General features: G+C 45.4%; 2 protein-coding genes across 2 annotated transcripts in view; both read right to left on the bottom strand.

The window, feature by feature from the left end:
- Positions 1–52,150: 52,150 nt before the first annotated feature.
- Positions 52,151–117,437, bottom strand: LOC134398120 (nuclear GTPase SLIP-GC-like). Its single transcript, XM_063125365.1, has 18 exons — positions 117,352–117,437; positions 110,270–110,357; positions 107,699–107,800; positions 105,814–105,919; positions 103,163–103,385; positions 90,748–90,963; positions 89,120–89,311; positions 82,878–83,054; positions 78,576–78,665; positions 77,532–77,637; positions 76,059–76,192; positions 75,586–75,750; positions 73,806–73,963; positions 67,839–67,977; positions 66,750–66,858; positions 59,534–59,670; positions 57,637–57,727; positions 52,151–53,150 (listed from the first exon to the last, which is right to left on the bottom strand). The coding sequence occupies exons 2-18, from the start codon at positions 110,352–110,354 to the stop codon at positions 53,101–53,103; spliced, it is 2,280 nt and encodes a 759-aa protein (XP_062981435.1). The 5' UTR covers positions 110,355–110,357; positions 117,352–117,437; the 3' UTR covers positions 52,151–53,100.
- Positions 117,438–130,502: 13,065 nt separating this feature from the next.
- LOC134398119 (nuclear GTPase SLIP-GC-like) overlaps positions 130,503–144,179 on the bottom strand; it is a 65,401-nt gene continuing 51,724 nt past the window's right edge. The window contains exon 19 of the mRNA XM_063125363.1: positions 130,503–130,834. Within this exon, the coding sequence (XP_062981433.1) occupies positions 130,503–130,834 (332 nt within the window). The remainder of the gene's footprint in view (positions 130,835–144,179) is intronic.

Below are 144,179 nucleotides of genomic sequence, written 5' to 3'. Positions count from 1 at the left end.
GTTCTCTCCAGCATAGGCGTGCGCAGCACATTTCATTAGGTGGTTCGGCCAGGGATATATTTATTTAAGGAAAACATTGATTGAATATACATTAATAAAGGACTTTTTTTCATTCATCAAACAAATGAAATAAACGAAAACTGAAGTAAACTGTATTTTTTTAATTAACAAATAATCTGTACTGCACTGTTGTAATTATTTGATTGGGACTGAAGTAGAGGAGCACTAATTTTATTGTACTTATTGTCTTTAAATATGGTTAAATGTCCCACAGTTACCTTGCTATTCTGTTTCTACAATGATTTTTCTCCTGTCTTTTTTTCATCCTCTCTTCGTTTTTAGGCCGCATCCTATGCACATTTACCTCAGAGTAAGTTTGATTGATCTCAGTGGGGCTTACTTCTGAGTAGACATACATAGGATTGTGCTGCAGCTCTGTTTTTATGGTGACACAAGATACACACATACCATGTTTACCAAAAGAACGGCTTGAAAAAAGGGGGTTGGACACCCTAAAATAAGCAAGGGCAGATAGGAATTGTTCTAGCAAGCATTCTGAAAAAGGTGCTGCTGAATGAACCCTCCTTAGCCAGGAGGTCCTGGGGGGCATTGCGGTTCTCCCCCCTTCCCCCTTTCTTTTCTCTTGCTGGAGGCCAGACTGGGGTGGGCGGTGGGGCAGCGATGAGGAGAGGAGGCACGTAAACAGACAGCTTCTCTCTCTCTCTCTCTCTCTCTCTCTCCCAAACATTACAGTACCTGCAGGGCTGATGACGAGAGGAGGGCAGCAGCTCCGAAGGGGGGAGGGCCCCAATCCGCAGCTCCGGGCAATCTTACTCCTTACAGAAACAGTCTCCTCCTCGGCTCCACCACGTGCTGCTTCCTGGCCCCAGCGTGGCTGCTGCTCCCACCTCGTTCAGCAACTGTCGCGAGAGGTCAGGCAGAGCAGCTGGGAGCAGGGAACAGCTGAGTGAGTGAAAGAGTGAGCGAGCTGGGGTGGGGGCAGCGGCTGCACCAGTGGAAAAAGCCTTCCAGAGTGGGGTGGGGAGCAGCTGAACTTGTCACTCTTTCCTACAGCTAGCACCGGCCCTGCTACTGCAACATGGCGGCGGTGGCAGGTTAGGGTGTCCAGCTGAACTCTTTGAACCTGTTGTCCGCAAGCCAATGTTCTCCAGCTAGCTGTGTGCTTTGTAATTCTGGCAGGACTCAATTTGGCTAAATGTGCAACCCTGTGGAATTACCAACGCCGGGGAAGAGGAAGCAGCGCCTGGCGAAAGAGGGGAGCCAGACTCGCCCTGGCAAGAGGCTCCCTGGGGAACTGACAGTCTCCAGGCAATGGCCCGGCCTGGCTCAGCCCTTCCTGTCAGAGGAGCGACGGGGGCCGCCGGCCAGCTGCTTACCAGCCACTCGCGATTGATCTCCCGGCCTGAGCCCTTTCTGGAAGAGCAAATGGACTTTGATTATGTACACAGGCAGCTAATCCTCTCGGCTTGCACTACACAGCTAATCCCTCTGCAGGATACCCAGAAGGGTTAATTGGCAGCAAATGTGGCTACAAGGTGGAGGAGAATCACACAGCTTGGCAGAGAGAACCAGTGGGTCAAGTAATCAGCTCTTCCCTGTCCTGTGCAAGGGTGCTGAGGACCCCAGCCGAGGCGAGCACTCGGCCGGGGAGAGCAATCATGAGCCCTCATCATGCCAAGGCATACTTGGGGAGGAGTTGCCACAAATAAAATCATAGAATCATAGAATAGCAGAGTTGGAAGGGGCCTACAGGGCCATCGAGTCCAACCCCCTGCTCAATGTTACCTAGGGAGGTTGTGGGCTCTTCCACACTAGAGGCCTTCAAGAGGCAGCTGGACAACCCTCTGTCAGGAATGCTGTAGGGTGGATTCCTGCATTGAGCAGGGGGTTGGACTCGATGGCCTTGTAGGCCCCTTCCAACTCTGCTATTCTATGATTCTTTCTCTTTGGACTGGTCATCCTTCAAGTACAGGCCCCCTTCAAATAAAAGACTGTCCTCTGTACGGCAGAACACCTGGCCGCCCTAAGAAAGCCATGACAACAGTCCCCGGCTGCGATGGAAAACAGAGAAACCGGGCTTCCGCTGGGGTGGGTGGGCCAGAGAGCCCGTCTTTGGCAAAGGCTTCATTCCAGAGCTCCAGTCAACGCCCATCAGCCCTGAGGAGCAAGAGGCCTCCATGGATGATGTCTGTCGGCATGGCCTGTCCGAGCAGCCGGCCGTCGCTTCCCCTGGCTGGCCTGCTATTATTAGCATCTTCTAGTGCAGGCTGCAGTGACGTCACGCAAACGCTCGCTCTCGGGTCTAGGGAACTCAAATGGGCTCAGTGGTCTGTTGTGGTTTGGCAAACGGTAGCCTTTTCAGACTGCCCAGAAAAGCCCGGCTTGGGTAGGGGGAATCTTCTTCCCTGGGATTCGTTCAATTGTTCCAACAACATCCCGGCTTGAAAAACCCAAACCTCACCATGACGCAGTCTGAGGCCTGCCCATTCTTTTGGACGCTGCCTCTTACGCATTTTGGAGAAAGCAACCATTTTAAAGTCAGCTTTAACACTGATATAGTCGCTATAGGTTTTGACATTTTAATTTCTGCTTTTTAAAACATTCTATTGTTTTCCTCAATGTTTATTAATATCCTGTTTGTATGTGGACATCTCTGTCTAAACATACCATTAAAATCTGTACGGAGAGTTGGTTTGGAAGAGCAACAATAGTGTACATTCAATTGTTGTAAACCGCCCAGAGAGCTTCGGCTGTGGGGCGGTATATAAATGTAACAAAATAAATAAAATAAATAATAAATAAATATGAAACAACCTACATTTCATAGAATCATTGATTAGTACAGTTGTAAGGGGCCTGTAAGGCCATTGAGTCCAACCCCCTGCTCAGTGCAGGAATCCACCCTAAAGCATCCCTGACAGAGGGTTGTCCAGCTGCCTCTTGAAGGCCTCTAGTGTGGGAGAGCCCACAACCTCCCTAGGTAACTGATTCCATTGTCGTACTGTTCTAACAGTCAGGAAGTTTTTCCTGATGTCCAGCTGGAATCTGGCTCCCTGTAACTTGAGCCCGACTCTAACCACTGGGTGCATGAGTTCTAGGAAGTGGGTTCCATGTTACAGGTTGGGTAACGGTCTTGCCAAATTGAAGACAGTTGCTCTGGGCTTCCTGTAACTTGAGCCCATTATTCTGTGAAACACTACTGGCTACCCTCCCACCTATGATGGGTTTCCCATCAGCAATGAAGCTGCTTTATAGCGCGTCTGTTTTTTTGTCCATCTCTAGCTCAGAGCGTTGCTGACGGTCTTTCCTGCTGGCAGCAGTTTTCCAAAATCTGAAGGAGAGAAAAAGTCTCTTTCCTAGCTCTGCTCTGGCAAACCCCATTAACCGGAGACTGGACCTCGGAGTCTAGACTCCCGTCTGCATGCAACTCAAGAACTCGTCCACTGAGTTCCATCTCCTCCCGTTTTAGTCAGAGATGTCTCTCCTGGTGTCCTTTGTGAACTGTTTGCTGTCCTTGCACACAAGAGAAGATAATGTCTGGGGGGTGGGGGTGGGGTTGTAAAACTGACAGATGCATCAACTAAACAGAGGAAGTTAATGAAATGAAGCCTGATCCCCACTTTGTGGCAACTGCTGTTTTGCAACTCCATATCAAAACGTTGCCTTTTAAAGCCTACAAACTGAGTCACCTCCCCACCTCTCCTGCCCCACTACACTGCTCCCCTGAGCCCATCTAAAGAATAGACTGCCAACATTTTAAACCAAAATAAGAGACTTGTCCAAAATAGGTGTCATGGAAAATCTCCATGTATCTGTTCATCTTGACTGCGTGCATTAGCTGCTCTGAACGGACAAATCCAATTATGTGGGAAGCCTGTTTCCTGGGCCGGGGATTGGTGCAGAGATAAAAGAATTGGATGTTCCATTAATGAACGAGCAACGGCCACATGCACTGATTAATTACGACAGGGCAACGGAACCGCCTCCCTGAATTATAAACAGCCCCGGACATCAAGGACGTAGCAAAGCTTTTAACTCTAATTCACAAGCACAAACAGGTGTGGGAGAAGAGACATGGTAGCTGTCACCCAGGATCCTGCCACGGGTGGGGATCATCTCCTTTTCAGAAAGACAAACAAGCCCTGGGAACACCAGACGCCCATAATCATGGGGGGGGGGAGATAGAGTGGGGAGATCAAAGACAGTGGACCTGGCCCTTGAGTCCTGGATCCCATTTCCTCTGGTGATTCTCCTGCTTCAGTGTAATCTCATTGCACATTGCAAGCGTTGTGCCTGAGAGTTCCCCAGACCCGGCTCAGAAGCAGAAAGATCAAAGGAAGAGACCAATGGCTCTTCAGGGTACTAAAAGCCATCAGAAAGCCATCGTGGTGTTTATTTATTTATTTATTACGTATTTATACTGACCAACAGCCTTAGTTGTAAACGGCAGTTTACAACTAAACCGATAATATTACAATTCCGATTAAAACTGAAAACTTTAAAAATCACATAAAACCAGAATAAGTAACGGTCCAGGGAATCATAGAATCATAGAATCGCAGAGTTGGAAGGGGCCTACAAGGCCATTGAGTCCAACCCCCTGCTCAATGCAGGAATCCACCCTAAAGCATCCCTGACAGATGGTTGTCCAGCTGCCTCTTGAAGGCCTCTAGTGTGGGAGAGCCCACAACCTCCCTAGGTAACTGATTCCATTGTCGTACTGCTCTAACAGTCAGGAAGTTTTTCCTGATGTCCAGCTGGAATCTGGCTTCCTTTAACTTGGGCCCATTATTCCGTGTCCTGCACTTTGGGAGGATCAATATGTTTGGAGGATCGATATGTTTGGGAACATGCTTTTGCCAAAGTCCTGTGTCATGGCAGCCTGCAAATTTACATACCGCTGAATTCTGTATGTAGCAGATACATGCACAGGGATGGGCTATTAGACTGTCTTCAAAGCTACAGAGAAATCTAGTTTTAAGACTGATCCCACTGTCTCCTATTTCCTGTTTACATCACTTGCACGTTTCTTGAGATGTCTTGAATAACCTTATTGATGGAGGTGAAAGGTTAACATAAGAACATCAGAAGAGCCCTGATGCTGGATCAGACCGAGGGTCCATCTAGTCCAGCACTCCGTTCTCACAGAGGCCAAGCAGCTGTCGACCAGGGACCAACAAAGCAGGACATGGTGCAACAGCACCCTCGCTCCCATGTTCCCCAGCAACTGGTGCATACAGGCTTACTGCCTCGGATACTGGAGGTAGCACATAATCATCAGGTCTAATAGCCATTGATAGCCTTCTCATCCAGGAATTTATCCAACCCCCTTTTAAAGCCATCCAAATTGGTGACCATCACCACATTTTGTGGTAGTGAATTCCACAGTTTAACTATGGCCTGTGTCAAGAAGTTCTTCCTTTTATCTGTCTTGAATCTCCCGTAATCAGCTTCATGGGATTTAGTGAACATTTTTGAAGGACCATTTCTTGGGGGCGGGGGGCAACTTGGAACAGAAGGAGCCTTCCTATGCTGGAGTTTTTTGATGAAAGCACATCTCCTCACCAGACCTCAGCTTCCTTTCAAATTGGATTATCAAGACCTGAGAGAGCACAGGCCGAAGGATGCTGTTGCTGGCCGCTTTGCCAGGCTGTAGCTCCTTTGCTAACAAGCTCAATAAGAGTTTCCTAGATCAAAAATTGCAGAGGGGATTCATGGCATACATCTCAGGGGGTCCCTTCCATCTCTGCAATTTTATGATCCTTTGATCTGCTTACCGAACAGCAACCTGAAGAAGCTCATTGCTTTCAGATTTAGCCTAGGTGTAAGGATATGACCTAAATGAATGCAAATATTACAATCAACCCACCTTTTGGATGGGTCCAGTTGCACAGACCAGATGTTGGCTTTCTCCAACAGCTGTAGCACTTGAATGGGCCACCAGGTATGGTGGGCCCTTGCAAGCCAGCTGTGCTGGCTGATGCCAACCCGAGCACACCAGCAGCAGGAAGAATACTGCTGGAACAGCAACCTTTGTCCAAAGACAGAGACAGGAGGCAGGCACCAAAAGTTGCTTCCATTTGGGACTGGGAAACATGGAGTCTTAATTTGCAAAAACACACTTTAAAACTCCCCTTCCCAGATTATGTATTTATATATTGCATTTCTATTCTGATCCATAGCCAAAGCTCTCTGGGCAGCTTACAAAGGTTAAAAACATTTAAAATACAATATGCAAAACTTTAAAACATTAAAAAAACCACAAATGGACAACATACACAGAGACAACATATACCTAAAAACAACTTGAGCCATCAGCCAAACCACAAGACAAGGATCAATTATGTTTCTAAGGTTGTCAGCTCTGGCTTCAAATCTAAACAGAAAAGTGTTTTCCTGGCCTCCGAACAGGTAACATGTGATGGAGGAAAGCCATGGAGGAACAGCGGGGACGCGGACCAGGAGATCTCTGTGCGTCAGACTCTCAGCTGGGGCTTATTCCTCACACCTGGGATTAAAGAGGGATTTAGATGCTTTTGATTTTTTTTAAAAAAAGTCATCTCTGGACAGCTTGAATGGCCGAGTCACTCAGGATGAGCAGAGGCTAGTGGTGGGCCATATCCTGGGAGGAGCTGAGGCTAGGATGTTTGAGGATTTCACTCCGCCTGCATTTTTAAACCAACCAACCTAATTTGCACTTCTTAGACTGAGATGTGGATCAGAATGCACTTATCCTTTGATATTCACAATTCATTTCCCCCTGAATTTCGTGATACATTTCTGAGTTCAGAAAATATATAGAATCATAGGTTCATAGAATAGTAGAGTTGGAAGAAGCCTAAAAGGCCATTGAGTCCAACCCCCTGCTCAATGCAGGAATCCACCCTAAAGCATCCCTGACAGGTGGTTGTCCAGCTGCCTCTTGAAGGCCTCCAGTATGGGAGAGGCCACAACCGCCCTAGGTAACTGATTCCATTGCCGTACTGCTCTAAAAGTCAGGAAGTTTTTCCTGATGTCCAGCTGGAATCTGGCTTCCTGTAACTTGAGCCCGTTATTCTGTGTCCTGCACACTGGGATGATCGAGAAGATATACTTAAAGGCTACACATACAAATATATATTTAAGTAGAAATGTGTACATAAATGCATATATTTAGGTAAAATGCATACAAAATGCACATGTTGTGAAAAAATGTGCTCAACAGTAGTATGTTTATGTAGAATCATAGAATCATAGAATAGCAGAGTTGGAAGGGGCCCACAAGGCCATCGAGTCCAACCCCCTGCGCAATGCAGGAATCCACCCTAAAGCATCCCTGACAGAGGCTTGTCCAGCTGCCTCTTGAATGTCGTGTGTGTGTGTGTGTAGACATAGATGGATATGGAAAGGAGTTGGAACAGATGAATATATGCAAAACTGAAACTGACCAAAAATACGCAGCTCCTCTGCATGTGAATTGGAATAAGCTTTGCAAAACCTGGACTGCAGATGTTGAGCAGAGCTCCCTTGCTCTCTCGCTTTCGCTGTCCTCTTGAATGTTACCAAACCTGGGGTGCGGATTCAGACAAAGTCTTGCAAGCAAACGTCCTAAAATCTCAGCTCCTTTGTTTTCTAGCATGGGTATATAAAGCATCTGAGAAGGTTTTCTTTTAAACCAAATATGTGCCCTGGCTCTCCTTGCATCAGGGGTCAGATTTCAGCAAGAAAGAGAAGCCCAGCAACAGCACCCAATCCATGCTTAGTCTGAGATATGTCCCTCTGCATCCAGCAGGGATACGTGCTCCCAAGTAAGTACACGAAACTCCTTCAGAATTTCACAAATAGGCAAGTATGCAACTGTAAACTGATTGGCTCACAGGCCAATTATTGATGATGATGATGGTGATGATGATGATGTATCAAGGCACCCTCCAGATGTGTTGGAGCCAGCATGGCCATGGCAACGGTGGAAGTTGTAGCCTAACACATCCAAACAATGCCAAGTTGGGGGAGGCTGTATTAAGCACTTAAAATTCCACTAAGCAATCTTTGTACGAAGACCAGAATAGACGGGTCCCTGCCAGAATAGCTTACAATCTAACAGACATGGCATAAAACGAAGAAAAGGGGATGAGGGAGGGATGAGGAACGCAAGCCAAGGTGTTTATTCCAGGTGCTTCAAAGCATCCAATCCTGCTGAGAGCCTGGTGCTTAGTGATGCAGGCGAGCCGCTCACTCTGGCCACCCGCCTGCTCCTAGCGTGGCACTTGGTCATGGGCATTAGGCTTCTGGCTAGGGTTGCCATATTCTGAATCCACAAAACCGGGACAATTTTTTTTGGGGGGGGGTTAGGATTTTTTTTTAAAAAAAACTGAGCAATATATAAAGGTCTAGGGAAAGGAAGAAAGCTATCTAAGCTTTAGTTATCTAACACTGCAATCCTATGTGTGTCTACTCAGAAACAAATCCTATTAAGTTAAATAGGACTTATTCCCAGGTAACTATGCATAGGATTGCACCTAAAGTACTTAAGCATCTGCAAATAAATAATAGGCAAATAACAGCTTAAGCAAACAAACAGGGAAAAATGACACTAAATTACATTTCACCACTAGTTCTCAAAAGCTAGAGGAGACTTCAGTATAGAGACTAAGGCCCATGTACATAGATGGTGCTATATAAATAAATAATAATAGTAATAATCCCTGGATCGTCCAGGGGTCAAACCTGTTCAACTAGGTGACACACAGGGGATCCAGTGCTCAGGCAGGGGCGAACCCTGGAGGATCCCAGGATAAACCTTAGGTCTAGCTGTGGCCTTACACTCCACTGAGGAGGCTCAAGGCACCATTTTGGAGGTTGGAATTTCTCCAGCCGGCTGGAACAGGAATCCGGGATTCTTGACTGACTGGCTGGGACATTTTGGAAATGCTTGGAAACCGGGACATTCCCGGTTTTCCGAGACGTATGGCAACCCTACTTCTGGCTAGTGGCCTTGTTTAGGGAGAAATTCATTCCAGTTTTTTTGAACAGAATTTACCCAGTTTGCTCCTTCCAGACCAAACATGGATTCAAGCACACAACCTATGGTCCAGGTCCATACATTTACGAGCTTGCAGTATGATGCATAGACCCGCCCACCCCAAAAGAAAAATGCATTTGACAACATACATTTTGGGCAAACGCACATGGAAAGGATATATCTACTTCAAGGAAATGCACACCAGCAGGCTTTAATCAATGGGAGAAGAATACCTAAATTTCAAAGAGGCACATCACTGATGCGTACCTCTGGGAAATACACACGGATGTTCATGTGCGAAGAGATAAACAAAGCTCACAAACTGAGACTGACATGAGTCAGAATGGGCTCTGAGGTGCGATTCAGGTAACTTTGATGAAGGGGGAGTTTGGCTGATTCACAGCTTTGAGAGCTGGCCCCCGTCTTGACAGCAGCAAGTTGGTGCCGGGAGGCCTCTGGCTCCCACACTCACGCTCCTTCTTGGCATCTGCACCCGAAGGAGCATGAGTGCAGAGTTTCCGCCGCCGCGGAGCACCAGGGAGGGGGGAAGAACAGGGCAGCGAGAGGGGGAAGAAGATAGGGATGCGAACCGGCTCTCCTCCCTCTGACCTCCATTTCATTGCCCCTTCCTTCCACATGCCCCTTTTTTATTGGTAGATGCGAAGGGTCAGGTTTATAGATTTAAAAAAAATCTAGAGGATGAAATTTAATAGGGATAAATGCCAAGTTCTACATTTAGGAAATAGAAACCAAACGCACAGTTACAAGATGGGGGATTCTTGGCTCAGCAATACTACAAACAAGAAGGATCTTGGAATTGTTGTAGATCACAAGCTGAATATGAGCCAACAGTGCGATATGGCTGCAAGAAAGGCAAATGCTATTTTGGGCTGCATTAATAGAAGTATAGCTTCCAAATCGTGTGAGGTCCTGGTTCCTCTCTATTCGGCCCTGGTTAGGCCTCATCTAGAGTTTGGCGTCCAGTTCTGGGCTCCACAATTCAAGAAGGACGCAGACAAGCTGGAGCGTGTTCAGAGGAGGGCAACCAGGAGGATCAGGGGTCTGGAAACAAAGCCCTATGAAGAGAGGCTGAAAGAACTGGGCATGTTCAGCCTGGAGAAGAGAAGATTGAGGGGAGACATGATAGCACTCTTCAAATACTTAAAGGTTGTCACCCAGAGGAGGGCCAGGATCTCTTCTCGATCCTCCCAGAGTGCAGGACACGGAATAATGGACTCAAGTTAAAGGAAGCCAGATTGCGGCTGGACATCAGGAAAAACTTCCTGACTGTTAGAGCAGTGCGACAATGGAACCAGTGACCTAGGGAGGTTGTGGGCTCTCCCACACTAGAGGCCTTCAAGAGGCAGCTGGACAACCCTCTGTCAGGGATGCTTTAGAGTGGATTCCTGCATTGAGCAGGGGGTTGGACTCGATGGCCTTGAAGGCCCCTTCCAACTCTGCTATTCTATGAAAAGGGAAGGGAAGGAACAGGGCAGCCAGAGGGGAGGAAGAGAGGGACATGCGGCACCTGAACCTGCCCTCCTCCAGCCAATGTCGACCAATCAGCGGTCGCCATCGGCTGTGGCACACCTCCGTGTCCAAAAAAGTCGTGGTAAGTGCCCGAAGTTTTTGGAAAGGAGTTTAGGAGGTTTGTCCCTGGATGGCTTCAGGATGGCGGCTGCATCGTATAGATCATAGAATCATAGAATAGCAGAGTTGAAAGGGGCCTACAAAGCCATCGAGTCCAACCCCCTGCTCAATGCAGGAATCCACCCTGGGGCAAACCCCTCATCAAGTCATGCCCATGGTGGCTATTCCAGTCCTCCGTGTGTGTGCGTGTGCGTGTGCGTGTGCGTGTTGCTATGCACAGAGTCAGTCAGCCCAGAATGCTGGAGCGTGTTCAGAGCAGGGCAACCAGGATGATCAGGGGTCTGGAAACAAAGCCCTATGAAGAGAGACTGAAAGAACTGGGCAGGTTTAGCCTGGAGAAGAGACGATTGAGGGGAGACATGAGAGCACTCTTCAAATACTTCAAAGGTTGTCACACAGAGGAGGGCCAGGATCTCTTCTCGATCCTCCCAGAGTGCAGGGCACGGAATAACGGGCTCAAGTGACAGGAAGCCAGATTCCGGCTAGACATCAGGAAAAACTTCCTGATTGTTAGAGCAGTACGACAATGGAATCAGTTACCTAGGGAGGTTGTGGGCTCTCCCACACTAGAGGCCTTCAAGAGGTAGCTGGACAGCCATCTGTCAGGGATGCTTTAGGGTGGATTCCTGCATTGAGCAGGGGGTTGGACTTGATGGCCTTACAGGCCCCCTCTAACTCTACCATTCTATGATTCTATGAATCTATGAAGGCACACACATATCCAACACAGTGACATTGCAGGGCATTTTGAGCAATTTAAATGGCAGCCCGCCCGTGCCCCAAATGCTGTGCAGAGAAGCCACGTCAACAGACCCCTCGCAGGAACTCTAAACAGCAACAGCTCCAGATTGCCCTGTGTTCAGCGCAGCCGTGTTGCCCACTACCACCAGGTAAGCCCAGGTCACGCAGGCTGCTGTTGTAAGACGGGGCCCACCAGAGGGAGGTCCACTGAGGGTCCCCGCACAGCTAGGAGCCACGCCTGTCATTGCATCTTGGATTTCGCATCACTTGTCCCTCCTGCCTGGTTAGAGCTTAAAATATGTTTCCCGTTAGCATGCGGACAGGAAATCGATCTAGCGCTTTGTTGCTTGCTAGAAAAGGTTGCCAAGAGTTTTTTGGCTGACAGAAAGCAGTCTCCTTGAGAGATATTGAAAGGATGGACCGTAGAACCGTAGGACTCACCCTGCCTGCCTGTAGACTTATTTCCCACCAGCTCAACCTGTACATTTCTAAATTGTGAGTTCCTTATGATAGGAGCGCCCACGAGAAGGCTGCACACCTGAATGCCTGAAGGGAGATGAACCATATCAGCAACACAACCGTCATCTCTGAACTGGTGGGTCTCCAAACACAATACATCATCATTATTATTATTATTATTATTATTATTATTATTATTATTATTATTATTATTTACATTTTTATACCACCCAACAGCTGAAGCTTCCTGGGAAGTTCACAAAAACACATCCCCCGACATTGTTGTTTTTAAATGGATACCGTTGTTTTTATACTGTTTATGGTTTTGATGGTTTAAAACTTTGTATACTTTTTAATGTTCACTGTTTTTAACTTTTGTAAACCGCCCAAAGAGCTTTGGCTATGGGGCGGTTTATAAATGTAATAAATCTAATCAATCAAATCATGAACCTGCCGGTACACTATGCTCAACATCTAAGGTCCTCCTCCAGGTGCCTGCTCCAAGGGAAGCTCAGAGGATGGCAACAAGGGAGGGGGCCTTTTCAGTGGTGGCCCCCTAATTATGGAATGATCTCCCCAACAAGGCTCGTCTGACGCCAACATTGTTATCTTTTCGGCTCCAGGTCAAGACCTTTCTCTTCTCCCAGGCATTTAACGACATATGCTGGGGGGTTTCTTAATTGACCCCAGAATAGTTGTTTTAAATGGATATTGCCTGTTTTCATGCTTTTTGTGGCTTTAAATTTTGTATATTTGTTTTTAACGCTCACTGTTTTTAAGCTTTGTAAACCACCCAGAGGGCTTCAGCTATGGGGTAGTTTGTTGTTTATTCATTCAGTCGCTTCCGACTGTTAGAGCAGTACGACAATGGAATCAGTTGCCTGGTGAGGTTGTGGGCTCTCCCACACTAGAGGCCTTCAAGAGGCAGCTGGACAACCCTCTGTCGGGGATGCTTTAGGGTGGATTCCTGCATTGAGCAGGGGGTTGGACTCGATGGCCTTACAGGCCCCTTCCAACTCTGCTATTCTATGATTCTATGAATGGGCTCACGTTAAAGGAAGCCAGATTCCAGCTGGACATCAGGAAAAACTTCCTGACTGTTAGAGCAGTACGACAATGGAATCAGTTGCCTAGGGAGGTTGTGGGCTCTCCTACACCAGAGGCATTCACGAGGCAGCTGGACAACCATCTGTCAGGGATGCTTTAGGGTGGATTCCTGCATTGAGCAGGGGGTTGGACTCGGTGGCCTTAGAGGACCCTTCCAACTCTGCTATTCTATGATTCTATGATTCTTCGTGACTTCATGGACCAGCCCACGCCAGAGCTTTCTGTTGGCCGTTACCACCCCTAGCTCCCCCAGGGTAATAATAATAATAATAATAATAATAATAATAATAATAAGAAGAAGAAGAAGAAGAAGAAGAAGAAGAAGAAGAAGAAGAAGAAGAAGAAGAAGAAGAAGAAGAAGAAGCAGCAGCAGAAGCAGCAGCTTGCCTGCTTGTGGCTTCAACATGGTTTCGTGGCAATGCGTAGCAAATATGCGCATTGTGATCCTTGTGCCAAAGCATACGGCATGCGCATCCACTGAGTCTCTTGCTGAGGATTTAGCCCTCACTAATGTCCTGAGCGACTTGTCCCTTTGCAACTCAATCAAAAGACAACCCTGCAACCTCAAGTCGGCAGCTATCAGATGAACTAGAAAGGAACAGACTGCTGCTCGCAGTTTGAGGCCACGGGGCCCTTCCTCTTCCCAGCATCTGTCAAATCGTCCGGCAGACAGCGCGTGAAACTCCGGTTCTCTAATTCCTCGCTAGCTGTGTTTTAATTAAGGAGAGGCTTTTGCGAGGCCCGTGTGCAAACAAACAGACCGTGCGCCCCTCGCAAGGCAAACTCAACAGCGTTTCCATCGCGGGCTCCTTCTTCTCCCTCTTGGTTGCAAAGGGGATGGAGGCACGTAAAATGCTGCCTCTTCTCCCCTCTCTCTCCCCCCCCCCCCACGCCACCCCCCGGATGTGTCCTGCTGGCTGGGCTTGGAGCTGATCTTATCATCTTGTTATTTTCCACTGGTTATAATAAATCTCTGGTCTGCGTGTGTTTGTCTTTGCATCTCAGATGAGGGATTATGAAAAATGACTACATCCTCCATGTCACCAAAGAAGGAGAAAGTGATGAAGCCCAAAGGAACGGCTTGGGAAGGAGGGTGAGGCAAGGGCACTGCGTGGATTGGGACCAGTCCAGCTGCATTGCTTTCAGCTGTACCTATTATCACAGAAACGTAGAATAACACAGCAGGAAGGCCCTCATGGGAGGAACACGTCCCACCTCCTGCCAGGAACACGGAACCTGAATTGTTCTGGGCTCCACAATTCTGGGCTCCACAATTCAAGAAGGACGCAGACAAGCTGGAGCTTGTTCAGAGGAGGGCAACCAGGATGATCAGGGGTCTGGAAACAAAGCCCTATGAAGAGAGACTGAAAGAACTGGGCATGTTTAGCCTGGAGAAGAGGAGACTGAGGGGAGACATGATAGCACTCTTCAAATACTTGAAAGGTTGTCACACAGAGGAGGGCCAGGATATCTTCTCGATCCTCCCAGAGTGCAGGACATGGAATAATGGGCTCAAGTTAAAGGAAGCCGGATTCCAGCTGGACATCAGGAAAAACTTCCTGACTGTTAGAGCAGTACGACAATGGAACCAGTTCCCTAGGGAGGTTGTGGGCTCTCCCACACTAGAGGCCTTCAAGAGGCAGCTGGACAACCACCTGTCAGGGATGCTTTAGGGTGGATTCCTGCATTGAGCAGGGAGTTGGACTATATGGCCTTAGAGGCCCCTTCCAACTCTGCTATTCTATGATTCTATGATTCTATGAACCCAAGCCACTCTAGGTATAGTCAGGCGCTTGACCCGAGCTCCAGCTCAGCCCTCAGTACCTGTTTCCAATGCCTGGGTTCTCCACTAGAACCTGTGGAATAATTATCATGTGGTTAAGGCCTCTGGTCATGCATAAAGTGCATTTTCCCACCACTGAGCAACTACAGCGAACTCTCACTCCATTGGGATTCAGGGGCAAGTTTACCATTGCCATGGCTTGCAACACAATTGAAGCCCCGATCTGCCACAATGAAGATTGCCCACATCCTCCCATTCTACTTAACTGGCTGCCTGCATGAAATGCTATCCAACCCTGGGACAATATTTAAGATTGGGGGAAACACTTCAAGCAGAGAGGATGTGTCGTTTCAGGCTGGCATTACGCCCCAGCACTTCACAGTAGAGAATGCAAGCGCTGGGCCTAGAGCCTCATTTAGCAGCACAGAGAACAAAATATTTATTTTTAAAGATATATTTATTGGCTGCCTTTCAGGGCAGAAGCCCTTTCAAGTTGGCTTACAGCAATAAAATACATAAAACAGTTAAATATTAAAAGCGATAAAAATATTAACATAGTAAAATAGCAATATAAAGACAATAAAAACAATCAAGGTCAAAAGAGACAGATCTATGAGATCTAATGAGTAAATATGTGCGTTCGGAGTTGCTTTTATCAACTCCATGTGCTCCGCCAAGTTCGCCGCTTTCTGTCAGAGGCTGATCTTACCACCGCAGTCCAGGCCCTGGTTCTTTCCAGACCTGGAGGGGATCTACACAGAGTTGTCGGGGTGCCCTGAAGCCGCTTGCGTGCACCTCCAGGGCACCCCGAAACTCCTAGTGTAGATCCTGCAGTACCTGTCCAGAAGAGGAGGAGGAGGAGGAGGAGGAGGAGGAGGAGGAGGAGGAGGAGGAGGCCCCGCATCGCCCCTCGCGGGGATGGGGCGAGAAGTTCCAAGGCTTGGCAGCTTCACTGGTGAGTCCTTGCCGCCGCCGCCGCCGCCCACCTCCCCGCCGGCCTCCTGCTGCTGGCGAAAGAGCCACCCGGGTTAGAGAGCTTGGCAGAAGAAGGCGGGCCGAGCTTCCACCGAGCTCTCCAACCTGGGTGGCTCTTTCGCCGGCAGCAGGAGGCCGGCGGGGAGGTGGGCGGCGGCGGCGGCAAGGACTCACCAGTGAAGCCACCGAGCCCTGGAACTTCTTGCACCGTCCCCGTGAGGGGCGATGCGGGGCCGCCCCCGCCGCCTCCACCTCTTCTGGACAGGTAGTAGGCAGGATCTATACTAGGAGTTTTGGGGCGCCCTGGAGGCGCACACAAGCGGCTTCAGGGCGCCCCGACGACTCTGTGTAGATCCGCTCCTGGTTTATTGCAACCTGTTGTATACAGGGCTTCCCTTGAAGCAAATCCAACGCCTACAGGCTGTACAAAATGCAGCAGCCAGGTTGGTCGAGGGGCTCCCAAAGTGGTCTTCTATCACATTGGTGCTTCAAGAGCTCCATTGGCTGCCAGTGGCTGCTAGGGTGCGCTACAAGGTCTTGTTGACCAGGTATAAAGCCCTGCATTGCTTGGGTCCTGGATACCTGAGCGCTCACCTTTCTCCTGTGTCTCACCATTGGCAGACTCGCTCTCAGGAGCAGGGCGCCCGGATGGTCCCCCACTACAAATTGGAATGTGCGGGGGCCAGGGCTTTTTCAGTGGCTGCCCCCCCGGTTATGGAACAATGTGCCCCTGGAGATTAGACAGGCTCCCACTCTCAATTGCTTCAAACGCCTTTGTAAGGCGTTTTTATTTTCACAAGAGTCTGGGGAGGGGGTGGTTTAAATTGGGGTTGAGGGCTTTTAATGGTTTGAGGGTGAGGGTTTTAATGGAATTGTCTTAATGTGGTCTGAGGGTTTTTAATGGAATTGTTTTATATGTGATTGTAAAGCGCCCCGATGCCAGAAATGGTGAGGCGGCGCTATAAAAATGCTTTAAATAAAAATAAATAAATAAATTTTCTAGAGAAACACAGGCCTCCTTATTATCACACTAGAGCAGTAGCAGCATCAAGTGTGTGACTTAGATGTGTAAATGGGCCAGCACAACTTGAACACCACAGCTAGAACGCTGATGACCCCACGTCTCCTCGGATGCAAGTGAAATGCATCCAGTGCAATGCAGGCGTACAACCACCTCGTTTAATTCCTTGCTCTCCTCTGCTATGGGAAGCAACTGTTTTGCATAACGCGTGTACTCAAATTCATTAAGGGAAAGCTGGAATTCGACGTTTCGCTTTCCCTGTTTTTCTCATTCCTTGTTTCTTAGTGGCTGCTGGTGGTGGTGGTGTGCACAGAATTTGCAGTTTAACAACTGCGGTACACATTCAGTTTCCACGGCTGTGTCAATGGCTGTTGACAGTTGTTCAGGAAATAATGAGCAGCTGAGGCCCTCGCAAGATCAGTGTCGTACATCCATGCACAACCAACAAAACTCTCATTTTTAAATTGCAGCGCATAACAAGCACTGCATGAAAACTGCTTGTGCTGATTTTTTTTAAAAAAAACACCCGCAACCAGCATTTCGAAAAAGAATGCAAGTAACTAAAACAGGGTGGGGGGGCAGTGGAACGCTTGCCCTCCCAGGACAGGCAAACCCATCCGGGGCTTTTTAGTTCTAAACATTGGTGACAAGCAGAGGAGCCCAAGGCAGGCATAGAAAACTGCAAATGGCACAGAGAGAGAAAGAGTGGATGGAAAGATTTCTCTCCCTTTTGACAGAAGACTAGGACCTGGGGGTCACCATTGACTGGAGGTAGAGTCAGGAGAGGTTCAAAAGAATACGCTTCACACAATGTAATTAATTTATGGGATTCACATGCAATGATGGCTTCTGGCTTAGATTACTTTAAGGGAGGATTAGGCAAATTAATGCAGGAGGAGGAGGAGGAGAAGGAAGAATCATAGAATCATAGAAGAGCAGAGTTGGAAGGAGCCTACAAGGCCATCGAGTCCAACCCCCTGCTCAATGCAGGAATCCACCCTAAAGCATCCCTGACAGGTGGTTGTCCAGCTGCCTCATAGGAAGAAGAAGAAGAAGAAGAAGAAGAAGAAGAAGAAGAAGAAGAAGAAGAAGAAGAAGAAGAAGAAGAAGAAGACTACCAATGATGGCTAAATGGAACCTCCATATCCAGAGGCAATATCCCACAGAATATCAGCTGCTGCAGACAAGAAACTATTCATCCATTCGTCCTGCACTCTGGGATGATCTCTTCTTGATCCTCCCAGAGTGCAGGACATGGAATAACGGGCTCAAGTGACAGGAAGCCAGATTCCGGCTGGACATCAGGAAAAACCTCCTGACTGTTAGAGCAGTACGACAATGGAACCAGTGACCTAGGGAGGTTGTGGGCTCTCCCACCCTAGAGGCCTTCAAGAGGCAGCTGGACAACCATCTGTCAGGGATGTTTTGAGGTGGATTCCCGCATTGAGCAGCGGGTTGGACTCCATGGCCTTGTAGACCCCTTCCAACTCTACTATTCTATGATACTATGATTCTCTAAAAGCTCCATAAGCAATAAAAAATTTCAGGACCCATTGAAATGCTTCCTCACATGCTGTCAAATGCCTGGGAGTACAGGAGAGTCTTAACCTGCCCTGAAGATGGCAATGTTGGTGCCAGGCGGACCTCACTGGAGAGAGTGTTTCAGAAACAGTGGGCCACCGTGAAGAAGACCCTCTCTCTTGTTGCTGTCCTCCAAACCTCCCTCAGAGTAAACACCAGGAGCAGGGCCTCAGATGACAATTGTATAGCGTGATCATATGAAAAGGAGGACAGGGCTCCTGTACCTTTAACAGTTGTACAGAAAAGGGAATTTCAGCAGGTGTCATTTGTATGCATTCACCACCTGGTGAAATTCCCTCTTTATCACAACAGTTAAAGCTGCAGGAAGAGTCCTCTAGTATAGCTCCTTCAGCTTTAACTGTTGTGGTGAAGAGGGAATTTCACCAAGTGCTGCCTGCATACAAATGACACCTGCTGAAACTCCCTTTTCTATGCAACTGTAAAAGATACAGGAGCCCTGTCCTCCTTTTCATAGGGTCACTCTACGATTGTAGCGTATAGGTGGGTTCATGTCAGGAGAGGCGCTGCTTCATGTATTACCATCCTGAGACATGTAAGGCTTTAGAGGACAAGATCAGCACCTTGAATTGTGCTCAGAAATGTACAGGCAGCCAGTGCAGTTGGGCCAGAATCACTGTAATAAGTTCAGATGTTCTGGTCTCCTCTCTATCAAGCTGGCCACCATATTTTGCCCACGCTGCAGTTTCCTAACCATTTTCAAGGGCAGCCCCACACAGAGAGCATTGCAGTAATCCATGCCGTGCTGGTGAACTTCCTAGAAGCATTTGGAGGTGGGGGGAAATGTTGGAAACAGACAGAATGCTGGATTCAATGGCCCCTTGGTCTGATCTAGTACGGGTCTTCTTGTGTTTCCAGGACTAAAGCAAAGCAAAGGTCTAAACAATGCCCAATGTAAACTCCTGTGCTTTGTCCTCGGAAGTTACTAGGGATGTGCTCTGCTTCTCTTCAGTTCAGAGAAGCAGGAGCGAGGCGGCCTAATTCGCCTCCAGAAAAGGCGGAGGTGAAGAGAGTCGGGGGGCTGCAGATTGAGGCAAAGAGGATCGCCTCAATCCGGAGCTTCGCCTGCAGGTAAGTGGGGGGGGAGGGGGACTCATCTGGCACTGCTGGTGCCGCCATCCATGCAGCGGTGGCGGTGGCGGCGGCAGGTAAGGGAGCAGGGAGGAGGGACGCTGACCTGCGTCCATCGCGGACTTCAATTGAGGCCCTGGTTGAAGGCCGAGGCCTCTTCCGGCTTCAACTGGGGCCTCAATTGAATCCCATGAAGGATGCAGCGTCCATTGCGGGCTTCAATTGAGGCCCCGGTTGAAGGCAGAAGTGAAGGCCAACCGGGGCCTCAATTGAAGCCCGTGATGGATGCAGGTAAGGGGGCAGGAGGGGTGGCTTATCTTGTACCGCCGCTGCCGCCGTCCATGTAGGATTTTCCGGATCAGGCCACGAAGCGGATTGGGGGGTCCGTGCACACCCCTGGAAGTTACCCTTTCTGACCCACGATGGAGATAGACAGCATATATATTTTTCTTCAGTGAATTGATAGTAGAATGGCAGAGCCATCGCTGTGCATTCATTTTTATTTTTATTTTGTTCCTTCTTTGTCTCTGTGAAACACTTTGGGAGGGGTCTACAGTGCTTCGAAAACCTGCAAACCCCGTTTGATGAGACCAGGAGGACGTGTCTCTGTCACTGGCGACTATGCCCTTATAACGGCGCCTTTTACTTTTTTGTGAACCGCCCAGAGAGCTCCGGCTATTGGGCGGTATAGAAATGTAATTAATAAATAAATAAATAAATAAATAAATAAATAAATAAATAAATCCGTAACTTGTGTCTGCATCCAGCACTAGGAGCCGTGAGGTCTTCTCCCAGGCCGCGAGGGCGGGTTGTGCATCCACAGTGAAGAGAGCCATGCACTCTGCTCATGATCGGAGGCACTCTCCTTTGTGTTATCCCTTCAAACTTTCCTGGGCTAAGTTCCAGCATTCAACCAAACTCCAGGATGCAAGTGCTACGGCCAACTTGTTTCTCATATCTCACATAGAGGCTTCCCCCATGAACAGGGTACTTGCTTGGCAATGGAAAGGGTTAATGTAGATCTCCCCCACCCCCACCCGCCACCCGCCACCACCCCAAATGCCAGCATCCAGGCCTTGCCTCCCAAGCTGCTGATAGAAGGCACATTTGAAAATAGCCTTGGCAAAGGCCTTTTAGTGTTTTTCCATCTTTTTTTTTCCCTTCCCCTCCTGGCCTCCCACAGGTCACGGCCCCAGGGAGGCTGACGTTGGATGGAAAAACCATTTATCTCCAGGCCGGGCCCGCCACGCGGGGGTCGGGGTGGGGAGGGGGGAGTGTAAGGCAGCGGCAGCTTCTTGCTCACTGGCGGCTGGGCTGGAAGAAAACTCCACCCCAGGCGCAAAAGCAACCACATCCTCCTGCCAGGATGTGTCCCTGGGGCTCAGTCCATCACTCCAGGGTAGGGGGTCCTTCTGGCAGGAGGCCAGGATCGGAGCCGGGGAGGCAGCCAGCCAGCTGACATGGCTCGATAGATAGCCAGCTGTTTTCAGGGAGTGGAAATGAGCGGGCGGAGCAGGACGATGGCCCCGGGGGGGCGGGGCTCACTATCCAGGCAAGCCTGCAGGTGGTACAGGCCCCCAGGCTGTGTGCAGCAGTGGGCGTGCAGTGGACAGAGGCTCTCCATGGGCTCGCCCCCATCTCCTGGCCCTTCGGTGGGTGCTGTGCGTGGCCGGCACGCCTCCTTCAGCATGTAGTGCCGGGCCTCACGGGCCTGAGACTAAGCAATCAGGCAGAACTCTTGGGAATACACCACCAGACCTTGGCAGGATTGGGGCCACGGCAAGAGAAGTAAACTGTAGCCCAGTGTTCCCCAGCCTGGTGCCCTCCAGATGTGTCAGAATACGACCCCCATCGTCTCCAGTCTGACACATCTGGCGGGTGCCAGGTTGGGCGAAGAAGCTGGACAACTATCTGTCAGGGATGCTTTAGGGTGGATTCCTGCACTGAGCAGGGGGTTGGACTCGATGGCCTTGTAGGCCCCTTCCAACTCTGCTGTTCTATGATTCTATGATTCTAATGTAGGGGGAAGACCTTGTTCGACCCTTTCCGCCTGTGTTTTGCTGATGGCCGTGTGTCTTTTGTTCCATCATCCACTCGTTGACGAATCAGAATTCTTTTAACCAGAATTTCGTTCCACTCGCGCTAATTCGTATCCGCGCTGGTTCGTGTTCACGCAAATGTCTACATGCGTAAATGCGCCGATCTGCATGAGTTAATACAACTTTCCCCCCCAGGGGAAAAACTGGTTCATGAGTTCACGGAATCCACATGTCTTGGGAAAAGCTGCTCAGCGGTGGAATCTGCAGGTCAGACTCATAAAAATTGAGTCTCATTTGAATCTGTTACGGATTTCTCCGATACCTAGATGGAGGAGTGGAACGGGAGGGTCCTCATCTCTCTCGGCTCCACTGCAGCCCCATTGTCAGGAAGCAGAAAAGCTCCTGGTGCTGGAAATGCAGGAAGTGCAAGTATGATCCATTGCTTAGGTATTTGCATGGCCAATTGGACCTAATTAACTCGCTCAGTTGTAGAGGTTTTGAGGGAGGGACAGTCCAGCAAATAGAATCATAGAATCATAGAGTTGGAAGGGGCCTCTAAGGCCATTGAGCCCAACCCCCTGCTCAATGCAGGAATCCACCCTAAAGCAACACTGACAGATGGTTGTCCACTTGCCTCTTGAAGGCCTCTAGGGTAGGGTGACCATATGGAAAGGAGGACAGGGCTCCTGTATCTTTAACAGTTGCATAGAAAAGGAAATTTCAGCAGGTGTCATTTGTATATATGGAGAACCGGGTGAAATTTCCTCTTCATCACAACAGTTAAAGCTGCAGGAGCTATACTAGAGTGACCAGATTTAAAAGAGGGCAGGGCACCTGCAGCTTTAACTGGCATGCTGAAGAGGGAATTTCATCATGTTCTCCATATATACAAATGACACCTGCTGAAATTTCCTTTTCAATACAACTGTTAAAGATACAGGAGCCCTGTCCTCCTTTTCATATGGTCAGCCTACTCTAGTGTGGGAGAGACCACAACTTCCCTAGGTCATTAGTTCCACTGTCATACTGCTCTAACAGTCAGGAAGTTTTTCCTAATGTCCAGCCAGAATCAGGCTTCTTCCTGTCACTTGGTAAGGCCCTATGAATGGCCATTGTGCATTAGCCAGTCCAGGCCCGGGCCCGATTCAAAGTGCTGGTATTAACATTTAAAGCCCTAAACGGCTTGGGGCCAGGTTATCTGAAGGAACGCCTCCTCCCATATGTACCTGCCCGGACCCTAAGGTGATCCTCAGGGGTCCTTCTCCGTGAGCCCCTGCCAAAGGAAGTGAGGCAGGTGGCTACCAGGAGGAGCAGGGCCTTCTCTGCTGTGGCACCCCGGCTGTGGAATGAGCTCCCTAAGGAGGTTCGCTTGGCACCTACGTTATATGCTTTTAGATGCCAGGTGAAGAAGACCTTTTTATTCTCCCAGCATTTTAACAGTTTATAAATAAATTTTATCTTGGTGTTTTAAACTTGTAATTTTGCATTGCTGCTGTTTTTATCTGGTTGAGCTTTTATGTTGTATTTTATATTATGGTTTTATACTGTTGTTTTATACTTTGAATTGTTTTAATTTTTGTGAACCGCCCAGAGAGCTCCAGCTATTGGGCGGTATATTTATTTATTTATTTATTTATTTATTACATTTCTATACCGCCCAATAGCCGGAGCTCTCTATAGAAATGTAATAAATAAATAAATAAATAAGCTATCGGAGGGAGGATTTGTAGGGTGTACTACTATGACTCACCATAGTTAATGGTATTGTCAATATAAGTAAAATGTTCTGCAGTGTTACTGGGTGAAGAAGTGGGATACGCTGCCTTGCTGACAGCAACTCTAAATTTCATTTTTTTAAAAGAAAAAAAATCTGTCTTACTGTGATATGCAAGCCAAGCCAATGCGTCAAATTTCTGAATTGGTTGCCTTTTCATATATAGCAGGTCACAATCTGAATTTCGTTTTCTTGGTTGGACCAGAAGGTGGTGATTCTCTGCCCCTTTGTCATGGTCAGATCACTACCTTGCGGAGGTTTAGACTTTCAGCAGCTTTCCCCCTCTGCACTGTTGTTCCGTCTGTACCCTAGAGGCTAACGGATCCTAATTTCCAGAGGGCTCCTGTTTGTTTATTTATTCCATAGAATCATAGAATAGCAGAGTTGGAAGGGGCCTACAAGGCCATCAAGTCCAACCCCCTGCTCAATGAAGGAATCCACCCTAAGGCATCCCTGACAGATGGTTGTCCAGCTGCCTCTTGAATGCCTTGACTGTGAGAGAGCCCACAACCTCCCTAGGTAACTGGTTCCATTGTCGTACTGCTCTAACAGGAAGTTTTTCCTGATGTCCAGCCGGAATCTGGCTTCCTTTAACTTGAGCCCGTTATTCCGTGTCCTGCACTCTGGGAGGATCGAGAAGAGATCCTGGCCCTCCTCTGTGTGACAACCTTTGAAGTATTTGAAGAGTGCTCTCCTGTCTCCCCTCCATCTTCTCTTCTCCAGGCTAAACATGCCCAGTTCTTTCAGTCTCTCTTCATAGGGCTTTGTTTCCAGACCCCTGATCATCCTGGTTGCCCTCCTCTGAACACGCTCCAGCTTGTCTGCATCCTTCTTGAATTATGGAGCCCAGAACTGGACGCAATACTCTAGATGAGGCCTAACCAGGGCCGAATAGAGAGGAACCAGGACCTCACGTGATTTGGAAGCTATACTTCTATTAATGCAGCCCAAAATAGCATTTGCCTTTCTTGCAGCCATATCGCACTGTTGGCTCATATTCAGCTTGCGATCTACATTTATTTGTTTGTTTTATTACATTTATATTCTGCTTTTTTTCCTCCAAGGAACCCAAGGTGGCGTACATAATCCTCCTCCTCTCCATGTTATCCTCACAACAACAAACCTGTGAGGTGGGTTGGGCTGAGAGTCTGTGACTGGCCCAAAGTCACCCAATGGGTTTCCATGGCCGAGTGGGGACTAGAACCCGGATCTCCCGACGCCCAGTCCGACACTCTAGCCCCTACACCACACTGTTGGAATGGATGGAGCTCCTGTCGAAGCCCTATTATTATTATTATTATTTATTTATATAGCACCATCAATGTACATGGTCAGTCAATGGCAGGGGTACACCGCCTAATGGGCTCCAAGGGCCACATTGAGTGGAGGCTGGTGGCTCCAATGTCAATGTGGGTCTGAATCCACTCCGGGTTTCAGTCAGAACTCTAAAGGAGCTGTCCAAGCTGTGACTGAAACCCAGAGGGGATCCACTGCCCCACTGACATCAGAGCCACATGGGGTATATCTGCCTGAGTGCCAGGGGCAGCACATGTGCACACACATATACACACGCATGCACACTCAGTGCCCCAACCCAATTACCTCTTTACCAACATTAGCAGTAGCGAAGCAGTGACCCAGCCTGCACTGGAGTTGATGGGGGAGGGCAGAGCCTAACCCCCCCTCCCTGCTCCAGCCACCCTGACCAGATCACAGCTTTACTGCCTCTATTTGTGGTGGAACAGCAGTGATCCAGGCTGCACAGGAGTTGCTGCGGGGAGAGAGGAGGCCTCGGTGGCTAGGAGCACGTTTTATCAGTTTATGCCAAACATGCCAGCTGTGATCCTATCTGGAGAGAGAACGAGCAACAATTATCCATGCTCTAGTAATTTCCGTGTAAGGCTACCTTTGAAAGGGGTTCGGAAACTTCAGCTGGTCCAAAATAGGACTTCTAGGTTGTGAACTGGGATTGTGCAATATGATCCTGTGACGCCAGTCATTTGCCAGCTGTGCTGGTTTTCAGTCCATTTCAGGGCCCAATTCAAAAGGGTAGTGTTGACCTTTCAATGCCCTAAATGCCTTGTGGCCGAGTAGCAAAAGGAACGCCTCTTTCCAGATGTACCTGCTGCCTGGACTTTTAGGGAATTTTCAGAGACTCTGTTCCAGGTGCCCCTGCCGATGGAAGTGGAGTGGGTGGCTATAAGAGAGAGCAGGGCCTTCTCAGTTCTGGCACCCCATTTATGGAGTGCCTTCTGGACAACCCTCTGTCGGGGATGCTTTAGGGTGGATTCCTGCATTGAGCAGGGGGTTGGACTCGATGGCCTTAGAGGCCCCTGCCAACTGTGCTATTCTATGATTCTATGATTCCCCAAGGAGGCTCACCTGGCACCCACACTGTTATCTTTTCAGTACCAAGCAAAGACATTTGTCTTCTCCCAGCTATTTTAGATTTTATTATGCCTTAAAATTTTCAAGGTCTTTTACATTTGTATGGTATTATTTATCTTACTATTCTTTTTAACCTGTTTTATTGTTTGAGCTGTCCTGTTTTGTTATAGGGTGATGTATAAACACCATATGATTTGATTTATTGCATTTATATACCGCACCATAGCTGAAGCTCTCTGGGCGGTTTACAAAAGTTAAAAACAGTGAACATTAAAAAAATATACAAAATTTAAAACCATCAAAAACACAAACAGTATAAAAACAACGGTATCCATTCAAAAACAACACTGGACCTTTACGGACCTGCAAATATAAAGTTATTTAATGGGAAAGGGGAAATTCATCTGTAGGGTGGTATTCTCTCTCGAGTGAGAATACCACTCTTGGTATTGCAGTGTGTTCAGGCATGATTGTTCAGGCATGATTCCAGCTGGACATCAGGAAAAACTTCCTGACTGTTAGAGCAGTACGACAATGGAACCAGTTACCTAGGGAGGTTGTGGGCTCTCCCACACTAGAGGCCTTCAAGAGGCAGCTGGACAACCATTTGTCAAGGATGCTTTAGGGTGGATTCCTGCATTGAGCAGGGGGTTGGACTCGATGGCCTTGTAGGCCCCTTCCAACTCTGCTATTCTATGATTCTATGATTAACGCTGTATGAAGTTAGAGTCACCATCTCCAGGTCCTCACCTAGCAAGAGAATCCCGAAGTAATGATGTCCAGTTTGACTTCTCGAGCAAATGCAGTCCACCTTTCGTTTCTTTTCAGCCTTCTCAGATGTGCTTTTTGCACTGATTTCTGGAGGAACAACACTGGGGAAATGCACACAAAGTGACAGACTTCATTGGGCGTCCAGAAAGGGATGCTCTTTTCTCTTTTCTCTGTTCTCAACTGGAGCTTGGCACAGACCGCTCCGAAAGGCAAAGCAATCCTGCCATCTGCTGGTTACATGAAGCAGAGCATTCTGGGAATTGTGTGTTATTTTCTGTGTTTTTTAAGTTAGGCCCCAGTTTGCATTAGCCCCAGTTTCAGGCTAAGGGGAGGCAGCTGCCTTGAGCCCTGGGTTCATGGCGCTCACAGGGCTGTCTTAACAGCATTAAAAGGCCCCCGAGCAAAGCAGTGCACTGGGCCCTGCCTACACAACCACTCACAGGAAGAAAAATTTAAATTATCTATAAAATAAACTTATATTTATTGGTACCTCCGACAAAATCAGTGTTTTGACATTTAAAAAAACATGCTGTACAGCAAAGATTAATCAATACAAACGCTTGGACAATATAACATGAGCCTTGAACTGGAAAACAAAAAATTCAACATAAAAATGGTACTTAGTTGGTTAAAGTCTGGTCTGTGCATAGATTAGCATGGGGTCCCTATGCTCGTGGGGGGCCCGGGCAACTGCCCAGCGTGCCCATGCATTAAGATGGCACTGCTTAGGCCCTATCCTAAGACCTCTCATCTTGACAACAGACCCACAATGATGGCAGAGGCAACAGTCAAGAGCTGGTGTCAGTAATTCCCCTTTCACTGAAGTCATAGAATCACAGAATCCTAGAATAGCAGAATTGGAAGGGGCCTACAAGGCCACTGAGTCCAACCCCCTGCTCAATGAAGGAATCCACCCGAAAGCATCCCTGACCGTGTCAGGTTTTCGTGTTAACCTTAACAGTAATTAAGGCAGATTATTGGCAAAGACTTGCAAGCTCAGCACACCTGTTGGTGTTTGAGTGAAGGGAGTAAAAAGCTCGCTCTTTCACAGCAATATGCAGTCAGCCAGTGGAGGTTTGAGGGTATGGCGTAAGCTGCTGCCAGGGAGAAAGGAGTATGCTGTTTTGATGCAAAGCCAACTTTTGTCAAGGAAAACCGTAAAGCTGTTATGCTTACTTTGATTTATGGCAAGCCTAAATGCCCACTTCCCAGGTCAGAAGCATATTACCTGCAGAAGAGATGTTTATCCCTTTCCTCCCTTTACCTATTTCTAGTGAGATAGCTGCCGCCCCCCTGCTATTTGATCCTGGATGTGGCATTTATTGTCAAGAGTTTGGGGGCATCTTTGGGGCACAATCTCCCATGTCACGTCTAGTTAGGCCCTCAGAATGCAAACTGCTTCTACAGCTTTCTGCTAACAAATCTAATGTATATATTACTGTAAAATTGCCAGGGAAATCCAACACACTAACATTTGACTTCAAAAGATGAAAGTTCTGAAAAGGAGGAGATTGTTAAGGACGAAGTTGAAGTTCAGTTAGAATGTTTACACCAGGTCAGGAAAAGTACCATTAAGCCTAGGGATGCTTCCAAAAAGGGGGCAGAGGGTGTCCCAGTGCTACAACTCAGGAAGTCTTGTGCACCAACTCTGTCATTTTTTCTTAACAGATTTACATAGAATCATAGAATAGTAGAGTTGGAAGGGGCCTACAAGGCCATCGAGTCCAACCCCCTGCTCAATGCAGGAATCCACCCTAAAGCATCCCTGGCAGATGGCAGTCCAGCTGCGTCTTCTGCAGTAATGAAAAAGATAGTAGTGGGAAAATAGGAAGGTGACAAATGCGCTCTGCGTAGAGCTAACTTTGTGCCTAGTCCAGAAACTTCAACTAGTTCAAAATATGGCAGCCAGGCTGGTCACCGATACACCTAGGGGTGACTGTGGTGTTACACCCCACAAGTCAATTCCCAAAGGTATGTCTGCTGTTTGTAAGTCTGTGGTTTGTAGAATGTTGGCCTGAGTGGGCGGAGTTAGGATGTCTTGGGAGGGGGGAGGAGGGATATATAAGGGAAGGACGGAGGGGATTGAGAGTTCTGTTCTGTTCTAGTTCTTGGCAGATGTTCTTTCCAGGGAGACTTGTTAGGTCCTCTTAGAGTCTGTAGTGCTCTCTGTATTTATGGTACTTAAGTTCTGGGAAATTTGAGGGTCAGTGTAGTGAGTGGTGTCTTTGGAGTGTGGTGTGCCCGTAGTGGAAGTATATTAATCAATACTGAGAATAAAGAAAGTTCAAGAGTGATTGTGTGAGAAAAAGGAAAGCGCGAATGTGAATGAGTGACCGGATTGTATGAAAGGTTTCAAAAAGGTTTTTAAATGTTGTTATTTGAAACAAAGCTTATGAACTTTTAAAAATAAATTTTGATTGTTTGTTTTAAAACTACCACAAAAATCCCACGTGTCTGTTTGGCGTTTATCATCTTAAGTTTACACCTTTAACACCCACTCTGACAATCATTCACCTAAGCAGGTATAACTCACAGCGCATTATTATATATATTAATAATCCTTCTCCATTTTAAACCCCTTTCTCCACATAGTTTGGAGGAAGGTGGTTCTTATCCCTTGCCTCAGGTGTATCAAGCGGTGGTGCTTGGCTTGAGCAGGGAGTAGCCTCGGCCAGGTCTGGTGTTCAGAGCCTGTGTCGCCCCATAAGAAGTGGTGGCAGACGTGAGGTCTGGTGTTCAGAGCCTGTGTCGTGGCAGTGACCACATCACACCAGTTTTAAAATCTCTTCACTGGCTGCCAATTAGTTTCCTGGCAAAGTATAAAGTGTTGGTTTTCACCTTCAAAGCCCTACATGGTTTGGGTCCAGGCTACCTGCGGGATCGCCTTCTCCTGTACAATCCGCCCCGCAGACTCAGGTCCTCTGGGAAGAATTTACTCCAGTCAACAAAAACAAGGCTGACAGTTATTACCCAGAGGAAGTTTTCTTCTGCTGCTCCCAGACTATGGAATGGCCTGCCAGGAGAGAATCGTCAACTTAACAGTCTTCCGGATTTTAAGAAAGCTATAAAGACTGATCTCTTCCGGCAGACCTACCCAGCTGAATTTTAGGATGTTTTTAGTATGTTTTTAGGAAGTTTTAACAATGTATACTATGTTTTTAATCAATATTTTATGCATTTTATACTTACTGTTGTTCCCCTCTTCGATCAAGATGGAGAGGCTGATAAGAATTATTACTATTATTATTATTATTATTATTATTATTATTATTATTATTATATTCTGTGAATGAATCAGAGCAATTCTGCTATAAAAGCCTCATCTGGAAGCACCCAAAGAGGTCACCAGGCAGGGTCAAGGAAGAAAGGCTTCCTTGAGAACATGGAAGTGTTAATCCTGCTCGATCTCTCGGCGGCTTTTGATACCATTGACCATGGTATCCTCCTGCATCGACTCCGTGGGATGAGCATCGGAGGCACTGTATTACAGTGGTTCTGCTCCTACCTACGGGGTTGTTTTCAGAGAGTAGCATTGGGTGACCAGTCCTCGGCCTCCTGGCAATTGAGCTATGGAGTGCCGCAGGGTACCATCTTGTCCCCAATGTTATTTAACATCTACATGAAGCCGTTGGGAGCGGTCGTTAGGGGATTTGGAGCTAAATGCCATCAATACGCTGATGACACGCAGCTCTATCTCCCTGTGACAACTGAATCAGGTGAGGCTGTGCAGGTCCTGGACCAATGCCTAGACTCAGTAATGGGCTGGATGAGGGCCAATAAACTGAGACTGAATCCTGGCAAGACGGAAGCCCTGTGGGTGAGTGGTTCCCGAGTCCGGGAGACAGGCTCATTGCCTGTTCTGGATGGGGTTGCACTGCCTCTGAAAGAACACGTTCGTAGTTTGGGGGTAGCCACCACGGCTCGGAGTGCCTTTGACCATCTTTGGTTGGTTCGCCAGCTACGGCCTCTCCTGGACAGGGTTAGCTTGACCACGCTGGTACAGGCATTGGTAACCTCAAGATTGGATTACTGCAACGCACTGTATGTGGGGCTGCCCTTGAAGCTGCTCCGGAAGCTGGAGCTAGTGCAGAATGCTGCAGCTCGGCTGTTGTCTGGAGCTGCCCCTTTCCAGCATGTAACTCCTCTGCTGAGGGAACTGCACTGGCTGCCTATTCGCTACTGGGCCAGGTTGAAGGTTCTGGTACTTGTGTACAAAGCCCTAAACAATTTGGGACCAGGATACCTGAGAGAGCACCTTCTCCCTTACCAACCTGCCTGGTCATTGAGGTCATCCGAGGGCCTGCTCCTGGTGGTTCCACATAGATCCATCCTCCGATTGGAATCCACCAGGGGAAGAGCCTTCAGTGTGGTGGCCCCCCTCCTGTGGAATTCCCTGCCTATGGAGGTCAGGCAGGCACCAACCTTGCACTCCTTTCGGCACCTCCTGAAAACATCTTTATTCCAAGAAGCCTTGGATTACTGTCATTGGCGTGCACACAGCAGGTTCAGGGGGTTCAACTGAACCCCCTAATCTGCTGCCGCCGCCATGTTTGCCCTGCCTGCACAGTGAGCCACTTGAGGGAGAGAGGACAAGCGAGGCGCCGCTGCTCTGGCCCGAGCTCCTCTAAGCGCGACCCAGCCCCGTAGCAGCTATGCAGCCTTGCTTCCCGGCTGCCCAGCTAACTTTCACAAAAAGGAAGTCTTGCAACAGTTCCTGCGAGACTTCCCAGCCAGCAGCCGAGATCTCGCGCGATTCAAGAGCGCGCCGAAGACCCCGGCTGCTGGCTGAGCTGCACAGCAAGGCTGCTCTGCGGGGCGGAAGCACGAGGCGCGGCGGCGGGAGAACGAGTATCGGGCGGCGCGAGGGCCAGAGCCGTGGGCAGCGCGAGGAGGGAGGATGAGAAGCAGCAGCAGCAACAGCACCTTACGAGGCAGAGGGAGGAGCAGCGGGAGGCCAGCAGCGCTGCCAGGGAAGGTACGTGGCCCCCGCGTCCATTCCCCATCCTCAGCTGCTTGGTTTTCGCCCGCCTCCCCCTCAGCAACCTCTAATAACGCCCAACCCAGATTGCTTCTCCTGCACAAGCCCCCTAGAACAAACGAAGCTCTACTCCAAGGGAGGCTTTGTGTAGGAAACGTGGGCTTTGGATTGTGTTTGTGCCGTATTGCTATCCTGGGGATGAGCACACGTCAGGAGGTTCCCACCATCTGTATTTCTCTCTTTTTCTTTAATGTAAAATGTCTTGTCTTCTGTGAGCTCAGCTTAAATACTTTCCAGAGAATAAAATCTTTGCCTATTCTTCTTTTAAAGGATTATGCTTTGGTAGAAAAATACGTCTGTTATATATTTTTTTCAAAAGTTTGCCGGTGGCTTTCTTTAATATGTTTTGGTAGTCTTCATATGTGGTAATTAGGTTCCCAATTCTGACAAATTTGGGAGAGATAAAAAGCTGTGTTTTATTTTTGCTTTTAATTTGACAAGTATTTTGGTAACTTTTCAGCATGATGCTGTTTTTAATAACCACTACCACCACTAAAATGGGAGTAACTGCTGCAGCAGCTGCTGTGGTTGTGTTAATTGTGTAGGCCAGGGAATGTCTGTGAAAGGCACTTAAAGGAGTAGGGAAGCTCAAACAGCACAATGGGCCAAAGTTTTTATTAAAAGTGTATATAATTGCATTTTTTTAAAAAAGAAACAAAAGCAATGTTATAATACGCTTAACTGCTATGCAGAAAATGGAAGACGGCATTATTCAAGCTTGTGATACCCTGCTTCTGATCTTCCAAAAGCACCAAGCTAATTAGGAAACAAATAGCTATATAATATTTCTGGCTTTGCTTAGGAATCAAATTTTATTAAGGGTTTGGCCACAGTGGTTTGTTTTTCATTTATTCCCCACCACCACCACCAAGAGCATAATGTGACACAAGCCAGCAAGGCCAAAATTGTTAAAAGAATAACATGGGATCTCTTCCTTGTAAAACTTGTACAGTATGTGGTGACTCTTTTGTACATGGTTTAGAGACAAATATTGAACATGAAACCACCAGACCAATAGACTATAAATAATTCCGTAGGAACTTAACTTGTAAGAAATCACTGTAGTTGCTTTTAAACAATTTCAAACTACGTTTTGGGGTTGTTCTGTTTTTGTTTTTTTCTTCTTCAGATTGTGCAAAGACTGAAAGCTAAGTTTGCATTTCTAAAATGTTGACTTATTCTGCAAGAGTTCTTAGTAACTTCTTGAATGTGGTAGATCTTGGAAAATGTCAATTCTTTGCTTGTAATGTTATCCTGTAGCTAGGGTGTTTGGCAGAGATGTTCAAAAATGAAAATATTTTAGAACATGGTTTAGTTCGAGAAATAATTTTCTTACTTCAAGAATCCTGCTGATTTAACTGTACAGCAATGAGGATGATCAGGGGTCTGGAAACAAAGCCCTATGAGGAGAGACTGAAAGAACTGTTTAGCCTGGAGAATACTTGAAAGGTTGTCCCACAGAGGAGGGCCAGGATCTCTTCTCGATCCTCCCAGAGTGCAGGACACGGAATAACGGGCTCAAGTTAAAGGAAGCCAGATTCCGGCTGGACATCAGGAAAAACTTCCTGACTATTAGAGCAGTACAACAATGGAACCAGTTACTTAGGGAGGTCATAGGCTCTCCCACACTAGAGACCTTCAAGAGGCAGCTGGACAACCATCTGTCAGGTATGCTATAAGATGGATTCCTGCATTGAACAAGGGGTTGGACTTGATGACCTTAGAGGCACCGTCCAACTCTTACTATTCTATGATTCTAATTTTAGTACTTTTTGAACCACTTACTTTCTCTTGATTTCAGAATAGCAGGGCATCTGTCATTCTTTTCAACCAATTTTCTTTAATCAATTATTACTTTTTCAAAGGATGTGATCTCTCCATTAAACTAGACGTGCAGTATCTGGCAAAAGTCATGCTCTCCTCTGCTGTTCTGGTGTGCCCTGACACAGAGCCCTCAGCTATTCTAGCCTGTACTACTGCAGACTCCTCAAACTATTTCGACTACTCTTGCAGATTCCCCAACTGTTCTGGCCTGCCCTATCACAGACCCTGTAACTATTCTGGCCTGCCCTAAGACAAGTGTTGGATTCAATGTGTTGTTTATATTTTAAATTTTTCAAGTATTTAAAAATGTAAGCTGTATATATCTAGTATCAAGGTGCTCTCCATATGCCAAATGTGGACTTGCTTGGTGTTGAAATCTGCACCCAATGAGTTAAAATACACTTGATCTTTGAACCACAACAAGCCTGATCAAGAAACCTGAATCTGTTTTAGTAAGTTTGGATTAGGTCATTATCTGATTAAATTTAAAGATGGTGAAAATTGACTATCTTTATATATGCCTGGTTATCACTACAGCAAAAAATAGTATTCAGAGTCTCCATTTTAAAATGTGTATTTTTAAAGTACAGATTACTTGTTAATTAAAAAAAATACAGTTTACTTCAGTTTTCGTTTATTTTGTTTGTTTGATGAATGAAAAAAAGTCCTTTATTACTATATATTTAATCAATGTTTACCTTAAAAAAAATAATCCCTGGCTGAACCCCCTAATGAAATGTGCTGCGCACGCCTATGATTACTGTTACTGCTTCTTTTAAATTTTGTTTTAACTGTTTTCATTCTGTTTTTATTTTCATTTTACCTTGTACACCACTCCGAAATTTTTCAATGGGGAGCGGTATATAAATATTCTAAATAAATAATAAATAAATAAAGGAATCATAGAATCACAGAATAGCAGAGTTGGAAGGGGTCCACAAGGCCATCTAGTCCAACCCCCTGCTCAATGCAGGAATCCACCCTAAAGCATCCCTGACGGATTGAGAATAGAAAGGAACACGTACTGGCATGACCAAAATGCCAGCAGACAATAAGGGTGCAGCGAAAGGCGTTCTGGAGGACTAGATTTAGCCGGCTGTTTGTCAACTTCCTGTTGCTGAGAAACCTGAAAGAGAGTTCCCGGAATGACTGAGAGAGGAAACGAAAGTTAACAAGGCCAGGGCAAGAACAGGCTTTGGGTGCCTCTAGACATGGCCTCCACTGACAAAATTGGCTTCTTAGATGAATCACCATGTGGGGCTGTTTTATTTATTTATTTGCAATTTCTAAAGCACCGTTTAGGACCTATAACTGTCACCACATTCCAAAAGGCTTGAGCCCATTCTCTTTGGTGGGGAGCTGTGACAGGAAATAAATGCTTTTGCCATCCCATGTTTTCCACATTACCAATTTGGGTTCTTTTTATCTGGAAACTTGAAATGCCCGGTTGTATGGAGCATGTATTTATCTTATTTGGCAAGGACAGTGGTGATGCCAGCACAGGCTGTACAAGGGCGAGATCCATGTCTAAATAGTCTGATGGCTTTTCTACCGTAGTAAATATGCAACCAAAGGATGTGACCTTCAACTTTACCTGGTCGCTGTTGCATGTTGTGTAAAAGCACTGAAATCGAAAATTCTGTTTTTGTTTTTTAAAAAATGTTTGGGTACCTTTTATTGGAGCAACTAATGTTCAAAACTTCAGAAGTTCAACTGTTCGGTTACAAAGAACCTGCCTTCACATTTGTATCATATTGGACACTTTCTTTTCTTGTTTTTGTTCTGTGGGACCAAAATGTATACAAAGTCTGGTAACCAACTGCTGGATACAACTTTCAAGATTCTATAAAAAATAAAGTTTAGTTGATGGAGAGAAAAACTGTCACAAGGCAGTTTTCAAACAATAAATAGAACATGATAATACAATAATGATTATATAACCCTCTAAAATAAAAAGTACCAAGAATCTGCAGACAGCAATTAATAAAATATAGTTTAATATCTTTAAAAGTCTTCGTTTTTTCTAAAAAGAAATTAATAATGGTAGAGTTGCACAAACTTCAGGGGTGGAATAAATTCCACAAATGTGAGGCCACTGTGGAGAAAGCTGTGCTTCTGGTACCCCCCAGTGCTGGCTGGGGAACGCTGGAAGTTGTGGGGGCTTTTTTTCTGTCTAAACAGGCAAAGGGCGGACATGGCCCCACACACTGATCTTCTCTGAGTTCAAGCGCTCCTTCAGATCACCAGGTCCTGTTTAGTACTTTAAGAACATAAGAAGAGCCCTGAGGCTCGATCAGACCGAGGGTCGACTTAGTCCAGGACTCTGTTGCCACAGTGGCCAAACAGCTGTTGACCAGGGACCCACAAAGCAGGACATGGTGCAACAGCACCCTCCCACCCATGTTCCCCAGCAACTGGTACACACAGGCTTACTGCCTCGGATACTGGAGGCAGCAAATAGCTATCGGGGATAGATAGCCTTTGCCTCCAGGAATTTATCCAATCCTCTTTTAAAGCCATCCAAATTGGTGGCCATCACTACATCCTGTGGTAGTGACTTCCATAATTTAACTATGAGCTCCCTGAAGACGTAAAAAATTCAGTACTTTAAATAGGCCCTGGAAACAAACAGGCAGCCAATGTAATTTGTACAGAATAAGTGCAAGGTGTGGCATTTGATCCATCATTAAAGGCATCCCAACCTAAAGCAAATTGCCACTATCCAACCTGGCATAATAGACAAACCTGGCTCAACAACTGCATCTTCCAGCTGTTCCAGTGGTGGAGAATAAGGTATCTCATACTATTGTAGATCACAAGCTGAATATGAGCCGGTGCGATATGGCTGCAAGAAAGGCAAATGCTATTTTGGGCTGCATTAATAGAAGTACAGCTTCCAAATCACGTGAGGTCCTGGTTCCTCTCTATTCAGCCCTGGTTAGGCCTCATCTAGAGTATTGTGTCCAGTTCTGGGCTCCACAATTCAAGAAGGAAGCAGACAAGCTGTAGCGTGTTCAGAAGAGGGCAACCAGGATGATCAGGGGTCTAGAAACAAAGCCCTTTGAAGAGAGACTGAAAGAACTGGGCATGTCTAGCCTGGAGAAGAGAAGATGGAGGGGAGACATGAGAGCACTCTTCAAATACTTCAAAGGTTGTCACACAGAGGAGGGCCAGGATCCCTTCTCGATCCTCCCAGAGTGCAGGACACGGAATAACGGGCTCAAGTTAAAGGAAGCCAGATTCCAGATGGACATCAGGAAAAACTTCCTGACTGTTAGAGCAGTACGACAATGGAATCAGTGACCTAGGGAGGTTGTGGGCTCTCCCGCACTGGAGGCCTTCAAGAGGCAGCTGGACAACCCTCTGTCAGGGATGCTTTAGGGTGGATTCCTGCATGGAGCAGGGGGTTGGACTCCATGGCCTTGTAGGCCCCTTCCAACTCTGCTGTTCTATGATTCTATGATTCTATTACCTCTGCTTTTCAGAAGTATGATTTGGACTCTTAAAATCACAGAACCAGCTTAGTAGACACGAGATATGTAATACAGGTGAAGCTTATACAATCTGTCTTCGAGTTACTGCAAACTATTCTGCTGCATTGCAAGGGTGGAGTCACACTTCTTTGCAGTTGCGTTGTTTCATTACTCACTTTTTATCAGCCATTCAGGAGACATCAATGCAGGTCTGTTGTGATTCTGTGCTTTCTGAGTAGCCCTTCCATCAGTTTTGAGATTTCATTTGTGATTTTTTTTTTAATAATTTGATTAGGCTGACCATAGGCACTGGGGAATTATGGAAACCTTTGGGGAAATCAGGACAACCGGAGCTGGGGCCCAACTTACCAGAGAAACGGGGTGCCCAGCCTGTGGGTCAAACCCCCTGCTCAATGCAGGAATCCATCTTAAAGCATCCCTGACAGATAGCTGTCCGGCTGCCTCTTGAAGGCCTCTAGTGTGGGAGAGCCCACAACCTCACTAGGCAACTGATTCCATTGTCGTACTGCTCTAACAGTCAGGAAGTTTTTCCTGATGTCCAGCTGGAATCTGGCTTCCTGTAACGTGAGCCCCTTATTCCATGTCCTGCACTCTGGATTATCAAGAAGAGATCCTGGCCCTCCTCTGTGTGACAACCTTTCACGTATTTGAAGAGTGCTAGCATGTCTCCCCTCCATCTTCTCTTCTCCAGGATAAACATGCCCAGTTCTTTCCGTCTCTCTTCATAGGGCTTTGTTTCCAGACCCCTGATCAACCTGGTGGCCCTCCTCTGTCCTTTATGACTGAGTATTCAATAAATGTTCAACTTTTACAAAAAATCCCTGGGTGCACACCCTAATGAAATGTGCTGTGCACGCCTATGCACTGTCTGTGAGAAATTGTAGGAGAATTTCTCCTCCCCCTGGGGAAATTTGGTGAAATCGTCCCCCCAATTTCTCTTCGCACAAACAGGGTAGAGGATTCCGAGAGGCTGCTTGTGCACAGCTCTAACTGGGAGGGAGCTGATTAACTTCGGCATCCATGATGCGATCGGGAGGGAATTAGAATGAGTAAAGGGACCAGGAGGAAGAAGGAGGCGGCAGAGGTTTGTACGTACTTACTTATTTGACGTATTTTTAATCTGCTCCTCAGCCAAAAAGATTCCCCAAACAGCTTACAGGCACTTAGTGAAACTAGACAGTCCGTGCCTGCAAGCTTAACAATCTAAGCAGTCATGACACACAAGGAAAAGGAAATGGGGAGGGAAGAGGAAAAAGAAACGTGGGCCTTAGCTACACCTACCGGTTAGCCCGCGACAGAGGAGGGAAGATCTCGCGATGTGTTTATCAGTTAAAATTATTGGGATAAAAGCTGTGATAAAAGCCAGAGCTCACGGTTTACACGCCAGCATTCGTTTCTCCCGGAAGTCCCGTCCCACAATGTGTTTATCATGAGATCCCTCCCGTTTACATATGACACGTGACGACCTCAGGTGAGGTGTCGCGCCCGCCATTTTTTAAAAACATAAAGGGGCAGCAGCAAATGAACGCTCATGTGCAAATGGTAAGTATTTTTTTTAAATTTAAATTACTTTCCCCGCATCCCCCACCCTACCCCCGATGGGCGCAGCACTCCTGAAGAGCGCTGCGCTGCGCCCCATGCACAGCTCCCAGCTCCTTGCCAGGAATTGCGGGGAGCTGGGTCAACCGTGGCACCCAGCCACACGTTCCACAGTCTCGGGCTCAGCCTGGGACCGCGGAAAAACTGGGGCCAAAAGGTAGGGCGAAGTTGTCACACAGAGGAGGGCCAGGCTCTCTTCTCCATCCTCCCTGACGGCAGGAGCAGTGCGGGCTTTCAGTTGGCCATCCGTCTCACCGGGCCCGCCTCCTGCTGTGGAGGGAATGAGTGGGTGGGCTGTTTTATCTGTGCCCACCCTGGGTTGCTGCAAGCCCCTTCTGTTAGAAATCAAGTCTTCTGTAGCAATTTCATCAAAGCTGTAAATGAAAATATATTGCTCAACCAACAGGAAGTGTTGACATATTAGCAAGAGTGTGAACCTCCCGGCGAGGACAGGAAGGACGTGATCACAAAAAACAAATGTTCCAGTTTTGCAATACCCATCAACGTCTTGTTTTTTCCTGTCCTTAGAACTCTGCACATAAATATCAATCCTTGCTTATCATTGGTTGAAAAGCTTATCTATTAGTGTATTATGATTGGTTTATTATATGCTGTTGCTTCTGAGGATGTTACCCTATAAGTATGCCGCTTTGCCTACCACTAGTGGGCAGTCCTTCAGGTCCTCTAATTGTGGCCACCTTGCAGTGCTGCTTGTAATAAGCTTTTTCTAAAACGAGAGAAAACCGTGTCTTAGAGTTTTTGGCCGCCACTCAACGAATCCCAATTAGAACCCTGAAACCTGCCTTTTCAGGGTTCCTCCACACTGCCCGGCTTCCAGCGACCAATCAGGGATCACCATCCGCCCTGGAACACACGCATACACCTGGCTCAAACCAGAGCAAGGTCACATGGCGGAAGTGCTGTGGTCACCTCACTTTGAAGAAAGTAGTCAGGTTAGTCCCTGACTTTTTTAGCACATGGCTTCATAAAAGCCCCACGATGGCTGCAATTCGGCAGCTGCGTGGTATAACTGGCGCAGCAGCACCACGCAGCCGCTGAAGGGCAAATAAGCCATATGGACAAGCTCCTTAAGAGAACTCTGTGCTGCCCCTCCCGCTTGCACCCAGCCTCAAATATCTTGGTGATTTAACAGCAATCCCCGCAAGCTTGCTGATGATGAATGCCAGGTTGATTGATTGATTGATTGATTGATTGATTAAATTTATATACCGCCCCATATCCGACGCTCTCTGGGTGGTTTACAAAAGTAAAAAACAGTGGACATTAAAAAAGTATACAGAATTTAAAACCATCAAAAAATATAAAAACAACAGTATAAAACAGTATCCCTTTTAAACAACAGTTCTGGGGTCCATTAAAAAACAAACCCAGCATATGCTGTTAAATGCCTGGGAGAAGAGAAAGGTCTTGACCTGGTGCCGAAAAGATAACAATGTTGGCGCCAGGCGAGCCTCATCGGGGAGATCATTCCATAATTGGGGGGGCCACCACTGAAAAGGTCCTCTCCCTTGTTCCCATCCAAATGTTCCAGAACCATGTAAGATCTACTGCCCTGAAGAATTGTGTATCAATCACCGAGAGACAACAACAATTCTCGCATCACCTCCAACAATATGTTTGTGATACCTGCAAAAGTGATACCTAGCTAGTTATCCATACTCTGATAACCTCTCGTTTGGATTACTGCAATGCGTTATACGTGGGGCTGCCTTTGAAAACGGTCCGGAAACTTCAACTGGTACAAAACAGGGCAGCACGGTTATTAACAGGGACTGGCCGACGAGACCACATCACGCCAGTCCTTTTCCAGCTTCATTGGCTGCCAGTCCAGGTCTGGCCAGATTCAAAGTGCTGGTATTGACATTTAAAGCCCTAAACGGCTTGGGGCCAGGCTATCTGAAGGAACGCCTCCTCCCGTATGTACCTGCCCGGACCCTAAGGTCATCCTCAGGGGCCCTTCTCCGCGAGCCCCTGCCAAAGGAAGTCAGGCAGGTGGCTACCAGGAGCAGGGCCTTCTCTGCTGTGGCACCCCGGCTGTGGAATGAGCTCCCTAAGGAGGTTCGCTTGGCACCTACATTATATGCTTTTAGACGCCTTTTTATTCTCCCAGCATTTTAACAGTCTATAAATAAATTTTAACTTGGTGTTTTCAATTTGTAATTTTGCATTGCTGCTGTTTTTATCTGGTTGAGCTTTTATATTGTATTTTATATTATGGTTTTATACTGTTGTTTTATACTTTGAATGTTTTTAATTTTTGTGAACCGCCCAGAGAGCTCCGGCTATTGGGCGGTATAGAAATGTAATAAATAAATAAATAATAAATAAAAGTTTCAGAGTCTCTCGTTCCCCAGCACAGGGAAAGATCTGGTCTGCGGTACGTGGCGTCCTGAACAAGCAGGCCAGCAGTTTGGAAAACCACTATGATTGCCAGAGAGAGTCATCAGGCAGGACCAGGGGTGCGGGGTGGGGGAGCGGAATTCCTAACACTAGAGATCAGAGGCAGAAGAACTGCTGTCCTGAGGATGTGGTGGACCTGTTCACTGCAAACCTGAAACCAGCTCCAAAGCTCCAGACAGAGTCCTACTTGAGAGGAAGCCTTTTTTATAAAACAATAACAGCCCTACCTATTGTTTCAAGCTGGGCTCCTCTGCTTACCAAGGAGCCGTAGTTCGTGCCCCGTGGCAAAAGAAAGAGGGAGGCTGGAGGGAGCTGGTGCCTGTGCAACATCTGCAGCTGTGCACCCCAGGATGTGGTTTGACAGGGGTGGGATCAGAAGTGGGTGGGCCCGCATGAGAGCATCCACAGTCTTCGCACCCCAACCCACCCTACTCCTCCCCTTCACACCATGTCACTCCGCTTCTGAAATCTCTTCATTGGCTCCATGTCACTCCGCTTCTGAAATCTCTTCATTGGCTCCCAATTCACTCCAGAATCCAATATAAACTTCTCCTGTTGACCTTCAAAGCTTTTCACGGTCTAGCTCCTGCCTATCTCTCCTCTCTCATCTCACACTATTGCCCCGCTCGTGCTCTTCGCTCCTCTGATGCCATGCTTCTTGCCTGCCCAAGGGTCTCTACTTCCCTTGCTCGGCTTCGTCCATTTTCCTCTGCTGCCCCTCATGCCTGGAATGCTCTTCCAGAACACCTGAGAACTACCAACTCAATCACAGCTTTTAAAACACAGCTAAAAACTTTTCTTTTCCCTATAGCTTTTAAACTTTGAGTTTGTTCTGACTCTATACTGTTAGCTTCACCCTTCCCGGTGCCTGTTTACACTTCCCTGTGCCTGTTTGCATTCTTTTTCCCTCCTTATTGTTTACTACAACTTTATTAGATTGTAAGCCTATGCGGCAGGGTCTTGCTATTTACTGTGTTATCTGTACAGCACCATGTACATCGATGGTGCTATATAAATAAATAAATAAATAAATAATAATAATAATAATAATAATAATAATAATAATAATAATAATAATACATTGCAGTGGACAGAAGTTGGAAGCTGCAAATTCCATTGCAGTGGAATTATGGAAACCTCTGGGGAAATCAGGACAACCGGAGCTGGGGCCCAACTTACCAGAGAAACGGGGTGCCCAGCCTGTGGGTCCAACCCCCTGCTCAATGCAGGAATCCATCTTAAAGCATCCCTGACATATAGCTGTCCAGCTGCCTCTTGAAGGCCTCTAGTGTGGGAGAGCCCACAACCTCACCAGGCAACTGATTCCATTGTCGTACTGCTCTAACAGTCAGGAAGTTTTTCCTGCTGTCCAGCTGGAATCTGGCTTCCTGTAACTTGAGCCCCTTATTCCATGTCCTGCACTCTGGATTATCAAGAGGAGATCCTGGCCCTCCTCTGTGTGACAACCTTTTAAGTATTTGAAGAGTGCTATCATGTCTCCCCTCCATCTTCTCTTCTCCAGGCTAAACATGCCCAGTTCTTTCAGTCTATCTTCATAGGGCTTTGTTTCCAGACCTCTGATCATCCTGGTTGCCCTCCTCTGAACACACTCCAGCTTGTCTGCGTCCTTCTTGAATTGTGGAGCCCAGAACTGGACGCAATACTCTAGATGAGGCCTAACTAGGGCCGAATAGAGAGGAACCAGGACCTCACGTGATTTGGAAGCTATACTTCTATTAATGCAGCCCCAAAGAGCATTTGCCTTTCTTGCAGCCATATTACACTGTTGGCTCATATTCAGCTTGTGATCTACAACAATTCCAAGATCCTTCTCGTTTGCTGAGCCAAGTATCCCCCATCTTGTAACTGTGCCTTTGTTTCTATTTCCTAAATGTAGAACTTGGCATTTATCCCTATTAAATTTCATTCCATTGTTTTCAGCCCACTCAGTAAAGGTGTAGCCAGCTAATAATCCATGTAAGTCTGCAAGTTTGGTTCGTTCCTTTCATTCACTGCATGGGCCCAATTAGCATTGTGCCACACAAGTGGTTTCCGTCTCATCCAGAATCTCAGCTTTTTTATTTGAGGTAGGAAAGTTCCAAAGGTGTCCTACAAAGATGTCTGAGAGGAGCCGAAACTCTGACTCAACTGTGCAAAGTGACAGGGTGGGGAGGGACAGAGTTCTATCTCACCATCGATTCAGGACCAAAGCTTGTGTTGCATTATGCACAAGTTTAAGAAAAGGATTCTACATGATGGCCACTTCCCTTTTCAAGTAAAAGCAATTGTGTGGGGTCCTGATCCAGATCAGAAGCGCACCAAGCACAGAGGAGGGATTTAACCCTTTCCATCCTGCAGTGATTTCCAGCCAACAACTACCCAACTCAGCCTGTTATTTGCCTCCTAACTGTAACACAGCGTCTCAGCCCCAGTGACAAAGTATAAACTCTTTCTTCACAATAAGAAACTTTAAATTAAAACAAAACTACGCTCTAAATAAACTCCCTACCTTCTCCCAGTAACAAACTTCTAGTAAACAAACCCTATAACAGCAATAATAACGATAAAAAAAAAGTTATGAAGGTCAGCAGGGGTGTGGGGGCTTCCCAGTGTATTGCACTGAGTGACACATGTATGACTGCTGGACAGAAGTCATGGGTGTGTGCTCAGTGTAATAAGCTCCTGGCTCCCAGGGAAGAAGTTCGTTCCCTTGAAGACGAGGTTGCTGACCTGGAGAAGCTAAGAGAGGCAGAGAGGTTGTCAGATGAGACCATCAGGGACCTAACAGTGATGTCCCACTCCATCAGTGTCAGGTCCCCTGCAGTCACAGAGAATGCGGGTCTTCAGGAAGAGGGAAATGATCCCTTAGAAATCATCCCATTCCTCAGAAAATGTTCAAATTTATTTATTTATTTATTTATTTATTTATTTGTTTATTTATTTATTACACTTATACACCACCCCCATAGACAGAGCTCTCTGGGCAGTTTATAGAAATTCTAAAATTGAGATAAAAACAAGTATACAAAATTTAAAATGTTAAAACGCAGAACATACACACATAAAGCATTAAAAACCATTAAAAATAAATAAATATGTGGGTGATTAAGATGTGCCGCCGTATGCCTGGGCAAAGAGGAAAGTCTTAATCTGGTGCCAGAAAGATAGCAGCATTGGCGCCAGGCGAGCCTTGTCAGGGAGATAATTCCATAGTCTGGGGGCCACCACCGAAAAGGCCCTGTCCCTCGTTGCCACACTCCGAGCCTCTCTCAGAGTAGGCACCCGGAGGAGGACCTTAGATGTTGAACGTAGTGACCAGGTATATTCACGTCGGGAGAGGCGTTCCATCAGGTATTGTGGTCCCAAGCCGTGTAAGGCTTTATAGGTCAAAACCAGCACCTTGAATTGGGCTCAGAAACATACAGGCAGCCTGTGCAAGCGGACCAGAGCAGGTGTTATACGGTCAAACCTTCTGGTTCCCGAAATCAATCTGGCCGCTGCATTTTGCACGAGCTGCAGCTTCCAAACCGTCTTCAAAGGCAGCCCTGCATAGAGGGCATTGCAGTAATCTAACTTGGAGGTTACCAGAGCACGGACAACTGAAGCCAGGTTATCCCTGTCCAGATAGGGACGTAGCTGGGCCACCAACCGGAGTTTATAGAAGGCGCTCCGTGCCACCGAGGTCACCTGAGCCTCAAGTGACAATGATGGATCTAAAAGAACCCCCAAGCTACCAACCTGCTCCTTCAGGGTGAGTGCAATCCCATCCATAACTGGTAGAACACCCCCCATCCTGTCAGCGGAATCACCTACTAACAGCATCTCAGCCTTGTCTGGATTGAGTTTCAGTTTATTAGCCCTCATCCAGTCCATTGTCGCAGCCAGGCACTGGTTCAACCCATCCACAGCCTCTCCTGCTGAAGATGAAAAGGAGAAATAGAGCTGCGTGTCATCAGCATACTGATGACAGCACACTCCAAAGCTCCGGATGACCGCCCCCAGCGGCTTCATGTAAATGTTAAACAACATGGGGGACAAAACCAACCCCTGCGGGACCCCATACTTGAGAGTCCACCGGGCTGAGTAATGTTCCCCAAGCACCATCTTCTGTATCCGACCTGCCAAATAGGAGCGGAACCACTGCAAAGCAGTACCTCCCACTCCCAGCTCAGACAGTCATCCCAGAAGGATACCATGATCAATGGTATCGAAAGCCGCTGAGTGGTCGAGGAAAATCAACAGAGTCACACTCCCTCTCCTGTCTTTCTCTTGACATATCTCGCACTGAGGATGTGCCTCCGGGTAGTGCAAGGTTAGATCACACAGCTGGGTTTGTGACAGGCATATAGACCACGTCTAGTGTGAAGGTTGCGGATAATACATGCCGTCAAGATCGCATAGTAGACAGTGCTGGGGTGGAGTCAGTTGTCATGGTCTATGTTGATACCAACGATGTGAGGAAATGTAGTCGTGAGGTCCTAGAAGCCAAATTTAAGTTGCTAGGCAGGAGGTTGAAATCCAGGACCACCAAAGTGGCTTTCTCTGAAATGCTACCAGTTCCACATGCAGGGCCAGCTAGGCGGGTGCAGCTGAGAAGTCTCAATGTATCAATGAGACGATGGTGCAGAAAGGAGGGATTCAGATTTGTTAGGCACTGTAAGAAAAAGAATTGAAAATAAAACTGCTAGTATCATACTGCCTTCATACAAATCGATGGTGTGACTACACTTAGAATACTGTGTACAGTTCTGGTCACCGCACCTTTAAAAAAAGATATTATAGAGCTGGAAAAAGTACAGAAAGGGGCAGCTAAAATGATTAAGGAGCTGGAGCATCTCCCCTATGAGGGAAGGTCACAACAGCTGGGATTGTTTAGCTTGGGGGGAAAAGGAGGCTGAGGGGAGACATGATAGAGGTGTACAAAATTATGCATGGTGTGGAACATGTGGATAGGGAGACATTTTCTCCTCTCAAAATACTAGAAACTGGGGTCATCCCATGATTGGTGGGAGATTCAGGACAAATAAAAGGAAGTTATATAGTTAAATTATGGAACTCACTACCACAAGATGTAGTGATGGCCACCAATTTGCATGGCTTTAAAAGAGGGTTGGATAAATTCCTGGAGGTGAAAGCTCTCAATGGTCACTAGCCTTGATGGCTACATGCTGCCTCCAGTATTCGAGGAAATAAGCCTGTGTGCACCAGTTGCTGAGGAACATGGGTGGGAGGGTGCTGTTGCACCATGTCCTACTTTGTTCATCCCTTGCTGATGGCTGGTTGGCCACTGTGTGAACAGAGTGCTGGACTAGATGGCCTCTTGGGGCCTTGCTAGACCTACCTTTGAATCTGGTTGGGAGAAGGGGCCAGCCTGCGCTAAAAGTAGCACGGGCCATCGCCCCTGTCTATACGTAAGACGCGATGGGCTACAGGAAGGACCCGTCACGTCCACCATTTTATTTTAGTTTAAAGGGGCCATGTGCACAGGAGCGCACCAACGATAAAGGTAGGCTTTTTTAAAAAAAAAAAACTGTTCCCTGCTCCCCCCTGCCTCCGATTTCTCCCCCGCCCGCGATCTCTGACCCCCCACCCGCGATCTCCAATCCCCCCGCCCGCCTGCCCTCAATCTTCAATCCCCTTCCCACGATCTCCAATCCCCCCCCGCCCGCGATCTCCAATCCTCCAATCCCCCCCGGCTCCGTTTCCCCACCCCCCCATCTCCCCACCTGGAACACTGCGCGCCATCCAGCGCTTTTCCCAGCTACTCGCGAGTAAATGCGGTAGCCGGGAAAAGCGGCGGAACAGGCTATACGCCCACAGTCTTGGACTCAGCCTGAGACCACGGGAAATACCATGCCACAACCGGTGCCGGTTATCCCAAGCCAAGGAAGGGTTACCCCTGCCTGAGCCCGGGATTCCCTGTGCGTCATCTAGACTCACTGGGGGCGGTCCGGGGCTTGCACCAGGCTACCCCGTCATCTAAAAAGGCCCTTGGTCTGATCCAGCATCAGTGTTCTTCTTACGTTCTTTTATTTAAACTTGTATTGATTTAAGTTCTTTTACTTGTGTCATATTGACAGAAAACAATAGAAATGTCTAGAAAAATAAATGCCACTTCATTCATGTATGCCACTTATTTCTTAGCAGCACAACACCGATTATTTTCCAAAACACCTCCACTTTTCTGTCATTGGTTTGCTTGCCTTGCCTTTAGGCCTGAGTGCTTAAATCTGAATTATGGCCTACAAAGTAGCCACATTAGGATGACCATATCTGGGAAACCAAAAAAGAGGACACCCAGTGATAGGGGGCAGGAAAGCACTTTTCCAGGGCCTCCAGAAAGTGTGTCATTCCCCCCCCCCCGCCGCCGCCTTAAAGGCTCCGATTGGAGTGGAGGGGGCAAAGCATGTCATTCCTTGGGTAATCTTATTCAATCTCATGGCCTCCAATATCATCTGTATGCCGATGATACACAATTATATCTCTCATCTCCGGAACTTTCTCCTGATGTTCACGATCGTATCTCGGCATGTCTTTCAGATATCTCCGCCTGGCTGCTTCATTGTCATTTGAAACTTAATATGGCAAAGACTGAATTGCTTGTTTTTCCTCCTAAACCTTCTCCTCACCTCTCATTCTCTCTTACTGTCAATGATTTTACGCTTACTCCGGTAAATGAAGCTCGTAGTCTTGGCTTTGCATTCTCTTCCCCTCCTTATTGTTTTACTAGGATTTTATTAGATTGTAAGCCTATGCGGCAGAGTCTTGCTATTTACTGTTTTACTCTGTACAGCACCATGTACATTGATGGTGCTATATAAATAAATTATAATAATAATAATAATAATAATAATATTTGATTCCTCGCTCTCCTTTAGTCCTCATGTTGAGGCAGTAGCTAAATCTTGTCGCTTTTTCCTGTATAATATTGCCAGGATTCGACCATTTCTGTCTGTCTCTTCTGCCAAGACGCTTGTTCATGCACTGGTTATCTCTCGGTTGGACTACTGCAACCTTCTTCTCTCTGGCCTTCCTTCTTCTCACATCAGTCCGTTGGTTTCTGTCCACCACGCTGCCGCTAAGATCATCTTCTTGGCTCGCCGCTCTGACCATGTTACTCCGCTTCTGAAATCTCTCCATTGGCTTCCAATTCACTTCAGAATCCAATATAAACTTCTCTTGTTGACCTTCAAAGCTTTTCACGGTCTAGCTCCGCCCTATCTCTCCTCTCTCATCTCACACTATTGCCCCGCTCGTGCTCTTCGCTCCTCTGGTGCCATGTTTCTTGCCTGCCCAAGGGCCTCTACTTCCCTTGCTCGGCTTCGTCCATTCTCTTCTGCTGCCCCTTATGCCTGGAATGCTCTCCCAGAACATCTGAGATCTACAAGTTCAATCTCAGCTTTTAAAGCTCAGCTAAAAACTTTTCTTTTCCCTAAAGCTTTTAAAACTTGATGTTACTCGGACTTTAGACTGTTAGTTATACTGTTAGTTTTTCCCTACCCTGTGCCTGTTTGCATTCTCTCCCCCTCCTTATTGCTTTACTATGACTTTATTAGAATGTAAGCCTATGCGGCAGGGTCTTGCTATTTACTGTTTTACTCTGTACAGCACCATGTACATTGATGGTGCTATATAAATAAATAAATAATAATAATAATAATAATAATAATAATAATAATAATAATAATAATAATTCCTCTCCTCACTGCTCCAATTGAGGCCTTAAAGGAGGAGTGCAGGGGTGCGTGAAAGTAGTCTTTCTGGGGCCTCCAGAAAGTATGTAATTTCCCCCACCATGCTAATAGTGGCCTCAAAGGGGAAAGAATGTCATTTCCAGGACATTATAAAAAATTACAGAAAATCCCCCGACACCCAGGAGAGATAAAAGAAACCTGGACAAATACGGGGAAATCCTGACAGTTGGTCACCCTAGCCACCACTTGACATCAAGACCATATTTGGACATCATGGTAAGCCTTGCTGTTTCTCTCCACTCCCGTGCTCATAGGCACATGCACATATATATGCCAGCCCCTTCCAGAGGGGGTGGGGTGATGTCAGAAAACCATGTTGCTGATCCTGGGGGAGGAGTAGGGGGTCCTTTTTCTCTCCTTTGGAGCTGGGAGCATTTTGCTTTCCTTTGGGGACTGTAGAGGATATGTGTGGATGAGATGTTCAGAACAGTCCTATGCAGGCCTACTCGGAAGTAAGTCCCAATGAGAATTGCAACCTTAGAAAGGAAAGAAGGATTGTTGGGATTGATGAGGGCAGAAACTGCAGGTGAGTGGGAGAGAGAAAGGTGGAAGGGTTTCTGACAAGAGAAGGCTTGTTTCCCAACCTCGCCAGTGCGCCTTCTGTGAAATGGGTATTTTGTTGTGCTTCTGCGGGGTGAAAGCTGTAGATTGGCTTTTGGAGTTCTTCAGGCCCAATCTTTGCTTGAACTCCATTTCTTGAGTCAGTTACTTTGCCTTTGTGACTAGACAGTCTCCCACAACAGCTATTCTACGACTAGCCACATTCCCTGTAGAAGGGAGCCATTCTGTGGTGGTGCACAGAACATTTTCTCTAATTCTCCGAAGTGTCGATGGGCCCAAACTTAGGCTGGTATACCAGCCGCAACCTCACCTGGCAAGAGAGAGCCTGGCAACAGTCATCCACACTCTAGTAACCTCCCATTTAGATTTCTGCAATGCGATGTGTAAAGGGCTACCTTTGAAAAGGGTTCATAAATTCCAGATAGTCCAAAATAGAGCTGCTAAAACCCCAGTATCAAAGGCAGTAAGCCTATATACACCAGTTAATGGGGAACATGGGTGAGAGGGTTCTTGTTCAACAGCTGATTGGCCACTGTGTAAATGCTGGACTAGATGGATCCCTGGTTTGATCCAGCAAAGTCTTCTTATGTACTTAGGTTACTAACTGGCACGGCTTGATACGGTCCTGAGACACTAGTCATTTGCCAGCTGCAAACAGTCTTCCAGTCCACTTCTAGGCGGAATCCAAAATTTAATTTTGCTGTTTTTACTGCTGTTATCTGTTTTTATAGGGTTTTTTGTCATATTTTATTGTATGTTCATTAATCTTGTATGCCTCCTTGAGAACATTCTACCCCTACAGGCAGGCTAAAAATTATTTCAAAAAAAATAAAATGTGTTGAAGTTCCCCTGAGCCCCCTGAGTTCATGTTGACTAATACCCTAAAAAGCTTGAGGCCAGAGTATCTAATTTATTTATTTATTTATTTATTTATTTATTTATTTATTTAGTACCTGCCCAAAATCTTAAGTCATCTTCGAAGGCTCTCCTCTGGGCACCTCCACTGAGCACCTCCACTGAGAGAAGCCAGGTGGGTGCCTTCAAGGGAAAGGATGGCACCCCATTTATTAAATGCCCTTCCCAAAAAGGCTTACCTGCAGCCAGAGTGTTATCTTTGCAGCACCTGGGAAATATATTTCTTTTAGATTTCGTTTAAAACATTTCAAGTCCTTTGTTTTAAACTGTTTTATTGTCTGATGCTTGCAACTGCCTTCTGTCAAGGAGCTCATCTCTAGGTGATGAGATAAATCAGAAAAGCTTAGATTTTCGAAGTGTAAAATTTGTGAACTAAGGTCAGCAAATTACATTATGTAATCCTGAGGAGGGATAAGGACAAAAGTGTCCCTAGAAAAGCCTTTAGTCTCCACGACTTGTGGCAACTACAAAATCTGTAGATAGGAGTAGCAGAGGTTTCCATATGAAATGTTTCAGTAATGCATGGGTGTTGTTTCTGTTTTGTTTTAAAAACTGTATATTGTATTATAGCTCCTGACGAAGGACGATACGTCCGAAACATTGAGCAGAGCATTTTTGGATTTAAAGAATAAAATAGTTTTTAACACATGTATCAAGCACTAGAGTTGATTTCTCTTTTTAGGATCCACGTTTCATCACACCTACCCATTTCCCTTTAATTATCCCATAGCGTATGAAAGCTGTAGTTGTTGGTGTGATCCCCATCACACCACCTGTGGAGGGAGAGGAAGGAAACTTTGCGCCGGCAAAACAATCTCTTTACGGGGAGGGTGGGAGTGACAAGGGAGAGACGCTCCCTCAGGGCCCCTCTGCTTTTTCTGTGTGTGTTTTTACTCAAGAGTAAGCACACACATACCCCACACACTAGCAAACGCAACTTGAAAAGAGCTTACTATTTCTGTAACTGGCAAGGGATAGGATCGGGCTGTTAGCCTGTTTACTCGAAAGTAAGCGCCTTCCTGAGTGCCAGAACCCTTGCTTTTCAGGACGGAGGGCTCCGCACGGCGCTCGCTTGGGAGCCGCAAAGGGAAGCGTCTGGGCGACTCTGCTCGTGTCATCCTCTTGCGCCCCCAGTGGCCGCTCGGAGAACAACAAAAGATTCGCTCTTAAAGGGGTCCAAAATACGTCGCTTCTTTTGGCTAAGAAGCACAGTTAAAGCAGGATGCGTGGGAGTGCTTCACAGTAAAAGCAGATTATAAGGTGGAAAACTTCGGAGTCCTTTGCATGCAATTCGCAGTGATTGCACAGTATAATGCTGGTGTGATGAAGCTGGTATGCTAACTTCCAGTATCAGAGGCAGTAAGCCTATCTACACCAGTTGCTATTGCACACGTGTCCTGCTTGTGGGTTCCTAGTCGACAGCTGGTTGACCACTGTGTAAATGAAATGCTGGACTAGATGGACCCTTGCTCTGTGATCCAGCATGGCTCCTCCTTACGTTCTTCTTCTTCAGGCATCCTAGCAAGGTAGATAAATCTCCCCTGAATGCAAAGTCATTTTCAATTAAATATACTTCTTTAATATAGATTTTAATAGATTTTTATTAAAAATTTCAAATACAAAATAGCAAGCTATAGAAGCAGGAACATACAAAAGCATAACACATGGCTCGATGTTTCATAGACTTTCTTCAGGAGTGTGTGTGTGTGTGTGTGTGTGTGTGTGTGTGTGTGTGTTTATTGAAACCTGTAGCAGACTTAGCAAACGAAAGAAGGAAGAATACTAGAAATGTACCAATTCCAAGCTAAGCAAGTTCCTTTCCTAGCCGTCGAAACATTTGGAAAGCCCTGGGGTGGGTGTGCAGTGGCGTGGCATCAATTCTATGATGCCGCTGCGATCGCATACCCACCCCAGGGCTTCCCACCAAAGCTGCGGGGTAAAAAAGTTAGGTGCTTACCCCGACTTAATTCTCCAGAGCGAGGCAAGGATGCAGATGACATTCAAGAGGCAGCTGGACAACCCTCTGTCAGGGATGCTTTAGGGCGGATTCCTGCATTGAGCAGGGGGGTTGGACTCGATGGCCTTGTAGGTCCCTTCCAACTCTGCTATTCTATGATTCTATGAATATGATGCAAAACCCTGACTATACCATTGAAACAGAAGAGTGAATGGAGGAATGACTGACAGCTGAGGCTAGAATGGAATGGTGGGCGGGGTGAGTGGCAGTTGGGGAAAGGCAGTTGGAGAAAGGAGAACAAAGGTAGTTACAGTACTGAGAGGTCAGGGAAGAGGGAGCTGAGTTAGGATTGAGAGATAGTGACCTGGTTTGCTCACACATGCTTTATTTTAAATCAGCCACTCTACATGCCAGTACTACACCTCCCAGCATGCCTTTGGCAACCCGCAAGTCCTCGCGTCCTCTGAGACATCCTCTTGTTGCTGATGCTGCTCCTTGATAGAGCATTGAGCAGTAGCATCGCCAAGAAGGGGAGATAAGTGGCTGTCAGCGGATGCACCCAGCTCTGGCCAAGTCCTGCCAGACAGCGTGCTCCCCTTCCTCACTCCCTCTTAAGGTCAACGGCTGCACACTTGCTCCCCCCAGACCCTGAGAAAACAGCGATATCAGGATGGAGTGCCTTTGAGCATGTTCGACCCCTCAAAGTCACGCTGTTGTATCTAGTTGTGATTTTAAAACCACGCAGAGGGTGGGAGGAGGCATCGCAAACAGACACAGCCCATTTATGTGGGTTGTTTCCCTTTATGTGGAATTGGGCTGACTGCTGGAGACCAACCTTAGAAATCAGGGTTGTGAAAGACATGCAGCGGCAACCTTCCCATGCACTCACAATGGCTACCAAAGACTGGTAAGTCTGGCCTCCCACCCAAGGCATGCTGGGAGTTGTAGGCAAAAAACTAGGTTTTTATTAAATTCTTTAAAAATACTTAAAATCCCAAAATTCATGTGTTTAGATTTTTCTGGTACATGACACAGCCAGACCTATCACCGTGACAAGTTTCCAACTCATCTGGAAGTGGGTAAACATTTATGGACATATATGACACACACATACTTTCTGCTTTATAGGTAGAAATTCTATAACATGTTATGGAGCTGCTTGATAGCTCTGCACTCGTTCGCAATATCTGTAAAAGAAGAAGGGAGGAAGGAGGAATAATATGATTAGGCCAAGATGTGTTTAAAATCCACAGACCCTGCCCCCAATAAAACTAAGGATGCTTTTTCTGTGCATACAGACTCCGTTAGGGTGACCATATTTTGGAAGCCAAAAAGGAGGACAACATGGTCGGCCCCCAAGGGGGCGTGTCCAGTACCAAGGGGGCGTGCCCACCCAAACATAGCCTTGGTCACATGTCTGATTTTACAGCACACATTTGAGACAAATCTGTTCTACATAACATCTTAATGTTAAAATCACTGAAATAAAGAACAAGTGAGAGATTCACTGTATCTGAAATTAACTTCACTCACTCCTACTTTTGTAGGTTTTGCTGTACTTTGAAGCTTTTGCTATACACTGTGGGTTACAGTCTCCCCTTCCCTAAAATATCTTTTCTGACTGTGTCTTCACTCATTGCAAGCTGCTGTTGTTGTTAATAGGGTTTGCTACTGGCCAGCAGGATGGCTGGCTTTTTTAAATTTCAATTTTTAAAAAACGCTTGTGTATAATTGTCACAAGTTTCTCTACTCCAACATTAGGTTTAAAACCTCAATTTTTTTAAAAAAATCCTTAAAAATCAATGGATGAACAGATCTGTTTCAAATTTGGTACGGCTAAAGTTCTACCTAAAAGCTATCATGGTGCCAACTTTCAGCTCTTTATCTTTAAAAATGACTGTTTTAAAAATAATAATTTTAAAACTGCAATTTTTAAAAAAAATCCTTAAAAATCAATGGATGAACGGATCTGTTTCAAATTTGGTACGGCTAAAGTTCTACCTAAAAGCTATCATGGTGCCAACTTTCAGCTCTTTATCTTTAAAAATGACTGTTTTAAAAATCATAATTTTAAAACCTCAATTTTTTAAAAAAATCCTTAAAAATCAATGGATGAACGGATCTGTTTCAAATTTGGTGTGGCTAAAGCCCTACCTAAGAGCTACCATTGTGCCAAGTTTCATGTCTTTATCTTTAAAAATGATGGTGTTATAAGCATTTTTGTTAATTCCCATTAGAGCTGCTCTTTGGCTGAGGAAGATTGGAAAAATCTGGATTTCTCCTCCACCTCCCAGATTTGTCACCAAAACACTGGACTAATCCGGGCAAATCTGGTCATATGGTAACCCTAGGCTCCATCCAACATTACGCAGATGACTGTAAAGCAGGCAACATGCTCGCCAGCATCTGTTAAATGACAATAGGTGAAGGTATTTGGCATTAAAGGCCAATTCTACATTTTACCCTCAGAGATGCATATCTAAACCCCAATATCTGCTTTTCCTAGGGGAAACCTGGCTTTGCGAGAGGTGGAGAAGCAGTTCGGCAGGAGTGGAAGTTTCCCACCTGCTGCAACAATTCCTGTCCTCCCTTTTTCCCATATTTTTTTTCCGAACAGATATCAGGAATGAGAGGGGAGGGGCAGCTGGAGGGGGAGTTGCAGAAGGAACACCGCAGAGAAGGATTCAGCGTTCTTTGTTCCTCTTCCTCCAATTCATGCTCTCCCCGAATGGTTTCCCCCCTCTGAGGCTTATTAGGTGGGGGCATAGCTCAGTGTACAGCATGTGCTTGGCAAACAGAAGGCCCCAGGTTCAATTCCTGACATATCCGGGTATAAGAAAAAGTAGCAGGTGAGGAGAACCACCTCTTCCAGAGACCCCAGAAAGAATCACTGCCCTCATGGAAGACAAGTCTGGGCTACCAGACAGATGGCTGACCAGCTGTCTCTTGAAGGCCTCTAGTGTGGGAGAGCCCACAACCTCTCTAGGTATCTGGTTCCATTGTTGTACTGCTCTAACAGTCAGGAAGATTTTCCTGATGTCCAGCGGGAATCTAGTTTCCTGTCACTTGATCCCGTTATTCTGTGTCCTGCACCCTGGGAGGATCGAGAAGAGATCCTGACTAGCTTTACATAGACCCCACATACACACACTGGTGTCTGAAGCACTTTTTTAAAGAGCCCCAACAAACCAGCGATTTATCACATTCTCGCCATGCCTGGTATGTGTTTTTGCAGCACAGTACTCACATGACATCGTCCCTGTCCTGCACTCGTCTTCTCCATTTATTTTGGGAGCAGGGAAAGTTCTTTTTTTCCCCTTCCATGCGCAATAAAGCCACTCTTCCCTCCCATGGATTGCTGTCCTTGTGCTATATCGGACCATCCCGTTTTTGTTGGGGGCATGTGTGTCAAAGGGCAGCCTCACTGACCAAAGAGGAAGGCAGGGCAGTGCTCTGCTCAACCATGAAGGGGGAGGGACAGAAGGTGCCCAAACACACTACAGAGAAGGGCGAGCGAGGTTGCCGCCCCCCATGCCCAGGACTCAGTCCCATATAACTCTATGGTTCATACCCCTGCGTAGGCACATCTCAGTTTCCTGGCCAGAACGATGTTGGTTTCCCATTGCCATGGCAACATTGATCACGAACCTCTCCAAAATCTAATACTTTCTCTTCACTTATGTTGTTTAATATGATCATAGGGGAGAGCATAGTGTGTTATTTAAACGTAATTCGTAGAATCATAGAATCATAGAATAGCAGAGTTGGAAGGGGCCTACAAGGCCATCGAGTCCAACCCCCTGCTCAATGCAGGAATCCACCCTAAAGCCTCCCTGACAGGTGGTTGTCCAGCTGCCTCTTGAATGACCTCCCTAGGTAACAGATTCCATTGTCATACTGCTCTAACAGTCAGGAAGTTTTTCCTGATGTCCAGCCGGAATCTGGCTTCCTTTAACTTGAGCCCGTTATTCCGTGTCCTGCACTCTGGGAGGATCGAGAAGAGATCCTGGCCCTCCTCTGGGTGACAACCTTTTAAGTATTTGAAGAGTGCTCTCATGTCTCCCCCCAATCTTCTCTTCTCCAGGCTAAACATGCCCAGTTCTTTCAGTCTCTCTTCATAGAGCTTTGTTTCCAGACCCCTGATCATCCTGGTTGCCCTCCTCTGAACACACTCTGTTGCCCTGTTTCAGGCTGCCGTACTATTGTATTTGCGCAGAATATAGATATAGATATAGATATAGATACAGGTATAGATATATAGATATATACCGTATATTGCAGGAGAATGTAGGGGGCGGGGCGGGAGATTTCGCCGGCATAGTAGCGATACAGGTGGAAAGATACATGAGCACAACAATGCACAGATGTGAAAGTGCCCAGCGCTCGACTCACTAAGGAAACGAAGAGGGAAACAGCGGACACAAACCCAGGAGAAAAAGTAGGTGTGATGGAGCCCGAAAAGGTGCAGGTAGCAGGTGATGAGAAAAGAGTTCTCTCTGGCCCTAAAGAGCAACTGCTGGACCATCAGCTTGGCATAATTTGGGGTGTCTCTCAGGGGTAAAACACCTACTTTCCATGAAGGAGAGGGCCCCCGGTTCATTACCTGGCAGCATCTCCCGTTCAGAGACTCAGGAAAGAAGACCCTTCTCTGCCCGAGACCACTGCCACCAGGCACTGGACTAGCTGGACAAATACTCTGGCCTGGAATATGCTCATGCCCTGACTTTGGAAGCTTCAAAATGCAATTTTAGGTGCATCTGGTGGGCAACATACCCAGTGACATTTACCAGCACAGAAGCAACAAATTAAGGCTAATCAAAGGCCAGCCCTCTGGCCAAACGCTTTCTTGAACAGGAGCATCTTGCAGACAGTTTTTCAGGCATAAAAGGATGGGCTCAAATGAACCTCCTTGGGGAAACTGTACCGTTGCCCTGGGGCCACAAATGTTAAGGCCTTGCCCTTGATGGACAAAAGCCTCTCCTCACTAGACTTGGAGCTGGGCTCCTGTCAAACATCTATGGAGATCAATGCTTTCTGGGAGTCTGAAGCCATGAAGGGCTTTAAGCGCAAATATTAACATTTTCAAAACATGGTTTATAGTTGTAAAGTGAGTCGCTTGCCTCAAGGCCGGCAGTGAGAGGCCCGTGGACCAGTAAAGTGAAGGTCCTTGGATGCCAAGGAAGGAGGCAGACTTTCAAGATTTTAAACTGGGCTTGATTCACCAGCTGTCCAAGCCCCAACAAAATGATCAGAAGTCACTCAACTCACACTCAAGGTTTATATACCGCTTGGCATCCAATAAAATATCCAAGCAGAGAACAATAAAAAGGGGAGAAAAACTAATAATCATCAAAATACAGGATTAAAACTGGTAAAATCAAATTGTGCCATGGTCAGTTACTGGGGGAATGCTTGTTATTTATTGTTCATTGTGCCGAAGGCGGCTCCGGTACGTAGCGCCTTCTGTCTGCAAATGTCCGGGTGTAACAATGAAAACAGCAAAGCAGAACATTCAGCAAAAGGGAGACTTTAAGGGCTCTCCTTATGTTCTTGTACTGATCCCTAGAACCCAGAACAACACTGCTTCTTAAGGCCCAACTACTGCTTGGAAATCCGATGTACCTTACTCATTTCGTAAGCCCCTGGCGACTCTGCACCTGACCGGATGCTTACCTGGTAACTTCACAGCCAGCTGGTCCTGATGCAGCAAGAGCAGTTTGAGCACAATGGAAGTTTCCTTTTTCAGCGTCATCATGATCTCCTCCTGTGTGACACAAAGCATGTCCCATATGAAGCCACAAGCACGCCAGTGGGGGCGGGGAGGAAGGGGGCGTCAATCGGTGACAGAGCGCCTCCTTTACACAGTCCAAACACACCCACACCCGCGTCTCCGTCTAAAGGATCTCATTAACAGAGGCCTCGCTTGTCTGAAGGTGCTTGCTCAAGGGTGTGATGCTTTGCTATAGCCACTTCGCTATAGCTATTCTTGGCCTGATGCTCATCAGGCTTTTCTGAAAGGGATACGTTGCACATGATTTCTGGGCTTCCAACCTCTTAAAAGGGGAAGGCATTTGCTTTATTCAGTTTCCCCTTGAGTGTCATTTTCCCAGGTTTATCTCAAAGACAGTAACTAGTATCTTTTTGTCTACATGCTTTGCAGCTGGCTTAATAGGGAAGTTACCCCGCCACTCCCCCACAAAAGCTGAATAAATGTGGAATCGGAACTTCTGCTTGGCGTTTATGGCACCTTCACTGCCTCTCCTGACTAGCTCCAGGTAGATGTTGCTTGCGACTCCTATGAGTGAGTAATTTATGGCAATAAGTTTAGCATAAGTCAACAACTTTTTACTTTGTATTTTCCCATGCCTTTTCAGTTCTCTCTTCCTGTCCATTGTTGTATTCCTGTTTTTTTAAAAAAATTGTTACTTCGAAAATTGGAGGTTTGATTACTGACCAAACTCAAGAGCGGGTGTATGATTTTTCTCCTCATGCTGCTTAGGCTGTTTGGTTCCACTAGGGTGACCATCTGAAAAGAAGGACTAAGCTCCTGTATCTTTAACAGTTGCATAGAAAAGGGTATTTCAGCAGGTGTCATTTGTATATAGGGAGAACCTGGTGAAATTCCCTCTTTATCACCACAGTGAAAGCTGCAGGAGCTATACGGCAGCTATATTGTGACCAGATTTAAAAGAGGGCAGGGCTCCTGCAGCTTTCACTGTGGTGATGAAGAGGAAATTTCACAGGTTCTCCCTATATACAAATGACACCTGCTGGAATTCCCTTTTCAATACAACTGTTAAAGATACAGGAGGTTTGGGCAACCAGGATGATCAGGGGTCTGGAAACAAAGCCCTATGAAGAGAGACTGAAAGAACTGGGCATGTTTAGCTAGAGAAGAGAAGATTGAGGGGAGACAGGAGAGCATTTTTCAAATACTTGAAAGGTTGTCACACAGAGGAGGGCCAGGATCTCTTCTCGATCCTCCCAGAGTGCAGGACACGGAATAACGGGCTCAAGTTAAAGGAAGCCAGATTCCGGCTGGACATCAGGAAAAACTTCCTGACTGTTAGAGCAGTACGACAATGGAATCAGTTACCTAGGGAGGTTGTGGCCTCTCCCACCCTAGAGGCCTTCAAGAGGCAGCTGGACAACCACCTGTCAGGGATGCTTTAGGGTGGATTCCTACATTGAGCATGGGGTTGAACTCGATGGCCTTGTAGGCCCCTTCCAACTCTGCTATTCTATGATTCTATGAAGTCATGTAAGGAGGAAGGGAGGTTAGGACAGGCCATGGGTTAGCCAGTGGAGAAAGAGGGCTTGGCTATCTGCCCACCTACTCTCAGGTGATGCATCCTGATAGCTAGAGGAAACACTACTTGTCTAAGCAAAGAGGTGGGGTGTTAAATAGGAGCTGGTTGTGCCAGTTTTACCTATTGGCTAGCAAAACAAACAAAAATAGTCACGGAGGCTCTGAGTATGTAAAGGCAGCCTCATCAAGAGGACGCCACGTGCAATAAATATACCCCAAGTGATTGTGCTCAGAGTCGAAGACAAGGGTTTTCCATTGTACCTTCAGTTCGAGGAAACAGCTCTCCATTTTTTTTTTGGCGTTCTCAAACATCTCCTTCTTGACCTCTCTGTCAATGTTGTCCCTGAGGATGGTCTTCATCTGATCACAGGCTCCCGGGCCCCTTATGGTTGAGGCCTCTATAGAAGCAAGAATGGTCAAAACATTAGTAGTGAGCAAGGGAGGCAAGGGTTACACCTGGATAACAAGTTATTATTATTATTATTTATTTATATAGCACCATCGATGTACATGGTGCTGCACAGACCACACAGTAAATAGCAAGACCCTGCCGCATAGGCTTACAATCTAATAAAGTTGTAGTAAACAATAAGGGGGGAAAGAGAATGCAAACAGGCACAGGGAAGTGTAAACAGGCACCGGGTAGGGTGAAGCTAACAGTAGAGAGTCAGAACAAACTCAATGTTTAAAAGCTATAGGGAAAAGAAAAGTTTTTAGCTGGGTTTTAAAAGCTGTGATTGAGTTGGTAGTTCTCAGGTGTTCTGGAAGAGCGTTCCAGGCATGAGGGGCAGCAGAAGAAAAAGGACGAAGCCGAGTAAGGGAAGTGGAGGTCCTAGGGCAGGCGAGAAACATGGCATCAGAGGAGCGAAGAGCACGAGCGGGGCAATAGTGTGAGATGAGAGAGGAGAGATAGGAAGGAGCTAGACCATGAAAAGCTTTGAAGGTCAACAGGAGAAGTTTATATTGGATTCTGGAGTGAAGGAGAAGATCCCATTCAATGGACATTCTCTGCTCAATCTAATGGAATTGATTCAGTGGGTTCAGCCCCAACTGAAGGAAACAATGTGGAATTATCCAACAGAATTAATTTCAACATGGGTTGGCATCTCCTTGGGGCAGGTACTGAGCTTCTGAGCTTTCAAATGTTGGAGGCAAAGTACAAGACCAAATGAATACAGGATACAAATCAAAATGATCATATTTATTTTGATCAAATTAATTTGTATTACTACATTACTATTTTATACTTACAACAAGCCAAGCTTAGTCTGAGACTCAGTGAGTGGCCCAAAGTCACCCAGTCAGCTTCATGGCAGACTGGGGACTAAAATCCATATTGCCCAAGTCCCATTCCAAGGTCTAACACTACACCACACTGGCTCTTACTACCTATGGTTTAAGGCTGAACATAAATACACCTATTTGGCCTTTCCCCCTTGTTTCCATTTTCAAAAGGCACAGGAAGCCTCAAGCAAGCGGTAGACTCATGACACAGTGCACTACCATGCTTTGCAACGCCATGTGATATTGATGGCCTTATATGGTATTGCTGCCTCTTGTTAGAAAGGCAGTTAGCAGAGTAAAAACAAAAAGGCAAAGTGGTATGAGTATTTACCAGACCCACATGGAAAAGCAGGCACAGAGTAGGATTTCAAAAAAACCAGCAGGAGAAAGAGTGAGTGAGCAAGAATGTGCTCCCAGTAATAGAGGGTGGCAGAGAGAGGAGGGAAAGGAAGCGAAAGAGCAAAAAACTGTAAGCTACAGAGAGAGATCCTAAAGCTAGCTATGCTCCAAAATTCCCATGCATTAACTAGATAACTGCCAAACTGCCCCCTTCCTGTAACTTGCAGATGAGGCTGCAATATTCCCAACAGATACCCACATGCGTAAGAACTCAAAACCCACCCCCAGCAGGCACAAAAAACGTCCCATATAGAAACATATTACTAATGGTCAGCACTGGAGCACTATGCAATCATATATCATATATACATACATACAATGGGGGAGGGGGGCGGCGGCGGCTCACACATAAGAAGAACCAAGTTGCTGCTGCTGTTTTACTCGCGTTACCATTCAACCAGACACAGTAAGGGAGGATCAGGTGAGCAAGCAAAGCTAGGATGAGAGAAGCAGCAGAAACTGGTGGGCATGGCTGACATTACTGGATTCTCCCCCACCTCATCTCAGCGGTGGGCTAGAAAACAATTCATTGGTTCCCTTGAGGTTAAAGTCAATGCAGCCAGTGGACCATGTCAACTGGAACACAACAGGAAGTCAGCAATTTGTGTAGTCACAGTCAGGGTGCGAGGGAGCCCATCATAATACTGGCCATTTGCTTTACCAGGTATCAGAACATCAGAAGAGCCCTGATGCTGGATCAGACCAAAGGTCCATTCAGTCCAGCATTCTTTTCACACAGTGGCCAACCAGCTGTCGACCAGGGACCCACAAGCGAGACATGAGTGCAACAGCACTAGGGTTGCCAGACATCCCAGAAAACTGGGAATGTCCCAATTTCCAGGAGAATCTGAAATGTCCTGACCAGCTGGGCAAGAATCCCGGATTTCTGGTCCAGCTGGCTGGAGAACTTCTGACCTCCAAAATGGTGCCTTGAGCCTGCTCAGCGAGCAGCAGCTTCGAAAAAGACGCATCAATCCGGTGCTTTTTCCAGAGCATCACCGCTATTCCACAGGGTCATCTGAGTCACTCACCCTGTGACTCACCTTATTGCAACTGCAGCTGCGTAGAAGAGGAACAACGGAAAGGCGCACGTGCTCTGCTCAGGCTCCCTGAGTCCCATGCAATGCAAAGGAGTTTGGTGAGCTTGGCGGGCTGTGGTCAGACCTTTAGGGTAAGCGTGGGGTGGAGCTGCTGGGTTATTTGTGGGGGAAGAAAGAGAGTTTTGTGGGGGACAGGAGGGCGGGAGTGGGGGATGAGGGGGTGAAGGAGAGGAAAGGAGAGAGGGGAGAAAGGAAAGGAGAGTCACACCCCCAAAAACCGCCCTTCAAAAATCCACCTCCTTGGATTTGGATTGCAAGCCTCAAATCTGTTACTTGGAAGTCAGTTGCAGTGAATTTAAGATGTCTGGTTTTACAGTTGTTGATGTTTTAATTGAAAAATTAAAACGGTATAAAAATGTAATAAATAAATAAAAATGGGCTTTGCAAAAATTGGGCTTTCCCTAGACTTTTACACATTGCTCAGTTTTTTAAAAAATCCTAGCCACCGCCACCCCCAAAAAAAGTCTCCTGGTTTTGTGGATTTTGTGGATATGGCAACTCTAAACAGCACCTTCTTACCCATGTTCCCCAGCAACTGATGTACATAGGCACACTGCCTCTGCTAATGGAGGTAGTACATAGTCATCAGGACTACTAGCCATTGTTAGCCTCCTCCAGGAATTGATCTAACCCCCTTTTAAAGCCATCCAAATTGATGGCCATCACCACATCTTGTGGTAGTGAATTCCATAGTTAAATTATGTGCTGTGTGAAGGAGTCCTTCCTTTTATCTGTCCTGTATCTCCCACTAATCAGATTCATGGGATACGACCCACTGGGTTCTAGTATTGTGAGAGGGGAAGAAAAAGGTATTTCTTAGAGTTTTAAGCAAAGTCTTGTGATCATGGGGGTTATGTAAATGTGGTGCTACAGGAAGGGCTGGATAGGAGGAGGAGTTTGGTTAAATCCCCACAGCTATTGCCATCCTAATTCAGACTCATAATTGGAAAGACCCATGGAGAAAGAGGCATCCAAACCATATTATTCATTATTGGTAGTTTTATTCTCAATTCCTTTTCTACTTATGCCTTACATGGAGTTTGCCTTTTTTACAGCAGTCGTACACTGGAATGACCCCTGAACCAGGATGATCAGGGATCTGGAAACAAAGTCCCATGAAGAGAGACTGAAAGAACTGGGCATGTTTAGCCTGGAGAAGAGAAGATTGAGGGGAGACATGATAGCACTCTTATTATTATTATTATTATTATTATTATTATTATTTATTTATTTATATAGCACCATCAATGTACATGGTGCTGTACAGAGTAAAACAGTAAATAGCAAGACCCTGCCGCATAGGCTTACATTCTAATAAAATGATAATAAAACAATAAGGAGGGGAAGAGAATGCAAACAGGCACAGGGTAGGGTAAGCAGGCATTGGGTAGGGTAAAACTCTTCAAATACTTAAAAGGTTGTCACACAGAGGAGGGGCAGAATCTCTTCTCAATCCTCCCAGAGTGCAGGACACGGAATAACGGGCTCAAGTTAAAGGAAGCCAGATTCCAGCTGGACATCAGGAAAAACTTCCTGACTGTTAGAGCAGTACGACAATGGAATCCATTACCTAGGGAGGTGGTGGGCTCTCCCACACTAGAGGCCTTCAAGAGGCAGCTGGACAACAATCTGTCAGGGATGCTTTAGGGTGGATTCCTGCATTGAGCAGGGGGTTGGACTCGATGGCCTTGTAGGCCCCTTCCCACTCTGCTATTCTATGATTCTATGACATTTTCATCAAGCTGTTCACCACAACCCCAAGAACAAATCCCATCAAGTTTGGAGGGGGGGTTGCCCCAATGTGCATTACTTTGCACATGCTTACGTTCAACCACATCTGCCATTTGGATGCCCGTTCTCTCAGTTTAGATGAGACCCTTTTATAACTCCTCACAATCCGTTTTTGTCACAACCACTGTAAATAATTTGGTGTCATCGGCAAACGTGGCCACTTCACTGCTCACTCCTAATTCCAGATCATTTTGTGAATAAGTTGAAAAGAATTGGTCCCAATACCGATCCCTGCAGGACCCCACTATTTACTTCTCTCCATCAGGAGAATTTACCATTTATTCCGACTCTCTGCCTTATGTTCTTTAACCCGTTTCTGATCCATAAGAGGGCCTCTCCTCTCATTCCATGACTGCTAAATTTGCTCAGAAGTCTTTGATAATGGAGTTGTCAAAAGCCTTTTGGATGTCAAAGTAAACAATATCTACTGGGCTACCACGGTCTACATAGAATCATAGAATCATAGAATAGCAGAGTTGGAAGGGGCCTACAAGGCCATCGAGTCCAACCCCCTGCTCAGTGCAGGAATCCACCCTAAAGCATCCCTGACAGATGGTTATCCAGCTGCCTCTTGAATGCCTCTAGTGTGGGAGAGCCCACAACCTCCCTAGGTAGCTGATTCCACCGTCGCACTGCTCTAACAGTCAGGAAGTTTTTCCTGATGTCCAACTGGAATCTGGCTTCCTGTAACTTGAGCCCGTTATTCCGTGTCCTGCACGCTGGGAGGATCGAGAAGAGATCCCGGCCCTCCTCTGTGTGACAATCTTTTAAGTATTTGAAGAGTGCTATCATGTCTCCCCTCAATCTTCTCTTCATATTTACTGACACTCTGAAAGGTTAGTGAGTTACCACTGCAGAAGCTGTGTTGATTCTTTTTCAGCAGGGCTTGTCCTTCTATGTTTACTAATTTAATCCTTAATATTGCTTTCAACCAATTTACCCAGCAGGTGCTCCCGAAGTCTACCAAACCGAGGGGCTAATAGGCCATGGCACTGTTGGCTGGGTCTTCAGAAAGCCGGCCTCACTGCCCTTTCATAGGTCCACATTCTACCATTCTGCGCTCAATGGAACCCCACCCTGCAGCACACTCAAGAGGGGAACAATATGGGAAGGCAGAAGGAAGATGTTGTACAATGTACACTATAAAAAAAGGTATTTATATGATGATTATGGTACTATCAAAATCTAGCTTGTGTGTGTGTGTGTGATATATTCAAATCCATTAAATCCCCACAGGATTGTGGGGCTGCCCTTGAAGACGACGTTGAAGTTGCAGCTAGTGCAAAATGCAGCAGCTAGACTGCTGGCGGGTACATCTTACAGAGACCACATAACACCGGTCTTAAAGGAACTGCACTGGCTGCCTATACGCTTCCGGTCGGAATTCAAGGTGCTGGTAATGACGTTTAAAGCCCTAGATGGCTTGGGACCTCGATACTTGAGAGAGCGCCTCTCCTTATATACGCCTCCCCGAGACCTCAGATCTGTTGGAGGAGCCCTTCTCCGCATCCCACCAATGCAACGTATATGCTATGATGGGACAAGGGAGAGGGCTTTCTCTGTGGTGGCACCCCGACTGTGGAATGCCCTCCCCTTGGAGGCCCGATTGGCGCCAACATGGATTGCATTTCGACGCCAAGTAAAAACATGGCTTTTTAACAAAGCCTTTGATGGTTAAACCCACTGGGACATTGTTCAACTGTTTTAACTGCATCTATTGCTTTTAAATTATATATTGTTTTAACTTGGATTATGGTTTAATTTGTTTTAAATTGTGTATATTTATTGTTTTATACTGTATGTTTTTATCTGTACGCCAGCCTGAGATCTTAGTGATATAAGGCGGGATATAAATATTTTAAATAAATAAATAAATAAATTAAAATGAATGATTTCAGTAATCCCTGCAACAATCCTGCAAGGTAGGTCACTATTATCAGCCCCTTCTTCAGATTGTGGCTGATCCAACACAGCCTTGTGATCCCATGGCAGAGGCAAGATTGGAACCAAGGGCTTCCTAGCACACAGCTCAGTCCCTTAGCCACTACACCGGTGCTTACCAATTAATTCATTAAAGTTAATTAGTTAAATGCCAGGTGCCTTATTCAACTAAAAATCAGTTACAGAATCCCTACAACGGCAGGGGTAGAATTAAGGCAATGAGGGAAACTGCTGCTGTTGCCTATGCTCTTGATGGCTTATTGAAACGTAAAATCTAGAATCATGGAATCGTAGAATAGTAGAGTTGAAAGGGGCCTAAAAGGCCATCGAGTCCAACCCCCCGAGTCCAAGCTGGAGCGTGTTCAGAGGAGGGCAACCAGGATGATCAAGAATCATTAGATCTAGAATCATTTGATGGCCTGTTTGAACAGTTGCTGGAGTAGGGTTAGCGTGATCATAGAATCATTTTATTTTATTTTATTTTATTTATTTATTTCATTTCTATACCGCCCAATAGCCGAAGCTCTCTGGGCGGTTCACAAAAATTAAAACCATGAAGAGCATAATAAAACAACCAACAATTTAAAAAACACAAAATACAAAATACAATATAAAAACCACGACCAGGATAAAACCACACATAGAATAGTAGAGTTGGAATGGGCCCATCAGGCCATCAAGTACAACCCCCTGATGAGGGAAGTCACTGTTCCCTCTCCCGAAAAAGGAACCTGGCCCCTAAGTATGTGAAACCATGACATCTGATCAAAGTGCTATTTGCCGTGACATAGCAACACTGCCCAGATATGGGAAATCCATAATTTGCTTCCCTTGCAAAGCCTACACCCACATCATAGAGGGTAAAATCCCTCATACTATATACCTGGTCCCAGAATGCATCTCTTAGCACTGTTCAGCGAAACCCCTCCAAAATATGACATACAAATATCAAGATCTCCTACCTTCATAATAGGGCATCAGATCAAATTGGATGTATTTTTGAAGGCTCTGGTAGATAACTATCTTCTGCTGAAGAATCTCTGCTCTTAGTTTCGTCATGATGACATTTGTCTGTGGAGATCAAGATATAGGTAGGAAAGTTCTCTCAATCACAAAAATGATCTTCTTAAACTCAGCTTGTCTCCTGTCAGTGTTGGGTCCCCCTCGAGAACATGAAACCGGGGCTCCACTAGGGTCTGCCATTGTTTTCCACGTGCAAATCAACGTGCTGGCTTGGCGCTGACAAAACCCGACTAAAGCCTCTGTGCCCTTTCTCTGTCCCCGCTCCATCAATGCTGGCCAACTCAAGAAATGTAAGCATCTCCTGGAAGTCTCTGCACTGCTGCTAGTTTTTACTCTGGTTGCACTTTTATACTGCAGTCTTAAGCTAATAAGAGCTTCTCTGCATTAAAGGAAAATCATAGAATCATAGAATCGCAGAGCTGGAAGGGGCCTACAAGGCCATGGAGTCCAACCCCCTGCTCAAGGCAGGAACCCACCCTAAAGCATCCCTGACAGAGGGTTGTCCAGCTGCCTCTTGAATCCTGCTACCTTAGTGGGGCTTCATCTTTCTGAGTTCACAATGGGGACAATACATGCGTTTACCACCACCACCCACCACCTTTTGTTTTTCCTGGTTCCTTGTGGGCATGTTCCATATGTTTCACCGATCTGGCTAGCAGATGCTGCTGCAGGATTTCTAAATTATTGCCGGATTCTTGAATTGTGTCAGTTTGGGGGATTACTGCATTTTTGTCGATTTATAAAATAGCGGAATAAACCTGAAATACGATGAGAGGGGGACCAGAGATTGATGACATCATGAAAAGGACCTGCAAACTTCCTTAAGTGCACGATAAACGTCTCGTGTAAAAAGCCTCTCTATTTTATATTATATTTTATGCTGTGTTTTGTGCTATGGATTTTTGTGAACTGCATTGGGGGGTATAGAAATGCAATAACTAAATAAATAAACAAGATGATAAAATCCCCAGGTGTGGGTACTTTCTTTTGCTTCACTGGTTAATGCTTCTTTCTCAGTATGAACTTACTTCATGAATGAAAGCTTTAATTTTTCCATTGTCTTCAGGTATTTTGTTGTTTCTTGCAATCTGACTGATCTTCTCCTGCACCTCATTTTTAAACCCTTCCAAATGAGGCCACAGATTGCATCTTGTTCCTTTTTGGATCCTGTTTAAAGGGGAAGTGTTGAGAACATAGCAATGAATTTCATCCTCCAGTCATATTCTGAACAGCAGGCAAGGAGGTGTCAAATCGGAGCAGCAACTGTGGAAAAGGGGCATCTGTGGACCAGTTTGGATATCCATGTCAAGTATGAAATATGCACCTGCTTACGTATATGTTCAGTTTCGTTTATTTAAATGCCCCTTTTCAGCAGCAGACTATGCTTAAAGTGGCTCGCAATAAACGTCATCATCAAAATACAACATCATATTTGTTACAAAACATATATAAATAAATAAAGTATGAGTTCAATATTACAATGAAACAATCTAAACTTAATACATAACAAACATAAAGCAAGATATTTTTTTTAAAAAAAACTGGGTAAGGAGAAAAACCTAACCCAATCCCAGCTAATGTTGGGTTTACATAAGAACCTAAGAACCGTGTTCAGAGGAGGGCAACCAGGATGATCAGGGGTCTGGAAACAAAGCCCTAAGAAGAGAGACTGAAAGAACTGGGCATGTTTAGCCTGGAGAAGAGAAGATGGAGGGGAGACATGATTGCACTCTTCAAATACTTAAAATGTTGTCACACAGAGGAGGGCCAGGATCTCTTCTCGATCCTCCCAGAGTGCAGGACACAGAATAACGGGCTGAAGTTACAGGAAGTCAGATTCCGGCTGGACACCAGGAAAAACTTCCTGACTGTTAGAGCAGTACGACAATGGAATCAGTTACCTAGGGAGATTGTGGGCTCTCTCAAACTAGAGGCCTTCAAGAGGCAGCTGGACAACCCTCTGTCAGGGATGCTTTAGGGCGGATTCCTGCATTGAGCAGGGGGTTGGACTCGACGGCCTTGTAGGCCCCTTCCAACTCTGCTATTCTATGATTCTATGATAAGAGCCCTGATGCTGGATCAGACCAAGGGTCCATCTAGTCCAGCATTCTTTTTGCACAGTAGCAATCCAGCCATCAGCTAGGGACAAACAAACAGGACATGAGTGCAACAGCACACACACCCCCGCCCATGTTCCCCAGCATACTGCTTCTGATACTGGAGGTAGCATATAACCAGCAGGACGAGTAGTCATTGTTAAACTTCTCCTCCAGAGGCACAAATGGTGGCTATTTTTAAACACCTGTTGAAAACATTCTTGTTCACACAGGCTTTCCCTTACCTGTGAGGGATTCTGCTACTACCCTGTTTTACTATTAATGTTGTGGTAATGTTTTCAGTTATGTATTTCATCAGGTTCATTATTGTTGTTAATTTCATTTCTATACTACCCCATAGCTGAAGCTCTCTGGGCAGTTTACAACAACATTTTTTATAATGTTATACTGTATTTTATGGTGAACCACTTATGGATTTTAATATATATTAAATGCTGTGAAAGTATTATAATCTATATAAATAAAAATGAAAAAGACCGTTCGTTACTGTCGTTATATCTCCGAAAGTTCTTCACCGATTGCTTTGAAATTTTGACACAGCGTAGCGTTCGAATTCGCGAGCGTTGTTATGTAACTATGTTCTCTATGGGGTCAAAGGTTTGTCTTAAAATCGAAGAAATAGGCCTTCTCAAAACCAGTCCTGCTGATCATTGTGACATCACCAACCAGTAGGCCAATCCGCTCCCTCTGCCTTCTCTCTTATTTGCATGTTCTCTCACAATTGGCTGAGTGAATATAGATGTCACACCTGTGACAGTTACACGTTCTGAAGAAAGGTAACTGCCAGGAGTTTCCGCTAACCTCCTCACCGTAAAAACATCCTTTTTTAAAAACCAAACAATCTGCTTTACTTCATCCAAATAATGCCTCGCAGAAGATCACACTTAGGTCGTCGTACTCGCGGAGCGGAAGCACTGCGACGAGAAATTGCAAATCAGACTGAGGAAGAACGGGCATCAGCAAACAAGAAAAAAAGAAAAAAAATGCCTCAAATTCGTGCCAAGGAACCAGGCAAGCAACGTTCAGCCAGACTTGAGGATGCACGGTTGCGAGCACGGCAATCGCGTTCTACAGCTTCAGATCTGCTTTGTTCTCAACAGAATGAACGCGACAGGCTGAGAGTGGCTGAAAGACGTCAACAAGAAACAGCACATCAGCGTCAAACACGACTATGTGGTAAACAATCACACGATTACAATCGCCTTGCATTCCGGTACAACCCAGCTGATGATTATAGTTTGAGGCGGCATGTTCTCATCGGCACTATGACTGAAGTGTGTCCTTATTGCAGGGCTCTTAAATTTAATGGAGAAACAAAAGGAATGGGTTGCGCTGCTGGAAAAATTAAACTGCCTCAACTTGGAGAACCACTGGAGCCATTACAAACTTTGCTTGCCGGATATACCGCTGAATCAAAGCATTTCCTATCTAACATCAGGAAATACAACTCATGCTTCCAAATGACGTCATTCAGCGCAGAAATCATCACAGCTCCATTTATGCCAACTTTCAAAGTCAAAGGACAAATTTATCATAAAGCCGGCTCCTTCCTTCTGTTTCAAGATAGTCAACATAAATTCCTACAAATGTATTTCATTGGTGATGGCAATGATGAATTGAATGCACGCTGCGGAATTTATACCGGCATAAAAAGGGCCATCATTTTAAAACTGCAACAGCTACTTCACGAAAAAAACAATTTAGTACATTTGTTCAAAACAGCAATTGACATGATGCCATCTGATACACACAAGATTGTTATTCATGCTGACAAAACGCCTGCTGGAGAACATGTGCGAAAATTCAATGCTCCAACTATAGACGAAGTGGCAATTGTTATAGTCGGAGATCAATCTTGACAGGACCTTTCAAAGGTGAAGATGTCCTCATTCCTCGCATTCCTATGATTCCAACGGATATGCCATTTCAATTTAAGAGATTGCAATTCCCCATTCGATTGGCGTTTGGAATCACCATCTACAAAGCTCAGGGCCAATCTTTAGAATTGTGCGGTTTAGATCTAGACACGGATTGCTTCTCACATGGACAATTATATGTTGCGTGTTCTAGAGTCGGCAAACCAGACAATCTCTATATCTGCACAGACAATGGAACAACAAACAATTTTGTATACCCACAAGCATTGTGGAATTAAACATATTAGAAACGTGCGCTTTGTCTTTTCTTTCTTTTCCATTTAACCAGACTGAGCCACAGCAATGCGTGGCAGGGTACAGCTAGTCTATATAAATAAAAATGAAAAAGACTGTTCATTACTGTCGTTATATCTCCGAAAGCTCTTCACCGATTGCTTTGAAATTTTGACACAACGTTGCGTTCGAATACGCGAGCGTTGTTATGTAACTATGTTCTCTATGGGGTCAAAGGTTTGTCTTAAAATCGAAGAAATAGGCCTCCTCAAAACCAGTCCTGCTGATCATTGTGACATCACCAACCAGTAGGCCAAATCCGCTCCCTCTGCCTTCTCTCTTATTTGCATGTTCTCTCACAACTGGCTGAGTGAATATAGATGTCACACCTGTGACAGTTACACGTTCTGAAGAAAGGTAACTGCCAGGAGTTTCCGCTAACCTCCTCACCGTAAAAACATCCTTTTTAAAAAACCAAACAATCTGCTTTACTTCATCCAAATAATGCCTCGCAGAAGATCACACTTAGGTCGTCGTACTCGCGGAGCGGAAGCACTGCGACGAGAAATTGCAAATCAGACTGAGGAAGAACGGGCATCAGCAAACAAGAAAAAAAGAAAAAAAATGCCTCAAATACGTGCCAAGGAACCAGGCAAGCAACGTTCAGCCAGACTTGAGGATGCACGATTGCGAGCACGGCAATTGCGTTCTACAGCTTCAGATCTGCTTTGTTCTCAACAGAATGAACGCGACAGGCTGAGAGTGGCTGAAAGATGTCAACGAGAAACAGCACATCAGCGTCAAACACGACTCCGTGGTAAACAATCACACGATTACAATCGCCTTGCATTCCGGTACAACCCAGCTGATGATTATAGTTTGAGGCGGCATGTTCTCATCGGCACTATGACTGAAGTGTGTCCTTATTGCAAGGCTCTTAAATTTAATGGAGAAACAAAAGGAATGTGTTGCGCTGCTGGAAAAATTAAACTGCCTCAACTTGGAGAACCACCAAAGCCATTACAAACTTTGCTTGCCGGATATACCGCAGAATCAAAGCATTTCCTATCTAACATCAGGAAATACAACTCATGCTTCCAAATGATGTCGTTCGGAGCAGAAATCATCACAGCTCCATTTATGCCAACTTTCAAAGTCAAAGGACAAATTTATAATAAAGCCGGCTCCCTCCTTCCGTTTCCAGATAGTCAACATAAATTCCTACAAATGTATTTCATTGGTGATGGCAATGATGAATTGAATGCACGCTGCGGAATTTATACCGGCATAAAAAGGTCCATCGTTTCAAAACTGCAACAGCTACTTCACGAAAAAAACAATTTAGTACATTTGTTCAAAACAGCAATTGACATGATGCCATCTGATACACACAAGATTGTTATTCATGCTGACAAAACGCCTGCTGGAGAACATGTGCGAAGATTCAATGCTCCAACTATAGACGAAGTGGCAATTGTTATAGTCGGAGATCAATCTTGACAGGACCTTTCAAAGGTGAAGATGTCCTCATTCCTCGCATTCCTATGATTCCAACGGATATGCCATTTCAATTTAAGAGATTGCAATTCCCCATTCGATTGGCTTTTGGAATCAACATCAACAAAGCTCAGGGCCAATCTTTAGAATTGTGCGGTTTAGATCTAGACACAGATTGCTTCTCACATGGACAATTATATGTTGTGTGTTCTAGAGTCGGCAAACCAGACAATCTCTATATCTACACAGACAATGGAACAACAAACAATTTTGTATACCCACAAGCATTGTGAAATTAAACATATTAGAAACATCCGCTTTGTCTTTTCTTTCTTTTCAATTTAACCAGACTGAGCCACAGCAACGCGTGGCCGGGTACAGCTAGTAAGAAGAAGAAGAAGAAGAAGAAGAAGAAGAAGAACCCATTAGAGTTCCTACAGCACAGCAGCCCCAGGGGTAAAGTGTCCCTGACTGCCCACTGATAGCAGCCCTGCACTGCCTGGGCCCTGGTTACTTGAGTGCTCGCCTCACTCCTGTGTCCCACCACTGGCAGACTCAATGTTGGTTTAAATTTTAGTGTGGGTTGAGGGTTTTTAATGGAAATTGTTTTATGTGTTGGAATGCTCTTCCAGAGCATCTACGTACCACGAGTTCCATCGTAGATTTTCAATGGCTTTTGGTATTTTAGCTTGATTTACTGTTCTTATTACTATGATTATTCTCTTATTTCTGTTTCGTGAACTCCTTCCCCCCTTCATATGTTTAAATGTGATTTTAGATTGTAAGCCTTTAGGCAGGGTGTTGCTGTTTTATTTGTATATTTTGTACAGCACCAAGTACATTGTTGGTGCTAAATAAATGAATAAATAAATATAATAATAATGTGTTATTGTAAAGTGCTACAATGCCAGAAATGGCAAGGTGGCGCTTTAAAAATGTTTTTAAATAAATTAAATAAATACATTATGAATTAGCTCCAATATGCAGAAATAACAGTTTGTGTGAGTTGGCTACTTATCTGAGCCGATAATGCTGGAGAACCGCACGCATCAAAGACCCAGCAGCAACATCTGTAAGGAGGGATTTCCGTACCCCAAGCAGTTTGATCACAGAAGCTGCACCCATTGCTCACATCAGAGTTCAAAGGGTGCGGAGGCACAGGCAAAGGTGGCGGAGCACAGGCTGAATTTCTCAGGGGTGCGGGGGAACCCATATGATGATATTCTCTTACCTAAATATGTTTCCAAATATGTTCTCAACATTATCATAGATGGGCCTGGCAAGGTCTTCATTGAAATCTATGCGGGCAAACGTCCTTGAAGCGTACACACCATTCTTCAAGCACACCGCCTTTAGGACCTTGTGGAAACCTTGGTTCCCTCCATTTCTCTGGATAATTAGAAATAATGTTTTTAGTGAATCCATTAAGAGAAGACCTCTGTTAAATGCAAGGATGGACAAATCTGACAGTTTTGGTTGCTCTCAGTTTCTCATTTCTGTGGCTCAGTTCACACAACACATTTCTCTATGCAGTGTGAAATCTCCACTCAACTGTTGAGTTTGTAGGGGGTACTCGCCACACAACAACTTCCAACTCCACCATTGTGTGAATGTGGGCTCCCGTGGAGTTTGATTGGCAGTTCCTCCACCCTCTCTCCTCCCCCAGTCCTCCCAATGGTATCCCATCAGCCATTGCTGCAAAAAAAAACCCAATCCTGGCTGCTCTCCTAGAGTGGCACTCACTCCTTTCATCACTGTAGCCGGTGGGAAAAGCCCTCCGCACAACACAGAACACAACGGTTGGACAGGAACTCTCCTCTGCATAACGTGGATATTCAGCACAGGGTGGAGTTTTCCCTCCAGACAACACGTTTTTCAACTGTGGTGTAAAGACTCCATGGTGGAGTTCTAAAACCACTGTTGACAAATGTGTTGTCGGAACCAAGTCTGTGTGTTATTTTCCCTACTCTAATACATTTTGTACACACTTTCCCCCAATATGCACATTCATGTATGCATGTTTACTGAAGAACTGTGCAGACTGAAGGAGGGGACCCTCTTAGTGTCTGAACACAAAAGAGCACTGCTGCTTAGGGTGACCATACAAAAAGGAGGACAGGGCTCCTGTATCTTTAACACTTGCACGGAGAAGGGAATTTCAGCAGGTGCCATTTGTATATATGGAGAACCTGGTGAAATTCCCTCATTCCAGTTAAAGCTGCAGGTGCCTTGCCCTCTTTTAAATCTGGTCACTCTAGTATAGCTCCTGCAGCTTTAACTGTGGTGATGAAGAGAGAATTTCACCAGGTTCTCCATATATACAAAGGACACCTGCTGAAATTCTCTTCTCTGTGCAACTGTTAAAGGTACAGGAGCCCTGTCCTCCTTTTCATAGGGTCACCCTAGCACTGCTAGTTGGAAGATAGTGATGTCTTTCATTCAAAGCCCACGTGTTTCGGGTTATGAAAAACCCTTTCTCAAGGGCACTCTACAACAAAAGACAAATATAAAACTGTGAATTAACACTTTATACAATAACCAACACTGATTAAAAAGTTATTTTACAAAACCTATTTTGTATATCCTGGAAGGGGGCTGTTGTGAGGCCACTCCTAAAGAAAGCCTCCTGGAACCCCAAAGACTATATAACTTAGGGTGACCCTATGAAAAGGAGGACAGGGCTCCTGTATCTTTAACACTTGCATAGAAAAGGGAATTTCAGCAGGTGTCGTTTGTATATATGGAGAACCTGGTGAAATTCCCTCTTCATCCCCACAGTTAAAGCTGCAGGAGCTATACTAGAGTGACCAGATTTAAAAGAGGGCAGGGCTCCTGCAGCTTTAACTGGTGTGAGGGAATTTCACCAGGTTCTCCATATATACAAATGGCACCTGCTGAAATTTCTATAACCAAATTGTTATAAGGAAAACTGCACACAAAACGGACATTTGGAGAGGGATGAATTATGTAGGCACTTATTTGCTAAAAAGTGCACAAGGGATTTCCCTTACTGTGAGCTTCTCCTCAAGAATTTTCTTATAGGATCTTCTGGCCCTGGTCACTCCATCACAGAGGGGCTGTTTCATCTGAGTGAAAAGACTTTCAAGTTTCTCCCCCAAAGCGTCGATCTTCTCATTCACAAACTGTTCGACTCCACTCTCCTGAAAATGCCACTCCTAAGGAAACAGCAAAGGGCACATCAACAAGGCACTAGAACAGAAGGCAGGTAATTAGCAAGGGTGCAGGTCTCCCAAACTGAAGGTGTGAAGTTGGCAGGAAGGATGGACAGGAAGAGACGGACAAGAGAGGCAAAGCTGCTGGGAGGCTGGAGGATTGGGACCATGCTGGGACTAAGAAGCCAGGGAGAAGCATGTGGGGATTGTATCGGATTATTAAATATTCGATTGCTGGTCTCTTGGCTTCTTTATTACAATCAGACTTTTCTTTTCTTTTTTAGATATGGGATTTGTCCTTGGTCTCATACCACAAGCTGTTGTTCAGAACCAATGTTCTCAGTAAGCAGGTGAATTCCCAAAGTTTCCGTCACATAATCTGTCACCAGCCTCTCCTTCTCCTTCAGATAGATCCTCCTGATGTATTCCCGCAGCTTTGGTATTTCTGAGATGAAGGGAAAATAAAATAAAACTAGTGAAACACAAAGCATGGAAATTCAAGCAGTACTCTTCAGAAAAAAAATCTGCTCTAAGATCCTTGCTTCTAGAACACTTCTTGGTACTTGAAATTGTAACCATCTAAAGTAACATAAAAATGGAGATTTATTTATTTATTTATTACATTTCTATACCGCCCAATAGCCAAAGCTCTCTGGATGGTTCACAACAATTAAAACCCAGAACAATTTTCTTCTGGGCTGGTTCTATGGCAGGGAAACTTCTCCGTTATGCACCCAACCTGCTCACAAAGAAAAGGTGAATAAATGCATCTAAATTAATCGTCGCTGCATGTGTTGTGTTGCTTTTCTAAACACATTGTTCTTCAACCTGCTTCCATCTCTCAAACTAGAGCAAGAAAGGGTCAAGGGGAATTTTCGCAGAGCAAATCACATATCAAGACCACAACGGCAGCTTCTCTTGGGCTAGTCCGCAATATTCCACGCTGGCAAATATGATGTCAAAGATGGCATGGGAATGGCTGTGATCATTCACTAAATGCAGGGTGGAGTATCCAGAAGCATAATGCACCGACATGCTGTAGCTGCATGCAAATGCACTCCCCTTGCAGCCCCACCAGCTCCGGCATTCACCACCTGTCACTGTTCTGTAAATTGACCGAACAGCCTAGGTTAATCCGGAGAGGAGATCGCACAGCTAGAGGATGCTGCCTCACAGGCATATAAGCTAGGGCTGTACACCCCCTCCCCGAACCGCTTTGGATCCTGATCTGGACCTTCCGGATCGGGCCCGAACCAGTTCGGGTCGATCCGGACCTCCCCCAATCCACTCCGGAACTGGATCCGGAGTGAGATCCAAAGGTCCGGATCGATATTCGGCCCCCATTTTGCCCCCCCTTCTCCACTTACTTGCCTCGGAGGCAGGTAAGTGGGGAAGGGGGGACAAAATGGGGGCTGATCAAGGCCTCCTCCCCCCTTACCTGGCTCCGCCGTCCGCCGCCACATGGACTGCCGCCGCCGCGGGCAGCAGAGCTAGGTAAGCCCCCCTCCCTGCTCTGTTTCCGGCCTTAGGCCTGAGCCACAGTTGAATCCGCCACCCAGACTGCGATGGACCCAGGTAAGCCCCCCTCCTCCTCCCCACTTACCTGGCTCCGAAGCTTCGGAACAGTCTGAATCGCTTCGGACCATTCCGAACCTCCTCCGTCCGCTCTGGAACTGGGCTTCGGCAGTCCGGATCGCCCCACTCCGCTTCAGATCCGGGGATCCGTAACAGAGTGGAGCACACCCCTAATATAAGCCCAGGGGGTGTCTTCTGGCCTCCATTACCTGTTTCTTCTTCGCTGAGATGTTTTCTTTTCCAAAATTGCTTGGCACTGACAGTATAAACCAGATCATCCTTATTCAAGACATCTGCGTCAGGTAGAAGCTTTCTCTGGAAAACAGACGATGGGAAGGTTCTTACCCAAAATACCATTCCCTGTTTTTGCTAAAGAACACACCAATACTGGATACTGTAGAAAACACAAACCATTAAGAACTTTCTCCCTCCAACACCAGCCCCTTGTGACAATCTCCTCCACATCGCCAGAACTTGCAAGGAGGAGGCCCCCAAAATCAACCAAAACACCTCATAGGACAGCAGAAAGATATTTGTTCTTCAATTAAGTGTTTGGGTTGGTTTTGTAAACTGCGAAGCAAAGGCCCACCATTATGGCACTGCTGCGCTACTACAGTCGATAATTTAACGTGGTGCTTCACAAAGAAACATATGCAACAGAGATGATGGTCTAAATATGGACAATGTGGGGAGACCACCATTGGGGGGGCAACAGACAGGGGTGGGGGTAGAACAGGAGCAACAAGGGTAACAGATGCGGGATTTACACATTCTTGGGCTTTGTTTTGGTTGGGATGGGGACTGAGAGGTTAAACCCAATAGCCTTACAGAAGAGGTAGCAGAGGGACTTGAAGAGAGAAAGGAAGGGGGTGCCACGTAGGTAGGGTGACCATATGAAAAGGAGGACAGGGCTCCTGTATCTTTAACTGTAATGTAGAAAAGGGAATTGCAGCAGGTGTCAATTGAAGAGGGTGAAATTCTCTCTTCATCAACACAGTTAAAGCTGCAGAAGCCCTGCCCTCTTTTGTATCTGGCCACTCTACTATAGCTAGTGTAGCTTTAACTATTGTGATGAAGAGGGAATTTCACCCACTTCAATTGACACCTGTTGCAATTCCCTTTTCTAGATTACTGTTAAAGATACAGGAGCCCTGTCCTCCTTTTCATAGGGTCACCCTACACGTAGGGGCCTTAGAAGAGAGTTCCAGGCAGATGAACCGGCAACAGAGGAATTGGTGGGTGGGGTGTATTACCTTCAGCTTCTCCCTAATACTTCTCTCCTTCTTCTTCTTCACATCTTGGTTCCTCTCTAAAATGGCATCGTGTTTATTCTCGATGGGAGTCTGAAAGAGCCAGCAGCAGAACCTTACATATTGCCCAGCCATGTAATGAACCCACAGCATCCAACAAGCTATTGGAAGAACACAAACACAGGTGGAGCCTGATGCCCCGTCAAGCCTGGGCTGCCAGAGATTACTTTTCACTTTCCCACTCCAGCATTTCACATCAGTCTGTAATAAACTGAGGCCTTAGCTAGACCTAGGGTTTATCCCGGGATCGTCCCTGCCTGCTCCCGGGATCCCCGTGTGTCATTTACACGAACAGGGATGACCCCGGGACGGTCTAGCTAAGGCCTATCACAGTGAGAGCTCTGCCAACCTTTCCTGATCCAAAAACAAGCATTTCCACCTCCTATAGGGGCTATTAAATCTCCATGGTGGATCCCACTTGCACAATGGAATCAGCAGGAGTCTGTGGGGCTGTCTATATATTTTAAAAGCCTCGCAGTGACGCTGTGTCAATTATGCAACGCAGCCGCCAAACTTGTAGCCATCGCAGAGATTCTTTCGGGACTCATAGAATCATAGACCAGTAGAGCTGGAAGGGACCTACAAGGCCATCGAGTCCAACACCCTGCTGTATGCAGGAATCCACCCTAAAGCATCCCTGACAGATGTCTGTCCAGCTGCACATTGAAGGCCTCTAGGGTGGGAGAGCCCGCAACCTCCCTAGGTCATGGGTTCCATTGTCATACTGCTCTAACAGTAAGGAAGTTTTTCCTGATGTCCAGCCAGAATCGGGCTTCCTGTCATAGAATCATAGAAAACCAGAGCTGGAAGGGGCCTACAAGGCCATCGAGTCCAACCCCCTGCTCAATGCAGGAATCCACCCTAAAGCATCCCTGACAGACTCAACCAGGCTTCGCTTGTGCCTGCCATGTATCATTTCCAAAAAAACTAATGTTCCTATGACTCGACCTAAGCTGACCCTCTCACATGTCGAGGAGATCGGGATTTCTAAGCATTTCCAAGAAATACCATGACCCTTGCTCATTGAATCTGCAGCCACCATTATGCAAAACTGTCCAAATTTTCAAAATGGTATAGGCTTTATAATATTTGACCACCAAAGGGCTGTTTACCTGGTAAAGCTTCCATCCCCAAAGCTTAGGCATGCAGTTACAGCCCTCCGTTTTCAAACTATGCCTACAGCTGTGACGGATGGCAGATCTCAGCGCACCCCTGTGTATTTGTGGGGCCCCAGAAATTGAGGATCTGCCTCATTATTTGCTCTTCTGTTCTTTATACTCTGAATCAAGAACTAAATTTTTGGAATCTATTTTGTATCAACTACACTTCAATACCACTTCAGAAAAGATTTTCTATCTCCTGTCTGACACTGACTCTAGGGTAACGCACAAGGTATCTTTTTTTGCCCTGGCAGCAATGAAAATTCGGCCAAGATTTATTACTGAGATTGCAGTTGACTGTGCTGGAGATGCTCTTGTTGTTTATTCGTTCAGTCGCTTCCGACTCTTCGTGACTTCATGGACCAGCCCACGCCAGAGCTTTCTGTCGGCCATTGCTCCCCCTAGCTCCCCCAAGGCCAAGTCCGTCCCCTCCAGAATATCCTCCATCCATCTTGCCCTTGGTCGGCCCCTCTTCCTTTTGCCTTCCACTTTCCCTAGCATCAGCCTCTTCTCCAGGGTGTCCTGTCTTCTCATTGTGTGGCCAAAGTACTTCAGTTTTGCCTTTAATACCATTCCCTCAAGTGAGCAGTCTGGCTTTATTTCCTGGAGTATGGACTGGTTCAATCGTCTTTATTTAACTTATTTAATTTCTTTATTTAACTACAAATTTTATATTCAAATTATGCTTTTAATTGTATTGAATTTTATTCTTTTATTATGTATGATCTGTTTGTGATTATATGTAGTATTTTCATATTGTTGTTTCTTCGTAGTGTATCTATTTTGTATGCGAATGGCCTATGGCCTAAGCATGAATAAATTACTTTAAAGTTTATGCAAAACTGTGAAGGAGTGGATATAGATCCTTTGTAGATGCAGAGGTGCGCAGGACTGAGGCAGCATTTTTTAAAACAAAAAAAAGAACAGCCCACTTACACCACACCCATCATTGGACATTTCATTCAGGGTTATGTGGCACACTCGATTGGAATTGCACAGAAGCTGCATTAAAGGGAAAATCCATCACAAAACATCTTAGCGAAAATGTGGCTTTTCCAGCATGAAAACCCATGGTTGCTGCAGAGTGGGGTAATGCCATGTGCCACACTGGTGTGTGAGGTGCAACTGCACTAAATTCCCCATTAGATGGGTCCCCAGTTAGTTTCATGTATCGTTTTGTGGCAGGGGGCTTCTAAGTACCTTCACAAGCTTTTTCCTTAACATTCCTCTCACCCAACCTTTCTCAATCCTTGTCTCCACCCAAAGTGCATGGTTTCCACCCCTTTTCATAGAATCATAGAATAGCAGAGTTGGAAGAAACCTACAAGGCCATCGAGTCCAACCCCCTGCTCAAGGCAGGAATCCACCCTAAAGCATCCCTGACAGAGGGTTGTCCAGCTGCCTCTTGAAGGCCTCTAGTGTGGGAGAGCCCACAACCTCCCTAGGTAACTGATTCCATTGTCGTACTGCTCTAACAGTCAGGAAGTTTTTCCTGATGTCCAGCTGGAATCTGGCTTCCTGTAACTTGAGCCCGACTCTAACCACTGGGTGCATAAGTTCTAGAAAGTGGGTTCCATGTTACAGGTTAGGTAACGGTCTTGCCAAATTGAAGACAGTTGCTCTGGGCCTCTAAGCCTTGAGTAGCAGCAATTGTGTTGAGAACTGGGCATTGTAAATCAGATCTGCTTTCTCCACAGCTGCAATTTATACCTTGCAAGTAAAAGCAGGAACTGCTCACATGCACAGACATTTCTTAATTCATGGTAGTGCATAAGTTTTCAGAAGTGTTACTTACATTTTTATTTGTTCTATTCCTGGAAAAGAAAAAAGAATAATCAATGAGTTTCAGAAAAGACACTGTATTCTTAGGAAGAACCATACACCCAGAAGATTTCCCCCAACTACAGGCTGGTAGCTATTTTCTTTAAAAAAAAAACCAATTCATGCTGGATTAGAGTATGGGATAGAATTCATAGAATCACAGAATAGCAGAGTTGGAAGGGGCCTACAAGGCCATCGAGTCCAACCCCCTGCTCAATGCAGGAATCCACCCTAAAGCATCCTAAAGCACCCTCAGCTTGGATTCATAGGAATCTGCCTTGTACTGGGTCAGACCATGCGTCCCTCATGCCCAGTATTGTTGTCACTAAGTGAATATAACAATACAAGAGGAGGCCATGTTGGGTCAGAGCAAGGGCCCATCTAGACCAGCACTCTGTTCTGGTTTCAGGCAGGATTCTACTGTATCCACGCCCAAACTGGGGATGCTGCCGGGGATCAAACCTGCGACCTTCTGCATCCAAAGCAGGGCCTCTGTCATTCCGCTATGGGCCCTTCCCAGAACCTGTTTGTGGTGATATGGGTCTGCAGTTATTGAATATGTACTGGAGAGTCATCACCACAAACCAGAAAGAGTAGAGGCAAGCTTTTCTTCCTTGTGGGTCCCTGGCCAACAACTGGTCGGCCACAATGTGAACAGAGTGCTGGACTAGATGGACCCTCGGTCTGATCCAGCCTCAGGGCTCTTCTGTTCTTATAACTCAGTTTAGAACTGAAAGTGGAATCCCCACTGTGAAGGACAGTCCAAAATGGCTGTGGTCTTGTTCTGGTCAGCTAAGTCTTGTCCGAATATTTGTGTTTAAACTGTCTAACTTGGCCCAGGCCTCCGGGCCAGAGGGAGGGAGCTGGCGAATGCTTCTCAAGGTCGATCTCGTGGCTGGGTCATTGGTTCCACCCAGCACTGCATTCCCAACTCCTACCACAGCACCTGCGAGGTTATCAGGGTTAATTGGGACGTTGATCTGTTCCAGCTGTGGGAAAGGATGTGCTGGTGGAGGGGGCCTCACTCCTCAGGGGCCCGGAAAGGGCATTGGTTGGTGGAGATGGGTCACGGGGCCTGTTGACTTGCAAGGGGTTAAAGAAGCAAGTAGCCAAGCCTTTTCATCTTCCTGTGGGCTACATGTGTACAAGATGGAAGAACAGGTCCGAGCTGGGGGTGAGTGAGGCTCGGGGTTAGCCCTTCCATTATTTTTATATTTTTGTTACGAAGACTACTTAAACCCTTGGCAACAAAATAGCTTCAGTACCTCCTATATTCATCAAGTTCCAGAATATCCGTTTTGGTGACCACCATGGCAATGTCAGTGCAGATTCCTCCTATATATGCCTTGATGCTTTCCTCCAGCAATGCTTCTTGGACTTTCTCTCCTTCAATGCGCACAACGTCAGCGATAACCCAGATGACTGAACATTTATCAATATTCTGTTTTTAAAAAACACAAAGAAATAATCATCATTAGGTAGTGAGTACTGCTCAGAATAGTAATCAAATCCTGTATCTTTTTCTAACATTTCTCAACATTGGCCAAAGTCAAAGGAGAGAGAAAAATTACTGTTTAAATGGAAACAGGTTGACTCTTTCATTCACTGTGTGAGGCACACAAAAAGTAGAGAATCAGCACTCGCTGACCCATCACTAATGAAATATGACTGAATGTAACTTCATGAAGCCACTTGATAGAGCACCCATTGCTCCATAGCCAAGCAGAAGGTCTCAAATTCAGTCCCTGATGCATCCACTAAAAAGGCAACAGGACTGGGGAAGACTACAAGGCCTCAGCTAGACCTACCTGGTATTGCGCAACGGTAGGGTGACCATACGGCCAGATTTGCATGGATTTGTCCAGTTTTTTGGTGACAAATCCGGGAGGGGAGGGGAAATCCGGATTTTTCCAGACTTCCCCAGCCAAAGAGCAGCTCTAATGGGAATTAACAAAAATGCTTATAACTCTGTCATTTTTAAAGATAAAGACATGAAACTTGGTACGGTGGTAGCTCTTCGGTAGGGCTTTAGTCATACCAAATTTGAAACAGTGATGTGGATGATGGGTTAGGTTGTCCAACCGGACTTATCTCCAAGTGAGACAGAACCAGGTATTCTTAAGAGTTGTTTATTGTATCGATACAGAGACAGGTCATACACGCAAGAGCATCAGCATGTTACACCCAGCTCCAACTAACTTGGGCGGATGTGGTATAGGTATATTTATACATCAAGGTACAGGATGCGTGCGTATAGCTGACAGAGCCTCTCCGGGCTGCTGCCACATTCGCCTTAAAGCAGTTACTTTGCTCCATATATGGCCAGATGTACATTCAGGTAATCTGATTGGTTACCAGGTATCTATAGGACATGATCAGGGCTTTCAGATGATGCAGGCCCCCACATCAACAGTTCCGTTCATCCATTGATTTTTTAGGAATTTCTTAAAAATGGAGGTTTTTAAATTATTATTTTAAAATCGTCATTTTTAAAGATAAACAGATGAAACTTGGCTCCATGATAGCTTTTAGGTAGAGCTTTAGCCATACCAAATTTGAAACAGATGTGTTCATCCACTGATTTTTAGTAATTTTTTAAAATTTGAGGATTTAAAATTATTATTTTTAAAAGATGTTATTTTTAAAGATAAAGAGATGAAACTTGGCACCATGATTGCTCTTAACAAGGGCCTTAGCTATGCCAAGTTTGAGACAGATCTGTTCATCCATTGAGTTTTAGGATTTTTTAAAAAAGTTTGAGGTTTTAAAATTATTCTTTTTAAAAAATGACATTTTTAAAGATAAAGGACTGAAAGTTGGCACCATGATAGATCTTAAGGAGAGATTTAGCCATGCTAAATTTGAATCAGATTTGTTCATCCATTGTTTTTTTAGGATTTTTTTAAAAGTTCAAAGTTTTAAAATTATTGTTTTTAAAAACTTCTGGAGCCATATCCTTCAAACTCAGGTTGTCAAACCTCCTCTTTGGGGTGTTGCATATTGAGCAGTTTCAGCCCTTGGCATTAAGAGGATCTCGAGTCTTTAGGTAAGAAGTCCTGGGCAAGCAGGGTACCTTTCCTGTTGCAGATTTGGGGTGCAGTCAGGTACCTGGAGCTCAGCAGAGGCAAGGCATCCACAAATCAAAATGTGGGAAAGGAGAGGTCAGTCAAAGCAGCCCATAGGGCAAAACAGGATGGGCCAGAGGCCTTTTTCTTAAATTTCCACATCATGAAGGGTCATCTTTAGAGAAAAACTCTCATGACCAACATGACCAACAGTAAGCTGTTGCCCTACCCCAGCCACAGGGTACAAGTGCATATCCGGGCTTGGACCATTGGAAGACTTTGGCAGAGAGAAGGGTGGGTGGGGGATTATTTGAGGCTGGAAATGTTGGCAGGCTGGCATAAGGCAGAGAGAGGCTGAAGGCAACCCAGATGCACCTGTAGCTTGGCCCTGAGGCTAGCTTACCACGCAGAGTGTTTTAAGAGCGCATCAAAGTTGTGCAGGAGGAGAGGAGGCAGAGGTTTTTAAAGTATTGGGCAAAAGCCGGGAAATAATAATAATAATAATAATAATAATAATAATAATAATAATAATAATGTAAGAGTCACCAGACATGACCAAGCAATAACCTGCAATAAGCAATATCCCAAGCCACAAGTGTGCAGCCTAGCTGGACCATTGGGAGACTTTGGGAGAGAGAGAGAGAGAGAGAGAGAGAGAGATTGTTTGATGCTGGAGGCTTTGGTTTGTCTGCAGTGACTTAGAGTGAGAGACAATAGAGACTGCTCAGACATCTGTGCAGAGACATCTATTGTAACTTAGCCCCATGGTGCTGGCATGAAAAGCAAGGCATTAGGAAGAGGGTCTCAGAGTCACGTGTTTGTGCAGGAAGTAGACAGGAGTTCAAAGTCTGGATGTGCGAAGTGGTGCCGACACACAAGCCTTGAGAATCACAGAATCATAGAATAGCAGAGTTGGAAGAAACCTACAAGGCCATCGAGTCCAACCCCCTGCTCAAGGCAGGAATCCACCCTAAAGCATCCCTGACAGAGGGTTGTCCAGCTGCCTCTTGAAGGCCTCTAGTGTGGGAGAGCCCACAACTTCACCAGGCAACTGATTCCATTAACATACTGCTCTAACAGTCAGGAAGTTTTTCCTGATGTCCAGCTGGGATCTGGCTTCCTTTAACTTGAGCCCGTTATTCCGTGTCCTGCACTCTGGGAGGATCGAGAAGAGATCCTGGCCCTCCTCTGGGTGACAACCTTTTAAGTATTTGAAGAGTGCTATCCCATCTGCCCTCAATCTTCTCTTCTCCAGGCTCAACATGCCCAGTTCTTTCAGTCTCTCTTCATAGGGCTTTGTTTCCAGACCCCTGATCTGCTAATTTATATAAGTATATATGTAAATAATGAATACAGTATAATGTATATAATGTCTATAAGTGAGAAGTGTGAATGGGCAAAGTAGTGTTCACTGCCACAACACCCACCCTAATGTTAGAGTAGAGAAACTTGTGACAATTATACACAAGCTTTTTAAAAAAATTAAATTTAAAAAAGCCGGCCAGCCGGCCAGCCAGTAGCAAACCCTGTTAACAACAACAGCAGCTTGCAATGAGTGAAGACACAGTCAGAAAAGATATTTGAGGGAAGGGGAGAATGTAACCCACAGAGCATAGCAAAAGCTTCAAAGTACAGCAAAACCTACAAAAGTAGGAGTGAGTGAAGTTAATTTCAGATACATTGAATCTCTCACTTGTTCTTTATTTCAATGATTTTGACATTAAGATGTTATGTAGAACAGATCTGTCTTGTCGTGCCCGCCATTTTGTTTTTTGTTTTTTGGTTAAAGAAGAAGAGTGCACGAACGCTCGTGCGCAAAAGGTAAGTTTTTTTAAAAAAAAAATCCCCGCTCCCCCACCCAACCCCCGATGGGTGCATAACTCTTGAGGAGCTCAGCTCCTCGTGCACGGGTCCCAACTCCTCGCAACTAACCGCGAGGAGCTGGGACAAACTGCGACACCCGCACACACATCCCGCAGTCTCAGGATCAGCCCAAGACCACGGAAAAAGTGGGTTCAAAGGCTAGGGCAAGATCCCAGGGCAAGGGAGGGACCATCCTTCCCTGCTTCCGGGATCCCCTGTACATCATGTGAACGCACAGGGATGATCCCAGGGATCACTCTGGGATATTGCCCTGTCTAGCCATGGCCTAAGAGTCCTGCATTGAGCAGGGGGTTGGACTCGATGGCCTTGTAGGCCCCTTCCAACTCTGCTATTCTATGATTCTATGCCCGCTGCATCTTGATCTTAGCAGAGCCCCAAGGGGAATTCAGATTTCATGGTCCTGATTACTGCTCACTATTGTCAAAGAGCTAAAGCAGTAAGGTGCTATAGCACTTTAGCAATTTAATGATTGGGGGATTGGGGATGTTTAGTGAGTTAGAGACTTAGAACTGGCAGTTCTAGAAAATTAGGTAGCTAAAACCAGATCATTTACTTTGGAGGTTTGGGGTAGGAAAGAAGAATAAATTACAGGGAGTGGCAAAGTACAGAAACTTGACTTCTGCGCAGGCTACCGCAAGAGAAGCACAACAATGAGAGAAAATACTCAGCTGCATTTCTCCTTGTCGTTGGAGTCAGCTGGGGTGGTGAAGGTGTTGGACCAGTGCCTAGAGGCTGTAATGGGCTGGATGAGGGTCAATAAACTGCAGCTGAACACTGATAAAATGTACCTTCTGTGGATTGGTGGTTCCCAAGTCTGGGAACTGGGTTAGCGACCTGTCCTGGATTGGGTTGCACTCCCTATGAAGGAGCAGGTGCATAGCTTGGGTGTATTCCTAGATCCATCCTTATCACTGGAGGCCCAGGTGGACTCTGTGGCACGGAGTACTTGGGGTCAGCTTCAGCTGATCTGCCAGCCCATGGCCTTTCCCGGACAGGGACAACCTAGCCACAGTCATGCATGCACTGGGAACTTCCTGATTAGCCTACTGCAATGCACTCTACGTGGGGCTGCCCTTGAAGCCTCAGCTAATGCAAACTGCAGTAACTAGACTGCTGACCAGTACATCTCACAAAGACCATATAACACCAGGCTTAAAGATATTGCACTGGCTGCCTATATGCTTCCGGTGTTGGTAATGACATTTCAAGTCCTAAACGGCTTGGGACCTCAGTACTGGAGAGAGTGCCTCTCCCTATGACAGATGACCACTCGAAGAACTACAGTTACAGGTAAGCAAACTGCTTATTGCCTTCTTCCACAAGCCTGAATGAAGCACATCAGTGAACCACCCAGAGATCTTCAGCTATGGGGCAGTATATAAATGTAATAAATTAAATAAAATAAATATTTTAAAAAATTCATCAACACATGAAAGAAATATCATGTGCCTGTTCTTGAAATTGGAGTAAAAGGGGTAAATCTCCAAAAATATAAAATAATAATAAGCACATTTAATTAGATCCAGCACATTTAATTTGAAAGTTGGCACAATTTTAAAGGGCTGTCACATAAATCATGGATGCCAAGTCTCAAGTTATTAGCTTAACATGTGTCATTTTTTAATGCAAGAGAATGTTGGGGGGCATAATTAGGGCTGTGCTCCGCTTCTCCTCGGACCGGAGAAGCAGAAGCGGATCGGGGTGCTTTGCCTCCCTTTAAGGCAGAGGCGAAGAGGATCGGGGGAGCAGCGGAGCGTCGCGGAGCGGATCGAGGTGAAGGCGGATCCTCGCCTCGATCCGGAGCTCCGCAAAAAAGGTAAGGGGGGTTTACTTGGCCCTGCCGCTGCCACTGCCACTGCCACCCATGCGGCGACAGCGGCAGAGCCAGGTAAGGGGGCAAGGGGGAGGGGAGTCTTACCTGCATCCATCCACGGCCCCGCAACTGCTTCAACTGAGCCTGAGGACGCAAACAGGAAGACCAGGCCTCGGACGGACGCAGGTAAGGGGGAGGAGGGAGGGGGTTTACCTGGCCCTGCCACCGCCGCCGCCTATAGCAGCAGAGCCAGGTAAGGGGGCAAGGGGGAGGGGGTCTTACCTGCGTCCGTCGCAGCCTGTCGCCAGCTTCACTAGAGCCCGCGGCTCAACCTGGAAGTGTAGGGGGGCCTACAGTTCCTGGTTGAGCCACGGGCTCTAGTGATGCTGGCAGCGGGCCGGGATGGAAGCAGGTAAGGGGGAGGAGGGAGGGGGGCCTTACCTGGCGCAGCCCCCCGCCACTGCAGAGCTCTGATTCGGAGCCGGAGCTCCGCAGCGGAGCAGAGCGGACCCTAGGCAGATCAAGGCCGGGCGGAGTGGGCCCGATCCGCAATTTGCGGATCGGGAACGGAGCGGATCAGGGGGTTCGTGCACAGCCCTAGTCATAAAGGTAGAAGCTCTCTTCTTTCTTTCTAAATTTGCAACTCACTTTAACTAACGGGACACTCCTTTAATTTCAATGCCAAGAGTTTGATCAACACCATAATGTTATTCTCTCTTCCTTGTAACTCAAGCCAAAACTCACCTCTTTCCACATTTCATCTCTTTTCTTGTTAAAGTCTCCTGTCCCAGGAATGTCCACAAACGTGATGCCTTCAGGAACCAAGTCCGATGCTGGAATGTCCAATTCCACGTACTTGATTAGTGGCCAGGCTTCAAAAGAATGGTTTTCCTTCACACAAATGTAAGGTCCCAGTTTTTCAGAGAATGTAGTCACCTGATTGATACATAAAAGAAACCTGTTTGTCCAAAAGATATTTTGATCTAAATATCTCTCTTCTTGTTGCCAATTTCTTAGATTGCCAGCTGTCAGGAATTTTGAGCCAACGGGATTTGGCATCCGGCATTTTGTTGAATAATCCAAGTGTATTTAGCCAAGGAGATTTAATTACCGCCTCACCACCCCCTTACCAAATCCACCCAGGTTCCAGCCACTGAACATCAGGTATTTTTTAAGCTTGCAAGGTGACAACTCTACAAATGTTTGCATGGTCATAAAACATGACAAAATGAAAGATATAATGTAATCCCAGGTGTTGAATCAGAAGGCGGAGAAGAGAAGTGCAGTGGGGCTGCAGGTGGAAGCAGAGGTTTATTCTATTTCCCTTAGGAAATAGAAACCAAATGCACAGTTACAAGATGAGGGATACTTGGCTCAGCAATACTACAAACGAGAAGGATCTTGGAATTGTTGTAGATTGCAAGCTGAATATGAGCCAACAGTGCGATATGGCTGCAAGAAAGGCCAATGCTATTTTGGGCTGCACTCATAGAAGTAGAGCTTCCAAATCACGTGAGGTACTGGTTCCTCTCTATTCGGCCCTGGTTAGGCCTCATCTAGAGTATTGCGTCCAGTTGTGGGCTCCACAATTCAAGAAGGACGCAGACAAGTTGGAGCGTGTTCAGAGGAGGGCAACCAGGATGATCAGGGGTCTGGAAACAAAGCCCTATGAAGAGAGACTGAAAGAACTTGGCATGTTTAGCCTGGAGAAGAGAAGATGGAGGGGAGACATGGCAGCACTCTTCAAATACTTGAAAGGTTGTCACACAGAGGAGGGCCAGGATCTCTTCTCGATCCTCCCAGAGTGCAGGACACGGAATAACGGGCTCAAGTTAAAGGAAGCCAGATTCCAGCTGGACATCAGGAAAAACTTCCTGACTGTTAGAGCAGTACGACAATGGAACCAGTGACCTAGGGAGGTGGTGGGCTCTCCCACACTAGAGGCCTTCAAGAGGCAGCTGGACAACAATCTGTCGGGGATGCTTTAGTGTAGATTCCTGCATTGAGCAGGGGGTTGGACTCGATGGCCTTGTAGGCCCCTTCCAACTCTGCTATCCTATGATTCTATGATTCTGTGATTCATCTTTCAGTTTATTAAGCCAAGACATGAGCGCCCAAACACAGCCAGTGGGGAATGCATTTGTATAATGTAGAGCCCATTTTGCTAAATGCACACGATCTGGAAGATGCCCAGGCATTGTTGCAACAGGAATTCCATTCTACAAGTGTGACAAAATACGGTGCATGATAACTAGTATTTACCAGAGCTCCGAATATATCAAGTCACGCAGTTCTGTAAACTGTTGCATGCCATTTCCAAAACAGAGTGACCCAGGATGTCAAAGCAAGAGGAAATGCCATAATCCACCTACCTCCTTCTCCTTAATTGAGATGGTTCTTTTGGCAGGAATAGTCGTCACAAGTTTTGCCTTCAACAATTCTTCATAACTTTTCTGGTCAGCTCCAGCCCCATAAAGCGCACAGAGCTTATCCTTGGCATCGCTTACACTCTCGTGAGAGGAACCTTCATCGTCACCCCCATTCTTGCTCAAAACCTCCACAAGGTCCTTCAACTCACTATTCCATTCCTGTCAGTAAAGATCCAGATAAAGCCTGTTAAAGGTCTGTAGTTCTGGTTGGTTTAACGGTCTTCTGAAAGGGGGAAGGTGTTGTAGATTATTTTTTATTTTTTTTAATAATTTTTATTTATTTTCTACACTATATAAACATACATAAAACATTACCATAATAATAATAATAACAGAAGAAAAACAGAAAAACATCAAACAACTGCTGCATACATATTGAATAAATGTTGAGTACATATGTTGCATAACTATTACCTATACCTTATCATACTACAACATCATCATTCTTAACATAAAAGTGCACCCCCCACCTCGGGATCATTCCTGAGTCCAAAATCTAATCGTTTCTTCTGCTGGCGGTTTCCCACTTCCCTTAATAAACACAAATATTAGGAACTGGGGGGGGCGGAGCCAGCATCCTAATGGCGTAGTAGGAGAATTTGTTCCTGCCGTGGTAGGTTTTGAATAACTCTTATCATCTAAAAGTGTCAGGGCTGGAAATGGTGAAGAACACCGATTAAAGTGTTTGGAAGCTTTGAGCCACAGACGGGGTTTGAAAGAACAATGCATTTTGCTGTGTAAAGGCTGCAATTTAAAAGCAAAGAGAGGGGGGCTAGAGCGGAGGAAGTTTTCTTTAAAAACTTCAAGGAGCGATATTATAAGAAGTCTCCCAGACGGAGTGCTTATCTTAAAGGGAATTTTAATTGCAGAAGCCAGCGTCGGGAGATACTGATTAATAGCCACCCCTCCTTTAGCAAGCAGTAAATTTTGTTAAACACGGCAATAAACCCCTCAGGAGTGCGCTGAGTGACTGACTTTGAAACGAAACTAATACCAGCCGTAATTGTGAATATATGCCACCCAAAAAACAAGTTGCGGCCAAGCCACGGTGGGTTGCCCACGCGTCAAACAATACGATTAGGAGATTACAGAAAGTAGCCGAGGCAGAAGGGGAAGATATTCAAAAAGATAAGCAAGAAGAATCTACAACAGCAACAGAAGAGCACAAGATGGCTGCTAAAGTTGGCTCAGTGCCAGCAGAGCTGGGAGAGATGATGCAGCAATTTTCAGCTCTGTTGAAAGGGCTAAAAGATGAGTTATTTATGAAAATTGAAACGGAAGTTGGCAAAACTAACAAGAGAGTGGATGATTTGGCTGCTGAAATGGCTATAAGAGATAAGCAATTAGGCTTTTTGAAGACAGAGGTGGATCAGATGAAAAATCAGTTTAAAGATCTTAAAAAGATACAAGATGACCAAGAAGTGAAATTTAACGACTATGATAAGAGGCTCATCTCCTTAGAGGACAATTCACGAAGAGCAAATTTACGCGTTCGTCATCTGGGGGAGAAGAAGGGGGAGGACCTCAGGAAGAATCTCCTAAGCTGGTTTAAAGAACTAGTCCCAACCCTGCAACTAACTGAAGAAGATGTGGAGCGCGTTCACAGGGTTGGCGGCTTTAGAAGCGGTGCAACTCCCAGAGATGTCCTGGTGAAATTTTCAAGTTATTACAAGAAAGAGCAGCTTATGAGGGAGTTAAGAGCATTGGGAGAGCTGAAGTTCCAGGGAGCAACAGTGCAGGTCTTTAATGATCTGTGCCAACAAACTTTGGATTGGAGACGCAGTGTCAAGTCTATAACAGCGGAATTGAAGAAGAGGGAAATCCCCTATGCATGGGGATATCCGATTTTTCTGCGTTTCTCATATAAGGGGGAAAATCATAAGGTTTTCTCCCTTCAGCAAGGCATGGAGCTTCTGGAGAGCTTAGGTTTGGGTCCACTAGGAGAAGCCGGTGGTAACGCAAAGAGTGATGACGAAGAAGAAAGAGGTGCAGTAGGGGGAGTGGTGTAAAGTGGATATTATAGGGATGATAAGAAGTATAATCATATTAGATCCTACTGGCTTTGGGTTCCTGGCTGCTTTCCCCCCCCCAAGGGTTAAAATAATGGCCGGAGTGTTAGACTCCCGGAGATATATTGGGGGGAAAAGAGATGGGAGGGGAAGGGGAAGTGGGGTGGGAGGGAAGGGTTTGTGTGGGTTGTTGTATTTTTATGTATGTAAGTTAAGTTCTCAACACGTTCGGGATCGAGAAGAAGTTCAAAGAATTAGATATGGATAAGAAGATAAGAATCTCAACACTCAATGTTAAAGGTCTGGGGGCGGTCGTAAAAAGGAGAAGGATTGAACAATTGCTAAATAGGGATGGTTCTGATATAATTTTTTTGCAAGAAACTCATCAATTTAAGGAAAAAAATAATGTTATTCGTTTGAAATGGCCAGTGTTTTACGAAGTGTCTTTGGGGACATCAAAAAAAAATGGAGTGGCCATCTTGATTTCAAAAAGAAGTGGGTTTGTGATGGAAAATATTAAAAAAGATGAGAATGGGAGATATCTTATGATAAAGGGTCAATTGGAAGGGAAAATGTATACTTTGATCAATATGTATGCTCCAAATAATAAACAAAAAGAATTTTATGAGGAGGTATTAAGAGAGATTGAAGAATTTAAGGAGGGGTATGCTATTTTGGCTGGAGATTTTAATATGGTTATGAATAATAGACTAGATAGGTCAAATCCCTCCGAGATAGAAAAAAGAAACAATATCACTATGTTAAACAAATTAATTAAAGAAAAGGATTTTGTTGATTCTTGGCGAGTTCTTAGAGGGGCTGACCCAGGATTTACATTTTATTCTCCAGTCCATCACACATACTCCAGGATTGATCATATTTTTGTATCCAGAGATTTTTTAACTAAGATATGTAAAATGGAATTGGGGACAATTAAGGTAACGGATCATGCACTAGTAAGTTTAGTTTTCGCAGTTGATAAGGATTACAAACAAGCATTAAGGTGGAGACTGAATACTAAGATATTTAAGTACGATAAAGTAATTGAGAAAATGCAGAAGGAACTGTCAGAAACATGGGAAATAAATGAGAAGGGGGGAACAAGAACGGCAGTGGTTTGGGATACCATGAAGGCTGTGTTTAGGGGGAATTGTATTAGGGAAATGTGTAATCTAAAAAGACAACAGGAGGTAAGGCAGGTTACTTTAGAGAATGAGATAAGGAAGCTGGAAAATGAATTTTGGCAAACTAAAAATAAATATAAATTAATAGAAGTACAGGCAAAAAAAAAGGAACTAGAAAATATTAATTTAGAAGAGGTTCAGAGGAACTTAATTTATATGAAAAGGGAATACTTTCAAAATAGTAACAGGAACTCGAAGATGCTTGCCAAACTCACACAAAAGGAAAAAGCTAAAAATGGGATAGGGGCAGTAAAAAATAAGCAGGGTAATTATTGTCATATGATGAAGGATAAAATAAAAAAATTTCAGCAATTTTTTGAAGATTTATACAAGGAAAGAGATACTCAAACGAAGAGGAAGGAAGAGTATGTGGGTAAATTTGTGAAAAAAGGATTAGAAAAAGAGCATAAGAAAATTATGGATAGTAACATACTGCAATGTGAAATAGAGGAGGTCATAGATCAGCTTAAAGTAGGGAAATCACCGGGGGTAGATGGCTTGGGACCAGAGTTTTATAAAAGATTTAAAACATTAATAGTGCCAAAGTTGTTGAAATTATATAACGCAATAATGGAAGGGGAGAAGATTCCAGAGTCATGGGAGCATTCCATAATAATTTTAATCCCGAAACCGGATAAGGACTTGACTCTCCCTGATTCATATAGACCAATTTCGTTAATAAATCAAGATGCTAAAATTTTTTCAACTATTTTGGCCAAAAGATTAAATAAATTTATAGCAAATTATGTAGGGGAAGACCAATGTGGTTTTATAGCAGGCAGACAGATGCATACATTAATAGGGAGAGTCTTAAATGCAATACAGGGGATAAAAAAGTCAAAGAATAAGGCGGGTATTTTAGCGTTAGATATTTTTAAGGCTTTTGACTGTGTGAGTTGGCAAACGTTAAAGTTGGTTTTAATCAAAATGGGATTTGGTAACAAATTCAGAGCAATAATAGAGCAGTTATACTCTAAAAACACAGCTGTAGTGGTAGTAAATGATGGAATAACGGATAAGATACGACTAGCCAGAGGGACAAGACAAGGATGCCCACTCTCGCCAGTCCTGTTTGTATTGGTGATGGAATTGTTGGCAAATGCAATAAGAGAAGATGGGGAGATAGAGGGGATAGGTAGTAGAAAGAAAATTAAGTTGAATATGTTTGCAGATGATACATTGATGACTATTAGAGATCCGATAAGCAAAATGGAAAGAATTAGACAGCAGTTAAAAGAATTTGAAGAAGTTACGGGGTTAAGAATAAATTGGGCAAAATCCGAGTTGATGTTATTTAATTACACTAAAAAGGAAGAGAAGGAATGGGAAGGGAAGGCTTCAGTTTTGAATAAAGAAAAAATTAAATATTTGGGTATTAAGATTACTAAAAATTTAGAAGATTTGGAAAGTGAAAATTTAAATGGATTGAAAAAAGAGGTAATAGAAAAGCGAAAGAAGTATAAGAAACTGAATCTTTCTTGGTTTGGAAGAATAGCTTTAATAAAGATGAAAATTTTGCCTAAGATCAATTTTATTTTCAGGATGTTACCAATAAGAATTTCAGATTTAGAGTTAAAAAGTTGGCAGAATCTTATAAATAATTACTGCAATGCGGAGAAGAAAGCAAGAATTAACAAATGTAAATGGTATATAAATCAAAAGAAGGGTGGATTGGGTCTCCCGAACCTTGAGTACTATTATATAGCAAACAGGTTAAGACACATTGCTGAAGCAATTTTAGGGGTAGGGGACTTAGAATGGATGGAAGAAAATACATTAGATAATATTGAGCTAAATTTGCAGAATGTATTTTTTAAGGAAAAAGGGAAGGGTAATTGGCTTAACGAAATAGATAATTACTTTTTGAAGTTCCATTGGGAACTTTGGAATAAATATAAAAAGGAATTGCTTTCAATTAATTCCCCTTTAACACCAGTGATAATGCTAAAGAAATTTCCTGAAAATTTAAAGAATAGATTAGGTAAAGTTTTAAAGGAGAAAAATAAAATGAGATTAAGTGAATGGTTAAAGGGGATGAATACAAGAGAGAGGTTGGAAGATGTTTTAAAAGATTTGAAATTATCATGGTTAAACTATGGGCAATTGGAACAATGGACTAAAAATTGGGTAAAAGAAAATAGAGAGTGTGGAGAGAAGACGAAATTTGAGGAATTAATTGAAAAAAAAGGAATTGATAAGGGACAAAATATAGGGATAAAAGGGTTAATGAGTCAACTATATAATGTATTAACTGAGAAAGGAGTGTGGGATAGTAGTGGGAAAGTGGTTTGGGAGACTGATTTGAAGATACAGATAGGACAGCAGAGATGGGAGGGATTATGGAGACAGAGAGTGTTGAGAAATATGTCAGTAAGAATAAAGGAGAATTACTACAAACTGGTATGGAGGTGGTATTTAACTCCGGTCAGATTAAATAAGATTAATAATCAGCTTTCAGCAGATTGTTGGAGGGGATGTGGTGAAAAAGGAACGTATTTACATATGTGGTGGGACTGTAAACATGTGCAAAAGTTGTGGAAGATGGTTTTTTATGAGATTGAGCAGATAGTGGGATTTAAAGTAGAAGTCACACCAAGGATTGCACTACTTTCACCGCAAGAAGAACTTAAATGTAATAAAGAAACGAAAGAGTTAATAACGAATCTGTTGACGGCTGTGAGGCTGATTGTAGCCAGGAACTGGAAGATGCAAGGAGACTATTGTATTGAAGAATGGTATAAAGAAGTGTGGGACATTGCTATAAATGATAAATTGACATGTAATATTAAAATGAAAAAAGGTATAGCAAAAACAAATGATTTTGAGGGTATATGGAAAAAGTTCCTGGAGTTTGTATTTTCTAAAGGAAGTGGGAAACCACCAACAGAAGAAACTATGAGTTTTTGGAAACAGGAATGAGATCCCGAGGGGGGGGGGAGCACTGTTATGTTTAGTATAAAAATGTTTAATAGGCAAAATTTGAATATTTGATATTAAGGTAATTTTATGTTTATGTAACAAGTGTTTTTTATTTGATGTTTTGTTGTTGTTATATGTTGTTTAATAAAAAATTTATAAAAAAAAAAAAAACAAATATTAGGAACTGTTTCCAGATTCCTTCAAACTCATTTATTTTAGTTACGCCTTTTCTCCACTTAATATTACATGTCAGTTTATCATTCATGGCTATATCCCATACTTCTTTATACCAATCTTCTATAGAATATTCCCCTTGAACCTTCCAGTTCCTAGCTACCATCAATCGTGCTGCAACCAGCAAACTCGATATCAGCTCTATAGTTCCTTTTCCACACTTTATATCTTCAAATAGTGACAGCAATGCAATCTTTGGTGTTTGTTCTATTTTCATTCCCACTATTTCTTCAATTTCTGAAAACACCATCATCCATAATCTTTGTACATATTTGCATTGCCACCACATATGTAAATACGTTCCTTTTTCCCCACAACCTCTCCAACAATTTGCTGAATGCTGATCGTTTATCTTATTCAATCTAACCGGGGTTAGGTACCACCTCCATATAATTTTAAAATAATTCTCCTTTATTCTCACTGATAAACTTCTCAACACTCTTTGTTTCCATAGTCCCTCCCAGCTCTGTCACCCTATTTGTACCTTCAAATCTGATTCCCAAACCATTTTCTCTGTATTCTCTCTAAACTCCTTCTCTAACAGTAATTTATATATTTCACTCATTAATCCTTTTAAAACTATACTACCTCCTTTCCCTTTCTCCTTATTTACTACTAATTCTTCAAACTTCGTCATCTTTCTACACATTCTATTATCTTTAATCCACTTTTTATTCCATTGTTCTAATTGACCATATTCTAACCAAGATAATTTTTTCTCCTTTAACAAATTTTCCATATCCTCTCTTGTTTTTATATCTCTTAACCAATCCTTTAATTTTATTTTATTTTTCTCTTTTAATATTTTACATAATCTACCCTTTAGATCCTCTGGGAAATTCTTTAACATTATTATCGGTGCTAAGGGAGAGTTGCTCGGAAGCAACTTCCCTTTAAATTTACTCCAAATTTCCCATTGAGTCCTCAAGAGTGGATTATCTATACTTCCAACCCACTTTCTCCCTCCATCTTTAAAGAAAACATTATCCAAATTCATCTCTACATTACTTATAGTTTTTTCTTCCATCCAATATAAATCTCCTGCTCCTATAATTGCTTCTACAATGTGTCTTAATCTATTTGCTACATAGTATAATTTTATATTTGGGAGACCCAATCCACCCTTTTTTTGGCTTAGATACCAATTATTTTTATTCACCCTTGCCCTCTTTTCTCCATTACAATATTTATTAATAATATTTTGCCAACTTTTTATCTCGGTTTCTGATATTTTTATTGGTAACATCCTAAACACAAAATTAATTTTAGCTAATATCTTCATTTTTATTAAAGCTATTCTCCCAAACCAAGATAAATTTAATCTTTTATATTTCTCCAATTTCTCTAATACCTCCTTCTTTAACCTCGTTAAATTTTCCCTTTCAAGATTCTCTAAATTTTTTGTAATTTTAATTCCCAAATATTTAATCTCCTCCTTAACTTTCAATTCTATTCCCTTATGTTCCCAATCCTTTTCTTCCTTCTTAGTATAGTTAAACAACATCATCTCTGATTTAGACCAATTTATTTTTAACCCTGTAATTTCCTCAAATTCCCTCAACTGATATTTAATTCTTTCTAATTTTCTTATTGGGTTCTTAATGGTCAATAAAGTATCATCTGCGAACATGTTTAACTTTATTTCCCTTATCTCTCCAATTCCTTCTAACTCTTCATCCTCCCTTAGTGCCTTCGCCAAAACTTCCATAACCATTACAAACAGGACCGGCGAGAGCGGACATCCTTGTCTTGTTCCTCTGGCTAGTCGTATCTTTTCAGTGAGTCCGTCATTTACCACCACTACCGCTGTATTTTGGGAATATAACTGTTCTATTACACTTTTAAATTTATTTCCAAATCCCAGTTTATCTATAATAATCTTTAATGCCTGCCAGCTCACACAATCAAAAGCTTTAAAAATGTCCAATGCCATAATACCTGCCTTAATATTTGCTTTTTTTATTACATTTATTACATTTAAGACTCTTCCCACTAAATTATGCATCTGCCTTCCTGCTACAAACCCACATTGATCTGCTCCTATATATTCTGATATAAACTTATTTAGCCGTTTAGCCATAATAGATGTGAAAATTTTAGCATCCTGATTTATTAACGAAATAGGTCTATAGGAATCGGGATTAGTCAAGTCTTTATCTGGTTTTGGGATCAGAATTATCAATGAATGTTCCCATGATTCAGGTATCTTCTCTCCTATTAGTATCCTATTAGAAAGTTCCATTAATTTTGGAACTAAATAATCTTTGAAGACATAATATTCTGATCCCAAACCATCTGCTCCTGGTGATTTACCAACTTTTAACTTATCAATGACCTCTTCGACTTCTCTTTGAAGGTGTTGTAGATTAGACTTTGTTTAAACTTATGAAAAGAAGGTAACTTGGCCTCTTTCTTCACCAGCCAGAACTACCACCTAGATGCAGCAGACAGCAGAATGATTAGGCAAAGACGGAGAGTATTTTTATACTGTGGAGTGCTGTGTGAGATACTGAACCACTATGAATCCTCTGGCACCACCACAAGAACCCTCGTAAGTCAGGAAGCCAGGAGAATTCAGGGTTGCAGTTGGGACCAATGTAGGCCTCATCTACACCATGCAGGATATTGCATTATGAAAGCGGTATATAAAAGTCAGGAGCCACTCCAAGCAGGATATACCAGTATGAAAGTGGTATACGGCATATATCAATGGGCCCCAACAGTTGTCAGTGAACTTCAATACCGCTATAAAGGCTCCTACCTTTTATATACCGCTTTCATAGTACAATATCCTTAAGCCAAAGAAGCAAAAGGCAGCCAAGAGGGCCTTTTCAGTGTCCCCCCCCCCACACAATTACGGAATGATCTCCCCAACGAGGCTCGCCTGGCGCCAACATTGTTATCTTTTCAGCGCCAGGTCAAGACTTTTCTCTTCTCCCAGGCAGTTAACAACATCTGCTGAGGGTTTTTTAACTGACCCCAGAATAGCTGTTTAAAATGGATATTGCTGTTTTTCTGCTTTTAAATTTTTGTATATTTGTTTTTAATGTTCACTGTTTTTAACTTTTGTAAACTGCCCAGAGAGCTTCGGCTATGGGGCGGTATGTAAATGTATTAAAATAAATAAATACATTGGGAAGAGGCAGAGTGGCAGCCCGTTTCTCTCACACCAAAACTCACTGATCTGCCACCCTGCAGGAACTCCAGTCTAGGAAGTTTCCCAGCCGTTCGTAAAGAGGATTCTCCAGTTTCACTCTTACAGCCCAGCTACATTTCATGCTGGCCACGTGGCTGCCTCACAGCCCACATCTCCTCCTGTGACTTTCCTGTTATGCGGAAAGATGTGGGATCAAAGATGTGGGATATGACATTATCACATCTAACATTTATATTTGTACACACAAAACATACACACACACACACACACACACACCTGTGGAAACACAAGTGAAGTACACAGTGTGGAGAATGCTGGATGCAAAATGCTAAAACACACATCTTCACAAACTACACATTCCTAATTCATAGAATTGGAGGGGACCTTGGAGATCATCTTGTCCTGGGTTCTCCAATGTAGTGCCCAGGGCCCACAGACACCTTTCCTGGTGCCCACTAGGCTCATAAGAACATAAGAAGACCCTGTTGGATCAGACTGAGAGTCCATCTAGTCCAGCTTTCTGTTCACACAGTGGCCAACTGGCTGTTGACCAGGGACGCGTGTTCAGAGGAGGGCAACCAGGATGATCAGGGGTCTGGAAACAAAGCTCTATGAAGTGAGACTGAAAGAACTGGGCATGTTTAGCCTGGAGAAGAGAAATGGAGGGGAGACATGAGAGCACTCTTCAAATACTTCAAAGGTTCTCACACAGAGGAGGGCCAGGATCTCTTCTCGATCCGCCCAGAGGGCAGGACACGGAATAATGGGCTCAAGTTAAAGGAAGCCAGATTCCAGCTGGACATCAGGAAAAACTTCCTGACTGTTAGAGCAGTACGACAATGGAATCAGATACCTAAGGAGGTTGTGGGCTCTCCCACACTAGAGTCATTCAAACCAGACAACCCTCTGTCAGGGATGCTTTAGGGTGGATTCCTGCATTGAGCAGCGGGCTGGACTCGATGGCCTTGCAGGCGCCTTCCAACTCCGCTATTCTATGATTCTATGTTCCCCAGGGAGCCAGTACAGTTTGGGGACAGGGACTGGATGAAGGATGCCCTGTTTTGGTATTGCAAACCACAGGGCCATGTCCGAAGGGGGCTGGCTCCATACTTTCACCAATGTGGTCCCAAATCTCAGTCCAGGAAAGGAGCTGTAAGATTGGGCAGAACCCAAAGGGGACCATGCTGTGTCACACGGAGCTCTCCAATAATTCTATTGCAAACTGAGATTTCATGTAACATAAAGACAGCTCTTGTAACGTAAGGAGGAATTAATTTATTGTAATATTGGTATATTGTATTGGTTGTTTTGTATTTGTTGTCAGCTACTTTGGGCGTCCATTCAGAAGAGTGCAGGTGAAGGAGCAGGTTCGTAGCTTGGGGGTTCTTTTAGATCCATCATTGTCACTTGAGGCTCAGGTGACCTCAGTGGCACAGAGTGCCTTCTACAAACTCCGGTTGGTGGCCCAGCTACGCCGCTAGCTGGACAGGGATAACCAGGGGAGGATCCACATTTAAGCTTTGGGACGCCCTGACGGCACATTTGGGCGTCCCGAAATCGATGCTGTGAATCCTACCTTAAGCGTTGCAAGAAGAGGCGGCGGAGGAGGACAGGATGAAGGGTAAACCATGCCCGGCGCCTTCGCCGGGCAATCAGCTCCCGCCCACCTACCCGCCAGCAGCCTTTTGCCGGCGAAAGAGTCACCCGGGGCCCACCCGGGTCGGAGAGCGTCACGGGAGAAGCTTCCGCCAGCTTCCACCCGGGTCATAGAGCTCGGAGGAAGCCGGCGGCGGCTTCTTCCGTGAAGTTCTCTGACCCGGGTGGGTCCCGGGTGACTCTTTCGCTGGCAAAAAGATGCCGGCGGGTAGGTGGGCGGGAGCTGATTGCCCGGCGAAGGCACCGGGCGCGGTTTACCCTTTATCCCGTCCCTGCGCGGGGCCGCCTCCTCCTCCTCCTCCTCCTCCTCCGCCTCTTCTTGCAACGCTTAAGGTAGGGTTCACATCATCGATTTTGGGACGCCCAAATGCGCTGTCAGGGCATCCCAAAGCTTAAATGTGGCTCTGCCCCTTGCTTTAGTTGTCCATGCTCTGGTAACCTCCAAGTTAGATTACTGCAATGCACTCTACGAAGGGCTGCCTTTGAAGACGGTTCGGAAGCTGCAGTTTGTGCAAAATGCAGCAGCCAGATTGATTTCGGGAACCAGAAGGTTTGACCACATAACACCTGCTCTGGTCCGCTTGCACTGGCTGCCTGTATGTTTCTGAGCCCAATTCAAGGTGCTGGTTTTGACCTATAAAGCCTTACACGGCTTGGGACCACAACACCTGACGGAACACCTCTCCCGAAGTGAATATACCCGGTCACTACGTTCAACATCTAAGGTCCTCCTCCGGGTGCCTACTCCGAGAGAGGCTTGGAGTGTGGCAACGAGGGACAGGGCCTTTTCGGTGGTGGCCCCCAGACTGTGGAACGATCTCCCTGACAAGGCTCACCTGGTGCCAACGCTGCTATCTTTCCGGCGCCAGGTTAAGACTGTCCTCTTTGCCCAGACATACAGTGGCACATCTTAATTACCCACATGTTTATTTTTTAACGGCTTTTAATGCTTTATTTGTGTATGTTCTTTGTTTTAGAATTTTAAATTTTGTATACTCGTTTTTATCTTAATTTTTTAGAATTTCTGTAAACCGCCCAGAGAGCCCTGGCTATGGGGGCGGTATATAAGTGTAATATAATAATAATAATAATAATAATAATAATAATAATAATAATAATAATAATAATAATAAAAAGCAGGGTATAAATATTCAACGAAGCAACAGTTCCTCTACCCCTAGGAGGGAAATTGTACCCACCTCTTTTGTGAGAAGGTGAATTACAGCCTCGTAGAACTCACTCTTACTTTTCTTCACCTGCACGATGCATGAAGTACAAGCTTTTTCCCCAGATACTGGCATGAACAGCTTCTTCCCTATAATGGCATTGAGCAGGGAGGTCTTCCCAGCTCCTGTACGGCCCAGAAAACCAATGAAAATGGGGTCCAAGGAACACTTTTTTTTCAAGGTGATCAGTCGCTCCCTATGAGGGGAAAAGAGAGGGAGTTGAGGGCAGGCAGCAGGACCAGGGTCTGGAAGCATGCGACCTGCTGATTTGAGATCTCACAACAATCTCAGCATCTCAGGAGCTTCATACATTAGGTGAGGGTAGGTTGCACTGTTGCTTGGAGAATTTTACATCCTGCTGAGAGAGAGTATAGAATAGACTAGGACTTGGCAATTCTTCCAATACTGATTAATGACAGTCCCAGAGGCGATATGGAACTTATGCCATTGAGGGGAATTTCACAGGGGCACAACTACAGCTTTAAGCTTCTGTAGGCGAGAAGAGAAAATGAAGAGCAGTGTCAGATCTACACCTTGTGTTAAATCATTATGATCCCATCATGGCAACACTATATGCTTCTTGCACCTTTTTACCAGAATGACGTCTTGCAGGATTTTGGATAATCTCTACCTATAAAGCAGAATGTGTGTGTGTGTGTGTGTGTGTTTGTGTATGTGTGTGACGTATGTCCCTAAGTGTTTACCCACTTCCACATATGGTATTGCCTTAATGCTGTTCACCCAGACAGGACAATGTGTACATGGATCAGAACAAATCTAAAAACATGAATTTGGGGGGTCAAGTATTTTTAAAGAATTTAATAAAAAACCTATGTTTATGCCTACAACTCCCAGCATGCCTTGGGTAGGAGGCCAGACTTACCGGCCTTTGGCAGCCATTGTGATTCCTAATGTCAGTCAACCAAATTCCACATAAAATGAAACAACCCACATAAATAGGCTGCATCCATTTGCGGTGCCTCCTCCCACCTGCGGTTTTAAAATCATAGCTAGATACAACAGCATGTCTTTGAGAGGCCAAACTCTGGACATGCTCAACAGCACCCTATCCTGATATCAGTTTTCTCAGAAACTGAGGGAAGCACACACGCAGCCTTCATCCTTGGCCAGAGTTGTGCGCATCCACTGACGGCTGCTTATCTCCCCTCCTTGGCGATGCTACTCCTCAATGTTTGTCAAGGAGCAGCATCAGCCACGAGAGGAGGAAAGCGTCTCTCAGAGGACATGGACACCTGAGAGCTACCAAAGGCATGCTGGGAGCTGTAGTATCACTATCTCTCCATCCTAACTCAGCCCCCATTTTCCTAACCTTTCGCTGGCTGTCTTTGTTCTCCTTCTAACTGCCTTTCCCCAACTGCCGCTAACTCCGCCCACTATTCCATTCTAGCCTCAGCTGTCAGTCATTCCTCCATTCACTCTTCTGTTTCAATGGTGTAATCAGGCTTTTCCATGAAAATCATAAATGTTATTCAGTAATTCTTGCATCTGTCTTGGAATGTTGTGGTTTAGTTATAACAGGGTGGGGAAACCAACATAACAAATCTCACCAAGTTAAAAAGCCTTGGGATTTTTATTTTATTTTTAAATTCACTTGGCACTTAAAAGCCATTAATGGAGTCACTAGGCAACCCTGCCTGGGAAAAAGAAATCCATAAGCAGGGTGCCACAACTAAGAAGGCCCGCTCTCCAGTGGTCTCCCACCACACCTCAGATGTTCAAAAATTAATGCGTTATTCAGGGACCTAGGCTTACGCCTACAACTCCCAGCATGCCTTAGGTGGGAGGGAAGACTTGACAGGCTTTGGCAGCCATCATCTGGAAGTGGCTCACCATCCTGGGCCTGAAGTGAGAGCGCCTGGGTTGGCTGCCTCAGTTACTAGGCCCCATCGGGAGCAGAAGGGAAGGAGGTTGCAGCTCTGGGCAAAAGGCATGCTGGGAGTTGTAGTTTTTGTTTTTTGTGGAGACAAGGAAAATCATGATGATGGCTTCAAGACAGCCCTGGCCAGGTGTTGAGGGGGAGAGAGAGAGAAGAAGAAGAAACTAATTGAGTTTGTTTTAAACTTACCTCACAGGCCTAGGACAGGCCTACCTTGCAGGGTTGTGGAGAGGGTAAGGGGGTGGGGAATGAGTTTAATTCATTTAAAGGTTAACTCACAGACCTAGCACCAGCCTGCTACTTTAAGATGATTACGTAGGGTGACCCTATGAAAAGGAGGACAGAGCTCCTGTATCTTTAACAGTTGCATAGAAAAGGGGATTTCAGCAGGTGTCATTTGTATATATAGAGAACCTGGTGAAATTCCCTCTTCATCACAACAGTGAAAGCTGCAGGAGCTATACTAGAGTGACCAGCTTTAAAAGAGGGCAGGGCACCTGCAGCTTTAACTGTTGTGATGGAGAGGGAATTTCACCAGGTCCCCATATATACAAATGACACCTGCTGAAATTCCCTTTTCAATACAACTGTTAAAAATACAGGAGCCCGGTCCTCCTTTCCATAGGGTCACCCTAAAACAAACAGTTATCAGTGCACTTCAATACCACTATAAAGCAGTAGTGTAGATCTAACCTATATTTGAGAAGAAATCAGGTGGGAGACTCACTTGAGATAGTTCACTCCATCTAGCATCGTGTCCTGGGACAAAACAGCAAACAATTTATCGTATGTTGTGCTGAGAACCTTCCTTGTCTTGGATTCCAGCTTTTCATCTAAAAAACACAGAGACACATAAGCGGAATGTGCAATTGAAGAATCTGGGAACAGGGATAGGATATGAGTCAGAGTATGTAAGCAGAGCCCGGTTTGGACAACGTTCGGCTGAGAAAAGGCAATGGCCATGGAAACTCAAGTAATGGCAAGAAGGGTTCTAGGGAACTGCAGCGTTTATGCTGTCATGAAACCTGGTACCTGCTGCAGCACTCAATGTAGTGCGATCCAATTCGCTCTGCCATCCTGAGAAGGTGCCGCCTTACATGGCCCTTTCACATTCTCCATGCCATCTCTTTTCCCTCAATTAATCTGGTTAACCAACCTTCCATTCATCCTTCTACAGCTAAGCATTTAATGACCTGAATTTACTGCTCACTGTTCAAAGCCCATATGGGAGAAGGCGGTCTCTCAGCAAAGCTGTCTTATCAATGAAGCTGAAGGCAGATTTACATTTGTGGACTGGATCCAAGTATGGCTGACTGGAAAGATATGCAGCGTCACATGTGTTGAGGGCAGAACAGAGGAAGTGGCAAGGATGGGCACCCCTGGTTCCAGCAGTCTCTTCCGAACTACTTTCATGTAGCTTTCATTGTTATTGATTGTACACCACCTTTTGTGCCATTTCTGGCAGAAGGATTAGTTTCATTTTGTCCATGTATGTGTAAGACATCCCACACAACTGGAATTGTGTATAGGGTTGGGGGTGACTGTTAGCGGGTGGTTCATCTGTCCGGCGAGGTGATGTTTGCCCTGTCCTGGATGGGGTTGCACTCTCCCTAAAGGATGGGTCAGTAGTTTGGGGGTGCTCTTGGATCCAGAACTGTCACTTGAGGCACAGGTGAACTTAGTGGCAAAGAGCACCTTTTAGCAGCTTAGGTTGATATACCAACTACGCCCTTATCTGGACAGAGATAGCCTAACTACAGTTATCCATGCCAATGAAGCTGTAAAAGGACTGGCGTAATCCATGCTCTGATAACCTCTCGCTTGGATTACTGCAATGCGTTATACGTGGGGCTGCCTTTGAAAACGGTCCGGAAGCTTCAGCTGGTACAAAACAGGGCAGCCCGTTTATTAACAGGGACTGGCCGGTGAGATCACATTACGCCAGTCCTTTTACAACTTCATTGGCTGCCAGTCCAGGTCCGGGCCCAATTCAAAGTGCTAGTATTGACATTCAAAGCCCTAAACCGTTTGTGGCCAGGTTATTGAAGGAACGCCTCCTCCCATATGTACCTGCCCGGACCTTAAGATCATCTACAGGGGCCCTTCTCCGTGAGTCCCTGCTGAGGTGGCTACTAGGAGGAGGGCTTTCTCCGCTGTGGCACCCCGGCTGTGGAATGAGCTCCCCAGAGAGGTCCGCCTGGCGCCTACACTGTACTCCTTTTGTCGCCAGCTGAAGACCTTTTTATTCTCTCAGTATTTGAACACTTAATTTTAACTTAAATTTAAATTTTGCTGTTTTAACTCTGTATTTTAATCTTATATCAATTTTGCTGCGTGGTTTTTATCCTGGTTGTGCTTTTTATACTGTATTTTGTATTTGTGTTTTTAACCTGTTGGTTGTTTTATTATGGTTTTAATTTTTGTGAACCACCCAGAGCGCTTCGGCTATTGGGTGGTATAAAAATGTAATAAATAAATAAATACATACATACATACATACTTCAGCACTGGGGAAGCCCCCCACCCACCCCAGGTTCTGTCTTTGCCCCCCACCCAGCCTGCCCTTAACCCTTATCACAGGAGAGTGGGGCTGACCTCCCCTTCGTACGTACACTTCTTCAGGATCTCTTTCTCCCTTGATTCAAAGACTTGGTACTTGTCTTCTCTCCTCCTTCGCTTGCGCGGCGTTTCAGCTGTGGAGTCCTCCTCAGCTCCTTATTGAATGTATACACAGTGTTCCAGTTAGCAAAATCTCAACCACACTCAAGCCCCAAGCATCAGTAGGAGATTTGAAGTGAAGTGTCATCAGTACACTGAGGGTACCCAGCTCTCTTCCTCCGTAACATCGAATCCGGTGTGGCTGTGCAGGCTCTGGACCACTACCTGGACGCAGTGCTCGGCTGGATGAGGGCCAATAAGCTGAGTCTGACTCCTGGCAAGATGGAGGCTCTGTGAGTGGGTGGCTCCCAGGGCCAGGATATAGGTCAGCTGCCTGCCTGGGATGGGGTTACACTCCCTCTGGAGGACCAGGGGCAGAGCCTGGGGGTGCTCCTGCATTCATCTTTGTCACTGGAGGCCCAGGTGACCTCAGTGACTAGCAGCACCTTTTACCAACTTCAGCAGGTACAGCAGCTGCGGCCATTCCTGGGGATAGCTGGACCACGTAGTCCAGGCATTAGGAACCTCAAGGTTGGACTGCTGCAATATACTCTATGTGGGGCTTCCCTTGGAGTTGAAATGGAAGCTGCAGCTGTTGCAGAATGCAGCTGTGAGGCTGTAGACTGGAGCCCTTTCTCAACAGCCTGTAACACCATTGTTGAAAGGTTCAAGGTTTTGTTATTGGCATATAAAGCCCTGGACAAGTCACCTCAAAGATTGCTTGACCCTCAGCACTCCCAGGGGCAGCTGATGGTCCGATCTGGGACAGGGTGCAGTCAGGCTCAGGGAGATACACTTTAAACATGTGCTTAATTTCTGTGCCAGCCCAGATCTACGTGTGAGAGCTTTGACACCAATTCAAGTACCTCACATCAAGGAAACAGAGGCATGGCCACCAGTACCCATCACTGAAGTCCTAATCCTAAACAGGCAGAAGGTACGCTCCCTCCAGAGATGTTTCTGAACAACTTCTGGTGGTGGGCACCCGTAAATGTGAAGCTTTTCACTTACATTAATGCTTTTGGCAGATTTCCAAGGGGTGGGGGACTAATGTATTGTGGTCCCACCCCTACTGAATGGAGTTGCATACCCAGGTGTTCTATTTATTTTTTGAATTTAATTTAGGGGTGGGGGGGGGATGATTGATTAATGGGACAACCAATTTAAGGGGAAATTATTGTAGAGCAGAATCTACATAGGAAATTACTTGGGGGTAAATTAATTGAAGAGGAACTGAATAGGGTTCATCTGGGGGAGGTGCAAATAAATTGAATAATTTAGCTGGAAACAAATTAGCTGCCTTCCATGAAATATTAGATTCTAGAAATTGGTTCCAATTTGCATATACAGGCAAAAATGCAGATTTTGTGTAAATGTGTGTCTTCTTTTGGCTTCTTTTTCAGTGTTGCATGAGTGGCCATCCCACCCTAAAGCTTACAGGTGTTCATAAGATGCCTTATGTTTTCCTCCGAGGGCATCTATTGAGCATGGAGCAGCTATTGGAGAAGCTCCCCATCTAAAAAGATAGCCTTCCCACCTGCTGTCCATCTCGTCTCCATTGCCAGTTCCAAGCATCTCCTCAAACTCATCTCACCCCCCTGGGTATTGTGGTCACAGTGGCTGCTTTCATAGTCAAGGGCCAGGATCTCTTCTCGATCCTCCCAGAGTGCAGGACATGGAATAACGGGCTCAAGTTAAAGGAAGCCAGATTCCAGCTGGACATCAGGAAAAACTTCCTGACTGTTAGAGCAGTACGACAGTGGAATCAGTTACCTAGGGAGGTTGTGGGCTCTCCCACACTGGAGGCCTTCAAGAGGCAGCTGGACAACCCTCTGTCAGGGATGCTTTAGGGTGGATTCCTGCCTTGAGCAGGGGGTTGGACTCGATGGCCCTTTAGGCCCCTTCCACTATTCTATGATTCTATGATTCTCAGCAACCCCGTCTGACTGATTCTCCTTTTACCTCCTCCTTCCTCCCTCACTTTGTTCCACCTTTCATAGCATGCAAACCTTTAGACATGTCTACTTATCATGTAACCGTTGCGCAAAACCTGGTACCTTTATGTTAAAATGCATGAATAATAAAGTCATGATAACAATATTAGCCATAGCAAAATTGCTTGAGGAAGGTGGTCTACAACCAAACCCATGACCTTCCGCCACCACAAAGAACTGTGTTGCCTGACCCAAGATCCAGCATTTTGAGGGACCCTGCGGAATACCTCTGTGGTGGCACGCTGCATCCCTGGCACTCCTATTAAGAGTGGGGGCCCAAGTGGCTGCTTACGTAGTCAGGCCAGTTCTCTCTTGTGTCCTCCTGGTACCACCCAGCCTCTCAAAGCTTTGCAACAGGGAGTCTCACGCTCTTAACAATTTCACCCAGGCAGAGAAGCAGGGCCTTTGTCGCCCCTCATCTCCCCTTGCTGCTGGAAGAAGGACAGAATTGAGCTTTCTGACTGTCCAGCTCTGTTGAGCAGAATGGTGGGGAGCAGAGAGGAAAACGCACCACACTCCTTCAGGCCTTACCTCTGGGCTCTTCAGTCAACAACTCCATCTCGTTGTCTTCAGTCTCAGTTACTGTGGGGGAGGCATTGGGATTCCCAGTGGCCATGGTCTGGAAGCATCAATTCAAAAGGAGATACACAATTATTATGGACCTCAGATCTGTATCTTGCGCTGGCATTTCACACTGGCTTTAACAGAATATATAACAGTTGCACACATACTTGACAGCTCTATTTATTTATTACGTTTCTAGATCACCCAATAGTCAAAGCTCTCTGGGTGGTTCACTAAAATTGAAATGATAAAGTACAGCATAAAAACAACATAAAATTTAAAAAGTTTAAAATTACAGTATAAAAAATACAACCAGAACAGAGAGCTTGTGTGGTGTAGTGGCTAAGGTGTTGGACTGGGAGTCGGGAGATCCGGGTTCTAGTCCCCACTTAGCCCATGGAAACCCACTGGGTGACTTTGGGCCAGTCACAGACTCTCAGCCCAACCTACCTCACAGGGTTGTGGTTGTGAGGATAGCATGGAGAGGAGGAGGATTATGATCACCGCCTTGGGTTCCTTGGAGGAAAAAATGGCGGGATATAAATGTAATCATCATCATCATCAAAGCCTAGCAGCAATGCAGAGATTTAAAATGCATATTTAAAACAGCAGCACTAAAAGACTAGAATGCTAAAATGCTGGGAGAATACAAAAGTCTTCACCTGGTGCCAGAAAGAGTACAATAGTAGGCGCTAAGCGAACCTCTCTCTCAGCAAACCAGCTGTGGTGTTTTAAATTTGTAAACTTTAACTTGGTGTTTTAAATTTGTAATTTTGCATTGCTGCTGTTTTTATCCGATTGAGCTTTTATATTGTATTTTATATTATGGTTTTATACTGTTGTTTAATACGTTGAACGTTTTTAATTTTTGTGAACTGCCCAGAGAGCTCTGGCTATTGGGCGGTATAGAAATGCAATAAATAAATAAATAAATAAATAAATACATTCTTTGAGACATCCTAGAAGAACTAGATCGCTTTAAGCAGAGCATCATGGTGTAGGCAGTGTTAAGGCAATCGTCATTTCAGGCCTATCAAAGAGGCATAGCTAAAATGGCTGTCCCAACCAAAGTTTGTTTTTGATCTGTTACTGGCAGAAAGCTTGGCCTGGGGAATAGGGAACATTGTGAAAAATATTCTTGGGCAGTATGGTTCATGTCCCAGTCAGGGCAAAACCACCAAGTTCAAGTTGGGAAACTTCTACAGAACTGTTAAATATGAATAAATATGAAAAGAGTAGAGTAAACAATCCGTTATCAAGGGCCACCAAAGTGATCAAGTCCTGGAGCAATGATCCTACAAAGAAAGGACTTCTTAGTTTACTTTTTCTCTCAAACACACAATACTAGAACCCTGGCTAATGACAAGAGATTTAGGACTGGCAAAAAGGACTTTTCCCCACAATGCATAGTTAAACTATGGAATTTGCTTGCATGGGATGTGGTGCTGGACAGAAACTTAGAAGGCTTTAAAAGGGGATTAGACAAATTCATGGAGGAGAGGGCTACCAAATCAATCGCTACTCGTCATGGTAGCTATATATTATAGCAGGGATCAGAAGTAGCAAGTCCCTGAAAACCAATTACTGGGGGTTGGAGACAGTGTGAGGAGGCCATTGCACTCATGTCCTCCTTGTGGAGTTCCCAGAGGCATCCAGTTAACCACTGTGGGAAACTGGGATGATCAACACTAGTCTTCTAACGTTGCTAGTGTCCATTTCTAACGTTGTTATCCGTGTCAGCTTTTAACGTAACGGGGCACGAATGTAGCATTACTTGAGTTTAACTGTAACGTTACTGCAGGGCGTACTGTTCAATAGTTTCAGTGTTCTTCCTCTTCTCTGAAAGTAGCAGAGCTGCTGGGTTTGCTCTGCCCACTTCCTGCCTCGTTCCTAGCCAGCAGTGCAGGGCAATAGTCATAAGCACACACAAACCCCCTCCCAAAATATCTTTACACAAGCTAAGAAGGTCCGGGTCTGGTCAGGGTTTGGATGGGTGACCAAACTGAAAACATTCAGCAGCGCAGACGGTGAGGCCTGTTTTTGGCAGCCCCAGCTGTTGGGATTATTTCAAACACACCATTTAAGCCCCGCTGGTTAGAGTTTTGGACCGGGAGCAGAGACCCGTGTTAATTTTCCTGCATGGAGCTACAGCGATCCTTTGCTTACCAGGAAGTGAATTTAGCACTCCTCAGATACTTTGCAAAGAGGGGGAAATGTAAAAAAAAATCATAAAAAATCACCAGATGACCCAATTCAAGTCAAATTTGGTATGCTTAAAGCTCTCCCTAATATCCATTACTGTGCCGATTTTGGTGTCTTTATCTTTAAAGCTTTCGCAGATGTAAGCATTTGTTTAAAGCTTCGGCTATTGGGCGGTATAAAAATGTAATAAATAAATAAATAAATCCTGCTCCTGTGCCCGCAGTGGCGGCTCGGAATTAGGGCGAATCTTTCGCAAAAGGAGCACAATTGAGGCAGGATGCATGGGAGTACTTCACAATCAAAGCAGATTTTAAGGTGGGAAACGTCTGAGTCCTTTGCATGCAATGGTCAGTGATTGCACAGTATAACGCTGGTGTGATGAAGCTCCAACTGCTGTAGCAGATAAGATAGCAAACGGGACAAAGCGAAGGAAGGAGAACAGGAAGTGGGCGGAGCAAACCCAGCAGCTCTGCTGCTTTCAGAGAAGAGGAAGAGGAAAATGACCGATAGAACGAGGCACATGCATCAATATCAGCGCTACAGCTAAGCAACAGCGAAAGGGGACAACGAAACAGAACCAGTAAGTACAACTCATTTACAACGTTAGAGACACAGGGTCACGTGACGCTATGCATCACAGTAACCCATTCATAACGTTAGAATAACATCAGTGTAGATTCCCACAGGATCCATCCAGCGTTGGGACAACCTGGTCCAATCCTGCCTTTGATCTTGCCTCCTCAAATGTGTCTGTGATTGAGGCCCTGTTTCCTTATTTATTATTTATTTATTTAGATTATTTATATACCGCTCCCCATTGAAAAATTTCGGAGCGGTGTACAAGGTAAAATGAAAATAAAAACAGAATAAAACAGTTAAAACAAAATTTAAAAAGAAGCAAAACAACAACAACACAGAAATCCAAGCCTGCATGTTAAAGAAAGGCTTCTTGGAATAAAGATGTTTTCAGGAGGCGCCGGAAGGAGTACAAGGTTGGCGCCTGCCTGACCTCCAGAGGCAGGGAGTTCCACAGGAGGGGCGCCACCACGCTGAAGGCTCTTCCCCTGGTGGATTCCAATCGGAGGATGGATCTAGGTGGAACCACCAGGAGCAGGCCCTCGGATGACCTCAGTGACCGGGCAGGTTGGTAAGGGAGAAGGCAGAGCTCTCTCAGGTATCCTGGTCCCAAGTTGTTTAGGGCTTTGTACACAAGTACCAGAGCCTTAAACCTGGCCCGGTGGCGAATAGGCAGCCAGTGCAGTTTCCTTGACCTTTTGGACTGCCTAACAACTCAGCTTCTGGACAGCTTAACATACGCTGACTGATTTACTGTGTTTGACTTCTTCCTCGTTATCCTGACCACTCTTGCTGCTGTCTTTTCCTCTTGACTGACTGACTGACTGTACTCTGACCTCTGCCTGGAATTAAACCACCTCTGTTGTAACCTGAACCTTATTGGCTAAATTCTTGTAGGCTTGACTATTTGCTGCCTCCAGTGCACTTGCAGCTTGCTACAGCCAAAGCAGGACACATGTTGTATACTTTTCAATAAGTGGCACAGATTTGGAACCAAGCATCTAGAGACATAGCTCAACTCATTAACTGGGGCACTCCCTTCTTGCTCTAACTCTGGGGCTGTCTTGGCATAGTCTTTGCCCAGGGGTGACTCCAAATCTCTGCTCCGTCAGTTAGATGACGCAGCTGCAGATTCGAAGGCACCCTGGGGCAAAGATGCATGCTTGAAGTTTGGGGACTTACCCTGACTTTTCCAGCCAGAGCAAGGTCAGCCCAACTCTTCCCACCTACAAGCACAGTGGATAGTGGAGGGTTTGGTGGCAGTGAGGCACCAACGCGGTGCCATGAAGACAGCCCCCCTCACAATCCTGAAAAGCTGATCCATACTATTAGGGTGATCATATTTTGGAAACCAAAAAGGAGGACAACATTGTCCGCGTGTCCAGCACCAAGGGGGCGTGCCCACCTGAACATATCCTTGGTCACATGTCTGATTTTACAGCACACATTAAAGACAAATCTGTTCTACATAGCATCTTAATGTAAAAATCACTGAAATAAAGAACAAGTGAGAGATTCAATGTATCTGAAATTAACTTCACTCACTCCTACTTTTGTAAGTTTTGCTGTACTTTGAAGCTTTTGCTATACTCTGTGTGTTACATTCTCCCCTTCCCTCAAATATCTTTTCTGACTGTGTCTTCACTCATTGCAAGCTGAATTTCATGCCAACATTCGCAGCAACAGGGCATCCGCAAAGAAGAGAGCCTCTCTCTCGACTGGCACCTTACCGTTGGTTGCGAGAGTTTTTCTCTAAAGATGACCCTTCATCGCCCATGATGTGGAACTTTGAGAAAAAGACCTCTGGCCCATTCTGTTTTGCCCTGTGGGCGGCTTTGACTCCTAGGGTGACCCTATGAAAAGGAGGACAGGGCTCCTGTATCTTTAACAGTAATGTAGAAAAGGGAATTTCAGCGGGTGTCAATTGAAGAGGGCGGAATTCCCTCTTCATCACAACAGTTAAAGCTGCAGAAGCCCTGCCCTCTTTTGTATCTTGCCACTCTACTATAGCTAGTGTGGCTTTAACTGTTGTGATGAAGAGGGAATTTCACCTTCTTTAATTGATACCTGCTGAAATTCCTTTTTCTACATTACTGTTAAAGATACAGGAGCCCTGTCCTCCTTTTCATATGGTCACCCTAGCTGACTGATCTCTCCTTTCCCACATTTTGATTTGTGGATGCCTTGCCTCTGCTGAGCTCCAGGTACCCGACTGCACACCAAATCTGCCACAGGAAAGGTGCCCTGCTTGCCCAGGACTTCTTACCTAAAGACTGGAGATCCCCTTAATGCCAAGGGCTGAAACTGCTCAATGTGCAACACCCCAAAGAGGAGGTTTGACAACCTGAGTTTGAAGGATATGGCTCCAGCAGTTTTAAAAAACAATAATTTTAAAACTTTGAACTTTTAAAACAATCCTTTTAAAAATGGACGAACAGATCTGATTCAAACTTGGCATGATTAAATCTCTCCTTAAGAGCTATCATAGTGCCAGCTTTCAGCCCTTTATCTTTAAAAACGTCATTTCTAAAAAAAAAAAAAAATTTAAACCTCAAACTTTTAAAAAAATCTTAAAACTCAATGGATGAACAGATCTGTTTCAAAATTGGCATAGCTGAAGTCCTTGTTAAGAGCAATCATGGTACCAAGTTTCATCTCTTTATGTTTAAAAATAACATTTTTTAAAAAAATTAAATCCTCAAATTTTAAAAAATTACTAAAAATCAATGGATGAACGGATGTATTTCAAATTTGGTATGGCTAAAGCTCTACCTATAACCTATCATGGCACCAAGTTTCATCTCTATCTTTAAAAATGACAATTTTAAAAACAATAATTTTAAAACTTCAATTTCTGAGAAATTCCTAAAAAATCAATGGATGAACGGATCTGTTTCAAATTTGGTATGGCTAAAGCTCTACCTATAACCTATCATGGTGCCAAGTTTCATCTCTTTATCTTTAAAAATGATGATTTTCAAAATAATAATTTTAAAACCTCAATTTTTAAAAAAAAAATCCTAAAAAATCAATGGATGAACAGGTCTGTTTCAAATCTGGTGTGGCAAAAGCTCTACCTAAAACCTATCATGGTGTAAAGTTTCATCTCTTTATCTTTAAAAATGACGATTTTAAAAATAATAATTTTAAAACCTCAATTTTTGAAAAATTCCTAAAAAATCAATGGATGAACGGATCTGTTTCAAATCTGGTGTGGCTAAAGCTCTACCTAAAACCTATCATGGTGCGGTTTCAGCTCTTTATCTTTAAAAATGACGATTTTAAAAATAATAATTATAAACCTCAATTTTTGAAAAATTCCAAAAAAATTCAATGGATCTGTTTCAAATTTGGTATGACTAAAGCCCTACCTACAACCTACCATTGTGCCAAGTTTCATGTCAAAAGGAAGTGAGGCAGGTGGTTACTAGGAGGAGGGCTTTCTCCGCTGTGGCACCCCGGTTGTGGAACGAGCTCCCCAGAGAGGTCCGCCTGGTGCCTACACTGTACTGCTTTCGTCGCCAGCTGAAGACCTTTTTATTCACTCAGTATTTTAACACTTAATTTTAACTTAAATTTAAATTTTACTGTTTTAACTCTGTATTTTAATCTTATATCAACTTTGCTGTGTGGTTTTATCCTGGTTGCGCTTTTTATATTGTATTTCGTAATTGTGTTTTAACCTGTTGGGTGTTTTACTGTGGTTTTAATTTTTGTGAACCGCCCAGAGAGCTTCGGCTATTGGGCGGTATAAAAATGTAATAAATAAATAAATAAATAAATAAATGTCTTTATCTTAAAAATGACAAAGTTATAAGCATTTTTGTTAATTCCCATTAGAGCTGCTCTCTGGCTGCGAAGGTTGGAAAAAACTGGATTCCCCCTCCCCTCCTGGATTTGTCACCAAAAACCCGGGCAAATCCAGCCAAATCCGGTCATATGCTCACCCTATTTTTATCCCATCCTTTCTCCATGGAACTCAGAGTAGCATGCATAGTTCTCTCACCTCCCCACCCCAAATTTTATTTTCACATCAACTCTGTACAGTTGGCTGAGAGATGGTGGGGAATGGGTGAAAGTCACTTAGTGAGTTTCATAGCTAAATGGGGATTTGAAGCTGTGTCTCTGGTTCGAGGCTGATACTAAGTACAAGGAAACATTAGTGCAGTTTGCAAAACCGCTAAGTTTGCCAGACGGAGACATCTGGAAGCCATGGTGGGAAAGCAAATCTCCTAACACTGGAGACCAGTGGCAGGAGAAACTCTTCTTACCTGGGGATTTGGTGGATCCGTTCTCTGCAAGCCTGCAATCAACTCCAAAGTTCCTGGCACAGTCCTAGCGGAGACCAAGAAGCTGCTTTTTATGTAATGATTGCAGCCCTACTGAGTTTCAGCCAGGAAAACGAAAAAGAAAGTTCTAAATTATACCTACAAAGATGTCTGGGAGGAGCTGAAAGTCCGACTCAGTTATGAACAATGCAAATCGACGGGGTGGGAGGAGGAGGAGGAGGAGGAGGAAGCGGGGGGGAGGACTCTCTCACCATTGACTGTGGGCCAAAGACTTATGTTATGCAACTTTTTTTTAAGAAAAAAAAAAAGCAAGCCTAAATGCCCACTTCCCAGGTCAGAAGCATATTACCTGCAGAAGAGATGTTTATCCCTTTCCTCCCTTTACCTATTTCTAGTGAGATAGCCGCCGCCCCCCTGCTATTTGATCCTGGATGTGGCATTTATTGTCAAGAGTTTGGGGGCATCTTTGGGGCACAATCTCCCATGTCACGTCTAGTTAGGCTCTCAGAATGCAAACTGCTTCTACAGCTTTCTGCTAACAAATCTAATGTATATATTACTGTAAAATTGCCAGGGAAATCCAACACACCAACATTTGACTTCAAAAGATGAAAGTTCTGAAAAGGAGGAGATTGTTAAGGACGAAGTTGAAGTTCAGTTAGAATGTTTACACCAGGTCAGGAAAAGTACCATTAAGCCTAGGGATGCTTCCAGAAAGGGGGCAGAGGGTGTCCCAGTGCTACAACTCAGGAAGTCTTGTGCACCAACTCTGTCATTTTTTCTTAACAGATTTACATAGAATCCTAGAATAGCAGAGTTGGAAGGGGCCTACAAGGCCATCGAGTCCAACCCCCTGCTCAATGCAGGAATCCACCCTAAAGCATCCCTGACAGAGGGTTGTCCAGCTGCGTCTTCTGCAGTAATGAAAAAGATAGTAGTGGGGAAATGGAAAGGTGACAACATTGGACTCTCAAATACACTCTGCATAGAGCTATCTTTGTGCCTAATCCAGAAACTTCAACTAGTTCAAAATATGGCAGCCAGGCTGGTCACCGATACATCTAGGGGTGACCACATTACACCAGTTTTAAAATCTCTTCACTGGCTGCCAATTAGTTTCCGGGTGAAGTATAAAATGTTGGTTATCACCTTTAAAGCCCTACATGGTTTGGGTCCAGGCTACCTGTGGTGTCGCCTTCTCCTGTACAATCCTCCCCGCAGACTCAGGTCCTCTGGGGAGAATTTACTCCAGTCAACAAAAACAAGGCTGACAACTATTACCCAGAGGAAGTTTTCTTCTGCTGCTCCCAGACAATGGAATGGCCTGCCAGGAGAGAATCGTCAACTTAACAGTCTTCCGGATTTTAAGAAACCTATAAAGACTGATCTCTTCCGGCAGACCTACCCAGCTGAATTTTAGGATGCTTTTAGGATGTTTTTAGGATGTTTTTTAGGAAGTTTTAACAAAGTATACTATGTTTTTAATCAATATTTCATGCATTTTATACTTACTGTTGTTCCCCTCTTCGATCAAGATGGAGAGGCTGATAAGAAATATTATTATTATTATTATTATTATTATTATTATTATTATTATTATTATTATTATTTTCTGTGAATGAATCGGAGCAATTCTGCTATAAAAGCCTCATCTGGAAGCACCCAAAGAGGTCACCAGGCAGGGTCAAGGAAGAAGGGCTTCCTTCAGAACATGGAAGTGTTCCACAAAGGAATCATAGAATAGTAGAGTTGGAAGGGGCCCACAAGGCCATCCACCCTAAAGCATCCCTGACAGATGGAGAATAGAAAGGAACACGAACTGGCATGCCCAAAATGCCAGCAGATGATGAGGGGTGCAGCGAAGCCTTTTTGAGGAGCAGAACATTAAGCAGCAATAATAACAAAGACCAACCAAAAAAAATCAAAAAATCCTTTAAGTACATTACAAACAGGTAACTGGCTAAGGAGGCTGTAGGTTCACTGGAAGACAAAAGGGTTAAAGGCATCCTTGGATCCAAGCCACTGTCTTTTCTCCAGAGGGTTTATTTATTTATTTATTTATTTATTTATTTATTACATTTTTATACCGCCCAATAGCCGAAGCTCTCTGGGCGGTTCACAAAAATTAAAACCACAGTAAAACACCAAACAGGTTAAAACACAATTACGAAATACAATATAAAAAGCGCAACCAGGATAAAACCACACAGCAAAGTTGATATAAGATTAAAATACAGAGTTAAAACAGTAAAATTTAAATTTAAGTTAAAATTAAGTGTTAAAATACTGAGAGAATAAAAAGGTCTTCAGCTGGCGACGAAAGCAGTACAGTGTAGGCGCCAGGCGGACCTCTCTGGGGAGCTCATTCCACAACCGGGGTGCCACAGCGGAGAAAGCCCACCTCCTAGTAGCCACCTGCCTCACTTCCTTTGGCAGGGGCTCACGGAGAAGGGCCCCTGTAGATGATCTTAAGGTCCGGGCAGGTACATATGGGAGGAGGCGTTCCTTCAGATAACCTGGCCCCAAACCGTTTAGGGCTTTAAATGTCAATACCAGCACTTTGAATTGGGCCCGGACCTGGACTGGCAGCCAATGAAGTTGTAAAAGGACTGGCGTAATGCGATCTCGCCGGCCAGTCCCTGTTAATAACCTTGCTGCCCTATTTTGCACCAGTTGAAGCTTCCGGACCATTTTCAAAGGCAGCCCCACGTATAACGCATTGCAGTAATCCAAACGAGAGGTTATCAGAGCATGGATAACTGTAGCTAAGCTATCTCTGTCCAGATAAGGGCGCAGCTGGTATATCAGCCTAAGCTGATAAAAGGTGCTCTTTGCCACTGAGTTCACCTGTGCCTCAAGTGACAGTTCTGGATCGAAGAGCACCCCCAAACTACGGACCCGATCCTTTAGGGGGAGTGCAACCTCGTCCAGGACAGGGCAAACATCACCTCTCCGGACAGAAGAACCACCCGCTAACAGTACCTCCGTCTTGTCTGGATTGAGTTTCAGTTTATTAGCCCTCATCCAGTCCATTACCGTGCCCAGGCACTGGTTCAGAACAGCCACTGCCTCACCTGGGTTTGATGAAAAGGAAATGTAGAGCTGGGTATCATCCACATATTGATGACACCTCAGTCCACATTTCCGGATAACCTCCCCCAGCGGCTTCATGTATATGTTAAACAGCATAGGGGATAAGATAGAGCCCTGTGGAACCCCATAGCTTAGGAGCCACGGCACAGAGCAATAATCCCCCAGCACCACCTTCTGGAATCGGCCATCCAAGTAGGAGCGGAACCACTGCAACGCAGTACCTCCAACTCCCAGCTCAGACAACCTATCCAGAAGGATACCATGGTCGATGGTATCGAAGGCCGCTGAGAGGTCCAGGAGAACCAACAGGGTCGCACTCCCCCTGTCTCTCTCCCGACAGAGGTCATCCCGCAGGGCGACCAAGGCAGTTTCCGTTCCAAAACCAGGCCTGAAACCCGATTGAAATGGATCTAGATAATCCGTTTCATTCAAGAGTGCCTGGAGTTGTCCTGCAACCACCCGCTCAAGCACCTTGCCCAGGAAAGGGATATTAGCCACCGGCCTGTAGTTGTTTACATCTTCCGGGTCCAGGTTAGGCTTCTTCAGGAGTTGTCTAATTGCCGCCTCTTTTAAAGAGGCCGGCACCACTCCCTCTCTCAAGGAGGCATTTACAACCTCCTGGACCCAGCCGGATCTACACTACTGCTTGTAGTGCACTGTTTATAAAAAGATGTTCCGGAGGACTCGAGTTAGCCGGCTGTTTGTCAACTACCTGTTGTTGAGAAACCTGAAAGAGAGTTCCCGGAATGACTGAGAGAGGAAACGAAAGTTAATGACAAGGCCAGGGCAAGAACAGGCTTTGGGTGCCTCTAGATGTGGCCTCCGCTGACAAAATTGGCTTCTTAGATGAATCACCATGTGGGGCTGTTTTATTTATTTATTTGCAATTTCTAAAGCACCGTTTAGGACCTATAACTGTCACCACATTCCAAAAGGCTTGAGCCCATTCTCTTTGGTGGGGAGCTGTGTTAGATCAATGTTCTTTCACCCAAGGACGAAATCCAAACAGCCCTTAAGCACGACTCCACCATTCCAGCGACAGAGGGTTCAAAAGCGCTTTATTGATTAGTAATCAAGGCCTGGCCTCTTCAAAGGGAGCAATCAGACAAAAGACATAGGGAATTCAGCACAGCATTTGAGCCTGCAAGGGGCAGGGCCCAGTAGCAGCATAAACCAATCAGAACATAACACTGGGGCATAGCTAATTATGCTAAACAATTCTCTCTGTTCTGTAAACAATACCTTTGGCCTTACAGTAAGTTACAGAGAGTTAACTTTGACACAGGAGGACTGGAGCCGGAGCTCTTGCTTATATTAGATAAGACAGATGCAAAGATGCACTCAAGGAGATATTTTCGCATACATGACATTATGACATTTTGCCTGCAATATGATGGCTACTTTACAGTTTCCTAATAAAAATGGAGAGACTTCTGCTAACAGCTGTGACAGGACATAAATGCTTTTGCCATCCCATGTTTTCCACATTACCAATTTGGGTTCTTTTTATCTGGAAACTTGAAATGCCCGGTTTTATTTATTTATTTATTTATTACATTTTTATACCGCCCAATAGCCGAAGCTCTCTGGGCGGTTCACAAAAATTAAAACCACAAAAAACATCCAACAGGTTAAAAACACAATTACGAAATACAGAATAAAAAGCGCAACCAGGATAAAACCACACAGCAAAGTTGATTATAAGATTAAAATAATCGGTTGTATGGAGCATGTAGGTATCTTATTTGGCAAGGACAGTGGTGATGCCAGCACAGGCTGTACAAGGGCGAGATCAATTTCTAAATAGTCTGATGGCTTTTCTACCGTAGTAAATATCCAGCCAAAGGATGTGACCTTCAACTTTACCAGGGCCGGATCTACATTATTGCTTTAAAGCGCTTTATAACAGTTTTATAGCGCTTTAAAGCAGTTAAAGTGCTTTATAACTGTTATAAAGCGCTTTAAAGCAGTAGTGTAGATCCGGCCCTGGTCACTGTTGTATGTTGTGTAAAGAGAGCAAGGAAAGGTGAAATCCTTAATGAACAATCATATAATACTCAACAAAAAGTTAAGGATATACATACAGTGAAACCATAATATTTAACATACAAAAATAAAATAAAGATTAACAATGATATTGCATTGAAAGTGCAATAAGATATTGCACAGACCAATGTATAGCTACAACAACGTAGAAAAAGGCCAAACATTTCGAAAAAAGGTCTTCGTCAGTGGTCAATGCTAAAATGCAATATACCAAAAGAACATACATGGGCAAATAGACCATACACAGATTACTGCTTGTTATTATGGATGTAGACACGAGGGTGCACATATAGGACAGAACAATTAAATACCGGGCTGCTGTGTACTCCCTGAAGATTTAATGGGGCTAACTTTACAATTCCCACAATGATGTGGTATAGGGTGTCACTCCCCTTTGAAAATATGCCGGGACTCCTAAAAGGAATAATAAAATATTTACACAATAATACATGTAGCAACCCCATGTTGTTAATGAGAATTCCTTATAAATGTGCCTCTCTATAAACTAATGGAAAACATACATCAAAAGTTTACCTACAGCCTTTTCAATCCGCCTTGGTCATAGTGTTTAGAAGAATGGCGTTAAGGCTGACTGATTTACAGCTGAGGTTAAGTACTATTCTTTTGTAGGCCAATTAAGCCTCTTAATCAATCAATCTAGTATGAGGCAAAATGGATCTCATTCCCATTTGTTATTTTTAGTGGCCAATTAGATGGTAATTAACACTTCAGGTTTGAAATCACAATGATTCATAATTGAATGATAATATACCATAATGTGTCAATAAAATCATTGTGATACACCAGGCCCGCCTCCTGCTGTGGAGGAAATGAGTGGGTGGGCTGTTTTATCTGTGCCCACCCTGGGTTGCTGCAAGCCCCTTCTGTTAGAAATCAAGTCTTCTGTAGCAATTTCATCAAAGCTGTAACTGAAAATATATTGCTCAACCAACAAGAAGTGTTGACATATTAGCAAGAGTGTGAACCTCCCGGCGAGGACAGAAAGGACGTGACCACAAAAAACAAATGTTCCAGTTTTGCAATACCCATCAACGTCTTGTTTTTTCCTGTCCTTAGAACTCTGCACATCCTTGCTTATCATTGGTTGAAAAGCTTATCTATTAGTGTATTATGATTGGTTTATTATATGCTGTTGCTTCTGAGGATGTTACCCTATAAGTATGCCAACTTTGCCTACCACTAGTGGGCAGTCCTTCAGGTCCTCTAAGGGTGGCCACCTTGCAGCGCTGCTCGTAACAAGCTTTTTCTAAAACGAGTGTTGGCCGCCACTCAACGAATCCCAATTAGAGGGAACCTGCCTTTTCAGGGTTCCTCCACACTGCTCGGCTTCCAGCGACCAATCAGGTGATCCGCCCTGGAACACACACATACACCTGGCTCAAATCAGAACAAGGTCACATCGCGGAAGGGGCGTGGTCACCTCGCTTTGAAGAAAATAGTCAGGTTAATCCCTGACTTTTTCAGCACACAGCTTCATAAAAGCCCGACAATGGCTGCAATTCGGCAGCTGCGTGGTATAACTGGCGCAGCAGCACCACGCAGCCACTGAAGGGCAAATAAGCCGCATGATAGGGTGATCATATGAAAAGGAGGACAGGGCTCCTGTATCTTTAACAGTTGTATTGAAAAGGGAATTTCGGCAGGTGTCATTTGTATATACTGTTACTTTCTACTGTTAGTTTTACCCTACCCTGTGCCTGCTTACCCTACCCTGTACCTGTTTGCATTCTCTTCCCCTCCTTATTGTTTTACTATGATTTTATTAGATTGTAAGCCTATGCGGCAGGGTCTTGCTATTTACTGTTTTACTCTGTACAGCACCATGTACATTGATGGTGCTATATAAATAAATAAATAAATAAATAATAATAATAATAATAATAATGAGAACCTGGTGAAATTCCCTCTTCATCACCACAGTTAAAGCTGCAGGAGCCCTGCCCTCTTTTAAATCTGGTCACTCTAGTATAGCTCCTGCACTTTAAATGTGACGAAGAGGGAATTTCACCAGTTTCTCCATATATACAAATGACACCTGCTGAAATTCCCTTTTCTATGCAACTGTTAAAGATACAGGAGCCTTGTCCTCCTTTCCATAGGGTCACCCTATGTATGGACAAGCTCCTTAAGAGAACTCTGTGCTGCCCCTCCCCCTTGCACCCAGCCTCAAATATCTTGGTGATTTAACAGCAATCCCCTCACACTTGCTGATGATGAATGCCAGGTTGATTGATTGATTTAATTTTTATACCGCCCCATAGCCGAAGCTCTCTGGATGGTTTACAAAAGCTAAAAACAGTGGACATTAAAAAGGTATACACAATTTAAAACCATCAAAAAAATATAAAAACAACAGTATGAAAAGTATCCATTTTAAACAACAGTTCTGGGGTCCATTAAAAAACAAACAAACTCAGCATATGTTGTTAATTAATTTATTTATTTATTAATTTATTACATTTTTCTACCGCCCAACAGCCGAAGCTCTCTGGGCGGTTCACAAAAATTAAAACCATCATAAAACAACCAACAGGTTAAAAGCACAAATACAAAATACAGTATAAAAAGCACAACCAGGATGAAACCACGCAGCAAAATTGATATAAGATTAAAATACAGAGTTAAAACAGTAAAATTTAAAATTAAGTTAAAATTAACTGTTAAAATACTGAGAGAATAAAAAGGTCTTCAGCTGGCGACGAAAGGAGTACAGTGTAGGCGCCAGGCGGACCTCTCTGGGGAGCTCATTCCACAGCCGGGGTGCCACAGCGGAGAAAGCCCTCCTCCTAGTAGCCACCCGCCTCACTTCCTTTGGCAGGGGCTCACGGAGAAGGGCCCCTGTAGATGATCTTAAGGTCCGGGTAGGTACATACAGGAGGAGGCGTTCCTTCAAATAACCTGGCCCCAAACCGTTCAGGGCTTTAAATGTCAATACCAGCACTATGAATTGGGCCCGGATGCCTGGGAGAAGAGAAAGGTCTTGACCTGGTGCCAAAAAGATAACAATGTTGGTGCCAGGCAAGCCTCATCGGGGAGATCATTCCACAGTCGGGGGGCAACCACCGAAAAGGCCCTCTCCCTTGTTGCCATCCTCCGAGCTTCCCTCGGAGTAGGCACTCGGAGGAGGACCTTAGATATTAAGTGCAGTGTTCGGGTAGGTTCATGTCGGGAGAGGCGTTCCATTAGGTATTGTTGTTCCAAGCCATGTAGGGCTTTATAGGTTAAAACCAACACCTTGAATTGGGCTCGGAAACATACAGGCAGCCAGTGCAAGCGGACCAGAGCAGGTGTTATATGGTCAAACCTTCTGGTTCCCGAAATCAATCTGGCCGCTGCATTTTGCACAAGCTGCAGCTTCCAAACCGTCTTCAAAGGCTGCCCCACGTAGAGGGCATTGCAGTAATCTAATTTGGAGGTTACCAGAGCGTGGAGGTTACCAGGTTGATGGATGGAAAAGTCTGCGTCATCCTTAATCTCAAAGCACATGCTGTCCTGGCTTGTAATGGCTGGAACCTGGTTGGAGAAAGCAGGCGCTGTGAGGCTCTCTCAGATGCATCCACCAGGTGGTTAAGAGCAGCAGCACCAAGCACGGCTTGAGGGGCAGGGAGGGGGTCTCCCTTTGGGCCACTTGGAGGCTATCTCCCTGGCCCCGATCCTTACAGCAGCACTTTGGCACCACAAGGCACCTTGCGCCCACACTTGCCTTTCTTCCCAGCATCTGCGCGTTGAGGAAGGCAAGTGCAAATTTTCCAGCCCCGCGCCTCTGGAGAAGTTAAAAAAAAAATGGGGGGGGGAGGAGAGGAACGGGGCCATTCCTCCCCCGTTTTTTAATTTTATAATCTGTATCTGCAGAATTTCACAGATACAAATAATAAAAATAAAAACTACGGGGATGAAGGAACAAGGCAGCCAGAAGAGGAATCATAGAATCATAGAATAGCAGAGTTGGAAGGGGCCTACAAGGCCATCAAGTCCAACCCCCTGCTCAGTGCAGGAATCCACCCTAAAGCATCCCTGACGGATGGCTGTCCAGCTGCCTCTTTAAGGCCTCTAGGGTGGGTGAGCCCACAACCTCCCTAGGTAACTGATTCCATTGTCGTACTGCTCTAACAGGCAGGAAGTTTTTCCTGATGTCCAGCCGGAATCTGGCTTCCTTTAACTTAAGCCCGTTATTCCGTGTCCTGCCCTCTGGGAGGATGGAGAAGAGATCCTGGCCTTCCTCTGTGTGACAACCTTTTAAGTATTTGAAGAGTGCTATCATGTCTCCCCTCAATCTTCTCTTCTCCAGGCTAAACATGCCCAGTTCTTTCAGTCTCTCTTCTGATCCTCCTGGTTGCCCTCCTCTGAACACGCTCCAGCTTGTCTGCATCCTTCTTGAATTGTGGAGGCCAGAACTGGACGCAATACTCTAGATGAGGCCTAACCAGGGCCGAATAGAGAGGAACCAGTACCTTACGTGATTTGGAAGCTATACTTCTATTAATGCAGCCCAAAATAGCATTTGCCTTTCTTGCAGCCATATCGCACTGTTGGCTCATATTCAGCTTGTGATCTACAACAATTCCAAGATCCTTCTCGTTTGTAGTATTGCTGAGCCAAGTGTCCCCCATCTTGTAACTGTGCATTTGGATAAACATTGCAGTATGTTCATGTGGGAATCACAGAATAGAAGAGCTTGTGTAGAACTACAGCGGGCCACTAGAGGGTGCTCTTGTACACCGGGAATCTGGAAGAAGTCTGATTTGTCTCTTAAAATTTTCCCAGCATTCTAAAACATATTTTGCATTTTATGACATGCAAGCATTTAAAGGCAGACTAGCAGAGTTGTATTTATTCCCAGCATCTGCTCTTCAAAGGTATAATCCCTCTGTTTTTTCATGATCATAACTAGTACGGTATTTTTTTCTCCCTCTTCCCTCCCCCTCCCCTTTTCCTTGTGTGTCATGTCTTTTTTAGAATGTCAGACTGAGGGCAGGGGCTGTCTTCTTTACTGATCAATTGTAAGCCACTCCGAGAGCCTTTTTGGCTGAGGTGCGGGACAAAAATACTCTAAACAAATAAATAATGGTAATAGCCTTGTCATCCATGAATTTGTCTCTGCCGTTTTTAAAGCCACGACCACATTTTGACACTGAATTCAGTAAAGTTAATTAAATTATGCAATGCATGAAGGAGTTGTATCCTGAGCCTAATGTTGGCATATGTTTGGAACCTCCTGCAGATCGGCTGTCTTGGGCTCACCCAGGTTCAAGTAGATGAGAGAAGGCGGGAGAGATTTTTTCCACGGCCTCTGCACCAGTCATAACATTAAAACCACCTTCTCAGCTACGAGCCTGCCTGGTTCTTGAAAACTGCTGGGCCTTTCTCCTGAGACTGACACCTTCAGAGGCACGTTTGATGGGGACACGAGAGAGGGCCTTCTCGGTGGCCGCTCCCCAAGCTGTGGAACTCGCTCCCAAGGGGGGCTAGGTTCGCTCCCTCTAGGCTGGCAGGCCAAGACTGCTTTGTTTATCCTGTAATTGGGCCTGTTGGGTTGGGTGCTATTTTTAATAATAGTGTACGTGATTTTGCTGTCGTTATCTTTTTATTATATTTTAACGTGCTGTTTTATTGTTTAAAATCAATATTGTTTCTGTAAGCCGCCTCGAATGACATTTTATGGTAGAAAGGCAGGATACAATTTAAATAAGTGAATATCATGCCTCTTCCAAAAACATTCACGTGCTTTATCAGAATCATGGGTGGCTTCGGCCAAATCATCATAGAATCATAGAAAAGCAGAGTTGGAAGGGGCCTACAAGGCCATTGAGACCAACCCCCTGCCCAATGCAGGAATCCACCCTAAAGCATCCCTGACAGATGGTTGTCCAGCTGCCTCTTGAAGGCCTCTAGGGTAGGAGAGCCCACAACCTCCCTAGGTAACTGATTCCAATGTCGTCCTGCTCTAACAGTCAGGAAGTTTTTCCTGATGTCCAGCCGGAATCTGGCTTCCGGTAACTTGAGCCCGTTATTCCGTGTCCTGCACTCTGGGAGGATCGAGAAGAGATCCTGGCCCTCCTCTGTGTGGCAACCTTTTAAGTATTTGAAGAGCCCAGCGTTGGCTCCTTAGCTACTAAAGACTGTAAATGGGTTAGAAATAAATGGGATAAGAATCACCAAGTCCTTTGAACGTATGGAAGTATTTGTGCTGCCGCCCCTCTGGAAATGGGTTGCCAGCGTGATCTGTGCTTCCTTGGCCCGGCACAGATCCCGGCAGGTGGGCAGGCACGTGCTTTTGGACTGTCTAGCAACCCTTGTCGCACTCAATGGTGAGACAGAACAGCCCCTCCCGTACTTTGCACTGCTATTGTTTGATCAAGGTGTTCCGTCCCTGAGTCAGGCTTTCGATTCCTTTCAGCCACCTCTGTCTTGAACACTCAGCTCCCCTGACCCTTTGTTGGTCAATTTGCATCTCTCCCATTGTGTTTTTTTCCCCCCACTCTCCCTTCTGTCTTTTTTGATAGCCGCTGTCACCTGACTGGCCCACAAATGCCCCAGACACTATTTTGCACACAAAAACCCCAAGCACTATTTTTTGGGGGAATACTCCAGCCACTATTTTGCACATAGAATCATAGAATAGCAGAGTTGGAAGGGGCCTACAAGGCCATGGAGTCCAACCCCCTGCTCAATGCAGGAATCCACCTGACAGAGCGGGTTGTCCAGCTGCCTCTTGAAGGCCTCTAGTGTGGGAGAGCCCACAACCTCCCTAGGTCACTGGTTCCATTGTCATACTGCAATGGAAAGGAATACTGGGATCCCGTATTTTTAACAGTTGTCTAGAAAAGGGAATTTCAGCAGATGTCATTTGTATGCAGGCAGCACCTGGTGAAATGCCCTCTTCATTGCAACAGTTACAGCTGCAGGAGCCCTGCCCTCTTTTGTATCTGGTCACTCTAGTATAGGGCAGGGCTTCTGCAGCTGTAACTGTTGCAATGAAGAGGGCATTTCACCAGGCACTGCCTGCATACAAATGACAAATGGACAACCCTCTGTCAGGGATGCTTTAGGGTGGATTCCTGCATTGAGCAGGGGGTTGGACTCCATGGCCTTGTAGGCCCCTTCCAACTCTGCTATTCTATGATTCCATGACATCTGCTGAAATTCCCTTTTCTAGACAACTGTTAAAAATACGGGAGCCCAGTACTCCTTTCCATAGGGTCACCGCACACATGAAAACCCCAGCCACTATTTCGCTCCTGCTTTGGCCTGGTGGCCCTCAGGATCCCAAGCAATGTCCACCCAGCACTGCTATATCTGACGAATTTCGATGTGCCTGGGCCACACCTCACCTGGCCCCCTGGAGCACCGCTTGGCTCCCTCAAACTCATTTCCCAAGAGTGGACTGATGTGGCCCAGGAGCCCAGCCGTCACCACAGCAACCCAGGGAGGGGGAAGTCAGGAGAGAGACAAGGCAGCTTCATGAGAACATCAGAGGAGCCCTCATGGTGGATCAGACCCAGGGTCCATCTAGTCCAGCGCTCTGTTCACACAGGGGCCAGCCAGCCGTTGACCAGGGATGAACAAGCAGGACAGGAGTGCAGCAGCACCCTCCCACCCATGTTCCCCAGCAACTGGTGCACCCAGGCTTACTGCCTCTGATACTGGAGGTAGCACACCTAGCCATCAGGGCTAGTAGCCGTTGACGGCCTTCTCCATCGGGAATTTATCCAACCCCCCTTTCAAAGCCATCCAAATGGGTGTCCATCGCCACCTCTTGCGGCAGCCAATTCCATAGTTCCACTCCGCACCGCATGAAGAAATCCTTCCCACGCGGGCGCTGCAGGGAGGAGAGAGCTGCACCAGTGGAGCTCCTGCCTGCCGCCGATCCCAGCAGCCCCGAGACCGTGCGCCAAGCGAAGCATCATTCAGTTCAGCTGGAGCGGGGGTGGGGGTGGGGGATCACGCGCCGCCTCCCATCCCTCTTCCCAAGCTCACTGCCGCCGCGGGGGAGGGTTCAAAGATTTGGGAGTCGCTGTCAGCTGATGGCTGCGGTCATGTGACCCGCTCCTCCTCGTCGTGCAGCTGCCGAGAAGGAAGTGCCGGGGGTGCTGGTGCTGGTGCTGGTGCTGTGCGCGTCGGGCGAGCGAAGGAGCGAGCATGGCCTGGACCAAGTACCAGCTGGGCCTGGCCGCGCTCATGCTAGTCACCGGCTCCATCAACACCCTTTCCGCCAAGTAAGCGGGGATGAGGGGTGGGCAGGCGAGGAAGGCAGGGCGGGAGGGAGGAGGAAAGAGCAGCCACAGACGGGGAGATTTAAGGGATCCTGCCCAGACATCACAGAAGAGGCTTGAGAGGGGATGGGGGGTGCTAGAGACAACCCCCCGTGCAAAACCGAGGGTCGTGGGGATGGGGGTCTGTGGCTCCCTGGTCTTTGCGTGGGGGGACAGGGGGGGTTGCTCCCTGTGCTGCATCTCAGCTTAGCCCAGTCTCTTGGAAGAATCGATGGCTGCTAGTCATTACGATGGCTATAGAGCAATCTCTCCCCCGAACCGGTGCCTTCCCGAGGTGTTGGACTACAACTCCCATAATCCCACAGCCAGCTGGCTGTGGGATTATGGGAGTTGTAGTCCAACACCTCGGGAAGGCGCCACGTTGGGACAGAGGCTGCTGTACATTTTCTCCCGTATCAGCCCTGACTACTAGTTGCTGGAGAAATGCAAGCCTTCGTGCGCCCTCCTTGGCCACTCCCTGTTGGGGCCGCAGGTTGGCCCCTGCATCAACAGAGCGCTGGGCCTTGGGCTTGATCCAGCTTCAGCACCCTTTTTATGAGTCTTAGGGAATGAAGGCTGGTTTTTAAAAAACAACAACAACAACAACAACAACAACCAAGAGCCCTCCTCTTTCGGTCTGCACCAGGCAAGGTGGACACCTCTCTATTTAGAGTCTTGTGGCACTTTCAAGCCGAACCAGGTTGTTTCATTCTGGCCAAGCTTGCGTGGACCCTGGCTGCTTCATCGGACACATCGGGTGAAGGAGGCAGTGTCTGGGCCAGCGTATGCCAGAATAATTGCCCTTGCTAGCCCTTAAAGTTTGTTATTTTTGCTGCAACAGACAAGCACAGCCACCCCTCTGGAAGTCTCTCTCTCTCCCCACGCACACCTCCTCACTCAGGTGACCACTTTTGCATCTGGCCAGGTAGGCTCTGGACCACCAAGGCCAATATTGTGGCATCTGCTTTGGCGGGCTAGAGGCTACATGGTCAGAGATGTGAAGTGGCCACTTGAGCGAGGGGGTTGTTGGGTTACGTGTATGTGTGTATACGTAGAGGTACACCTGGAGTACAGGTGGAAGGAAGAGGCAAAGGAGGGAAAACTCAGCTCATGATGATGTCTGTTTCTGCCCCTTCTCTTCTCACTCAGTTATCTGGGGTGGGGGGTTATCATGGTGGAGATGGGGGGGGGGGCTTCTTACAGACAATAGTCCCTGGGCACTCTTCAAATACTTAAAAGGTTGTCACACAGAGAAGGGCCAGGATCTCTTCTCGATCCTCCCAGAGTGCAGGACACGGAATAATGGGCTCAAGTTAAAGGAAGCCAGATTCCAGCTGGACATCAGGGAAAACTTCCTGACTGTTAGAGCAGTACGACAATGGAACCAGTTACCTAGGGAGGTCGTGGGCTCTCCCACCTTCAAGAGGCAGCTGGACAACCACCTGTCAGGGATGCTTTAGGGTGGATTCCTGCATTGAGCAGGGGGTTGGACTTGATGGCCTTAGAGGCCCCTTCCAACTCTACTATTCTATGATTCTATGAATTTTGGAGCATATTAGCCATATATGTAAAGAGTCCGTTTGATTTCATCACCTGCTATTCTCTTTCCTTCTTCTCCCTGCCTGGAGTCTTGAGTTCTAGGTAAATATGGAGAGCGGGGGGGGGGAGGGGGGCTCCCTGTCCTCTCGCTGAGAAGGCTGCAAAAATGTTGACTGTCCTTATCTGCTGCCCCTTAACTGCTGTGTCCATTCAGACATTTGAGTCACAGGCTTGTTATTCCAGAGCTTGGTCAAATATTGCCAGAAATACAGGAGAACCGGGGAGAAGCACATTTAGCACCCATGTGCTTCACGCTCACTCTTTCACTTGGTTCAGATACAACTTCTTGTAGTTCCATTTTATTTATTTATTAGATTTGTACACTGCCCAACTAACAAATGCCTTCAGAGCAGTTTGCAGTCATAAATTTAAACAACAACAAAATTAGCATCACAATAACACAATATGGCTGTGTGCTATCTCTAGTATCAGAAGCTGTAAACCTATGTACACCAGTTGCTGGGGAACATGGGCGTGAGGGTGCTGTTGCACCATGTCCTGCCTTGTTGGTCCCTGGCTGATGGCTGCTTGGCCCCTGTGTGAACAGAGTGCTGGACTGGATGGAGCCTTGGTCTGATCCAGCATCAGGGCGCTCCTTATTGTTCTTCATATTAAATATTTTTTAAAAAGAATTAAAAGCATTGGGGAGCCAGCAGTAAAGTCATTTGGAGCAACAGATCAGAGACGAAATGCCCCCTTAAGAAGGAGGGTCTTAACCTGATGTCTAAGGGATCAATTCAAATGCGCCCTTATCTGGACAGAGATAGCCTAGCTACAGTGATCCATGCTCTGATAACCTCTCGTTTGGATTACTGCAATGCGTTATACGTGGGGCTGCCTTTGAAAAGAGTCCGGAAACTTCAACTGGTACAAAACAGGGCAGCACGGTTACTAACAGGGACTGGCCGGCGAAAACACATCACACCAGTCCTTTTCCAGCTTCATTGGCTGCCAGTCCAGGTCCGGGCCTAATATTAACATTTAAAGCCCTAAACAGCTTGGGGCCAGGCTATCTGAAGGAACGCCTCATCCCGTATGTACCTGCCCAGACCCTAAGGTCATCCTCGGGGGTCCTTCTCCACGAGCCCCTGCCAAAGGAAGTGAGGCAGGGGGCTACCAAGAGGAGGGCCTTCTCTGCTGTAGCACCCCGGCTATGGAATGAGCTCCCTAAGGAGGTTCGCTTGGCACCTACATTATATGCTTTTAGACGCCAGGTGAAGACCTTTTTATTCTCCCAGCATTTTAACAGTCTATAAATAAATTTTAACTTGGTGTTTTAAATTTGTAATTTTGCATTGCTGCTGTTTTTATATTGTTGAGCTTTTATATTGTATTTTATATGATGGTTTTATACTGTTGTTTTATACTTTGAATGTTTTTAATTTTTGTGAACCGCCCAGAGAGCTCCGGCTATTGGACGGAATAGAAATGTAATAAATAAATAAATAAATAAATAAATAAATTCTGTGGCCCCTGGACAGAGTTCTGGGGGACCACAGAATATTTCAGATTCTTGGATCCAACGTCACAGACAGCACTCTGACCGTGGATTCAGTCATCCGCTCTCCCCCCACTGCCCACTCACAGCTGAGACCCACACCAGCAATCTCGGAGAGAGGGTAAATGGGACATGTGGGGGGGGGAGGAGCTGGCTGGGGAGGCCACTTTGCAACGTATCCCCGGGCCTCCCCAGCCTCCTTCCCTCCTGCTCTGACGCGCCCCAGCTCGGCTGGAGAAAAAGCCCGTCTAGCCAAAATACAGAGCAGGATAAATGTGGAGGCAAAGGTCACCTCAGCTGCTCCTCCCACTCTGCATTGGATGGCCACAAGCCTCCCAAGTTTGGAGGCTTCCGGCCATCCCGATAGGATTGCACCCTAAATGTACACTATTTGAATGAGGCGTCTTTGACCATTCTTGATGCTTTGAGTGTGCCCCTTTTTAGGTGCCTCCTTCTGTGTGGGACAGAGAGACTGAAGACGTGTGTGTGTGCATTTAGTCAAAGGGATGATTGCTCCCCACCCTTCTTCTTGTGGCCTTTGGGCCTTCGGGGTTTCTGGTTGTCTCTTTAGAACATGTGGCAGTTGTTGGGCTGCAGCTGCCACCCTCCCTGGCCGGCGTAGCCAGTGGTGAGGGATGAGACTTGGTGGGAATTGGCACAGGGTTTGGGGGTTTTCTTGTAGTGAGAGTTTGGTGGCTCTCAGTCCACGTGTTTTCCCTTTGAACAAATCCAAGTCAGTGGCGCTCTGCTGTCAGGGTGGCTCTTGGTTCGCGTTTCTGAATGGAGTTGAGTATAAGTTTCTAGACCTTATCGTCGCAGACAGGCTCGAGAGCGTGGAGGCGACACCTTGAAAAGCTGCCAGTGTTTAGGAGGGGACCGTCTGCACTGCTCTGCTTTCCGCCGTAACCTCTGGTTTTCTTCTCTCTGCCCATCTGCTTTCTTCTGGTGGTTGTGAATGTTGAGGTGGCACATTGGAACCTGCAGCAGTCTGGGCTTTTACTACTTCCCTTCAAGGAAAGCCCTGAGTAGGCTTTGATTTCCTCTGGGCTGCGTCTTGCAAAATCTAGGGCTGACTCAGCAAGTATCCCGAAAACTGCACCGTCAGTGGCATTTCAGGGGAGGTTATTCAGTTTTCCGAAATTCTGCCGTCTTCACTAAAAAGACTCTTAGCTAGGGCTGCCTTTGGACTCCCTCACCAACCTCGCGTAGCAGTAAATCAACCATGTGAGTGTGAGTGATCAGTCAGCCCTGTCCAAATATTTAAGGGTCTTCCCGCGAAGCAGAGCCTAGGTAGATCTTTCTCACTAAGGTTGAGTCCTCACAAAGAGCAGATGAAGTGGTCAACCCATCTCTGGGCTGTACCATTTCAGATGGCACGTGGGGGGTTGTGCCAGATGGGGAGAGGCCATAGTTCGGGGGCAGAGCCCCTGTTTTGCATGCAGACTGTCTCAGTTTCCGTCCCCATCAGCATCTCCAGGAAAGGCTAGGAATGAAAGACTGGCCTGAAACTCTGGAGGAAGAGCCATTGCTGCCAGTCAGAGTTGACATACTGGGCATCCAGTTCTGGGCTCCACAATTCAAGAAGGATGCAGACAAGCTGGAGCGTGTTCAGAGGAGGGCAACCAGGATGATCGGGGGTCTGGAAACAAAGCCCTATGAAGAGAGACTGAAAGAACTGGGCAATGTTTAGCCTGGAGAAGAGAAGATTGAGGGGAGACATGAGAGCACTCTTCAAATACTTGAAACGTTGTCACATAGAGGAGGGCCAGGATCTCTTCTCAATCCTCCCAGAGTGCAGGACACGGAATCTGGTTGGGAGAAGGGGCCAGCCTGCGCTAAAAGTAGCACGGGCCATCGCCCCTGTCTATACGTAAGACGCGATGGGCTACAGGAAGGACCCGTCACGTCCACCATTTTATTTTAGTTTAAAGGGGCCATGTGCACAGGAGCGCACCAACGATAAAGGTAGGCTTTTTTTAAAAAAAAAAACTGATCCCTGCTCCCCCCGCCTCCAATTTCTCTCCCGCCCTCAATCTCTGATCCCCCCGCCCGCCTGCCCTCAATCTTCAATCCCCTGCCCACGATCTCCAATCCCCCCCCGCCCACGATCTCCGATCCTCCCATCCCCCCGGCTCCGTTTCCCCACACCCCCCATCTCCCCACCTGGAACACTGTGCGCCATCCAGCGCTTTTCCCAGCTACTCGCGAGTAAATGCGGTAGCCGGGAAAAGCGGCGGAACAGGCTATACGCCCACAGTCTTGGACTCAGCCTGAGACCACGGGAAATACCGTGCCACAACCGGTGCCGGTTATCCCAAGCCAAGGAAGGGTTACCCCTGCCTGAGCCCGGGATTCCCTGTGCGTCATCTAGACTCACTGGGGGCGGTCCGGGGCTTGCACCAGGCTACCCCGTCATCTAAAAACTGTTACTGTTGTTTTTATACTGTTTTTTATGTGTGTTTTTTAAATTGTATACTTTTAATGTTTACTATTTTTAAATGTTGTAAACCGCCCAGAGAGCTTCGGCTGTGGGGCGGTATATAAATGTAATTAAATAAATAAATAAATAAATAAATAAATAAATAAATAAATAAAAAGGCCCTTGGTCTGATCCAGCATCAGTGTTCTTCTTACGTTCTTTTATTTAAACTTGTATTGATTTAAGTTCTTTTACTTGTGTCATATTGACAGAAAACAATAGAAATGTCTAGAAAAATAAATGCCACTTCATTCATGTATGCCACTTATTTCTTAGCAGCACAACACCGATTATTTTCCAAAACACCTCCACTTTTCTGTCATTGGTTTGCTTGCCTTGCCTTTAGGCCTGAGTGCTTAAATCTGAATTATGGCCTACAAAGTAGCCACATTAGGATGACCATATCTGGGAAACCAAAAAAGAGGACACCCAGTGATGGGGGGCAGGAAAGCATTTTTCCAGGGCCTCCAGAAAGTGTGTCATTCCCCCCCCCAACCACCTTAAAGGCTCTGATTGGAGTGGAGGGGGCAAAGCATGTCATTCCTCTCCTCACTGCTCCAATTGAGGCCTTAAAGGAGGAGTGCAGGGGTGCGTGAAAGTAGTCTTTCTGGGGCCTCCAGAAAGTATGTAATTTCCCCCACCATGCTAATGGTGGCCTCAAAGGGGAAAGAATGTCATTTCCAGGACATTATAAAAAATTACAGAAAATCCCCCGACACCCAGGAGAGATAAAAGAAACCTGGACAAATACGGGGAAATCCTGACAGTTGGTCACCCTAGCCACCACTTGACATCAAGACCATATTTGGACATCATGGTAAGCCTTGCTGTTTCTCTCCACTCCCGTGCTCATAGGCACATGCACATATATATGCCAGCCCCTTCCAGAGGGGGTGGGGTGACGTCAGAAAACCATGTTGCTGATCCTGGGGGAGGAGTAGGGGGTCCTTTTTCTCTCCTTTGGAGCTGGGAGCATTTTGCTTTCCTTTGGGGGCTGTAGAGGGTATGTGTGGATGAGATGGGCAGAACAGTCCTATGCAGGCCTACTCGGAAGTAAGTCCCAATGAGAATTGCAACCTTAGAAAGGAAAGAAGGATTGTTGGGATTGATGAGGGCAGAAACTGCAGGTGAGTGGGAGAGAGAACGGTGGAAGGGTTTCTGACAAGAGAAGGCTTGTTTCCCAACCTCGCCAGTGCGCCTTCTGTGAAATGGGTATTTTGTTGTGCTTCTGCGGGGTGAAAGCTGTAGATTGGCTTTTGGAGTTCTTCAGGCCCAATCTTTGCTTGAACTCCATTTGCCTTTGTGACTAGACAGTCTCCCACAACAGCTATTCTACGACTAGCCACATTCCCTGTAGAAGGGAGCCATTCTGTGGTGGTGCACAGAACATTTTCTCTAATTCTCCGAAGTGTCGATGGGCCCAAACTTAGGCTGGTATACCAGCCGCAACCTCACCTGGCAAGAGAGAGCCTGGCGACAGTCATCCACACTCTAGTAACCTCCCATTTAGATTTCTGCAATGCGATGTGTAAAGGGCTACCTTTGAAAAAGGTTCATAAATTCCAGATAGTCCAAAATAGAGCTGCTAAAACCCCAGTATCAAAGGCAGTAAGCCTATATACACCAGTTAATGGGGAACATGGGTGAGAGAGTTCTTGTTCAACAGCTGATTGGCCACTGTGTAAATGCCGGACTAGATGGATCCCTGGTTTGATCCAGCAAAGTCTTCTTGTGTACTTAGGTTACTAACTGGCACGGCTTGATACGGTCCTGAGACACTAGTCATTTGCCAGCTGCAAACAGTCTTCCAGTCCACTTCTAGGCGGAATCCAAAATTTAATTTTGCTGTTTTTACTGCTGTTATCTGTTTTTATAGGGTTTTTTGTCATATTTTATTGTATGTTCATTAATCTTGTATGCCTCCTTGAGAACATTCTACCCCTACAGGCAGGCTAAAAATTATTTCAAAAAAAAATAAAATGTGTTGAAGTTCCCCTGAGCCCCCTGAGTTCATGTTGACTAATACCCTAAAAAGCTTGAGGCCAGAGTATCTAATTTATTTATTTATTTATTTAGTACCTGCCCAAAACCTTAAGTCATCTTCGAAGGCTCTCCTCTGGGCACCTCCACTGAGCACCTCCACTGAGAGAAGCCAGGTGGGTGCCTACAAGGGAAAGGATGGCACCCCATTTATTAAATGCCCTTCCCAAAAAGGCTTACCTGCATCCAGAGTGTTATCTTTGCAGCACCTGGGAAATATATTTCTTTTAGATTTCGTTTAAAACATTTCAAGTCCTTTGTTTTAAACTGTTTTATTGTCTGATGCTTGCAACTGCCTTCTGTCCTGTGTAGGGTGACCCTATGAAAAGGAGGACAGGGCGCCTGTATCTTTAACAGCTGGATAGAAAAGGAAATTTCAGCAGGGGTCATTTGTATATATGGAGAACCTGGTGAAATTTCTTCTTCATCACAGCAGTTAAAGCTGCAGGTGCCCTGCCCTCTTTTAAATCTGGTCACTCTAGTATAGCTCCTGCAGCTTTAACGGTTGTGATATAGAGGGAATTTCACCAGGTGCTGCATGCCTACAAATAACACCTGCTGAAATTCCCTTTTCTAGGCAACTGTTAAAGATACAGGAGCCCAGTCCTCCTTTCCATATGGTCACCCTAGACAAGGAGCTCATCTCTAGGTGATGAGATAAATAAAAAAAGCTTAGATTTTCGAAGTGTAAAATTTGTGAACTAAGGTTAGCAAATTACATTATGTAATCCTGAGGAGGGATAAGGACAAAAGTGTCCCTAGAAAAACCTTTCGTCTCCACGACTTGTGGCGACTACAAAATCTGTAGATAGGAGTAGCAGAGGGTTCCATATGAAATGTTTCAGTAATGCATGTGTCCTGCTTGTGAGTTCCTAGTCGACAGCTGGTTGACCACTGTGTAAATGAAATGCTGGACTAGATGGACCCTTGCTCTGTGATCCAGCATGGCTCCTCCTTACGTTCTTCTTCTTCAGGCATCCTAGCAAGGTAGATAAATCTCCCCTGAATGCAAAGTCATTTTCAATTAAATATACTTCTTTAATATAGATTTTAATAGATTTTTATTAAAATATTCAAATACAAAATAGCAAGCTATAGAAGCAGGAACATACAAAAGCATAACACATGGCTCGATGTTTCATAGACTTTCTTCAGGAGTGTGTGTGTGTGTGTGTGTGTGTGTGTGTGTGTGTGTTTATTGAAACCTGTAGCAGACTTAGCAAACGAAAGAAGGAAGAATACTAGAAATGTACCAATTCCAAGCTAAGCAAGTTCCTTTCCTAGACGTCAAAACATTTGGAAAGCCCTGGGGTGGGTGTGCAGTGGCGTGGCATCAATTCTATGATGCCGCTGCGATCGCATACCCACCCCAGGGCTTCCCACCAAAGCTGCGGGGTAAAAAAGTTAGGTGCTTACCCCGACTTAATTCTCCAGAGCGAGGCAAGGATGCAGATGACATTCAAGAGGCAGGGATGCTTTAGGGCGGATTCCTGCACTGAGCAGGGGGGTTGGACTCGATGGCCTTGTAGGTCCCTTCCAACTCTGCTATTCTATGATTCTATGAATATGATGCAAAAGCCTGACTATACCATTGAAACAGAAGAGTGAATGGAGGAATGACTGACAGCTGAGGCTAGAATGCAATGGTGGGCGGGGTGAGTGGCAGTTGGGGAAAGGCAGTTGGAGAAAGGAGAACAAAGGTAGTTACAGTACTGAGAGGTCAGGGAAGAGGGAGCTGAGTTAGGATTGAGAGATAGTGACCTGGTTTGCTCACACATGCTTTATTTTAAATCAGCCGCTCTACATGCCAGTACTACACCTCCCAGCATGCCGTTGGCAACCCGCAAGTCCTCGCGTCCTCTGAGACATCCTCTTGTTGCTGATGCTGCTCCTTGATAGAGCATTGAGCAGTAGCATCGCCAAGAAGGGGAGATGAGTGGCTGTCAGCGGATGCACCCAGCTCTGGCCAAGTCCTGCCAGACAGGGTGCTCCCCTTCCTCACTCCCTCTTAAGGTCAACGGCTGCACACTTGCTCCCCCCAGACCCTGAGAAAACAGCGATATCAGGATGGAGTGCCTTTGAGCATGTTCAACCCCTCAAAGTCACGCTGTTGTATCTAGTTGTGATTTTAAAACCACGCAGAGGGTGGGAGGAGGCATCGCAAACAGACACAGCCCATTTATGTGGGTTGTTTCCCTTTATGTGGAATTGGGCTGACTGCTGGAGACCAACCTTAGGAATCAGGGTTGTGAAAGACATGCAGCGGCAACCTTCCCATGCACTCACAATGGCTACCAAAGACTGGTAAGTCTGGCCTCCCACCCAAGGCATGCTGGGAGTTGTAGGCAAAAAACTAGGTTTTTATTAAATTCTTTAAAAATACTTAAAATCCCAAAATTCATGTGTTTAGATTTTTCTGGTACATGACACAGCCAGACCTATCACCGTGACAAGTTTCCAACTCATCTGGAAGTGGGTAAACATTTATGGACATATATGACACACACATACTTTCTGCTTTATAGGTAGAAATTCTATAACATGTTATGTTGCTGCTTGATAGCTCTGCACTCGTTCGCAATATCTGTAAAAGAAGAAGGGAGGAAGGAGGAATAATATGATTAGGCCAAGATGTGTTTAAAATCCACAGACCCTGCCCCCAATAAAACTAAGGATGCTTTTTCTGTGCATGCAGACTCCGTTAGGGTGACCATATTTTGGAAACCAAAAAGGAGGACAACATGGTCGGCCTCCAAGGGGGCGTGTCCAGTACCAAGGGGGCGTGCCCACCCAAACATAGCCTTGGTCACATGTCTGATTTTACAGCACACATTTAAGACAAATCTGTTCTACATAACATCTTAATGTTAAAATCACTGAAATAAAGAACAAGTGAGAGATTCACTGTATCTGAAATTAACTTCACTCACTCCTACTTTTGTAGGTTTTGCTGTACTTTGAAGCTTTTGCTATACTCTGTGTGTTACATTCTCCCCTTCCCTAAAATATCTTTTCTGACTGTGTCTTCACTCATTGCAAGCTGCTGTTGTTGTTAATAGGGTTTGCTACTGGCTGGCCGGATGGCTGGCTTTTTTAAATTTCAATTTTTAAAAAACGCTTGTGTATAATTGTCACAAGTTTCTCTACTCCAACATTAGGTTTAAAACCTCAATTTTTTAAAAAAAATCCTTAAAAATCAATGGATGAACAGATCTGTTTCAAATTTGGTACGGCTAAAGTTCTACCTAAAAGCTATCATGGTGCCAACTTTCAGCTCTTTATCTTTAAAAATGACTGTTTTAAAAATAATAATTTTAAAACCGCAATTTTTAAAAAAAATCCTTAAAAATCAATGGATGAACGGATCTGTTTCAAATTTGGTACGGCTAAAGTTCTACCTAAAAGCTATCATGGTGCCAACTTTCAGCTCTTTATCTTTAAAAATGACTGTTTTAAAAATAATAATTTTAAAACCTCAATTTAAAAAAAAAATCCTTAAAAATCAATGGATGAACAGATCTGTTTCAAATTTGGTGTGGCTAAAGCCCTACCTAAGAGCTACCATTGTGCCAAGTTTCATGTCTTTATCTTTAAAAATGATGGTGTTATAAGCATTTTTGTTAATTCCCATTAGAGCTGCTCTTTGGCTGAGGAAGATTGGAAAAATCTGGATTTCTCCTCCACCTCCCGGATTTGTCACCAAAACACTGGACTAATCCGGGCAAATCTGGTCATATGGTAACCCTAGGCTCCATCCAACATTACGCAGATGACTGTAAAGCAGGCAACATGCTCGCCAGCATCTGTTAAATGACAATAGGTGAAGGTATTTGGCATTAAAGGCCAATTCTACATTTTACCCTCAGAGATGCATATCTAAACCCCAATATCTGCTTTTCCTAGGGGAAACCTGGCTTTGCGAGAGGTGGAGAAGCAGTTCGGCAGGAGTGGAAGTTTCCCACCTGCTGCAACAATTCCTGTCCTCCCTTTTTCCCATATTTTTTTTCCGAACAGATATCAGGAATGAGAGGGGAGGGGCAGCTGGAGGGGGAGTTACAGAAGGAACACCGCAGAGAAGGATTCAGCGTTCTTTGTTCCTCTTCCTCCAATTCATGCTCTCCCCGAATGGTTTCCCCCCTCTGAGGCTTATTAGGTGGGGGCATAGCTCAGTGTACAGCATGTGCTTGGCAAACAGAAGGCCCCAGGTTCAATTCCTGACATATCCGGGTACAAGAAAAAGTAGCAGGTGAGGAGAACCACCTCTTCCAGAGACCCCAGAAAGAATCACTGCCCTCACGGAAGACAAGTCTGGGCTACCTGACAGATGGCTGACCAGCTGTCTCTTGAAGGCCTCTAGTGTGGGAGAGCCCACAACCTCTCTAGGTATCTGGTTCCATTGTTGTACTGCTCTAACAGTCAGGACGATTTTCCTGATGTCCAGCGGGAATCTAGTTTCCTGTCACTTGATCCCGTTATTCTGTGTCCTGCACCCTGGGAGGATCGAGAAGAGATCCTGGCTAGCTTTACATAGACCCCACATACACACACTGGTGTCTGAAGCACTTTTTTAAAGAGCCCCAACAAACCAGCGATTTATCACATTCTCGCCATGCCTGGTATGTGTTTTTGCAGCACAGTACTCACATGACATCGTCCCTGTCCTGCACTCGCCTTCTCCATTTTCCATTTATTTTGGGAGCAGGGAAAGTTCTTTTTTTCCCCTTCCATGCGCAATAAAGCCACTCTTCCCTCCCATGGATTGCTGTCCTTGTGCTATATCGGACCATCCCGTTTTTGTTGGGGGCATGTGTGTCAAAGGGCAGCCTCACTGACCAAAGAGGAAGGCAGGGCAGTGCTCTGCTCAACCATGAAGGGGGAGGGACAGAAGGTGCCCAAACACACTACAGATAAGGCGAGCGAAGTTGCCGCCACCCGTGCCCAGGACTCAGTCCCATATAACTCTATGGTTCATACCCCTGAGTAGGCACATCTCAGTTTCCTGACCAGAACGATGTTGGTTTCCCATTGCCATGGCAACATTGACCACGAACCTCTCCAAAATCTAATACTTTCTCTTCACTTATGTTGTTTAATATGATCATAGGGGAGAGCATAGTGTGTTATTTAAACGTAATTCGTAGAATCATAGAATCATAGAACAGCAGAGTTGGAAGGGGCCTACAAGGCCATCGAGTCCAACCCCCTGCTCAATGCAGGAATCCAGCCTAAAGCCTCCCTGACAGAGGGTTGTCCAGCTGCCTCTTGAATGACCTCCCTAGGTAACTGATTCCATTGTCATACTGCTCTAACAGTCAGGAAGTTTTTCCTGATGTCCAGCTGGAACTGGCTTCCTTTAACTTGAGCCCGTTATTCCGTGTCCTGCACTCTGGGAGGATCGAGAAGAGATCCTGGCCCTCCTCTGTGTGACAACCTTTTAAGTATTTGAAGAGTGCTCTCATGTCTCCCCCCAATCTTCTCTTCTCCAGGCTAAACATGCCCAGTTCTTTCAGTCTCTCTTCATAGAGCTTTGTTTCCAGACCCCTGATCATCCTGGTTGCCCTCCTCTGAACACACTCTGTTGCCCTGTTTCAGGCTGCCGTACTATTGTATTTGCGCAGAATATAGATATAGATATAGATATATAGATATATACCGTATATTGCAGGAGAATGTAGGGGGCGGGGCGGGAGATTTCGCCGGCATAGTAGCGATACAGGTGGAAAGATACATGAGCACAACAATGCACAGATGTGAAAGTGCCCAGCGCTCGACTCACTAAGGA

This window comes from Elgaria multicarinata, chromosome 4 (assembly GCF_023053635.1).
Source record: "Elgaria multicarinata webbii isolate HBS135686 ecotype San Diego chromosome 4, rElgMul1.1.pri, whole genome shotgun sequence".
Lineage (NCBI taxonomy): Eukaryota > Metazoa > Chordata > Lepidosauria > Squamata > Anguidae > Elgaria > Elgaria multicarinata.
This window is presented reverse-complemented; position numbering and strand designations above follow the sequence as displayed.

Bases quoted from the DNA above. Each gene is read 5' to 3' on its own strand.
- LOC134398120 (XM_063125365.1), bottom strand. From the start codon at position 110,354: ATGGCCACTGGGAATCCCAATGCCTCCCCCACAGTAACTGAGACTGAA. The intron at 66,859-67,838 runs GTAAGTTCATAC...TGATCTCCACAG, and splicing joins TTAAAGCTTTCATTCATGAA to ACAAATGTCATCATGACGAA. The intron at 57,728-59,533 runs GTACAATGGAAA...TGTGTCACACAG, and splicing joins GCTGTTTCCTCGAACTGAAG to GAGGAGATCATGATGACGCT.